Here is a 125,000-nt window from a genome sequence, read left to right on the forward strand (position 1 = left end):
ATATCTTGATTCATATTGTGGAGGTGGGAGGGAATTTGAAGTGGCAGACTCTCACGTTTCTTTCAATTAGCGCCCACTCAGTCAAGCGGCGGTGTGGTCGTATATTTTACTGGGCCATTTCACTGCCACAAATATGCGTAAGGAGACAGGCTGGGACGCACTCTGTTTTGTTCAAAAAAGAGTAACAGTCTAATAGTGAATAAAATAGACTGTGAGAGCCTCCCCCTGAATGAGGAGAAGAAGGAATTGAAGGAGGAGCTGAAGAACAGCCACAAGCACATTCTCCCCTGCAGCTCCATGTTTGTGATTGGACAGATGCACCCATAAGTCAGGCCCTGAAACAAGGAACCTGTTGGCTCTCATTCATCTTGCTTATATTATATGCAGTATAACAATGCTAGGATTCACCCTCTATACACCACTGTAACAAGCCTTATCAATTCTGGAGTCTAGAGACATTATGTAAGTGAGTAGCATGAATATATGATTACAGCCATATTTGTTGAGGTTGTCCCAGACAGACAGGGAACTTCACTGACATTAATACCAGAGCCTGTCTTCTCCACAAGTTAGTCAGACAATCTCCCAGGGTCTCTATCTCCCACCATTTGAGGATCCATGAAATCCATGAAATGATTGTCAAATTTGACGCTAAGGGCCTTGCTGGCTTTGAAGACATGGATACTCGACATCGTGTTTTTGTTTTGTTTGACTGGTTTGTCTGGTGCTTGTGTGTGTGTGTGTGTGTGTGTGTGTGTGTGTGTGTGTGTGTGTGTGTGTGTGTGTGTGTGTGTTGTGTGTGTGTGTGTGTGTGTGTGTGTGTGTGTGTGTGTGTGTGTGTGTGTGTGTGTGTGTGTGTGTGTGTGTGTGTGTGTGTGTGTGTGTGTGTGTGTGTGTGTGTGTGTGTGTGTGTGTGTGTGTGTGTGTGTGTGTGTGTGTGTGTGTGTGTGTAATGAGCATGCGTCAGTGTATCTGTTCGGAGGTGTGGTGTGTGTGCATTCATGTGCGTTTATTCAAGCATGGGTGTGTGTTCCTTGACAGATTGAGCTATTGGAAAGTTGGAGAGGTTCCTGTTGCTGTTCAATGGAGGTTGCTGTCAAGACTATTTACTGAAAACCAAGGATTAGGAAAGTCTCAAAGGAACATTGCCTGGTTTAAGCCAATACAGGCATCCACATGGCTGAAAATATATGCAAGATTTAAAGTGAGAACTTGGATCAGGGGCCATAGCACTGAGGGGTAGAAGCCGCTGAACCCAGGAATGAGCACTTGTTCTGGGCATCGCAATCGACCACACACACTGATGAGGTGCTGCAGCCTCAGAGCTCTGAATTAGACTGGAGTCTTTCTTATTCTACAACATACTCCATGAGCAGGGTATTCCATGAGCAGGATACTCCATGAGCAGGATACTCCATGAGCAGGATACTCCATGAGCAGGATACTCCATGAGTAGGGTATTCCATGAGCAGGATACTCCATGAGTAGGGTATTCCATGAGCAGGATACTCCATGAGTAGGGTATTCCATGAGCAGGATACTCCATGAGCAGGATACTCCATGAGTAGGGTATTCCATGAGCAGGATACTCCATGAGCAGGATACTCCATGAGTAGGGTATTCCATGAGCAGGATACTCCATGAGCAGGATACTCCATGAGTAGGGTATTCCATGAGCAGGATACTCCATGAGCAGGATACTCCATGAGTAGGGTATTCCATGAGCAGGATACTCCATGAGCAGGATACTCCATGAGCAGGATACTCCATGAGTAGGGTATTCCATGAGCAGGATACTCCATGAGCAGGATACTCCTTGAGCAGGATACTCCATGAGCAGGATACTCCATGAGCAGGATACTCCTTGAGCAGGATACTCCATGAGCAGGATACTCCATGAGCAGGATACTCCATGAGCAGGGTATTCCATGAGCAGGATACTCCATGAGCAGGATACTCCATGAACAGGGTACTCCATGAGCAGGGTATTCCATGAGCAGGATACTCCATGAGCAGGGTATTCCATGAGCAGGATACTCCATGAGCAGGATACTCCATGAGCAGGATACTCCATGAGCAGGGTATTCCATGAGCAGGATACTCCATGAGCAGGATACTCCATGAACAGGATACTCCATGAGCAGGGTATTCCATGAGCAGGATACTCCATGAGCAGGGTATTCCATGAGCAGGATACTCCATGAGCAGGGTATTCCATGAGCAGGATACTCCATGAGCAGGGTATTCCATGAGCAGGATACTCCATGAGCAGGATACTCCATGAGCAGGGTACTCCATGAGCAGGATACTCCATGCTACATTGCATCTGGCAAAATCCCCACATTCATCAGGAAGCAATATCCCGGTCTGGGACCTCTGTTGTACCTTTTGCCTGGCGAGGTTTCATTCCTTTCATTATGGCTTGGTGACCTTAACACTTTAATTCTTCGTTATCTCTCCTTATCTTCCCTCTCTCACCATTTTCTCTCTATTTTTGTCCACTTTTTTGCTAGTTATATTGTTAATTTCTCTCTCTCTCTCTCTCTCTCTCTCTCTCTCTCTCTCTCTCTCTCTCTCTCTCTCTCTCTCTCTCCCCCTCTCTCTCTCTCTCTCCCTCCCCCCCTCTCTCTCTCTCTCTCTCTCTCTCTCTCTCTCTCTCCCCCTCTCTCTCTCCCTCCCCCTCTCTCTCTCTCTCTCTCTCTCTCTCTCTCTCTCTCTCTCTCTCTCTCTCTCTCCCTCTCTCTCTCTCTCTCCCTCTCTCTCTCTCTCTCTCTCTCTCTCTCCCTCCCCCTCTCTCTCTCTCTCTCTCTCTCTACCTGATTTGCTCATTATCTTTTCAAGGTTTTTCTAAGGTTTTGATCAGTAACCATGGTCAAATAGTTAGCCACAGTGGACTGTCGATTTAGGGCCAGATGGCACTGCAATTTGCTTTGTGTTTGTGCTTGTGGTTTCCAATAAGCAATGTAGTTTTGTTTTGACTCTGTTGTAATTTGGTTTGTTCTGATTGATTGGATTTTCTGGTCCTGAGGCTTCAGTGTGTTATTAGAACAGGTTTGTGAACTCAGCCTCGGGACCAGCTCTTGGCATTACAGGGTCTCCCTCTCTCCCCATTCTCTCCCCATTCTCTCCCTGTTCTCTCCCCATTCTCGCTAGCTCTCTCTGCCCACCTTATTTACTCATTATTTTGTTCATTTCTCCCTCTCCCCCATTATTTATTGATTTATTTATCTCTCTCTCTCTCACTCTGTCTTCGATTTCCACTTGGAGTCACATAATAGCATCATGTCTGATCAATGATATTGATATACTAGTCTTCCTCTAGTCTTCCATTCTCCACTCTCAGGATGCGCTATGGTGTTAATGCACTGAGGTATGCAGTCAAACACCAGCTAATCTCTCTCTGCCTCTACTGAAATCTAGTAGCTGGTGTGTGTGTGTGTTTGTGTGTGTGTGGTTGTTGGTGTATCCTAGATTTCCAACAAATTGCTTGATATCCTAGCACTCCCATGTCCCTGTTTTTATTGGATAATCTGGGACAGAAGTACAGAAGTACAGTGATGAGAAGCAACTGATTGAACATGCAACGCTTTTTAAAAACAAGACTCTAGTGATGACATCACAAACACAACTCTTAAAAGGAATAATGGAGCAATTATTTAAAAAGGAGATAGAGTTTACTATAAATAGAGTAATGGTGTCCATTATCCAACATGACTGGAGAGGTTAAAGAAAAGGTTTCCCTGTTGTCATATTACAGTAATGTCACATTGTTTAATCACAGGAAGGAAGGAAGAATTCTTCCCATCCCTCAGTGCATTATGACATCTTTATGTATCCATAGAAGCAGACAGACAGTGGGAGTTTGTGTCTTCATTGTGTGACATTAAAAAACATGAGCTGGCGCACACCCAGAATAATAGTTTGTGTGAAGGTGCTGACTAACGGTGAATAAATTATACACTATCAAAATAAAGACAGTAGCTCACTCCATGTATAAACTCACAGCAATGTAATGGGTATTTATAAATGTTTTGGCATCACTGTGCAGGGTGAAGAAGGCACATTGATGCCGAAACGTTGGTAAATACCCATTACATTCCTGGGGGTTTATACATGGAGTCTGCTACTGTCTTTATTTTGATAGTTCATTGTGTGACATGACACATCTCCTTTGTCTTCCCCTCTCCCTCTGTAGCTGATGGTCATTAGTCGGGATGTGTGACATGACACATCTCCTTTGTCTTCCCCTCTCCCTCTGTAGCTGATGGTCATTAGTCGGGATGTGTGACATGACACATCTCCTTTGTCTTCCCCTTCTCCCTCTGAGGTTGATGGTCATTAGTCAGGATGTGGGACATGACACATCTCCTTTGTCTTCCCCTCTCCCTCTGTAGTTGATGGTCATTAGTCAGGATGTGGGACATGACACATCTCCTTTGTCTTCCCCTTCTCCCTCTGTAGTTGATGGTCATTAGTCGGGATGTGGGACATGACACATCTCCTTTGTCTTCCCCTTCTCCCTCTGTAGTTGATGGTCATTAGTCGGGATGTGTGACATGACACATCTCCTTTGTCTTCCCTTCTCCCTCTGTAGTTGATGGTCATTAGTCGGGATGTGGGACATGACACATCTCCTTTGTCTTCCCCTTCTCCCTCTGTAGTTGATGGTCATTAGTCGGGATGTGTGACATGACACATCTCCTTTGTCTTCCCTCTCCCTCTGTAGTTGATGGTCATTAGTCGGGATGTGTGACATGACACATCTCCTTTGTCTTCCCCTTCTCCCTCTGTAGTTGATGGTCATTAGTCGGGATGTGTGACATGACACATCTCCTTTGTCTTCCCCTCTCCCTCTGTAGTTGATGGTCATTAGTCGGGATGTGGGACATGACACATCTCCTTTGTCTTCCCCTTCTCCCTCTGTAGTTGATGGTCATTAGTCGGGATGTGTGACATGACACATCTCCTTTGTCTTCCCCTTCTCCCTCTGTAGTTGATGGTCATTAGTCTCTCTCAATCTCTCTTATCTCTCCCCATCCCTTTGTTTTTAACGTTCGTTAGTGGATGCCATGACGGGTCGTTAGCAACGTCGGCTAACGGTTACAGCTCTACTCGGAGGGGATGCAGGCAGGGGGTATGGAGATGAAACAAGACATCGGAAGCTAACACTAGGCTAGCGTTTGCGCTGTGGCTAATTACATCAGACAGCTGCCTGACAAAACAGAGACGGAAAACAGCACGTCTGTCTGTCTGTCTGTCTGTCTGTCTGTCTGTCTGTCTGTCTGTCTGTCTGTCTGTCTGTCTGTCTGTCTGTCTGTCTGTCTGTCTGTCTGTCTGTCTGTCTGTCTGTCTGTCTGTCTGTCTGTCTGTCTGTCTGTCTGTCTGTCTGTCTGTCTGTCTGTCTGTCTGTCTGTCTGTCTGTCTGTCTGTCTGTCTGTCTGTCTGTCTGTCTGTCTGCTACAGCACCTCTCTTTCTCTTCCAGACTTGTCCTCTTTTCTCTCCTCTGCTCCTGGCCTCTCACATATCTCTCTATCTGAAACACCTCTGTAGTCTACTGTAGCAATCTCCAATAGAATCCATTTCATGTTTCTCCATCTGTCTTTTCACAATCTGTCTGCTCCTTATTGAGGCCGCAGTTTCACCTTGTTTTAATGCTGGCCTTGAGATCAATAATTCAGACCTCCCTGCAGTGAAGGCAGCTTGACAGACTGATTAAGCATGAGAGGGAGAGAGATGGAGTGTGGGAGGGGCAGAAAGAGGAAGTGCAGGGTGCTGTAGAAACAGGGGATATAGAGAGAGAAGGAAAGAAGAGTGGGAGTGTTAAAGTGAAACTGGAGGGATATACACTGAGTGTACAAAACAGGATAGGAAATAGGAACACCTTAATAATATTGAGTTGCACCCCCTTGTGCCCTTAGAATAGCCTTAATTCATCGGGCATGGACTCTACAAGATGTCAAAAGTGTTCCACATGGATGCTGGCCCATGTTGACTCTAATGCTTTGCTCAGTTGTGTCAAGTTGGATGGATGTCCTTTGGGTGGTGGACCATTCTTGATACACACGAGGAACTATTGAGTGTGGAAAACCCCAGAAGCGTTGCAGTTCTTGACACAAACTGGTGCGCCTGGCACCTACTACCATACCCCGTTCAAAGGCACTTAATTATTTTGTCTTGCCCATTCACCCTCTGAAAGGTCCACATACACAATCCATATCTCAATTGTCTCAAGGCTTAAAAATCCTTCTTTAACCGGTCTCCCCCTTCATATACACTCATTTGAAGTGGATTTAAAAAGTGAGGGATCGTAGCTTTCACCTGGATTCAACTGGTCAGCCTATGTCATGGAAAGAACAGTGTTTTGTCCACTCAGTGTAAAACAAGGTACAGAAAGAGAGAAAGAGAGAAAGATAGAGAGAAAGAGAGAGAAAGATATGACAAGAAAATGGGCAGAGGGAACTGGGAGTGAAAAAGTACATGTTAAGAATGGAGAGAGAGGAGGTAAGGAGGAAGAGAGGGAGAGAAGGAGAGTGACTAAGGGGAAGAAGGCTGAGGGGAATTTCGCAGAGAACAGATGAAAGACGGTGAGAGCGACAGAGAGAGAAAAAGAAAGAGCTATAGAGAACAGGTTGATGAGGGATGGTGAGAGGGATGGAGGGAGTGAGGGAGAGAGATGGGGGAGAGGAGCGTTTGTGGGGATGATTTACAGTAACAGGGTAAAAGCTTATCATGGTCTATAATGGCCACATATGACACTGACCTTACCAGAGGTCCCAGTGGGGAGTTGTGTTATTATCAACAGCAAGAGTTGTGGAAAACACCTGTGTTTACCAATGAAATTCTTACAGTGACACACACACACACACCATACTAATACACACACGTTGTGACCAACAAGCCGCTATACATGTGAATGTTATCTTCTATCTTTCATTTCTCATAGCCTCACAGTCCTTTCTGTACAACACACTCACACATGAACTAAGAGTCATTCTAAACTGTAGAATCTAGACCTTCTCAAAGAAACCTGGCAGGACTGATACATCACTGACACTCACAGATGTTCTGTGAGTGTCTCATATGAAACTCAACTGGACTGAATTACAATGGCAGATAGATTATAAGATAGAGAGAATAGAAGGCAGAGAGAATAGAAGGTATAGAGAATAGAAGGCAGAGTGAATAGAAGGTATAGAGAATAGAAGGCAGAGTGAATAGAAGGCAGAGTGAATAGAAGGCAGAGTGAATAGAAGGTATAGAGAATAGAAGGCAGAGTGAATAGAAGGCAGAGTGAATAGAAGGTATAGAGAATAGAAGGTAGAGAGAATAGAAGGTAGAGAGAATAGAAGGTAGAGAGAATAGAAGGCAGAGTGAATAGAAGGCAGAGTGAATAGAAGGTAGAGAGAATAGAAGGTAGAGAGAATAGAAGGTAGAGAGAATAGAAGGTAGAGAGAATAGAAGGCAGAGAGAATAGAAGGCAGAGAGAATAGAAGGTATAGAGAATAGAAGGCAGAGTGAATAGAAGGCAGAGTGAATAGAAGGCAGAGTGAATAGAAGGTAGAGAGAATAGAAGGTAGAGTGAATAGAAGGCAGAGTGAATAGAAGGCAGAGTGAATAGAAGGCAGAGTGAATAGAAGGCAGAGTGAATAGAAGGCAGAGTGAATAGAAGGTAGAGAGAATAGAAGGTAGAGAGAATAGAAGGCAGAGAGAATAGAAGGCAGAGAGAATAGAAGGCAGAGAGAATAGAAGGCAGAGAGAATAGAAGGCAGAGAGAATAGAAGGTAGAGAGAAAGCAGAGAAAATAGAAGGTAGAGAGAATAGAAGGTAGAGAGAATAGAAGGTAGAGAGAATAGAAGGCAGAGAGAATAGAAGGTAGAGAGAAAGCAGAGAAAATAGAAGGTAGAGAGAATAGAAGGTAGAGAGAATAGAAGGTAGAGATAATAGAAGGCAGAGAGAATAGAAGGCAGAGTGAATAGAAGGCAGAGAGAATAGAAGGCAGAGAGAATAGAAGGTAGAGAGAAAGCAGAGAAAATAGAAGGTAGAGAGAATAGAAGGTAGAGTGAATAGAAGGCAGAGAGAATAGAAGGTAGAGAGAATAGAAGGTAGAGTGAATAGAAGGCAGAGAGAATAGAAGGTAGAGAGAATAGAAGGCAGAGTGAATAGAAGGCAGAGAGAATAGAAGGCAGAGAGAATAGAAGGTAGAGAGAATAGAAGGTAGAGAGAATAGAAGGCAGAGAGAATAGAAGGCAGAGAGAATAGAAGGTAGAGAGAATAGAAGGTAGAGAGAATAGAAGGTAGAGAGAATAGAAGGCAGAGAGAATAGAAGGCAGAGAGAATAGAAGGTAGAGAGAATAGAAGGCAGAGAAAATAGAAGGTAGAGAGAATAGAAGGTAGAGAGAATAGAAGGTAGAGAGAATAGAAGGTAGAGAGAATAGAAGGTAGAGAGAATAGAAGGCAGAGAGAATAGAAGGCAGAGAGAATAGAAGGCAGAGTGAATAGAAGGCAGAGTGAATAGAAGGCAGAGAGAATAGAAGGTAGAGAGAAAGCAGAGAAAATAGAAGGTAGAGAGAATAGAAGGTAGAGAGAATAGAAGGTAGAGATAATAGAAGGCAGAGAGAATAGAAGGCAGAGAGAATAGAAGGCAGAGTGAATAGAAGGCAGAGAGAATAGAAGGCAGAGAGAATAGAAGGTAGAGAGAATAGAAGGCAGAGAGAATAGAAGGCAGAGAGAATAGAAGGCAGAGTGAATAGAAGGCAGAGAGAATAGAAGGCAGAGAGAATAGAAGGTAGAGAGAAAGCAGAGAAAATAAAATGATGAAACAGTAAACCGGGTGTCCCATTCAGAACTAACAAACAGTTCATCATCATGGCCAGATTTGAAATGAGATAAACTGATCAAACAAACACAAATACAATCAGACCACAGGAGGTTGGTAGGACCTTAATTGGTGAGGACGGGCTTGTGGTAATGGCTGGAGCGGAATGAGTGGAATGGTATGAAACAGATGGTTATCAGGAGTCTGATGCCATCCGTTCCAGACATTATTATAATTCGTCCTCCCCTCAGAAGCCTCCACTGAATCAGATGCGCTGTGTATAACAGTGCAACTATTGGACTGTGACAGTGTTTAAATAACTGAACACTCCATCCTCTCTGAATCCATACACCCCCCTAGGGTATGTTTCTGACAATATACAATCTAATCAATAATTCATAATGAATTACGTGAAGGGATGGATGGAGAGAAGCAGCATTCCCAGCAGCATTCCCCAAGTGAGGATGGCTTTCACTTCAGCAGTAATAAATTCATGAACTTATTAGAGGAAAAGATAATAATTATTAGAAAGCAAATTACTGACTCCTCTTTAAATCTGCATATTCCTTCAAAGCTCAGTTGTCCTGAGTCTGCACAACTCTGCCAGGACCTAGGATCAAGAGAGACGCTCAAGTGTTTTAGTACTATATCTCTTGACACAATGATGAAAATAATCATGGTCTCTAAACCTTCAAGCTGCATACTGGACCCTATTCCAACTAAACTAGTGAAAGAGCTGCTTCCCGTGCTTGGCCCTCCTATGTTGAACATAATAAACAGCTCTCTATCCACCGGATGTGAACCAAACTCACTAAAAGTGGCAGTAATAAAGCCTCTCTTGAAAAATCCAAACCTTGACCCAGAAAATGTAAAAAACTATCGGCCTATATTGAATCTTCCATTCCTCTCAAAATGTTTAGAAAAGGCTGTTGAGCAGCAATTCACTGCCTTCCTGAAGACGAGAGGCGGACCAATATGCAGGGTGGTTGAAGTTCATGTTTTTTTAATAAGAAAAACTATACATGAACAAACTACAAAACAATAAATGTGAAAACCCGAAACCAGTCCCGTGTGGTACAAACACTGACACAGGAGACAATCACACACAAAACCCAACACCAAACAGGCTACCTAAATATGGTTCCCAATCAGAGACAATGACTAAAACCTGCCTCTGATTGAGAACCATATCAGGCCAAACACAGAAACAGACAAACTAGACACACAACATTAAATGCCCACTCAGATCACACCCTGACCAAACAAAACATACAAACATACAAAGCAAACTATGGTCAGGGTGTGACAGTACCCCACCCCAAGGTGCAGACTCCGGCTGCAAAACCTGAACCTATTGGGGAGGGTCTGGGTGGGCATCTGTCCGCGGTGGCGGCTCTGGTGCTGGACGTGGCCCCCACTTCACCATAGTCTTAGTCCGCCACTTTGTCCGCTTCCGTGGCCTCCTAACAACGGCGACCCTTCTAAATGACCCCACTGGACTGAGGGGCAGCTCGGAACAGGGGGCAGCTCGGGACAGAGGGGCAGCTCGGGACAGAGGGGCAGCTCCGTACTGGCTGACGACTCTGGCAGATCCTGGCTGACTGGCTGCTCTGGCAGAACCTGGCTGACTGGCTGCTCTGGCAGATCCTGGCTGACTGGCGGCTCTGGCTGCTCCATGCTGACTGGCGGCTCTGGCTGCTCCATGCAGACTGGCGGCTCTGGCTGCTCCATGCAGACTGGCGGCTCTGGCTGCTCCATGCAGACTGGCGGCTCTGGCTGCTCCATGCAGACTGGCGGCTCTGGCTGCTCCATGCAGACTGGCGGCTCTGGCTGCTCCATGCAGACTGGCGGCTCTGGCTGCTCCATGCAGACTGGCGGCTCTGGCTGCTCCATGCAGACTGGCGGCTCTGGCTGCTCCATGCAGACTGGCTTCTCTGGCTGCTCCATGCAGACTGGCAGCTCTGGCTGCTCCATGCAGACTGGCAGCTCTGGCTGCTCCATGCAGACTGGCAGCTCTGGCAGCTCCTTGCAGACTGGCAGCTCTGGCAGCTCCTTGCAGACTGGCAGCTCCTTGCAGACTGGCAGCTCTGGCAGCGCTGGACAGGCGGGAGACTCCGGCAGCGCTGGAGAGGAGGAAAGCTCTGGCAGTGCTGGACAGGCGAAGCGCACTGTAGGCCTGGTGCGTGGTGCTGGCACTGGTGATACTGGGCCGAGGACACGCACAGGAATCCTGGTGCGGGGAGCTGCCACTGCAGGGCTGGTGCGTGGAGGTGGTACTGGATAGACCGGACCGTGCAGGCGCACTGGAGCTCTTGAGCACCGAGCCTGCCCAACCTTACCGGGTTGAATGCTCCCGGTCGCCCTGCCAGAGCGGCGAGGTGGAATAGCCCGCACTGGGCTATGCAGGCGAACCGGGGACACCGTGCGCAAGGCTGGTGCCATGTAAGCCGGCCCAAGGAGACGCACTGGAGACCAGATGCGTAGAGCCGGCTTCATGGTACTTGGCTCGATGCCCACTCTAGCTCGGCCGATACGCGGAGCTGGAATGTACCGCACCGGGCTATGCAACCGCACTGGGGACACCGTGCGCTCCAAAGCATAACACGGTGCCTGCCCGGTCTCTCTAGCCCCGGTAAGCACAGGAAGTTGGCGCAGGTCTCCTACCCGGCTTCGCCATACTCACTGTGTGCCTCCGTGTCGCCGTGCTCGTCTTTCCAACTCCATTCACCTATAACCCTCCTTGCACTGCTCCAGCGAATCCCAGGCGGGCTCCGGCACTCTCCCTGGGTCGACCGCCCACCTGTCTATTTCCTCCCAAGTAGTATAGTCCATACTTCGCTGCTCCGGCTGCCGCTGCCTGTCACCACGCCGCTTGGTCCTGTTGTGGTTGGGTGATTCTGTCACGGGGTTCTTCCGTCGAAGGAGAGGCGGACCAATATGCAGGGTGGTTGAAGTTCATGGTTTTTTAATAAGAAAAACTATACATGAACAAACTACAAAACAATAAATGTGAAAACCCGAAACCAGTCCCGTGTGGTACAAACACTGACACAGGAGACAATCACACACAAAACCCAACACCAAACAGGCTACCTAAATATGGTTCCCAATCAGAGACAATGACTAACACCTGCCTCTGATTGAGAACCATATCAGGCCAAACACAGAAACAGACAAACTAGACACACAACATAAAATGCCCACTCAGATCACACCCTGACCAAACCAAAACATACAAACATACAAAGTAAACTATGGTCAGGGTGACACTACCTGGCATGATGACTCCTTGCTGTCCCCAGTCCACCTGGCCGTGCTGCTGCTCCAGTTTCAACTGTTCTGCCTGCGGCTATGGAATCTTGACCTGTTCACCGGACGTGCTACCTGTCCCAGACCTATTATTTGACCATGCTGGTCATTTATGAACATTTGAACATCTTGGCCATGTTCTGTTATAATCTCCACCCGGCACAGCCAGAAGAGGACTGGCCACCCCTCATAGCCTGGTTCCTCTCTAGGTTTCTTCCTAGGTTTTGGCCTTTCTAGGGACATTTTCAACATGCTTCAACACCTGCATTGCTTGCTGTTTGGGGTTTTAGGCTGGGTATCTGTACAGCACTGAGATATCAGCTGATATACAAAGGGCTATATAAATACATTTGATTTGATTTTGATTTGAGAGAAGTTCCCTCAAGGGAGAAATCTAGTTATTCTATTTGATTCTGTAAAATTATATTATATTTTAATATATTCTATTAATTTCTCTTCTATCCTATTCTATTGCGTATATGGATGTGATTGAAAGGATTACAGTAGCTAGAATGTGTAATGGCGTAGCTGACCTAACTATGGATTTTTAGAATGTTGAAGAAATAACATTGGAGAGGATGGGATGTTCTTGGGAGAACAAAAACCGGTGCAGTTTTAAAAGTATAGAAATGGTATCAGAAAGCTATATGTTAGTATTTTTGTTAGTAACCTTGCTGATGGAAGCACACTAATAAAGTGGAAGGAGAAACTAATGTTAAATGCTCCTCTCCACCCTCTCCGAGTTGGGCATCTCCGGCGCAGCCCACGCTTGTATTGCGTCCTACCTGACAGGTCGCTCCTACCAGGTGGCGTGGCGAGAATCTGTCTCCTCAGCACGCGCTCTCACCACTGGTGTCCCCCAGGGCTCTGTTCGCTATACACCAAGTCACTTGGCTCTGTCATAACCTCACATGGTCTCTCCTATCATTGCTATGCAGACGACACACAATTAATCTTCTCCTTTCCCCCTTCTGATGACCAGGTGGTGAATCGCATCTCTGCATGTCTGGCAGACATATCAGTGTGGATGACGGATCACCACCTCAAGCTGAACTTCGGCAAGACGGAGCTGCTCTTCCTCCCGGGGAAGGACTGCCCGTTCCATGATCTCGCCATCACGGTTGACAACTCCATTATGTCCTCCTCCCAGAGCGCTAAGAACCTTGGCGTGATCCTGGACAACACCCTGTCGTTCTCAACTAACATCAAGGCGGTGGCCCGTTCCTGTAGGTTCATGCTCTACAACATCCGCAGAGTACGACCCGGTCTCACACAGGAAGCGGCGCAGGTCCTAATCCAGGCATTTGTCATCTCCCGTCTGGATTACTGCAACTCGCTGTTGGCTGGGCTCCCTGCCTGTGCCATTAAACCCCTACAACTCATCCAGAATGCCGCAGCCCGTCTAGTGTTCAACCTTCCCAAGTTCTCTCACGTCACCTCGCTCCTCCGCTCTCTCCACTGGCTTCCAGTTGAAGCTCGCATCCGCTACAAGACCATGGTGCTTGCCTACGGAGCTGTGAGGGGAACGGCACCTCAGTACCTCCAGGCTCTGATCAGGCCCTACACCCAAATAAGGGCACTGCGTTCATCCACCTCTGGCCTGCTCGCCTCCCTACCACTGAGGAAGTACAGTTCCCGCTCAGCCCAGTCAAAACTGTTTGCTGCTCTGGCTCCCCAATGGTGGAACAAACTCCCTCACGACGCCAGGACAGCGGAGTCAATCACCACCTTCCGGAGACACCTGAAACCCCACCTCTTTAAGGAATACCTAGGATAGGATAAAGTAATCCTTCTCACCCCCTCCCCCTTAAAATATTTAGATGCACTATTGTAAAGTGGCTGTTCCACTGGATGTCATAAGGTGAATGCACCAATTTGTAAGTCGCTCTGGATAAGAGCGTCTGCTAAATGACTTAAATGTAAATGTAAATGTAAATGTTGTTTTGATAGATGACATTCTTGATACACACTCTTTATGACATCACAAAGTGCCTGTGACACAGGGGTTCCAGAATCATACTTGTTGACATCTCATGTGCTGGAACACTCATTTGTCTTGCATGCAAGGTATCTATCAAACTGTTCTACTGAGAAGATATTAGACTGTCAAATCTGTTAACCCTTGTATGGTCGTCATGGACATGAGGGTACCTTTGGTCTCCTTATATGTAGGTCATTTACATATTCTTACGAATGAACATACTTTATTCCATAAATTCAGTCCAAAAGGGACAATCCACTCAATTAAGGTCTACGAAGATAGGAAGACCCAACGATCCTTGGGATATACTGTAGATATATCAACTTTTACCAAAAGGATGTTGAGTCTGCCTCGGACAGTATGAAATGGAATGTGACTCATGTGGAATCAACAAGATCCTTCTCTGAAGAAGAGCATCGTTGTGAATATTATCGTCAAGAATCTGGATAAGCCAAGCATTAGGGGACACATTTTATATTCTGTCCTCTAAGGTTGTTTGTGATACTGAGGGCATACCCGAGGGTACGGTTATGTAGATTGCACAACCCAGGACGCTGTTGAATGAGCCAAGAGATTGAATGGTAAGATGTTGGCTGATGAAATAGTGAGCATTGAACTATTTAAATAATGTAAACAGAGAGAGGCTGAATTTGGATCCAGGGCCAAGGAGTTCACCTATGTGTACAGGTACATCAAGAACTTTGGCATCAACATGGATGATGACAAACTGTGAGATATGGTTGACATGATGAGTGTTTGGCAGATGTGTCTTGTGTAGCCTACTGTTGTATATCCTCTTGTTGTTTCGTGTCTGTTTAGTTGACCTTTTTATTGAGTTGAGGACGATTCTGTCCTTTTCAGCTCCAGGGAGTGTCATGGTTGATCACAGCGTGAAATCTAGAGGATTCGGCTTCCTCAGTGTCAAAAGGGAGGAGGATGCACAGAAGGTGAGAGATGTCATCCATTATTGTCACTGTCTAGATGTGTTACGGAGCTCAGTGTCTGGGAGACCAGTGTGTCATTGGAGTGTATCTGATTTTGTCAGGCTGTGGATCAGATAAATGAGAAGAAGGTGAACAGGAGCTGGATCTATGTGGGCCACGGCCAGAAGAAATGTGCAACAAGCTCTCACAATCTCATGTCACAATTAGACGTTTATCCATGTTTCTCAAACGTCAGATTTAGAAGTTGTTCCAAACTTAAAATGTAGACGTGTTTAAGGTTAAGTTTAGGCATTAACTCTGAATGTTTAAGGATAGGCATTAACTGTGAATGGTTAAGGTAAGTGTTAAGGTTTGAGATAGGCTTAAAACAAAAATCCAAAAAGTGGCCAGTTTCTACATCATCTCCCGACATCCTCAGATATGGATGGACAGCTAATCCTTGTATCACCGGTGACCTGGCTGGAAATGCAAGTGCCAGATGTTGCTAAAATACAGGATTCAGCTGAGGAAGAAGGCCGCATTAACGGAGTCAATCTGTACATGAATAATATGGATGATAGCTGGGACGGTCATCATCTCCAGAAAGAGCTTTGCCTCTTAGGAACAATCACAAGCACCAAGGTGATGATGGAGCACGGTTCAGAACAATCACAAGCACCAAGGTGATGATGGAGCACGGTTCGAACAATCACAGGGCACCAAGGTGATGATGGAGCACGGTTCAGAACAATCACAAGCACCAAGGTGATGATGGAGCCCGGTTCAGAACAATCACAAGCACCAAGGTGATGATGGAGCACAGTTCAGAACAATCACAAACACCAAGGTGATGATGGAGCACGGTTCAGAACAATCACAAGCACCAAGGTGATGATGGGAGCACAAGGTGATCAGAACAATCACAAGCACCAAGGTGATGATGGAGCCCGGTTCAGAACAATCACAAGCACCAAGGTGATGATGGAGCACGGTTGAAGCAAAGGCTTTGGATTTGTTACGCCACCAAGGCTTTGACGGAGATAAACAGTTGCAGAGTGACCAGCAAGCCGCTATCTGTGGCTCCAGGCCCAACACAAGACCCTACATCAGGCATATCTGAAGAACCGCTGACTGCAGAGGATGGCTAACGTCATGGCCGTCCCAAATCCACCCATCATCAACCCCAACCGGCCTGCACCCGCCATTATGCATCCATGCACCATGAGTGCCTCATCCTCCCATCAGATGAGGGAGTATATCTGATGATGCAGCATATATGTAAATGTTGGAGTCAATGTTGATACCACTCCCATAGCATTTACCTTGAATGTCTTTAGTTGGAAGAATACTGGCTATTGTCATCATCAAATCTCTGATCATAAATATATTCTCCCCAGCTTCCCAGGCAGCCATAGTGAGCATGCCTCAGAAAACCCCTCAGCAGGAAATTAATTCCCTGCTTCAGGTCCACATGCAAAAGCCTGCTGTCCATGTCCAGGAGTCTCTGACTGCTTCCATGCTGTCAACCTTATCCCTTGAGAACCCAAAATAAAGTCTGTGTGAGTCCGGCATACATCTCTTTTCAATTCACTTCCTGAGTCAAAAACTTGTGACCATCCATTCCATGGTCCTTTCTGATGGTTTATTTTATTCTCCCTCCTTCCAAGTCAGACACTTTACCTCCTGATCCCCCCCAATCTGGCTCCAGAATCACATGCATGCTCGCGGAGCTGGAAAACTCTGAGCTGCTCCACATGCTGGAGTCCCCACAGACCCTGCACGCCAACCTAGACTGAGGCACAGACACGGTCTCAATGGGGATAGTCAGCTCAGCCTCGATCTATGTTGAGCAAAACAAAACATTGTGGTGTTTGCTTTAGCAATCTTACTGGAATAAACACCTCCTCAATTCCTGTCATTATTGAAAGAGATTGTGATATCTCACATCTCAAAATAGGGTTACTTAATGTTAGATCCCTCACGTCCAAGTCATAGTCAATGAACTAATCACTGATCATAATGTTGATGTGATTAGCTTGACAGAAACATGGCTCAAGCCTGATGAATGAACTGTGTTAAATGAGGATTCTCCTGGTTACACTAGTGACCATATCCCCTGGGCATCCCACAAAGGCAGTGGTGAGGCTAACATTTATGACAGCAAATTTCAATTTACAAAAAATGTAATACATTTTTATTTTGAGCTTCTAGTCATGAAATCTATGCAGTCTATTCAATCACTTTGAAGAGCTACCATTCCTCACGGAGTTCCCATAATTTCTATCCGACCTTGTAGTCATGGCAGATAACATTAACCTACAAAGCATTACATGGGCTTGCTCCTACCTATCTCTCCGATTTGGTCCTGCCGTACATACCTACACGTACGCTACAGTCACAAGACGCAGGCCTCCTTATTGTCCCTAGGATCTCTAAGCAAACAGCTAGAGGCAGGGCTTTCTCCTATAGAGCTCCATTTTATGGAATGGTCTGCTTATCCATGTAAGAGACGTAGACTCAGTCTCGACCTTTAAGTCTTTACTGAAGACTCATCACTTCATTAGGTGCTATGATTGAGTGTAGTCTGGCCCAGGGGTGCGAAGGTAAATGGAAAGGCACCGGAGCGATGAACTGCCCTTGCTGTCTCTGCCTGGCAGGCTCCCCTCTCTCCACTGGGAGTCTCTGCCTCTGACGCTATTACAGGGGCTGAGTCACTGGCTTACTAGTGCTCTTCCATGCCATCCCTAGGAGTGGTGCGTCACTTGAGTGGGTTGAGTCATTGAAGTGATCTTCCTGTCTGTTGATATCCCTCTAGTGGTGTGGGGGCTGTGCTTTGGCAAAGTGGGTGGGGTTATATCCTGCTTGGCCCTGTCCGGGAGTATGGTCAGATGGGGCGACAGTGTCCCCTGACTCACCCCTGTCTCAGTCTCCAGTATTATGTCCTGCAATAGTCTATGTGCCGGGGGGCTAGGATCATTCTGTTATATCTGGTGTAATTCTCCTGTCTTATCTGGTGTCCTGTGTGAATTTCAGTATTATCCCTCTAATTCAATTCAATCCCAGGGCTTTATTGACATGGGAAACATATGTTAACATTGCCAAAGCAAGTGAAGTTGATAAGAAAGAAAAGATAAATAAACAATAAAAATGTACAGTAAAACAGTACACTCACTGAAGTTACAAAAGAATAGAGACATTTAAAATGTCACATTGTCTACATACAGTGTTGCAACGATGTGCAAATAGTTAAAGAACAGAATGTAAAATAAATAAACATAAATATGGGTTGTATTTACAATGGTGTTTGTTCTTCACTGGATGCCCTTTTCCTCTGGCAACAGGTCACACATCTTGGTACCGTGATGACACACTGTGGTATTTCACCCAGTAGATATGGGAGTTCATCAAAATTGGGTTTGATTTCAATTTTTTTTGTGGATCTGTGTAATCTGAGGGAAGTATGTGTCTATATTATGGTCATACATTTGGCAGGAGGTTAGGAAGTGCTGCTCAGTTTCCACCTCATTTTGTGGGCAGTGTGCCACAGTAAAGTCTTCTCTCGAGAGCCATGTCTGCCTACGGCAGCCTTTCTCAACAGCAAGGCTATGCTCACTGAGTCTCTAAATAGTCAAAGCTTTCCTGAAGTTTGGGTCAGACACAGTGGTCAGGTATTCTGCCACTGCGTACTCTCTGTTTTGGGCCAAATAGCATTCTAGTTTGCTCTGTTTTTTTGTTAATTCTATCCAATGTGTCAAGTAATTATCTTTTTGTTTTCTCATGATTTGGTTGGGTCTAATTGTGTTGCTGTTCTGGGGCTCTGTGGGGTGTGTTTGTGTTTGTGAATAGAGCCCCTTACCAGCTTGCTTAGGGGACTCTTCTCCAGGTTCATCTCTCTGTAGGTGATGTCTTTGTTATGGAAGGTTTGGGAATCGCTTCCTTTTAGGTTGTTGTAGAATTTAGGTTGTTGCAGAATTCTGCATGCAGTCTCAATTGTGGCGACTGGACCTTTTTTGGAACACCATTATTTTTGTCTTACTGAGATTTACTCCAGGGGCCCAGGTCTGGCAGAATCTGTGCAGAAGATCTAGGTGCTGCTGAAGGCCCTCCATGGTTGGTGACAGAAGCACCAGATCATCAGCAAATGGTAGACATTTGACTTCAGATTCTAGCAGGGTGAGGCCGGGTGCTCCCTCCCTCCCCTCCCGGAGGAACTGAGCCCTAGGATCATGCCTCAGGACTACCTGGCCTCATGACTCCTGGCTGTCCCCAGTCCACTTGGTCATGCTGCTGCTCCAGTTTCAACTGTTCTGCCTGTGGCTAGGGAACCTTGACCTGTTCACCTGACGTGTTACTTTGTCCTAGACCTGCTGTTTTTCGTCTCGATTGATTGAAGGTGGAGGATGCATCCGCTGTCTACGAAGCGTGGCCCAAGCCAAAACACCTGCCCCAGTGGCTTGAACATTCAATATGGCATTTCATTTTGCAAACATGACAGCAAACATGACAAGCATTGGACAATAAACAATGTGTTTTAAGTGAATACCTGATTGACTTTGCCTTGTCTAGATGAGGTTAGGTTGAAGTTTAGCTGAAAACCTTGAAGAGTAGTAGGAGCCAGAATAAGAATGTGTGTGTGTGTTTGCTTTCCTGTGTGCGTGGTGCCATAGCCCTTCTCTGCCAGCCCTGTGGTTCTGTATCCACTCCTCCAGTTCCTGGGACAGATGGAACTGCCTCCAGCCTCCAGCACTATTCTCTATTACAGAAGATCTAATTAGCCGTCCGTATCAAAGGAGATGTCAGAGTGACGTTGCCGGCTGTTCTGTCAGACCAGCTTACAGAACCGGGGCCTGAACAGTCGCCCTGTCGCCGTGGTACATAGCTAGCTATAGCTCTATAGTGGGTGAACATCCAGCTTCATAGTGGCATGGGTTGTGTCCCAAATGGGTCCTGGTAGTGCACTAAACAGGGAATAGGGTGCCATTTGGGCCACCATGCACAATGATGTATCTGGGAGGGCTAAAGGAGTGGTTTAGTCTACAGTTTCATTGTGTGTCCCAGCCAGGCCTAATCTCTGTTAACCCAGAAGTCAACTCTTGAGTCATTTGTCCCCCCCTAGGGGACAAAAACCCTCAAAACAGTGACGAAAACCCTCAAAACTGAATTAATTGAACAGATTGAACAGTAAATGCTATATTCTACAGGCAGATGATGGATTAAGTTATTCTGGTCATATTTTGTGGTTGTTCTGCAGACTGGATAACACACTTTTATGACATACACACACGTGAAAAGATAGAAGCACACACACACACGAATGAATGCGAGTGCACAGACACATGCATACACGAACGGACACACACACACACACACACGAAACACAGAGAAAAGGGGTGAGGGGGAGAGAGAATTACATCACACACATCCATGATTTATGTTCTCCACAGACACATAATGTAAGGAATGGAGGCACTGAGCTGTAAATCTCCCTGAAGGCTATGATAATCACTTGGTAATGGGATGGTTCAGAGGTTGGTAACACAGCCTGACCCAGCCGCTAACCCAGGACCCAACTTAAGCAAAGTCTGGAGAAAAATATTACAACAAAACAAAATATATTTTGATTTATTGTGGCGTTAAGTTGCCTTTTGCTTTAACCAGTCAGCCCTTTTTATGAAAATATGAATTCAAAAATATATTCATGCTGGGCAAGAATAATTACGTTTTGATTTAATTGAGTATCCCATTTTTAGCTTAGAAACCCTACTGTTTCTGCACAAAGTCATACTGCTGCATTGAATTATTCCAGACTGTTTGGCAAGATTCTGTTTGGCAGAAACAAATACATATAGAACCGCAGTTACCAAGATTGATTGAAGAAACACTCTGTGGTGTTGACAGAAGTAAGGGTCTGGGGGTTGAAGCAATAAGGCTGAAGCACTGAACTGCTTCTCACCTCAATATTCACATTACTATGATAACAGCAATACAGTACAGTCCCAGCACATGGCATGATAAACATGAATTATAGAGACATATGATGGATCGGTTGCTACAGCTGTTACCATAGTGACCTGATGTGGCAACAGGACAGGAGAGTGTCTCTGTCTATCTGTTGTTCTCTCTCTTTACCTCTCTCGCTCTGTCTCACTCTCTCTCTTTACCTCTCTCGCTCTGTCTCACTCTCTCTCTTTACCTCTCTCACTCTCTCTCTTTACCTCTCTCGCTCTGTCTCACTCTCTCTCTTTACCTCTCTCGCTCTGTCTCACTCTCTCTCTTTACCTCTCTCACTCTCTCTCTTTACCTCTCTCGCTCTGTCTCACTCTCTCTCTCTTTCCCTCTCTCGCTCTGTCTCACTCTCTCTCTTTACCTCTCTCGCTCTGTCTCACTCTCTCTCTTTACCTCTCTCGCTCTGTCTCACTCTCTCTCTCTCTTTACCTCTCTCTCTTTACCTCTCTCGCTCTGTCTCACTCTCTCTCTTTACCTCTCTCACTCTGTCTCACTCTCTCTCTTTTGGTTCCTCTCTCCCTCTACATTCTCCGCCTGCCTATCTGTCTCTGTCCTGAACATTACTCTCTTTCTCTCTGTAAATCTCTGCAGTTGTATATCACTCCACACCATCTCCCTTTCCTTCTCTCGTCTCCTTCTCTCAATCATTTTCGCTCTCCCTTTTTATTTTGTGCATGTCTGTCACTCCTTGCACTCCCTCTCCTGCATGTGCCCCCCTACCCTCTCTTACACTCCTTCCCTTCTGTCCTGCTCCCCTCCATCCCGGTCTCTCCCCTCGCTCTCCTTTATCTCACTCCCTCTCCTGCATGTGCACCCCTACCCTCTCTTACACTCCTTCCCTTCTGTCCTGCTCCCCTCCATCCCGGTCTCTCCCCTCGCTCTCCTTTATCCCACTCCCTCTCCTGCATGTGCACCCCCTACCCTCTCTTACACTCCTTCCCTTCTGTCCTGCTCCCCTCCATCCCGGTCTCTCCCCTCGCTCTCCTTTATCCCACTCCCTCTCCTGCATGTGCACCCCCTACCCTCTCTTACACACCTTCCCTCTGTCCTGCTCCCCTCCATCCAGGTCTCTCCCCTCGCTCTCCTTTATCCCACTCCCTCTCCTGCATGTGCCCCCCTACCCTCTCTTACACTCCTTCCCTTCTGTCCTGCTCCCCTCCATCCCGGTCTCTCCCCTCGCTCTCCTTTATCCCACTCTCTCTCCCGTTTTCTCTCATTCCCTCCCTCTCTCTCTCTCTCTCTCTCTCTCTCCCTCCATCTATCTCTATGACAGATAGTGTCTCTACACACCAGTAGAACTGAGAGAGAGAAAGAGAGCAAAAAAGAGAGAAAGAGAGGGGTTTGACTTACATGAGCCTGTTAAAGTAAAATAGATACCCCCCCACCCCCAGAGATCAACCCGCATCAAAAGCCATCACCATTTCAAACACAGTAACACTACTTTATCTGAACATGTTTTACCTCTTCTACAATAAGGGTGAAATAAACATAATGTTATACTAGCCACTTGCCCAGCCTTGTGTACCTTCCTTGTCCAAACACCAAGTCAACCACTGGGCAGGATCATAGAACCATAGCATCTTACAGCAGCCCCTTACATTCAGCCTTCATACCAAAGGAGAGGGTCTTCAGAGTGGGGCAACAGAAGAATTAAAGGCCCCTGGAGCTAGCATTGCCTGCATGTGAATGATGTAACGTGGCCTCCAGGCAAGACTTCATCATGCATGTTACACAACTCCAAACTATTTGTCCCTCCTGGGATCTGGTCTCTGGGCTTGGTGGGGGGTCCAGTGGATATGTGAAATCATTAGCCTATGATGTCCTGTCTATGGACATCTTCAATGGTTCTGTGCTGGTTTCTGTGGAGTGAAGATCAAAGATAAAGATGCACAGTGAACAGTGTTGAAGTCGGAGGTTTACATACACTGAGCCAAATACATTCAAACTCAGTTTTTCACAATTCCTGACATTTAATCCAAGTAAAAAATACCCAGTTAGGATCACCACTTTATTTTAAGAATGTGAAATGTCAGAATAATAGTAGAGAGAATGATTTATTTCAGCTTTTATTTCTTTCATCACATTCCCAGTGGGTCAGAAGTTTACATACACTCCATTAGTATTTGGTAGCATTGCCTTTAAATTGTTTAACTTGGTTCAAATATTTCGAGTAGCCTTCCACAAGCTTCCCACAACAAGTTGGGTGATTTCTGACCCATTCCTCCTGACAGAGCTGGTGTAACTGAGTCAGGTTTGTAGGCCTCCTTGCTCGCACACACTTTTTCAGTTCGGCCCACAAATGTTCTATAGGATTGAGGTCAGGGAGTTGTGATGGCCACTCCAATACCTTGACTTTGTTGACCTTAAGCCATTTTGACACAACATGATGCTGCCACCCCCGTGCTTCACAGTTGGGATGGTGTTCTTCGGCTTGCAAGCCTCCCCTTTTGCTCCAAACATAATGATGGTCATTATGGCCAAACAGTTATATTTGGTTTCATCAGACCAGAGGACATTTCTCCAAAAGTACGATCTGGTGGTTGAAAAACAAGTGGTTGAAAAACGAGTTCTAATGACTCCAACCTAAGTGTATGTAAACTTCTGACTTCAACTGTATACACAAACATACACATGCACAAATTTACACACACACACACACACACACACACACACACACACACACACACACACACACACACACACACACACACACACACACACACACACACACACACACACACACACACACACACACACACACACACACACACACACCAAACACACAACCCCTACACACAACCTAATAATCTCTCTTTCTCAACTACAGCACACAGACTCACAGATTCGTCACACATTTCCTCATTTATCCAAAGGCGCTCTCTTCTGTCCAGTAAAATAACTGCATGACTGCAGCGAATTGAATCTGTGAGAGAACTGAACACTAAGATGTTCTTCTCCCCTCTGTTATTTCATGTGAAAATAACCTGCTGATTCATCCTAATGAATGTGATCTATTATGACCATGGTCAATATGACCGTAATCAATACGACCATGGTCAGTGTCAGTGTGCGTGTTCCCACAGCCCTCTCACGTCCACAAGTTGACATGGTACCCTGCACATCGACTCTGTACAGGTAGACATGTTCTTTTTTACCCCTTATTGTTATTTGTTATTCCTCGTGTCTACTTCTCAATTTAAAAAAAAAGATATACAGTATATCTTTAACTCTGCATTGTTGGAACAGGTAAGCTTTTCACTCCACACCTCTTGTTTACGAAGCATGTGACAAATACATTTTGATTTGTTCTATTAGAATGGAAAATGTCCCAAAACAAACCCTGTGAACCCTGTCAGCCTGACTCTTCCCGTCCTCTCCTCTCTTCTCTCCCCCTCTCTCTAGCACCGCCGTCTGCCCCTCTCTGACGGTATAGCAACTGCAGTCGAATAGAACACAGAGCAGAACATCATACATCTCTCCATCTGTCTGGGGGCTAGTTATGGACAAAGGGGGATCGGAGAACGGAATGAGGAGGGGGAGGAGGAGGAGAGGTGTGTACTAAACTCAGGCTCTACAGACCACGTCATAGAGACGCTAGAATAATATTCCCTATAATCTGTCTTTAAACAGACTGGCTGCTACCAGGCTCTGTATAAGTTCCCCTGAGAAGAAGTAAAGTTATTCTATCAGTCACATTTCTATGTCTGACTCACCCCACCACTGCTGCAGAGGACCAAACATTAACCTGCAACAGGACCAGCTAATAGACAGACCAACTTCATAGAAACATGTCTGAGAGAGAGAGAGAGAGAGAGAGAGAGAGAGAGAGAGAGAGAGAGAGAGAATGGGGAAGGGGCGAGATGGGGAAGGGGAAGAAGAGTGAGATAAAGAAATGTTGGACATAGAGAGGAAGAGAAGGAATGAAAAGGGAGAAGGGATGGGAGGAATGGAGAAAGATGGGAAAAGAGAGAGGCGCCAGAGGGAGAGAGAGAGAGAGAGAGAGAGAGAGAGAGAGAGAGAGAGAGAGAGAGAGAGAGAGAGAGAGAGAGAGAGAGAGAGAGAGAGAGAGAGAGAGAGAGAGAGAGAGAAGGAGGGGGTGCAGGTGGAAAGAAACGCTAAGTGATTAGCATTCCAAAGGGATTGGCTGCTGACTCAGGAGACTGTGCAACGCTGCTCTTTCGCAGCCACACACACACACAGGCACACACACATTCATATCCTTATCCATGCGCATGCACATATTCATGAACAATTACAATGTGTAAACAAACATGGACGTGCACATTTACAATCCAGCTAATCCTTTACAAATCACACACTCTCTTGATCATACTTTGTTTCATTTACTTACAGGACTCCCTCCCACCCTCACACACAGATAACCACTGATAGATTCATACACACCTACATGAAAATCCACACGTGCACAGATGCATGCAGGCACACACACACTAACTCACACACACTCAATCAGTCACGCATGCACAAACGCACACACACACACACACACACACGCACACACACACCAATAACCAATGCTATATTCAGCTGGAGGTACTGAGATGAAATACGACCTCCCACTGTGCAGATTTTCCAGCCGTATCATTAAAACATATATAAAGGTTGTGCCTGGAACTTCCATGACAGAATAAACTGCTGATAGGATCATTTGGCTTCAAAACCCCTCTTGATGCCTTCCATTTCCTTACAGACATGTAAAACAGCAAAACAACTTCCTGAAAATGCAGATAGAAATGTAATGAATAGAGATTACATGATTCCTTACTCTACATATGCGCTTTGAGAATATTTTCTCTAATGAAAAGTTCTACACAAGTTAAATCATTATTATTATTATTATTTTGGAGAGGCAAGTCAACTTTCCATAAAGACCAGCAAGGGACCACTAGGGGACATTGTGAATGTCCTGAGGACATCCCCAACCTGGTCTTAGAGCATTTCCTATAATTTTGTATGTAAATCAGAGATGCTCTGTTGAGTAAGGTATGTTACGTTTAGTGTGATATGTATTCATTTGTGGATGTCCATCTCCCATTTTGCATGATATGTTGATGAATTACAATTCCTATTATATATGTTATGAATTTGCAAACTGTACAAAATATTACGGCTTTGTAAAAGGTACAATGTTACGAATTTGCGTGCTCTGTGTGATACACAGTGGCGACCCGTCACTCAGCCCCACCTTTTTAGTCTGTTACCACATTGCCAGTGGGTCAGAAGTTTACATACACTCAATTAGTATTTAGTAGCATTGCCTTTCAGTTGTTTAACTTGAGTCAAAAGTTTCGGGTAGCCTTCCACAAGGAACGTGGTACCTTCAGCCGTATGGAAAAAGGATGAACCAAACATTTTTTTCTGAGGTCTTGGCTGATTTCTTTTGATTTTCCCATGATGTCAAGTAACCATCTGTCTTATGTAACCATACCAACATAACACATTATCAGTGGTGTAAAGTACTTAAGTACTATTTAAGTAGTTTTTGTGTATATCTGTACTTTACTTTACTATTTATATTTTTGACAACTTTTACTTTTACTCCACTACATTCCTAAATAAAATAAGTTACTTTTTACTCCTTACATTTTCCCTGACACCCAAAAGTACTCTTTACATTTTGAGTGCTTAGCAGGACAGGAAAATTGTCTAATTCACACATTTATCAAGAGAACATCCCTGGTCATCTCTACTGCATCTGATCTGGCAGACTCACTAAACACAAATGCTTCGTTTGTAAATTATGTCTGAGTGTTGAACTGTGCCCCTGGCTATCCGTGATTTAAAACAACTAGAAAATCATGTCGTCTGGTTTGCTTATCATAAGGAATTTTAAATTACTTATACTTTTGATACTTAAGTACATTTAAAACCAAATAATTTTAGACTTTTACTCCACTGGTATTTTCATAGGTAACTTTTACTTTTTTATTGAGTCATTTTCTTTTAAGGTATCTTTACTCTTACCGAAGTATGAAAATGTGGGTATTTTTCCACCACTGCATATTATACCATTTTTTATATCTAACGTGTTGAGTCTAGTCTATGAAACCAGGCTGACGTTCCCGGTCCCAAGGTCTATTCTACACGATAATTACATCTGAAGGAGGGCTTGTTCGCATCCAGGCTCCCCTTGCTCAGCTCTAATACCTGCCTCCACATTAAGTTCCATTCTGAGGCTGTCCCTTACCGTGATGAACCATAGAGAGTTTCGTCTTTGAGGGCAGACTGCCAGATCTGGCATTGACATGCAGGGGGGAAAATACAGGGAAGGGCGACACCGTGTGGTGATGAAGAAAAGTGCTTTATTGAAATATGTTATAAATCCAGCTCTCGCCACAGGTTTATGTTAATTGTTTTGTTTTTTTACCTTTATTTTACTAGGCAAGTCAGTTAAGAGCTGGAGAAAAAGAAAGAGGGAGGAGTATATATATCAGAACAACCTTATCAATCAGCCATTATCTATCATCCATCCAATAGTTAGCTAATCACTCACTGGTAATGGGCTGTATTTGCCATTGCAAGGTCAGTGGATTGACAGGCAAAGAGCAATCCGCTAATGCGTCTGTTTACATTGCCTATTCTTTCGATACTCACTTTATTTCTCTCAAATATCGACATTCTTCATCTTTAAATTTATTAATATATGTTCTTGGACTGAATCACTTTCAAAGTATACATTATATCATTTAAATAAAGAAATTGATCCATATTCATTCATATCAATCCACACTCCACGTCATTAATCGAGTCCAAGGCGGAAGGATATGGAAACAGAAGTTCCGGGATCTGGGACTACTTTTCACATTGGAAAACATTGGAGAAGCGCAGTGATCCCAAAGAGAAACGCACCGCAGACAGGTGCATGACGCAAAACAGAAACCCCAGTAGTAGCAGATTTAGCTATTTTTATAACCAAGAAACGCCGTCGGAAAACATTGGACAGCCTTTGCAATTGTACAGAATGACAAGAAGGTAAGATACTAGCTATTGTAATGTAGTCACTGACACTGCACTTGTTGTAGCCAGAGCCATATTTAACATATGGTTAGCTACCTAGCTAGCTATTAGTTCGCCAGTTAGGTAACATTAGCGTTGTTATCAAGCAAGCTAGAACTGTTAACTTACTAGCCAGGCTTCATGCATGTTCATTGAATCTATCTATCATGATTGGCAATGTAGCTAGCATGTTCTGAACAACATATTAGTAAACTGAAGTTTAGCTTGTTAGGTAGCCAATACAATCACGAATCAAAGAATATGTTCATGTGATGATGAACGATACAGGTTTCCATCCATCCAAGTCGTGAAATATGCTTGGACTGTTGGCATCAATATAACGTTAATGTGTTTCTGCTACAATGGAATATGATCATGTTATTTATAACCGACAAATTAAAGTTAACTAACGTTAGTATGGCGAGTTCATTGATGAGGATTTGTGATCGGTGCCATGGCTGATGGTGGTTACTAGGTTTTCCACACATGCGCAGTGTGCACTTGTTTGTAGACCCGCGGATATTTTACACAGGAACTCGGTTGGTCTTAACTTACTGAGTTAGCATAGTAGAAACACAAAGTGCAATTCCGAAATGTGGTTGTGCATCAGTAGTTTTCTCTTATGGCTGTCACAGATGGTCACTCAATTAGCCCATGTCAGAAAAACATTTTTTAGATTGGTTAATTTGTCTACCCAGCTATCTAAACTTGTTGTAATCATGGACAAATGAGCGACCAGGGGCCCTTATTCAGATATCACTCAGATATCATATTAACTTCAAACATTTCTCTACATCCTATGGCAACGTGTAGAATTGCAGGAAATTAGCTGAAAAACTGCTAGTGCTTAGTGGTGGGGAGTCGACTCCAAAATAATCGATTCCTTGACAATCTGCCCCATTCTCTGACATCTGCTCTGATTGGAATCAACTCCAAAGATTCATTCTTTTTGCAAAGGTGGAAACTATTTGCCATAGTCTACTTCGAGAACACAAACTCTTGCATCTTTCACAGTAAAGAAAGAGCCAACTCCAAGGGAGAGAGTGATGGGTGGGAGCACAGCCAGGCATAGGTAGGTGTGTCGGCTACTAGGCTGACAGCCAGAACCGTGCATCAGTAATCAGTACATGTAGGCTATCGCAATGCTGTATTTAGCTATTTCTTGTCTTGCAATGTCTCGCGCAAATTCATTGAGTTAAGAGCTATCAGTGAGTAGGCTGAGCTATTCCACACTCAACATACCGAAGACCAAACACATACTAGCATTTTTCATAGCGAAGAGAAAGAGTAACAGGCAAGACAGCAATGTCTCTAGAGGCATAATGGTAAGTCAAATGACATAGGGTTTCTGAGGTAATTGATGTTAAGGTTCTGTTTGTTTTTCACTAAGAAAGGATATTCATGACATATTTAGTAATGGGATGTAAATCTAAATGACTGTGCACAGCCTTGATGGGCCCCATGGTGGACCCCAGCTTTTTAGAATAGTGACATTTTGACAGTATCCCTATCACCTACTGTCAAACTGGGACACTCCTCGAGGCCATGGTAATGCAGACAAAATATTTAGTTGATTATGAAATGCACGTTTTCTTAACACAAATCGATTTTCTAAATGGGAGCAAATGTTTCATTTAATTTTCCTTAAGTCTGCTAACTTGCGATCCTTATCAGGGTAGATTGCGCCACGTCCTTCCATGGGGTCCATCAAGGCTGCACACAGCAGATATATCACAGAAATATTCTTGCTCCTACACATCACCTAGTCCTTTTATAGGCTAAGTTGATGAGCAAAGGGGCAGCATCATTGCTAAAATGTTTTGCTTGCACGGTGGATGGGGAGGGCCCCAAGACAATTTCACAAAGGCCCCCAAATGGCAGACCCCCTGAGCCATGAACAAAGTTGCCCATCCCTCGGTCAGGTGCTTGCAGTGTGTGTGTGTGTGTGATTTTCTTACTTACTAGATGTTTAAAGTGCTGTGCATTACTTTACTGACACCGTTAAGTATTGATTTAGGTTGTTTTGTTATTGCCGTTTGGTCTGAGTGCCTAGGATGGTTGTATTAAGCCTATACAATGTAGCAACAAACACAACAAGTCTCAGTCTTCTGTACGTTGCTCCAGTGTGTTGGAAACAACTGCACGTTTCAATACTGAAATGAATGGTACCATCTTACTGGCTCCACCACACACTCTGCCTTTAACACCTGTTGGTTAAAGACCACAGTGGGACGGATGCTGTTGGATACTGTGTTCGTTTGGAGGAAGAGCCTGTTTCCTCAGTAGGGAGTGATGTGATGACATTTAAGTTCCCTCTAAGCTCCTTGGAAGGCTGTGGATTTATGGAGCTTTCCCCAGAATAGTATTTGGGATTTCAGAGAAAGTGGCATTTCTCGTTACCGTGTCTTACATGTCTGTGTGTTGGAATAGCTGTGGGAATCTGTGATGGGGCGTGTATGCCACTGTTTGTGTGCGGTGTGACGCCAGCATGCCAAAGAGAATGGGGCCTGCTGATCATAATTTAGCTGTTGAGCAGAGTGGTGTTCGTGGCAGCTAGTTTCTTGCATTGTGTGTGTGTCCAATGATATAGCCTGCTGTGACTCACCATTTGCTGACGTGACTGTCTGGCTCTGGGGGGACCTGCTGGAAGGAGAGCCAGGGAGTAAGGGGATGCATTAAGAATTTTGAGCAGAGAACAGTTTACTTTCACCAGAGTCTACAGCAGCAGAGAGGGAGAGGGCCCATCGCAGCACTTCCTTTAAGAGCATTGGACCAGTAACTGAAAGGCAGCTGGTTCGAATCCCAGAGCCGACTAGGTGAAAAAATCTGTCTGTACCCTTGAGCTAGGCACTTAACCCTAATTGGTCCTGTAAGTTGCTCTGGATAAGAGCATCTGCTAAATGACTCAAATGTCAAATGTAGCTGCCATTTAATAATAATACATAAAAAAAAATATTTTGTATAGCACCTTTCAATACAAGCAACAGTGCTTCACATCATAAAACACAAAATATAAGTACTAACAAAGACAGGAGGAAGGACAAAGAAACTAGATGGATAATTAAAAATATGCATTAAACACATTGTTGTAAAAAATGTCTTCAGCAGGGATTTAAAAAGGCACTGAATCTGCAAGCCAGATCTCCTGCTCTGGTGACTCAGAGGGCTCACACACACAGGGCACTCCCAGCCCACACAGCAGGATCTTCATTGTGTAAAGTGTAGGTAAACACAGGATAGCCTCGCCTTAAAATCTGCCCATCCATCTCTCTTTTATCTTGCTTTCTTCCAGATTTGTCTTTAAGAATGTAGAAAAGGGATACATTTGCGCTATAAATGTGTAATACCAATCCAACAAATGACTGTGTAGCCTACATGTTGCCCTGTACCCCCGAAGCAGGAGAAACACAAGGACTAGTCTAGGACTGCTCTGGCCATCCTCCAAACCACCAATTGATTTCTCAAGTCCCAAATATCCTCCTCATGTGCTGATACTCCCTGTCTGGATGAATGACTGCTTTGTTGCCATGGTGGTTGGCCTGATATGCTTGGCTGGCTGGCTATAGCTATTATGCTAATGTAGTCTGTTTATGAGGAGGTGATAGTGGGGCTGTTTACTGTGAATGAATGGTCTCTAGGAAGTTGTATCAGAAGAGCGAGCCTCCTGCTGTTGAATCATTTCAAGGTGGTCGTGTTGCCGCAACGTTTGTTTTCCAACAGTGTCTGTTTCCATGAAGCTGTCGTTGGTTACCATGGTAGAGTTGCCGGGAGTGATTGTCACAGTTCAGCAAGCTAAACAGGTTAGTAAAAGGTCTCCTGGTGTTGTAAAATTGTGTGTTGTGCGAAGCGTGTGTGCTTTTTAAAATGTTTCTGTGTGACCTGTCCCCACATCACTTCCGGTCAACAAGTCTGGCTGTCGCTGATTACAACTTCAATAGGCTAAGTACTGTTTGTTAACATGGACACTGTGTTACTAGGGCCCAGGGGCGCTGTAATGTGTTTTTGTCATAGTGATTAGAGAACATGACTTGTTGGCTCAAAGGAATGGCAAACAAACATCTTCTAGGCTACACAGCTCATAAGACTTGAGTGAGCTTTCCTCCCAATCCAAGATTAAGAGACGACACTGTCTCCGGGGGAAACGGTCTCCATGGGTAACCAACTAGGTGTTCTTTAGGCCTGTGATGAGGTAACTGTGTATGTCTGTAAGCTCTATCTATACTCGCTGTGATATGAGTCTGGGTATGAACTGATAGGGTCACTACTGTGTGTGAGTTGTGTGTTATCGAGTGGGGATTTTCTACTGACAGCATTGGCTGCAGAAGGGTTTCTCTTTCACTCACTCACTCACACACACGATTTTAGGCTTCGTTATTCATTCACCAGATAGGCTAACGCCTGTTGATTTGTCCTTGCAAACGCAGAAACATGCACACAAGCATGGGTAATTCTCACACAACTGACATTTGACCCAAAGAATGATCGTGTTATTTTTCATGACATTTCCTCTTGGATCACTGAGATATTTATATTATTATTAGGATACATGTTTTGATCAGATACGCATTTTACCACAATTTCCACAACTACCAATTCAAAAACTTTCCTTATTGCAACCGTTTTAAAAGTCCCAAAAAGTTGTACGCAAATCTATTTAATACTTTGTAACATTGCTCCCCTAATGACAAGGCCTGAGTTAAACATCACACTGAAAATAAAACTATTACAAATGTAACTGCTTTGTAATTTCTCATTCCAGTAACAAAACTTTTGAAAGGTTTTTGTCATCACTTATATATACAGTGTTATTTATGAGTTGTATTTATGCACATATCTGGATGAAGATTAAGACAAAATTGCTTAAAGTATACATTTTATTTTTCCTAATCTCAATATCGGTGCATTACGGTAATGATACACAGGTTACGGAGATGAGACTACATGTTTCGCTAGTGAATAGTTTAACTGTATTGATTTCTATCAGAGATTCAGTAACTCAACAAATCATCAGTGTCATTTGTTAATCCCAAATTACTTGCATAATATTAAACTCACTGATCGTAATGCAATTAACTAAAATACCCTTTATTTCAGAGTAAGTATAAGTACTTGTATGCATGTATTTTCAAAAGCGGACTTAAAAGTAACAGTGACAGGTAATATTGGTGTATTAGGTTGTGGATATTTGTGACTCACCATCTGGATTCGGTCCTATGGAGAAACATTTTGAAACGTTTAAAAAAAAAAAAATATTGGGATAAAGGTAGAGACTCTGAGCCTGAACAATAGTATATGATACCCATTGTTCCTTAACTGCAGGGTAAGTAATTCTGCTTTGAAAGTTAAGCTTGTAACCCCACTTTTGAGAAAATGGCCCTTTTTAGTGTTTTGGTTCAGTTACTGGAGAGCTCTTCTCTGTCGACACCCATTCAGCATCATTCACATCCTCTTAAGCCTTAGCCCCACCCGTCACGTTCATGATTCACATGTGAGGCCATGTGAGAAACAGAGTGGTGTAGTAAACAACCAAAGATTTCAAGACTAAATGTAGTAAGTAGCCTTCAATAAGGAAACTCCAGGTAAAAATACAGTCTTGGCCTATATCCTAATCTGACTTTGGTGCAGGTCTTCACATTACCGTCTGTAGTAAACACACACTATGTCAAATCTGTTTTTGTCACATGCACATTATACAGAAGGTGGAAATGATACAGTGAAATGGTTACTTGCATATTTGTATAGTAGCAATATCAAAAACAAACTGTCCCCAAAAATATGTTTTAATAATTAGATAATGCTTACCCAGACTAGAGGTCGACCGATTATGATTTTACAACACCGATACCGATTATTGGAGGACCAAAAAAAAGCCAATACCAATTAATTGTCCAATTTTAGATATATATTTTAAATATATACATTTTTAAAAAAAATCTAAAATCGGACAATTAATTGGTATCGGCTTTTTTTTGGTCCTCCAATAATCGGTATCGGCGGTGTAAAATCCTAATCGGTCGACCTCTATTACAAATATATATATTTTAAATATATATCTAAAAAAAAAATATTTGTAATAGAGGTCGACCGATTATGATTTTTCAACGCCGATACCCGATTATTGGAGGCCCGAAAAAAGCCAATACCGATTAATCGGTCGATTTTTAATTAATTAATTACTTTGTAATAATGTCAATTACAACAATACTGAATGAACACTTATTTTAACTTGATATAATACATCAATAAAATCAATTTAGCCTCAAATAAATAATGAAACATGTTCAATTTGGTTTAAATAATGCAAAAACAAAGTGTTGGAGAAGAAAGTAAAAGTGCAATATGTTTAACTTGTTAAGGCTGGGGGCAGTATTGAGTAGCTTGGATGAATAAAGTGCCCAGAGTAAACTGTCTGCTACTCAGGCTTGATTTCCAACAACGACGAGACGGCCTACAGGGAGGAGGTCCGTGCCCTCGGAGTGTGGTGTTCGGAAAGTTCAATAACCTCTCACTCAATGTCAACAAAACAAAGGACAGTAATGGAGAAGGTGGAAAGTTTTTAAAAAAAAATAAAATATATTTTTTGTAATTTAAAAAAAAAATGTTCCTCGTCGTACACATCACGGACAAACTGAAATAGTCCACCCACACAGACAGCGTGGTGAAGAAGGCACAACAGTCCTATCGGACTGTATCACCACCTGGTACGGCAACTGCACAAAGGGAGGAGGGTGGTGCAGTCTGCACAAAGAATCACCGGGGGCAAACTACCTTCCCTCCAGGACACCTACAGCACCGATGCCACAGGAAGGCCAAAAAGATCATCAAGGACAACAACCACCCGAGCCACTGCCTGTTCACCCTGCTATCATCCAGAAGATGAGGTCAGTGCAGATGCATCAAAGCTGGGACCGAGAGACAGAAGCTGTTTTTCAATCTCATCAGACTGTTAAACTGCCATCACTAACAAAGAGAGGCTTAGAATAACTGGTTGAAACATTAAATAGCAGAACATTTTTATTTTTCTACTTTGAATACAAAGATGGAAGTGGTCTTAATGGGTACACTTAACTGCTGCTCATTCAAATACACCAAGTTCAAATGCTGCTGCCAGCCCCCCCTTCTACTCCCTGAGGAGCTAGGCATGTCATGGGTTTACTTTCATGACAATAACACTCTTATAGTGTTTGAGAGAAGTCAAGGAAGGGCAATATTTACAGTATGTGGAGCAGCTGCCATGGTCACGTTGCCATGATTATTGCATGAGAACAGTTGGTGCTTCAGAGTTTTATCCCTCTTCCTCCTTCACACACCCCCAGTTCTTTCTTTCTCCCACTCGCTCCCTCTCTTGCTCTGATGATCTGTTCTTCCTCCATCTCTCACTTCAATCTCTTTCCTCATTGTATCTCTCTCCATCCTGACCTCCCTCTCTTGTTCTATCAGTTTTGATCCTGACTGCATGGTGCAAGAATAGGTCATGTGAGTGTCTTCTGTTTTGTTTGTTTTCTATAAGGAAGAGGTGTGTTCATGAGAGAGAGGCTGTTGCTCCAGTAGTTTTACTGCTTCACATGGAGAAGGGTTAAGCTCTTATTGTGTGCTCTGTCTAGTGTCTGTAAATGTGTTTGAACTGACCCCTCCTTTCTAGGGGAGGGAAAGACTGATTATGAAAGGATGTACTGATGCTGGCTACCTTGCTACATGGAATTGAAGACCAAACTGAACATGCAGGAGCTCTTCTGCCACTCTTGGATTCAAAAAGGAGTTAACTAAAGGGGGACTAATCTTTGGGACATTAGTGTGAGTGAGTTACAAATGACCTGTCTGACCCAGTATGTGTTTTCTCCTTCCAGAGTCGGTGCTAGTATCTGATCTCCCTCCTTTCCCAGAGTGGTTGTCTACACCAACACACACCTTATTCATTCTGCTCTCCTCCGGCATGTCAGGTAAGGGCTCCCATCCCTCTCTTCCCCTCTTCCCTCCGTCCTCTCCCTTTTCTTTCCCTTACGCTTCCCCTTTCTGATAGTGCTTTTGATTATCCTTCTGCCAGTTTCTCCTCTCACCCCCCCATCATTTTCCATTCCGTCTTTTTCTCAAACTTCTCTGTCAGGGTTTGATTTTCCTCCTGTCAGTCTATTCTCATTCAGTCCTCTGTCATCCCACCTTGCCCCTTTCCCTTCATGTTTCCTCTCTTGTCCTTCTATTTTCTTTGTCCCTCACATTATTTGACTCACAATCAGTTTATCCTCACAGTACCTCCATTTTCCTCTTCTATCTCCCTCTTCTCTCATTCCTTCCCCCCTCTGTGTTCCAGGTGGTTACACTCCAGCCCCTGGGGGCCCCTTCTCAGCCCTGACCTCCAGTATGTGGCCCCAGGACATCCTGGCCAAGTACTATCAGGTACAGACTGACCTAACATCTTTGCACTGCTAGGTAAACACTGAGGAGAGGGAGCCTCTAGCTTAGTACTGTGGTTTTCTAGGCTATTTCTGGATTTATTGAATGTGAATGTTTTTACCACACCTGCCCATATTCATCTTTTTTTCCATTAATTCTTGTAGCGTCTTGTTTGCACTCATTGACCTATAAAGGTACTGCTTAACCCTTAGTGTTTACTGTGATTTATCTTGTACTTTAATATAATATGTCATGGGACTTGTTGTATGGCTCTTATTGTCTCTGTTTACAGAAGGACCCAACAGAGGAGGCAGAACTGCAGTATGATGAGTTTGGCTTCAGGCTGGACAGTGATGGTAAGAAGAAAACATAGGACTCAAACCTTCAACATCACAGATATCACTCATTGCATGCATCAATTTTAATGTGATTTGCTTCTTTTAAATGATATCGGTCTTTACTCACCCAGCAATATGTTAGCAGTCATTCAGTAGATTAAGAGTTGACTACCGTGGTGGGTTGTGCTCAGCCCTCTTTCTTTTCCCTGGATCAAAACACAGTTGAGTTGCACCGAGTCATAAGCATTGATTTAGGGAAAGCTACTCCACTGCTGGTAACCACTGGCCTGTCTTTGACTTCGCCATCGATTTTTATCTCCATAGTTGTGGCATCTTCCCTAAATTGCGTCCACGAATCCACCATTGAAATTGTTAGAAAAAATGACGCTCCAGTAATATAGATTACTATTGAAATAAAGCTGAAATGTGTTTTTCTCCATTGTAATGGACACAGTGCAACCTTTGGGAGGTATGCTGCTAGCAGGCTGCTGGCAGGCTGCGGTACAACAAAGCCAAGTCAGCCTGTGTTCATGGTTCTCACGGGAAGTGATATGATGGGCAACACAATGACTTACCTCATGATCATTCACGCCGCAAATGACGTGACGAAGTTCCTTGAATGTTCTTTCACGGTGCTTTTCATTATCTTGATAGACGGTTGTGGTTTCTAGCTAACGTTACACCAATCAAAGCAGTGGAACGCGTAGAGGAGCAACTTTGGTTTTGATCACTACGGCTGCGGATTTGCAAAATATTATCATATCACGCAATTATTCCATTTATAAAATGGTCAGATACATTATTTTTAGCTAGTCTTTATTAAAAATATATTATCCAATGGATGATTCATTTCTGGTCAAAAAAATAAAAAAGTGGAGGTGCAAAATCCCTTTTCCACGCCCCATTTGAATTTGCTCCATGGCTCAGGTTGACAAGTGGACACAAGGCTGTTTGGCTCATCTCAGTCATGAAAATGAATAACACTGCACCTGTTTCTGATGAATAAACAGTGGCATGCTGGTTGGTGGTAACATCCAAATAAAACCCAGCCCTGAAATGTAACGTAGGCTGAACATAATGTGTATGTCATATATCATAGGAAAAGACACCACATTTGCACAAAGTGGGCACTTCGGATTTGTCATTTCCCAACTATTCCATACGTTGACTAAAACTGACTTCTTGAATGAAATCGTTCCGCAACATCATGGGTAAGCTCTGGCCATCGTCTTTCAGATTTTTCAGCTATAGCTGTACAGTTACAGTATGCAACGTGTGACCGATCAATTCAATACCTGTGATCAATTCACAGGCATTGAATTGAGGCCTCCCGAGTGGCACAGTGGTCTAAGACACTGCATCTCAGTGCTAGAGGTGTCACTACAGATCCTGGTTCGAGTCCAGGCTGTATCACAACCGGTCGTGATTGGGAGTCCCATAGGATTGCACACAATTGGACAGTGTCATCCGGGTTAGGGTTTAGCTGGGGGAAAGGCAGTCATTGTAAATAAGAATTTGTTCTTAACTGACTTGCCTAGTTAAATAGAGGTAAAGTGACTTGCACTGCTTCCTGAAATCCTATTGACCTGTTGCTGATACTGTAGATGTAGTCCACTGTAAAGGAACTGAGACACCGCTGAACACTGGGGCTGTTGTTGGGCCCATGTCTAATGGGTTAAAATGGGGGAAGCAGACCTTAGTGGTGGAGGAGGAGAAATCATTCAAACAGGGGAAGCAGACCTTGGTGGTGGAGGAGGAGAAATCATTCAAACAGGGGAAGCAGACCTTGGTGGTGGAGGAGGAGAAATCATTTAAACAGGGGAAGCAGACCTTAGTGGTGGAGGAGGAGAAATCATTCAAACAGGGGAAGCAGACCTTAGTGGTGGAGGAGGAGAAATCATTTAAACAGGGGAAGCAGACCTTAGTGGTGGAGGAGGAGAAATCATTTAAACAGGGGAAGCAGACCTTAGTGGTGGAGGAGGAGAAATCATTCAAACAGGGGAAGCAGACCTTGGTGGTGGAGGAGGAGAAATCATTCAAACAGGGGAAGCAGACCTTAGTGGTGGAGGAGGAGAAATCATTCAAACAGGGGAAGCAGACCTTAGTGGTGGTGGAGGAGGAGAAATCATTCAAACAGGGGAAGCAGACCTTAGTGGTGGTGGAGGAGGAGAAATCATTCAAACAGGGGAAGCAGACCTTAGTGGTGGTGGAGGAGGAGAAATCATTCAAACAGGGGAAGCAGACCTTAGTGGTGGAGGAGGAGAAATCATTCAAACAGGGGAAGCAGACCTTAGTGGTGGTGGAGGAGAAATCATTTAAACAGGGGAAGCAGACCTTATTTTATTTTATTTTTTTCACCTTAATTTAACCAGGTAGGCTAGTTGAGAACAAGTTCTCATTTGCAACTGCGACCTGGCCAAGATAAAGCATAGCAGTGTGAACAGACAACAGAGTTACACATGGAGTAAACAATTAACAAGTCAATAACACAGTAGAAAAAAAGGGGGAGTCTATATACAATGTGTGCAAAAGGCATGAGGAGGTAGGCGAATAATTACAATTTTGCAGATTAGCACTGGAGTGCAAAAGAGCAGAAAAGTAAATAAATAAAAACAGTATGGGAATGAGGTAGGTGAAAATGGGTGGGCTATCTACCAATAGACTATGTACAGCAGCAGTGAGTGGTGGAGGAGGAGAAATCATTCAAACAGGGGAAGCAGACAGTGCCAAAGTAACAGGAATGCAGGAGTATAACCCTGAACAACGATAACTGTAGTTGAACACCATCCTCTCCCCCTCCAGATGGAGTCGAGCCAGAGCCGAGGCCAGAGCCCCAGAGAGAGGACCCCCAGCAGAGGCTGCGCTGGCAGGCCCACCTGGAGTTCACCCACAACCACACCGTAGGAGACCTGACCTGGGACCTCATCTCCCCTGTCCTGCCCCGCTCTGAACGCCTCGGCTCCCTGGTGCTGGGGGGCATACCACACAGCATGAGACCACAGGTAAGGGGGCCTAGAGGGGGGCATACCACACAGCATGAGACCACAGGTAAGGGGGCCTAGAGGGGGGCATACCACACAGCATGAGACCACAGGTAAGGGGGCCTAGAGGGGGGCATACCACACAGCATGAGACCACAGGTAAGGGGGCCTAGAGGGGGCATACCACACAGCATGAGACCACAGGTAAGGGGGCCTAGAGGGGGCATACCACACAGCATGAGACCACAGGTAAGGGGGGAGGGGGCATACCACACAGCATGAGACCACAGGTAAGGGGGCCTAGAGGGGGCATACCACACAGCATGAGACCACAGGTAAGGGGGCCTAGAGGGGGCATACCACACAGCATGAGACCACAGGTAAGGGGGCCTAGAGGGGGCATACCACACAGCATGAGACCACAGGTAAGGGGGCCTAGAGGGGGCATACCACACAGCATGAGACCACAGGTAAGGGGGCCTAGAGGGGGCATACCACACAGCATGAGACCACAGGTAAGGGGGCCTAGAGGGGGCATACCACACAGCATGAGACCACAGGTAGAGGGGGCATACCACACAGCATGAGACCACAGGTAAGGGGGAGGGGGCATACCACACAGCATGAGACCACAGGTAAGGGGGCCTAGAGGGGGCATACCACACAGCATGAGACCACAGGTAAGGGGGCCTAGAGGGGGCATACCACACAGCATGAGACCACAGGTAAGGGGGCCTAGAGGGGGCATACCACACAGCATGAGACCACAGGTAAGGGGGCCTAGAGGGGGCATACCACACAGCATGAGACCACAGGTAAGGGGGCCTAGAGGGGGGCATACCACACAGCATGAGACCACAGGTAAGGGGGCCTAGAGGGGGGCATACCACACAGCATGAGACCACAGGTAAGGGGGCCTAGAGGGGGGCATACCACACAGCATGAGACCACAGGTAAGGGGGCCTAGGGGGAGGGGGCATACCACACAGCATGAGACCACAGGTAAGGGGGCCTAGAGGGGGGCATACCACACAGCATGAGACCACAGGTAAGGGGGCCTAGAGGGGGGAAACACAGCAGTAGAGGTTTTAACAAAGGGAAAAGGCAGAATGAGACCACAGACCAGTAAGGGGAGATAAAGTGGTCAAAGGGCCAACTTCTACTACGGTGTATAACCTGATTCAGAGATGTCTGTTGTAGAGGTCGACCGATTCATCGGAATGGCTGATTTAATTAGGGACAATTTTCAAGTTTTCATAATCTGTAATCCGCATTTTTGGACATCGATTATAGCCGATTACATTGCACTCCACAAGGAGACTGCGTTGCAGGCTGACTACCTGTTACACGAGTGCAGCAAGGAGCCAAGGTAAGATGCTAGCTAGCATTAAACTTATCTTATAAAATACAATCAATCTTAACATAATCATTAGTTAACTACACATAGTTGATGATATTACTAGTTTATCTAGCTTGTCCTGCGTTGCATATAATCAATGCAGTGCCTGTTCATTTATCATTGAATCACAGCCTACTTCGCCAAACGGGTTATTTAACAAGCGCATTCACGAAAAAAAGCACAATAGTTGCACCAATGTGTACCTAACCATCAACATCAATGCCTTTCTTAAAATCAATACACAAGTATATATTTTTAAACCTGCATATTTAGTTAATACTGTCTGCTAACATTAATTTATTTTAACATGGGAAATTGTGTCACTTCTCTTGCATTCTGTGCAACAGAGTCAGGGTATATGCAGCAGTTTGGGCCACCTGGCTTGTTGAGAACTGTGTGAACTGTGTGAAGACCATTTCTTCCTAACAAAGACCGTAATTAATTTGCCAGAATTGTACATAATTATGACATAACATTGAAGGTTGTGCAATGTAACAGCAATATTTAGACTTTGGGATGCCACCTGTTAGATAAAATATGGAACGGTTCCGTATTTCACTGAAAGAATAAACATTTTGTATTTTCAAAATGATAGTTTCCGGATTTTACCATATTAATGACCTAAGGCTCGTATTTCTGTGTGTTTTTATATTATAATTATGTCTGATTTTATATATAAAAGTTATTTTTTTTTGGTCCTCCAATAATCGGTATCGGCGTTGAAAAATCATAATCGGTCGACCTCTAGTCTGTTGTCTGACTGCCCCCCCCCCCTCTGGTCATGCTAGTTGTGGATGCGTCTGTCTGGAGCTCTGCAGAAGAAAAGGACTACAGAGATCTCCTACAAAGAGATCGTTAAGAACAGCACCAACGACGAGACCACTGCTGCCAAACAGGTACTGGATGCTGAGGTACTGTACATCCAGATGACTCCAGGTGGAGGGGTGGAATAGTACTGATGATGTAAGATGTTTCTCTCCCTTGATGAAAATCTGTGATTGAGGATCAAACATTGTTAACCTGTATAAGTGATGTATTAATGGTCGATTATTCATTTATAGATGCTAATAAATCTGTAAACTCTTACAACACATTGGTTGAAAAACAATATTTCCCCCCTCTTTGTCTTCCCTCTATCTCTCCACCCTTTCTCATACCACTCCGTCCATCTCTTCCCCCTCTCTCAGATAGAGAAGGACCTGTTGCGGACCATGCCCTCCAACGCGTGTTTCTGCAGCCTGCAGAGTGTGGGTGTTCCCAGGCTGAGGCGGGTACTGCGGGGCCTGGCATGGCTCTACCCAGACATCGGCTACTGCCAAGGCACAGGCATGGTAAGGAGGACGTTCACTGTGCTCTATTGTGTAGTTACGGTCTATACACTTTCCTCTGTCTGGTAACGACCTGGCATATTACCATCCAGGTTAATACACTTTCCTCTGTCTGGTAACGACCTGGCATATTACCATCCAGGTTAATACACTTTCCTCTGGCTGGTAACGACCTGGCATATTACCATCCAGGTTAATACACTTTCCTCTGGCTGGTAACGACCTGGCATATTACCATCCAGGTTAATACACTTTCCTGTCTGGCTGGCATATTACCATACACTGGTAAAGACCTGGCATATTACCATCCAGGTTAATACACTTTCCTGTCTGGTAACGACCTGGCATATTACCATCCAGGTTAATACACTTTCCTGTCTGGTAACGACCTGGCATATTACCATCCAGGTTAATACACTTTCCTCTGTCTGGTAAAGACCTGGCATATTACCATCCAGGTTAATACACTTTCCTCTGGCTGGTAACGACCTGGCATATTACCATCCAGGTTAATACACTTTCCTCTGGCTGGTAACGACCTGGCATATTACCATCCAGGTTAATACACTTTCCTCTGGCTGGTAACGACCTGGCATATTACCATCCAGGTTAATACATTCCTCTGTCTGGTTACGACCTGGCATATTACCATCCAGGTTAATACACTTTCCTCTGGCTAGCGAGCATATTACCATCCAGGTTAATACACTTTCCTCTGTCTGGTAACGACCTGGCATATTACCATCCAGGTTAATACACTTTCCTCTGTCTGGTTACGACCTGGCATATTACCATCCAGGTTAATACACTTTCCTCTGTCTGGTTACGACCTGGCATATTACCATCCAGGTTAATACACTTTCCTCTGTCTGGTTACGACCTGGCATATTACCATCCAGGTTAATACACTTTCCTCTGGCTGGTAACGACCTGGCATATTACCATCCAGGTTAATACACTTTCCTCTGTCTGGTTACGACCTGGCATATTACCATCCAGGTTAATACACTTTCCTCTGGCTGGTACGACCTGGCATATTACCATCCAGGTTAATACATTACCATCCAGGTTAATACACTTTCCTCTGTCTGGTTACGACCTGGCATATTACCATCCAGGTTAATACACTTTCCTCTGGCTGGTAACGACCTGGCATATTACCATCCAGGTTAATACACTTTCCTCTGGCTGGTAACGACCTGGCATATGATCCAGGTCCCTTTCTGCACGTTTTAAATAGTATTTTAAATATTACTTTGATCTTGTTCTTGATTAACTCTTTAATCTAGGGAGTTTGTAATACCTCTACTGTAATTTCTATATGTTTGTATCTGCCCAGACTCTGTATTTTCGCTGCAACCGAATTGCCCAACGGGGACAATAAAGATATAATCTCCTCTGTTTATTTTCTCCACGCTCTCCCCATCCCCAGGTGGTGTCATGTCTGTTGCTGTTCCTGGAGGAGGAGGACGTGCTGTGGATGATGTGTGCCCTGATTGAGGACCTGCTGCCACCCTCCTACTTCTCCTCCACCCTGCTGGGGGTCCAGACAGACCAGAGGGTCCTCAGACAGCTCATAGTCCAGTATCTACCAAGCCTGGACAGGCTTCTGCAGGAGCATGACATCGGTGAGAGAGATGGGGGGGTTCTTTACACTTTAACACTCGTCTTATCCTAATTTGCTGGTAACTACTTTATGGAGGAAAAGGAACTGTGGTTGTCTCACACATAGCTAACTTAAGATTGAATGCACTAGTGTAAGTCACTCTGGATAAAAGCGTCTGCTAAATGACTAAGATGTTAATGTGAATAGGGATCTAGGGGAGCTACAGGGAAACTGCAATAAGGCTTTTAAAGTCTGGTGTTTAGAGGCCACAAACATTGCTAAGAATGTCATGTGTAGTGTAGGAGATCAACCTGCCTGTGTGTCCTAACCCTTCCCTTCGTCTCCTCTCCTCCCCCAGAGTTGTCTCTGATCACGCTGCACTGGTTCCTGACATCGTTTGCCAGTGTGGTGGACATCCGCATCCTGCTGAGGATCTGGGACCTTCTGTTCTACCAGGGCTCTGTGGTCCTCTTCCAGGTCACACTGGGCATGCTCAAGATGAAGGTGGGATAGTTGTTTCTCATTGGCTGGCTGGTTGCTGGTTTGATTTTAAACCAACCCCTACTCCCTAGACCTGTGTAGATCAGAAAGGATTGGATTGGTATTGAAAATCATACAGTAATAACTCCACCTCTTTTTCTTACATCTATCCAACCCTTTCAGATCTAGAGGCCTACAAGTGTCTTGGGGATTTGGGATTGGTCATTCCCCTGTTTAACCCTCTCCTCTCCCCCCTACAGGAGGTTGACCTTCTCCTCTCTCCCCTACAGGAGGAGGAGCTGGTGTCCTCTGAGAACTCTGCGTCCATCTTCAACACGCTGTCCGATCTGCCCAGCCAGCTGGGTGACGGGGCTGCTGTACTGGGGGAGGCCATGAGGCTGGCGGGGGCGCTGTCCCAGGACACACTGGAGGCCCAGAGGAACAAACACCTGGCTTACATCCTCAATGAGCAGGCCCAGCTCAACACAAACAACTCCCATACACTCAACAACAACCTCAATAAAGTGAGTGGTCTGATAGGTGTGTGTGTGTGTGTGTGATAGCATGTCTAACCAGAGTGTGTCTATAGGTTGTGAGGAGACAGTCGCTACGTAGGAAGTCCACTCTGAGCTCTCTGTTGTGGGGTGAGGACGAGGCGGAGGCTCTCAAGTCTAAGAACATCAAGCAGACAGAGCTGGTAGCAGCGCTCCGAGAGGCCATCACCCGCACCGCTGAACACTTCCACTGTCTGGACCCCCGACACACCAGCACTGTGAGTCTCACTACTGAATCATATAGCTGTCTGGACCCCCAACACACCAGCACTGAGTCTCATTACTGAATCATATAGCTGTCTGGACCCCCAACACACCAGCACTGAATCTCATTACTGAATCATATAGCTGTCTGGACCCCAACACACCAGCACCAGCACTGAATCTCACCCCCAACACACCAGCACTGAATCATTACTAGCTGTCTGGACCCCCAACACACCAGCACTGAATCTCATTACTGAATCATATAGCTGTCTGGACCCCCAACACACCAGCACTGAATCTCATTACTGAATCATATAGCTGTCTGGACCCCCAACACACCAGCACTGAATCTCATTACTGAATCATATAGCTGTCTGGACCCCCAACACACCAGCACTGTGAGTCTCACTACTGAATCATATAGCTGTCTGGACCCCTGTCTGGACCCCCAACACACCAGCACTGTGAGTCTCACTACTGAACACACCAGCACTGTGAGTCTCACTAGTGAATCATATAGCTGTCTGGACCTCCGACACACCAGCACTGTGAGTCTCACTAGTGAATCATATAGCTGTTTGGACCCCCGACACACCAGCACTGTGAGTCTCACTACTGAATCATATAGCTGTCTGGACCCCCGACACACCATTTACATTTACATTTAAGTCATTTAGCAGACGCTCTTATCCAGAGCGACTTACAAATTGGTGCATTCACCTTATGACATCCAGTGGAACAGCCACTTTACAATAGTGCATCTAAATCTTTTAAGGGGGGGGGGGTGAGAAGGATTATCCTATCCTAGGTATTCCTTAAAGAGGTGGGGTTTCAGGTGTCTCCGGAAGGTGGTGATTGACTCCGCTGTCCTTGCGTCGTGAGGGAGTTTGTTCCACCATTGGGGGGCCAGAGTAGCGAACATGTTTTGACTGGGCTGAGCGGGAACTGTACTTCCTCAGTGGTAGGGAGGCGAGCAGGCCAGAGGTGGATAAACGCAGTGCCCTTGTTTGGGTGTAGGGCCTGATCAGAGCCTGGAGGTACTGAGGTGCCGTTCCCCTCACAGCTCCGTAGGCAAGCACCATGGTCTTGTAGCGGATGCGAGCTTCAACTGGAAGCCAGTGGAGAGAGCGGAGGAGCGGGGTGACGTGAGAGAACTTGGGAAGGTTGAACACCAGACGGGCTGCGGCGTTCTGGATGAGTTGTAGGGGTTTAATGGCACAGGCAGGGAGCCCAGCCAACAGAGAGTTGCAGTAATCCAGACTGGAGATGACAAGTGCCTGGATTAGGACCTGCGCCGCTTCCTGTGTGAGGCAGGGTCGTACTCTGCGGATGTTGTAGAGCATGAACCTACAGGAACGGGCCACCGCCATGATGTTAGTTGAGAACGACAGGGTGTTGTCCAGGATCACGCCAAGGTTCTTAGCGCTCTGGGAGGAGGACACAATGGAGTTGTCAACCGTGATGGCGAGATCATGGCACGGGCAGTCCTTCCCCGGGAGGAAGAGCAGCTCCGTCTTGCCGAGGTTCAGCTTGAGGTGGTGATCCGTCATCCACACTGATATGTCTGCCAGACATGCAGAGATGCGATTTGCCACCTGGTCATCAGAAGGGGGAAAGGAGAAGATTAATTGTGTGTCGTCTGCATAGCAATGATAGGAGAGACCATGTGAGGTTATGACAGAGCCAAGTGACTTGGTGTATAGCGAGAATAGGAGAGGGCCTAGAACAGAGCCCTGGGGGACACCAGTGGTGAGAGCGCGTGGTGAGGAGACAGATTCTCGCCACGCCACCTGGTAGGAGCGACCTGTCAGGTAGGACGCAATCCAAGCGTGGGCCGCGCCGGAGATGCCCAACTCGGAGAGGGTGGAGAGGAGGATCTGATGGTTCACAGTATCGAAGGCAGCCGATAGGTCTAGAAGGATGAGAGCAGAGGAGAGAGAGTTAGCTTTAGCAGTGCGGAGCGCCTCCGTGATACAGAGAAGAGCAGTCTCCGTTGAATGACTAGTCTTGAAACCTGACTGATTTGGATCAAGAAGGTCATTCTGAGAGATGGCGGGAGAGCTGGCCAAGGACGGCACTTTCAAGAGTTTTGGAGAGAAAAGAAAGAAGGGATACTGGTCTGTAGTTGTTGACATCGGAGGGATCGAGTGTAGGTTTTTTTCAGAAGGGGTGCAACTCTCGCTCTCTTGAAGACTGAAGGGACGTAGCCAGCGGTCAGGGATGAGTTGATGAGCGAGGTGAGGTAAGGGAGAAGGTCTCCGGAAATGGTCTGGAGAAGAGAGGAGGGGATAGGGTCAAGCGGGCAGGTTGTTGGGCGGCCGGCCGTCACAAGACTCGAGATTTCATCTGGAGAGAGAGGGGAGAAAGAGGTCAGAGCACAGGGTAGGGCAGTGTGAGCAGAACCAGCGGTGTCGTTTGACTTAGCAAACGAGGATCGGATGTTGTCGACCTTCTTTTCAAAACACCAGCACTGTGAGTCTCACTACTGAATCATATAGCTGTCTGGACCCCCAACACACCAGCACTGAATCTCATTACTGAATCATATAGCTGTCTGGACCCCCAACACACCAGCACTGAATCTCATTACTGAATCATATAGCTGTCTGGACCCCCAACACACCAGCACTGAATCTCATTACTGAATCATATAGCTGTCTGGACCCCCAACACACCAGCACTGAATCTCATTACTGAATCATATAGCTGTCTGGACCCCCAACACACCAGCACTGAATCTCATTACTGAATCATATAGCTGTCTGGACCCCCAACACACCAGCACTGAATCTCATTACTGAATCATATAGCTGTCTGGACCCCCAGCACTGTGAGTCTCACTACTGAATCATATAGCTGTCTGGACCCCCAACACACCAGCACTGAATCTCATTACTGAATCATATAGCTGTCTGGACCCCCGACACACCAGCACTGTGAGTCTCACTACTGAATCATATAGCTGTCTGGACCCCCAACACACCAGCACTGAATCTCATTACTGAATTATATAGCTGTCTGGACCCCCGACACACCAGCACTGAATCTCATTACTGAATCATATAGCTGTCTGGACCCCCAACACACCAGCACTGAATCTCATTACTGAATCATATAGCTGTCTGGACCCCCAACACACCAGCACTGAATCTCATTACTGAATCATATAGCTGTCTGGACCCCCAACACACCAGCACTGAATCTCATTACTGAATCATATAGCTGTCTGGACCCCCAACACACCAGCACTGAATCTCATTACTGAATCATATAGCTGTCTGGACCCCCAACACACCAGCACTGAATCTCATTACTGAATCATATAGCTGTCTGGACCCCCGACACACCAGCACTGAATCTCATTACTGAATCATATAGCTGTCTGGACCCCCAGCACTGTGAGTCTCACTACTGAATCATATAGCTGTCTGGACCCCCAACACACCAGCACTGAATCTCATTACTGAATCATATAGCTGTCTGGACCCCCGACACACCAGCACTGTGAGTCTCACTACTGAATCATATAGCTGTCTGGACCCCCGACACACCAGCACTGTGAGTCTCACTACTGAATCATATAGCTGTCTGGACCCCCAACACACCAGCACTGTGATTCTCACTACTGAATCATATAGCTGTCTGGACCCCCAACACACCAGCACTGTGATTCTCACTACTGAATCAGATTACTGAATCGACTCAGTTTCACTGACCCCGCGTTTAAGAGAAGCTGCCTTGTAGTAAGAAGTAGCTGAGCTCTCCCTAAATACCATGCACAATGTCACCTTAGCCTATTTGGCATGGTGACAATGCTAGGTAGGGTTATCTTAGGGTTATCCTGGTTATCTTGTGGTCGCCTTGCTGATAAATTGCAGAAATCTGTGACTTTCTGGTCTCTGAGCTCAGTCGCTGGCCGTTAAGTCGCTGAATGTATGCATCGCTTGTCCTCCCCCATGCTGGTGCTGAAGACCTGGATGTCAATTTAAGACAGCCCTCTGCCCCTCTCTGATTCAAAGGGGTTGGGTTAAATGCAAAGACACATTTCAGTTGAATGCATGGTTGTACAACTGACTAGGTTATCCCCCTTTCCCATGACTGATCTCCAGTAGATGGCTTTAGGTAGTGCCTGGTGTAATCGTGGCATGAGTCATATAATTGAATTCTTCCCCTGACACAGCAGCGCCGTGAGTCATGTTACCCAACAATGAGTCACTCAGTCATTAAATCAAATCACTGAATCAATGGTTCTTCACACTGTGACACAGTTAGGAAATAATGGAGTCATTCTGATTGACATGTTTGATGCACAAGTCACTAGCACATTCTGAGCTAATTTGATTAGTTTAATCTATGTCCCTCCCCCTCTCGCCTTCTCTTCATCTTTCTCTCTCTCCCTCCCTCTGTCCCTCCTCCTCTCAGGACCTGACTCCAGACTACTCCATGGAGAGCCACCAGAGAGACCACGAGAACTTCCTGGTTGTGTCTCGTAACCGACGGAGACGGGCCAAAGCCCTGTTGGACTTTGAGCGCCATGACGATGACGAACTGGGCTTCAGGAAGAACGACATCATCACAGTGAGTGGACAGAACACATACATGTAATGGAGTTAAGTGCTGTAATTTCACTCCACAGCTTGCTTTAAATGTTGCCATGTATTTGTGTAGCTCAATCCGTTGGTACGTTGTCAAGGAAGTTGGTCACGTGTGTTTGTGAGCAGAGTAGCACTAGTTGGAGCCCGGTATGGTATAGGGACAGTGGGAAAGCTATACTGTTAACAGCACACTGACTTTGTTTTTGCAAACACAGCGTGTGAAATGTATGTGAAAACATACATGTTAAAAAAAAATATTTAAAAACAATAAAAACGTTTCACAAAAGTGACTAACTCCTCCATCTCATCCCTCTGTTTTTCTTTCTCCCTCAGATTTTTTCCCAGAAAGATGAGCACTGTTGGGTGGGAGAGCTCAATGGGCTGAGAGGTGAATGAAAACACCCCATCTCTGTCCCAATCTCCCCTCCACACGTCCTGTAGAATGTCCATCTCTGTCCCAATCTCCCCTCCACACGTCCTGTAGAATGTCCATCTCTGTCCCAATCTCCCTCCCTGTAGAATGTCCATCTCTGTCCCAATCCCTCCACACGTCCTGTAGAATGTCCATCTCTGTCCCAATCTCCCCTCCACACGTCCTGTAGAATGTCCATCTCTGTCCCAATCTCCCCTCCACACGTCCTGTAGAATGTCCATCTCTGTCCCAATCTCCCCTCCACACGTCCTGTAGAATGTCCATCTCTGTCCCAATCTCCCCTCCACACGTCCTGTAGAATGTCCATCTCTGTCCCTGTAGAAATCTCTGTCCCAATCCCTCCACACGTCCTGTAGAATGTCCATCTCTGTCCCAATCTCCCCTCCACACGTCCTGTAGAATGTCCATCTCTGTCCCAATCTCCCCTCCACACGTCCTGTAGAATGTTGTAGTCTATGTTTTCCTAACACTTTGGGGAAACTTCTATCTCATGATCTGTTCTCTTACTCAAGGTTGGTTTCCAGCCAAGTTCGTAGAAATCCTCGATGAGCGGAGCAAAGAGGTTTGTCAGTGAATTATTGTGTAGTCAGTCTAGTAAAAACAGACTTAAATTTGTCAGTGTTCATGTAGTGGATATATCCAGTCTATGGGTTTGTCAGTATTGTATGTATAACTGGTCTGCTGTCCCCAGTACTCTCTGGCGGGTGATGACTCAGTGACTGAGGCGGTGACAGACCTGGTCAGAGGGACGTTGTGTCCTGCCCTGAAGGCCATCTTCCAACACGGTTTGAAGAAACCCTCCATACTGGGAGGACCCTGCCACCCCTGGCTCTTCATAGAGGAGGTAGGAGACCGAGGGCTGGGTTCAGTGTCTGTCTGTCGGTGCCTTACCTGACTGTTCTCTCTGTTTTCTCCTCAGGCAGCCAGTAGAGAGGTGGAGAGGGACTTTAACTCGGTCTACTCCAGACTGGTGCTGTGTAAGACGTACAGGTAACTTAGACACACACAGACCTCTGTACCATATGCACAGCTAGGATTCCTACAGTTGTCTTAGTTGTGTGGTGCAGTCCATCAGTTCTCTCTCTCTCCCCCCAGATTAGATGAGGATGGCAAGGTTCTCACACCAGAGGAGCTGCTCTATAGAGTGAGTCCTTTTGTAAATGTTATCCTATAACAAGCCTGTTTACTTCCTCACACCCTGCCACTAAAGTCTTCCTCACACCCTGCCACTAAAGTCTTCCTCACACCCTGCCACTAAAGTCTTCCTCACACCCTGCCACTAAAGTCTTCCTCACACCCTGCCACTAAAGTCTTCCTCACACCCTGCCACTAAAGTCTTCCTCACACCCTGCCACTAAAGTCTTCCTCACACCCTGCCACTAAAGTCTTCCTCACACCCTGCCACTAAAGTCTTCCTCACACCCTGCCACTAAAGTCTTCCTCACACCCTGCCACTAAAGTCTTCCCGCCACTAAAGTCTTCCCGCCACTAAAGACTTCCCGCCACTAAAGACTTCCCGCCACTAAAGACTTCCCGCCACTAAAGACTTCCCGCCACTAAAGACTTCCCGCCACTAAAGACTTCCCGCCACTAAAGACTTCCCGCCACTAAAGACTTCCCGCCACTAAAGACTTCCCGCCACTAAAGACTTCCCGCCACTAAAGACTTCCCGCCACTAAAGACTTCCCGCCACTAAAGACTCCCGCCACTAAAGACCGCCACTAAAGACTTCCCGCCACTAAAGACTTCCCGCCACTAAAGACTTCCCGCCACTAAAGACCGCCACTAAAGACTTCCCCTAAAGCCACTAAAGACTTCCCGCCACTAAAGACTTCCCGCCACTAAAGACTTCCCGCCACTAAAGACTTCCCGCCACTAAAGACTTCCCGCCACTAAAGACTTCCCGCCACTAAAGACTTCCCGCCACTAAAGACTTCCCGCCACTAAAGACTTCCCGCCACTAAAGACTTAAAGACCCGCCACTAAAGACTTCCCGCCACTAAAGACTTCCCGCCACTAAAGACTTCCCGCCACTAAAGACTTCCCGCCACTAAAGACTTCCCGCCACTAAAGACTTCCCGCCACTAAAGACTTCCCGCCACTAAAGACTTCCCGCCACTAAAGACTTCCCACTAAAGACTTCCCGCCACTAAAGACTTCCCGCCACTAAAGACTTCCCGCCACTAAAGACTTCCCGCCACTAAAGACTTCCCGCCACTAAAGACTTCCCGCCACTAAAGACTTCCCGCCACTAAAGACTTCCCGCCACTAAAGACTTCCCGCCACTAAAGACTTCCCGCCACTAAAGACTTCCCCATTCCATCTCCAAGAGCTGAAAGAACTGTGTAATATGGGACCTAGTTCTCTATTGAATTTACAGTATCTGGGCCTCCTGAGTGGTGCAGCAGACTAAGGCACTCCATCACAATGCTAGAGGCGTCACTACAGACCCAGGTTCAATCCCGGGCTAGACTGACTATACAATAATTCACTGACAAACCTCTGGGAGGCCCATGAGGCTGCGCACAATTGACCCAGTGCCGTCCAGGTTAGGGGAGGGTTTGGCTGGCTGGGATGTCAGTCGCCAGCTGTACGGTGTTTCCTCCGACACATTGGTGCAGCTGGCTTTTGGGTTAAGCGAGCAATGTGTCAACAAGCAGTGTGGCTTGGTGGGGTCGTGTTTCAGAGGACGCATGGCTCTCGACCTTCAACTCTCCTGAGTACGTACAGGAGTTGGAGCGATGGGACAAGACAGTAACTACCAATTGGATATCACGAAATTAGGGAGATAAAGGAGGAAAAAAACTGCCTGGTGGTAGGGGCCGATGGGCTGTGAAGGTTGACTGGTAGAAACATAGGCCTTAGGCTACAGACAGTTTTACACTGAATGTTTTGTTCATAAGCATTTGTTTCAGTGATGCTTCAGCGCCCTCAGTCTGTCTCTTTCAGGCGGTGCAGTCTGTAAATATGAGCCACGACTCTGCACACGCTCAGATGGACGTCAAATTCCGCTCGCTCCTCTGCGTGGGCCTCAAGTGAGTCACACAGATTCTCTCACTCAGAGATCCTGGCTGTCCCTCTTATCAGTGAACACTCCCTAACCACATCTCTCTCACACCACAGTGAGCAGGTGTTACACCTGTGGTTGGAGGTGTTGTGTTCCAGTATGCCTGCAGTGGAGAAGTGGTACCAGCCCTGGTCCTTCCTACGCAGCCCAGGATGGGTCCAGATCAAGTGTGAGCTCAGGTAAAAGACTGAGACAGATGTTCACGAGAGAGACAGAGTGGGAGAGATTAAGAGAGAATGAGAAGAGATTGGAACGAATGATTGAGAAATAAAACAAAGGAGATTTGAGTGAAACTGTGAGATCAACGCACACAGACGGTGCCAACAGACTATTACAAGATTAAGTCACGCCATTCAAGCGTATTAACAGCTAGATTATTTTTGAAAGACTTAAGAGGCCAGGATGAAGTGAAATTGATATAAAATGGTGTATGTGTAGAAAGGATGGTGGTGTGGTTTTAAAAAGGTGATGTTTCCTTAGGGTTCTCTCGAAGTTTGCCTTCAGTCTCTCTCAGGACTGTGAGCTGCCTGCCAAGAAAGAGGTATGTATGTGTGTAAAACACACCCACCCACCCTGTGAACTCATACCTGTGTGTGGCTGAATTCCGCAAATCCATTCTCAAAGAAGGGGTTGCAGATGTGTTGGTTGACCATTACCTCTTTAGTTGGGATCTCTAGGTAAACTCTGATCTCTGGTCAATGTAGTTGGTCTAGTTACTCATCTATGGGTTTAGGGACTAGAATAGGAAACTAGAGTTATCTAAACAACAAGCTGTTCCTGGTTCAGTTGTTGGAGAACGTAGCTGGTGGTGGCTAGTGATAGTAGAATAGTGAACATTGGTGAAAACCATCCCAATGCGCACACCTCACCCATAACCCTTTGACCTACATTGTGGACATTTTAAACTGCACCCAGCAACTGCTGTTCCTTATACACTCCCTTTAAACAAACAGCCTCTTTCTTTCACTCTTTATCCCCCCCCTCCAGGAGAAAGATCAGAGGCCACTGAAGGAAGGAGTCCAAGACATGTTGGTGAAGCATCATCTCTTCAGCTGGGACATTGATGGCTAGAGACACACCCAAAGCCTGCAAAAAACTCCCCTGCCCAACACATGCTGTGTGTCTACCAGAGTGATCTTTCTGTTTCTTTCATATTGACTGCTATGTCAGAACCCACTACTAGTGTTTCCATCACTACCTCTCACTAGGAAGTATTGTAATTGTTCAGACATTTGATCATCATTCTACAAACACATCGATATGCATCGTGGTTTCCCTTCGTCTCAACTAAACTGCATCCGAAGCCTTTCTACTGAGGATAGTACACTATAGGGGGCGCATTCAGCAAGATGCAACTTTTTGGAATGTTCAGATAGAAATAAGCATTGTAGAACAAACATGCCTCTGACATGTAGAATAAGGAATAACATCAGCTCTATTCATGGCATTTCTACCTGCAATGTTTGGCAACTTAACGTGGCCAGGGTATCATTTGAGACACCAAAAGACTTTCCATGTCTATCAACTAATTACATTTACTTTCTGAGCTTGCTAACAAATCAAAGGTCTTTTGATGTCTATTAAGGAAGCAATTAGTATGTAACCAAGGTTGATAGTCCTGGCTGTCACCATGGCTGTTAGTTCTTGGGTGAAGCTACTGTGTATGTTGTCCACACCAGTGTTTCTGATACTTTAGATCAGGTGCAGAAGAGTAGGAATATACAGAAAGTGCTGATTGTAGCATTCCTTAGGTACAGAGTAGTCAACTCTACTGTGCCATATGAAGTATTTCCTCAGACTCAAGGACTGGGGTGTATCACTAAGAACCAAACCGGGAGGAATGTACCTGAATTTGTCCCAGAGAAACTTGTTTTTGTTGTGAAACGTTTTGCTACAGTGGGCACTGATCTGATGTCGTAGTACCACCTGTGTCCGTGTGTCCTGCTACCAGTACTGTAGTAGGATGTGCTGATTGAGAAGTGGAACGTACTCCTGTGTTCCTGCTACCAGTACTGTAGTAGGATGTGCTGATTGAGAAGTGGAACGTACTCCTATGTCCGTGTGTCCTGCTACCAGTACTGTAGTAGGATGTGCTGATTGAGAAGTGGAACGTACTCCTATGTCCGTGTGTCCTGCTACCAGTACTGTAGTAGGATGTGCTGATTGAGAAGTGGAACGTACTCCAACCACCCTGTCGATCTGTGTTGGTACCCAACAATCCCATTCTACTCTGCATTCCATCCACTATTGTCTCCAAATGTTTAGTGCCAACATGGCTCTCCGTTGTGGGCTACTAAACAGTGTATCTGTAGTAGTCACTTTGCTGACTGGGAAGAACTACTGTACTATGTCAACTTTTATTTCAGTTCATTTCTTTATTACAATGTGTCCATCCGCCATCAAACTAACCTCCATCTTGGTGTGTAATTACTGAAGAAAACCCACCTGACTTTCACACATCACCTTGCAGTAATATTACACTATTTACATCAGAAAATCAACTCAATCTCCCTGTTGTGCTCTGATATGAAAGGCAGTGTATTTAACCATCAGAAAATGGTGGTATATTATCCCAGTAACTTGTATTCATTCCCCTCATCTTAACCCGTAGCAATAGACTGCGTTGTGCTGACTTCTGTCATACTGCACAGAGACAATGGTATCAGTTCAGACTCACTAACCTCACTGAAACTGTACACAACGTTTTCACTGTTTAAATATAAATTCATTTCATGTACAACACAGTTGACCAATCAGAGATCAATAAAGCTTATTTTTATTGGTGAATGTCAGAAGCAAATGGAATTCCACAACTAAGTAAACAGTGATGGTCCAAACAGCACTGCGACTATTATTACAATCAATGTCTCACTTAAACAGTTGCTAATCAAGTGTACATTATATTGTTAAATAAACCTAATTTTCAGTGTAAATGGAATCATTTATTTTAGACAGGACAAGTGGCCTTCAACTCCTCTCGCCTCCTGAAAAATGATGAACGTGGATAAATGTGCTTGTATGAAATGACATTTACAGGTGTGATCCCAAAATAAGTGATAAATGCATGTTTTTATCAGACAACAGCTGATCCACAGGGGGTGTAGTATAGTTGTAAACTCTTCAGAGAGGAGGAGGATACACATGACTGTCCTCCATGAAAGGTGGCTATCGAGGAGGGGAGGACATTTTTCCATTTCATCCACAAACACTCAATCCCTTTCTGGGCCATGGATGGACTTGAGAAAGGGTGTGATGATAGTCAGACAAACCCTGGCTTTCCTTTTGGTCATAAATGGCCAATAAAACATCTTATCTACAATATTTCACTCATAATGAAGGCCCACTAAAATGTACCATTCACTATGTCAGTTGTGACCTTACTTCCTTTCATTAATCTTCACATTTTAGTATAAAATTAAATAGAAAACATGCTTCATTATGTCATATTGGGGGATTCTAGTGGTAAATAGGAAATGAGAGAAACTAGTATGCCTGCTAAACAGTGAAACAATGAGCTATAGTGCATGGAGCCGGGTTACTCTACTGTAAGGGAATAGCTGCCCATGTGGCTTCGGGCCCATGATTAACTATACACAGTATTACAGTGATTCTCACCGTAGACCCAATGAAAGAAGGCATATCAGGTTCATATACTGTAAATATAATAAGGATGCTTTCTAAACTAATCAGAGATAAGATGAGAGTGAGGAGGCAGAGGTAACCATCTACAAGCACAGAGCTGTGGAGCTGCTTTTCACCTAGACTTTCTCTGATGTGAGTGATAAAGACACTTGATAAGGCGATAGATAGCCGGGTGGTATAGAGGGAGAGAGGTGGGGAAAGGGACATTTTATGGCCATTTTTTTGACGGGTTTGTAGTGGAGTAGGGGGGATAGTTGTCTGCTGAAACAGCTGGATGGAGGAAGTACTGTAGTTTGGGGGCTGAGAGGGGTGTAGTTTAGGAACCTCCTGTGCCTGCTGATGACGGGGCTGCTGTGGTGGAGCTGCTCTGGTTTGATTTGCCTTTATGTCTCTGTCCTCCTCGTCTCCTGCTCCCTCCTCCTGACTTTGTCTGTAGAGAACAGATCACAATCAGACAGACGGAGAACAGAAACAACTGGGTTAACAAAGAGGTTACCATTCAAAATCACTTCCAGCTAAGACTGGTGTTATCAAACTGAACTACATGCTGTGGACACATCTCTAGAAGATTCATGTTTGGTTCACATCAGTTGAGGCATGCATTGTTTCGGGATATTTACAGAAGTTACTGGACAAGACTCATTTGACCTAATTATCTTGTTTACCTGCCTGGTTCCCATTGTTTATCTTGCTCTGTTTCTGTTTACCTTGCTCTCTTTGTTTCCCTCATTACTCTGAGGGTCATCCTCCCCCTCTGTCTGAGGAAGCAAGCAAAGCACCAACACAGAGAGAGGAGAAAGAGAGGAGGAATGGAGGGCAAATCAAGGATGTAGTAATGTAATGCACAAAGAGGATGAAGAGCAAATGAATGTGGAAATTGCAAAGAATGCAGAGAATGAAACGGGGTGAGAGGAAAAGAGACAGGGTGACAGGTGGAGTAATCAGTAAATGAGAATAGCAATGAAAAGGAAGGAAACAATAGGGTGTGAAAACATGAAGAGGAGAAGAATAGTAGGAAAGGAGAGGTGTTAGGCAGATCAGACAGACACAGCTACAGAAGAAAACATTCTAGAAGCAGTAAAGCAAGTTAAGAGGAAAGCTTACGCACCACACACACACGCATAAGTTAAACACTTACACCTATTCAACTGCCCTGAAACTATTACTTTCACGACCCGACCCGCCATCTAACCATCCCCTCCACTCCCTTTCAATTCGTTCCTTCACTTTCTCTCTCTCACCAGTTGTTGTGATTGGTGTGGACTTTCTGGTCGGGCTGTGCTCGCTTCGTCCTCATTGGCAGGCGTGGTTCCATCCTCTCTGCGGTACGGGGCCTTTTTCGTAGACTGCATTTTGATTTGCGGGGGTTTGAAGTTTGACGGCAGATTATTGGTCGACTGCAGTAGCTGTAAACACCCACCAACCAATAAGATTAATGCATGAGGGAAGTACTCTGCATGCAGGTACTCTGGTGTCTTTATGACCTTTCGTAAACCATTCAGAACCATTCATAAGCCTTTATGTCCAGACCTTGGTGATGATACCCACAGCCTTGGTGTATCCCTCTGAACACCAGTCTACTCTCTGGTATGTGGAGGAACTCTGGGGTCTTCATGAGCATGATCCTTCATAAACCCTTTCCAACCCTTCATAAACCATTCATAAGCCTTTCTAACCCCTGACCTTGGTGATGGTGCCCACAGCCTTGGTGCGTCCCTCTCTGAACACCAGTCTCTGGTCTGTGTGGAGGTACTCGGGGGTCTTGATGAAGCGGAAGTGGACCGATGCCTTGTCCCCTGTTCGTAGACAGTCTCTGTTCATGGTCAGGATAGTGGCTGTCTGCCTGATGCTGCCACAGTGCACTGCAAAGGGGGAGAAAGAGGAATGACGAGAGAAGGAGAGATATATAGTCAGACATGAGACAGTTGTGTGTGTGTGTGTGTGTGTGTGTGTGTGTGTGTGTGTGTGTGTGTGTGTGTGTGTGTGTGTGTGTGTGTGTGTGTGTGTGTGTGTGTGTGTGTGTGTCTCACCCATGGCCTGGTAGCGGGGTGATATCGTAGTTGGGTGGTGCAGAACCAGAATCTCAGCCATAAATTCCCATGATGCCTGTGGGTTTAACCTGGGGGACACCATCACCATGCCTTTCCTTATGGATGAACGCTTGATCTAAGGAGGGAGAGGGGGAGCGGAAGGGGAGGGAGAGGAGGAGCGGGAGGGGACGGAGAGAGGGATGGGAGAGATGAGGTAGAGAGAGAACATGGAGAGAGGGAGCGGGAAGGGAGGGGGTAGGGGGTGGGGAGAGAAACAGAGAGACTTGAGGTATTGACTCCTATTCACTGCAAAAAACATTCAGTTCAACTAAACATTTATCTATCTATGCATCAGAAAAATGTAATACCAAACATCTCCAGCAGGGGACACTAAAGAGAAAACATACCTTTTTGAGGGCGAAGGAGGCAGTCTGTCCACCTCTCACCTCCTTGACTGGCATCCTCTTCCTGTGGATAGATTTGACTGCAATGGGGAGGAAACTGCCCAGTGGGTCTGGGCCTAACAACATTGTGTCATTCAGACGTATCAATCCACGTAAAGTAGTCCCTGAAACGACTGTGCCTACACCCTGACGGAGAAGGTAAACATGGTTAGAGAGGTGTGTGTGTGGCATCAATATGCATGTGTAGCAGCTGCTTTGTGTGTGTGACTAACCGGTACTGAGTAGGTGTCATCTATCTGGAACTCTGCAGGTTCGTCTTCTCTGAAGGAGGTTTTAGAAGACAGCAGGTTGAGGAACATCTTCAGCAGGTCCATGTTCTCTCCTGTCACATTGGAGATCTGGAAGATTGGACACATCCTACACACACAAACACACTGAATTATGGTCCCCTATAATTGAAGCAAAATCCAGTTTATAAAGAGATTGTGGCTACAAAGTGTGTGCCTTAACGTTTACCTCTCAGAGCTGAAGTTGGAGGCTGTGACGATGACGTCATCTTTGTTTTGGACCAGAACAGGGATCTTTCTGCAGCCTGGGGACTTTAGTAACCTCTGGAGTAGCTTTAACGTCTCTGTTACAATAACACAACCACTAATGTCAGGTTTTGTGATGACTGTCAATATTGTAACCAAAAAAAGGGGGGGGGGGTCCTCATCACTAAATCTAAGAGAAAGCAGTATGGTGGGGTAGAGGGAATATGGTTTCACCTGTATAATTATTTCATATCAGTGCAGATGTGGGGAAGGAGTCCAGGAAAGGAAGCAGATTTAGACTTGAGATGCACCCAGAAAGAGAAAGAAAGGAACTGACCTTGTAGGATGTTGGCAGGACACATGTCTATCTTGGTGACCACTACGAACACAGGCACATTGAGGGCCAGGGCCAGACCTAGATGCTCCTTAGTCATCCCTACGATACCTGCATTACTGCCCACCTAGAGAGAGGATGGAAGAGATAGACAGGGAGAGGGGGTAAAGAGAGTGAGAGGGGTAGAGAGAGCAAAGGAGGGTAGAGAGAATGGGGGGTGGAAGGTGTAGAGAGAGCAGTGGGGTGGAAGGAGGGAGAGAGCGAGCGAGAGAAGGAAGGAGGGAGAGAGCGAGGGAAGGAAGGAAGGAGGGAGAGAGCGAGGGAAGGAAGGAGGGAGAGAGCGAGGGAAGGAAGGAGGGAGAGAGCGAGGGAAGGAAGGAGGGAGAGAGCGAGGGAAGGAGGGAGGGAGAGAGCGAGGGAAGGAGGGAGGGAGAGAGCGAGGGAAGGAGGGAGGGACAGAGCGAGGAACGACGGAGGGAGGGAGAGAGCGAGGGAAGGAGGGAGGGACAGAGCGAGGAACGACGGAGGGAGGGAGAGAGCGAGGGAAGGAGGGAGGGAGAGAGCGAGGAACGACGGAGGGAGGGAGAGAGCGAGGAAGGAAGGAGGGAGGGAGAGAGCGAGGGAAGGAAGGAGGGAGGGAGAGAGCGAGGAACGACGGAGGGAGAGAGGAAGGACGGAGGGAGAGAGCGAGGGAAGGAGGGAGGGAGAGAGCGAGGAACGACGGAGGGAGGGAGAGAGGAAGGACGGAGGGAGAGAGAGAGGAAGGACGGAGGGAGAGAGAGAGGAAGGACGGAGGGAGAGAGCAAAAGAACATGGTGAAAGATTCATCAGTGGTGCTGTTGATGGACAGTAAAGTCAGAAAAAGCACCAACGCCCAAACACTACCCCCTCACTCACCATGAGCATGCAGAAGTCAGGCAAGTGTCCAGTCATTCCAAACACTGTGGTCTTGAGATACTTCTCATGTCCAGCGAGGTCTATGAAGGTGATGACCTTAGAGGACCTCTCACAGATCTTAGTCCAGTCTAGACTGCCACCATGGCTGTCTGGCTTATTCACCACCTAGGATACAGGGACAGAGATTACACACAACAACTTCATATCTCTATCAATAAAACCAATTAATCAACTAAATTATCAATGAAGCAGGCCTTACATTGTCATCTCTCAAGTGTCATGTCAATGTTATCCCAGTGTAATCTCCGTCACCTATAAGCCCCTCCTATGTCATCTCCCTCACCTGTCCCTTCTGGTCGAAGCCCAGGATGTCGTTCCCCACACTGCTGGTCCTGCCACTCTCCATTTCATGTTTGTGTCTGAAGAGTTTCTGGCGGGCGAATCCCCTGCCGTTGTCCAGTTCCCCGTGAGTCAACACCCCCAGCAGGGTGCTCTTACCTGCATCCACGTTACCCACCACCGCTACCCTGAGAGAGGGGGAGAGAGGAGAGGGGAGAGAGGAGAGAGGGGGAGAGAGGAGAGAGGGAGAGGGGAGAGGAGAGAGGGGAGAGGGGAGAGAGGGCAGGAGAGGGAAGGAGAGATTTGACATTTGGGACACAAGATCAGATGAAGATGAAGAGGAGAATGATGAAAACAGAGTATTGCTCGTGTGTTGCTTTGACAACACTGGATTTCCCCCCTTTATGTCAACATCCCCTTAAGATTTTTTCATTTTTTTTTCATTTGAGAGACATGCTTGTCCTCGTCAGCCCAGGTCGAATGTCAAAACACATCTAATTGTTGATCAAGTCAGCCTTTGACCCCTGACACTTGACCTTCCCCCAACTCACCTGACCTCCAAGAAGTCTTGATCACCCACGCGTCGGCGGATGAGGTAGTCGCGTACCTGCCCCCCAGCTTCGATACGCTCCCTCAGCAGGATCAGCTCTGACTCGGTCTGCTCACACAGGGACTGAACTGTGGCTACAGACGCCTCCATGTCTCCCTCATCCAGACCATAGTCACCTCCGTCTGATAGAAAGGGATGAGGGGTGAGGGGTTGGGGGGGCTTATCGGTGTAAAATGTCAATCGCTACAGTAAGAGACTGATTCTGTGAGCTAGTGAATGTAGGAGCAAATCAGTGCATACTGTATAGCCTCATTAAGTGAGTGAGGCTGACTTACCTGAGCCCATCCCAACAACGTAGATGGTCTCCCCACAACCCTCGTCCATCCTCTCCCGGAGTTGTCGTAGTAACGAGTCATACTGCTCTCCATTAGGGCTGACCAGGGCCAACTGACAAAGGAGGGAAGGAGAGAGACAGAAAATGGTTGATGTAGGCCTGGGTATCCTATAACATGGCCATGGTGGAAAGCCTACACATATTTCCATTGACATAGGCCTAATTGTACTTTATCAAAAGCTATAGGGCTATTCATCTTGTATTGTCCTCTATCTGGGTAGAGTTGTGAATGCTACACCATTTCTGTGAAAAATTGATTATTCATCTCGTCTAAAAACATTTGACTATCTGGGTACTCAGATTTGGCTGTAGATTTACCTTACAAGCTTGCTTTCAGTCCAAATCAATCTCTATACAATGTTCTCGGCTTAGGGAACCCCGATAAAGACAATTTAGAGTTGTGAATAACCCACTATTTATGTGAAAATAGATTTATCCAAACAGTGAGGGAGTTTGTTTTGTGTCACTCGGGCCCCAGTGGGTTTGCACATTTAAGACCATTCCATTGGTCCTCAACTGAAATCTCTACCCACCCAGAGCACCCAGCCACGGAAAAAGAAATGGCCTAATTTTATTTTTATTTTACCTTTATTTAACCAGTTAGGCTAGTTGAGAACAAATTCTCATTTGCAACTGCGACCTGGCCAAGATAAAGCATAGCAGTGTGAACAGACAACACAGAGTTACACATGGAGTAAACAATTAACAAGTCAATAACACAGTAGGAAAAAAAGGGAGTCTATATACATTGTGTGCAAAAGGCATGAGGAGGTAGGCGAATAATTACAATTTTGCAGATTAACACTGGAGTGATAAATGATCAGATGGTAATGTACAGGTAGAGATATTGGTGTGCAAAAGAGCAGAAAAGTAAATAAATAAAAACAGTATGGGGATGAGGTAGGTAAAAATGGGTGGGCTATTTACCGATAGACTATGTACAGCTGCAGCGATCGGTTAGCTGCTCAGATAGCAGATGTTTGAAGTTGGTGAGGGAGATAAAAGTCTCCAACTTCAGCGATTTTTGCAATTCGTTCCAGTCACAGGCAGCAGAGAACTGGAACGAAAGGCGGCCAAATGAGGTGTTGGCTTTAGGGATGATCAGGGAGATACACCTGCTGGAGCGCGTGCTACGGGTGGGTGTTGCTATCGTGACCAGTGAACTGAGATAAGGCGGAGCTTTACCTAGCATGGACTTGTAGATGACCTGGAGCCAGTGGGTCTGGCGACGAATATGTAGCGAGGGCCAGCCGACTAGAGCATACAGCTCGCAGTGGTGGGTGGTATAAGGTGCTGCATCCAGTTTGCTGAGTGGAGTGTTGGAAGCCATTTTGTAGATGACATCGCCGAAGTCGAGGATCTGTAGGATAGTCAGTTTTACTAGGGTAAGCTTGGCGGCGTGAGTGAAGGAGGCTTTGTTGCGGAATAGAAAGCCGACTCTTGATTTGATTTTCAATTGGAGATGTTTGATATGAGTCTGGAAGGTACCTAGGTACATATTCAAGGTCGGAACCATCCAGGGTGGTGATGCTGGTCAGGCGTGCGGGTGCAGGCAGCGAACGGTTGAAAAGCATGCATTTGGTTTTACTAGCGTTTAAGAACACTTGGAGGCCACGGAAGGAGTGCTGTATGGCATTGAAGCTCATTTGGAGGTTAGATAGCACAGTGTCCAAGGACGGGCCGGAAGTATATAGACTGGTGTCGTCTGCATAGAGGTGGATCACCCGCAGCAAGAGCAACATCATTGATATATACAGAGAAAAGTGTCAGCCCGAGAATTGAACCCTGTGGCACCCCCATAGAGACTGCCAGAGGACCGGACAGCATGCCCTCCGATTTGACACACTGAACTCTGTCTGCAAAGTAGTTGGTGAACCAGGCAAGGCAGTCATCAGAAAAACCGAGGCTACCGAATCTGCCGATAAGAATATGGTGATTGACAGAGTCGAAAGCCTTGGCAAGGTCGATGAAGACGGCTGCACAGTACTGTCTTTTCTCGATGGCGGTTATGATATCGTTTAGTACCTTGAGCGTGGCTGAGGTGCACCCGTGACCGGCTCGGAAACCAGATTGCACAGCGGAGAAGGTACAATGGGATTCGAGATGGTCAGTGACCTGTTTGTTGACTTGGCTTTCGAAGACCTTAGGTAGGCAGGGCAAGATGGATATAGGTCTGTAACAGTTTGGGTCCAGGGTGTCTCCGCCTTTGAAGAGGGGGATGACTGCAGCAGCTTTCCAATCCTTGAACAGGCTGGTAACAGGGGTTGCGACAATGGCGGCGGATAGTTTCAGAAATAGAGGGTCCAGATTGTCAAGCCCAGCTGATTTGTACGGGTCCAGGTTTTGCAGCTCTTTCAGAACATCTGCTATCTGGATTTGGGTAAAGGGGAACCTGGAGAGGCTTGGGCGAGTAGCTGCGGGTGGGGGGCGGAGCTGTTGGCCGAGGTTGGAGTAGCCAGGCGGAAGGCATGGCCAGCCGTTGAGAAATGCTTGTTGAAGTTTTCGATAATCATGGATTTATCGGTGGTGACCGTGTTACCTAGCCTCAGTGCAGTGGGCAGCTGGGAGGAGGTGCTCTTGTTCTCCATGGACTTCACAGTATCCCAGAACTTTTTCGATGCTATTGCAGTCCACCACAGGATGTTTTTGTGCTGGTCGAGGGCAGTCAGGTCCGGAGTGAACCAAGGGCTATATCTGTTCTTAGTTCTGCATTTTTTTGAACGGAGCATGCTTATCTAAAATGGTGAGGAAGTTACTTTTAAAGAATGACCAGGCATCCTCAACTGACGGGATGAGGTCAATGCAGGTGAACTTAACTGACAGCTTTCTGTTACCGAGTGTTGCATCAGAAGAAGACTTATTTGGCTTTTTCGAGACATACATTGATGGCAGATTTTTAAATCATCTCACAGTGGTTTCATAATAATGATTTAAAGTCATTATTACTCAAAGCTGCAGGCTAAAGTTAAATCTAGACTTGGTTTCCTCTATCATAAATCGCTCCTCTTTCACCCCAGCTGCCAATCTAACCCCGATTCAGATGACCATCCTTCCCATACTAGATTACAGAGACATAATTTATAGATCATCAGGTAAGGGTGCTCTCGAGCAGCTAGATGTTCTTTACCATTCGTCTATCAGATTTGCCACCAATGCTCCTTATAAGACACATCACTGCACTCTATACTCCTCTGTAAACTGGTCATCTCTGTATACCCGTCGCAAGACCAACTGGTTGATGCTTATTTATAGAACCCTTTTAGGCCTCACTTCCCCCTATCTGAGATATCTACTGCAGCCCTCATCCTCCACATACAACACCCGTTCTGCCAGTCATATTCTGTTAAATGTCTCCAAAGTACACACATCCCTGGGTCGCTCGTCTTTTCAGTTCGCTGCAGCTAGTGACTGGAACGAGCTGCAAAAAACACTCAAACTGGACAGTTTAATCTCAATCTCTTCATTCAAAGACTCAATCATGGACACTCTTACTGACAGTTGTGGCTGCTTTGTGTGATGTTGTCTCTAGTTCCTAGTTGTCTCTACCTTCTTGCCCTTTGTGCTGTTTTCTGCCCAATAATGTTTGGACCATATTTTGTGCTGCTACCATGCTGTTGTCATGTTGTGTTGCTACCATGCTGTTGTTTTGTTGTGTTGCTACCATGCTGTTGTCATGTTGTGTTGCTACCATGCTGTTGTTTTGTTGTGTTGCTACCATGCTGTTGTTTTGTTGTGTTGCTACCATGCTGTTGTTTTGTTGTGTTGCTACCATGCTGTTGTTTTGTTGTGTTGCTACCATGCTGTTGTTTTGTTGTGTTGCTACCATGCTGTTGTCATGTTGTGTTGCTAGCATGCGGCGTTGTCATGTGTTGCTGCCTTGCTATGTTGTTGTCTTTAGGTCTCTCTTTATGTAGTGTTGTCTGTGTTTTGTCCCATATTTATATTTGATTTATTTTTTAACCCAACCCCCGTCCCTGCACAGGGGTAGGCCATCATTGTAAATAAGAATTTGTTCTTAACTGACTTGCCTAGTTAAATAAAGTTTCATAAAAAATAAACACACACACACACCTAGCCTATTTGTTCTGTAGTATTGACACAAAAACGTCCTAGAAGTATTGCATCTTTCTGTTTATTCTAGTTCGTTTCTCTCTGTTGATACTGATCTTGATATGGATGAGTGCCGAAGATGGAGGGAGATGGGTTTCCTGTCAGCCAACAACACACTGATCATTGTTCAGCACTGTAAGTTGAGCCTGGCCAGAAACACTTCCTTCTGACACACACCATTTCCCCATTGCCCTGTGTTTCATCAGGCCAAGTGGTGGCACAGTATGTATAAGGACTCATCAACCAGAGAAAGAGTCATGCCCATGGCTGTGGTTTGTGAGTCACACTGCTACTGGACTGTCCTCTCTCTAGCCAGTAGTTACATCACCCATAACACATTCAAGACCCATTCAAACCACATCTGATATGCTTGCTAAAGCCTCTTAAGGATCCGCACCTTTATTTCAAATTTCTTGTTACTTACAACCTCCATGCTAATTGCATTAGCCTACGTTAGCTCAACCGAAGTTTAAGGTGACGGAGTCAGTAGGACATTTAAAACTACAAACTTTTGCCACAAATATAGTCCTGAACTTTTAGATATGCAATTCTGCATAACATTTTAAGCAAGATGGGCACTCAGCTTGATTGATTAGTATATAGCACAATCGTTATTCTAACTAGCGAACTTAGCTTGCAATACAGCAGCCAGAATGACAGCAAGTTTAGGCATAATAAATGCCAATTTGAAGATGATAAACACAGCCCCGACTAGCGCGGCCAGGCTAACTACCTTGCTAGTAAAGTCAATCCCGAGATCCCCGGTCTCGCCGTTGAAGAGGTCGCCGTCCTCGAGGCACTCTTCCCCGGCGTCATGATCTCCACAACCTCCTCCATCCGGAGCAAAAATGCTCGCGGGCATCAGAGCGTCTGCGAGGACTGGTGTGGAATTTGGGCTTATTTTCGGCTCGTGTGCAGCCAACGATGCCATTATGTCAGCTTTGCAGTAACGATTGCTATATTGTCTTCTTGCTGTCTCTTGTGTTGATTATTATGACAGCTAGCTAGCTTCAGACCACTAAACAGCTGATATATGTGCAGTTATTACACAGAACTGAGAAACAAAGCAATTGTATGATACAGGCAGAATACAAAAATTATCTCGTACGTTTTGGCTTTCTGTGTAGCTAGCAATAAAACATATGTTTACAATCCTCCAAGTGGCAACAGAAAATTGCGGTGACGTAAATTAAAAAACATAAGGCGGTTGGGTTAATAGTGTTTTTTTGCTGACACACCTTCTTATCAAAAAACTAACCAATTGCGCGCCGAATACCCAAATAATATTCCAGAATAAACCAATCAGAGCAAGTGAGTTCTTCACATATAATTAGAAAAAACGTCCAGCGTGGTTAAAATATCGGCGTGGTTGATATCAGCAATGCGTCAACTCAATGTATCAGGATTGGTTCCTGCTCATTCATTGAATAAAGATAAAGTCGCTTTAACGGAATGATGCAAAGAGGTGCAAAACATGCCTGACATGCCTAACGTTATTCCCAAACAAGCCATAGGTCAATTGTAACCAAGTAATAACCAGTCATCGAGGGGAAATCTGCAAACAGGGGAGACTTCCTTGTGAGATGCCAATGTGATATGTTGATGATAAAGGGGAAACAGCAAGAGCTATGACGTAGTTAGCTTCAACCGTATTTGAGGATTCTGATGGGACATTGGTATAAACAGACCACGAAGCTATGATGTAGCCTGCCAGCGAGTCAGCCAGTGTGCAATCATGGGGCAGACACACTACCAACTGTGACACAAAGGCATAGACCTCTTGGCAGCGGCCGTAGTAACGTTAGTCTATGACACATATAGAGAATGAGTGAGCGTAATGTTTACTGTTCATTTTAGTTTATTTCACTTTTGTATATTTTCTACTTCACTTGCTTTGGCAATGTTAACATATGTTTCCCATGCCAGTAAAGCCCATTGAATTGAATTGAAATGAGTGAGTTTAATACAGGAAGGTACAGGGGCTAAATACAGTCCACGGAGGTTTCATACTGTTGATAATGGGATATGTAGATAGGGCGAGTCGGTCAAGGATCGATTCGGACAAGGTGGTCAATTATGTGACAAGCGACAGTTTATTCAGAGTAAAGATATCTGGTACAACGTATACGGGCTCATTCATTTGGCTCACAAGGAACCAGCAGAAAGAAGCCCCGATAACAGATTGCAAGCATGTTATGTACAGTACAGAATGTAGGTTGAGTCTGGAAGTCACGGTCTTTTGGTTGGCCACAGTTGAGGTGTTGTCTTCTTGGATTGGTCCTGTTGAGCCGTCCGTCGTTCCTCCGGGTCTCGTCGGGCTGTTCTCAGTCACACAATGTTCGGCTAGGAAGGAGATTGTGTGTGTGTGCTTGTGTCTGCAAGTCAAGGCTGTGTCTCTTCCTCCCAATGTGTGGGTGTATGTCTTATCTGTGTGTCCTCGGCAGTTAGTGTGTGTATGTGTGTGTGTGTGTGGGAGCTATACCACTAGTAGCACTTCTACCTCTAATATCCCTATTACTATGTGTTACCACTATAGCAATTCTACCTTTAATATGTCACTACTACCATTACCACCAGTTGCATTTCTACCTCTAATATCCCTAAGACTACCATTACCAATAGCACTTTACCTCTAATTTCTCTACTACTACTACCATTACCACAAGTAGCATTTAGTAATATCTCTGCTGCTACCATTACCACTAGTAGCATTTCTAGGCTTAATATCCCTACTACTACCATTACCACTAGTATCATTTCTACCTTTAATATCTCTACTGCTACCATTTGCATTTCACCTTTAATATCCCTACTACTCGTTTCACGAGTAGCACTTCTACCTTTTCTACTACTACCAGTGGCAAATAAAATGTGATGTGAACTTGCATACATTGCGATATTATGGTAACCACTAGTAGCACTTCTACCTTTAATATCCTTATTACTACCATTACCGATATTAGTAGCACTTCTTCCTCTAATATCCCTCCTACTACCATAGATGAGGGAGGAACAATTTACCTCTAATAACGTTATTACCACTAGTAGCACTTCATCTGTCCCTACTACTACCATTAACTAGTAGCAACTTCTACCTTTAATATCCCTATTACTACCATTACCACTAGTAGCATTCTAATTTAATAACCCTATTACTACCATTACCACTAGTAGCACTTCTACATTTATCTCTACTACTACCATTAGCAAGTAGCACTTCTACCTCTAATGTTGACTACTACCATTACCACTAGTAGCACTCCTACATTTATCTCTACTACTACCATTACCACTTGGAGCACTTCTACTTTTAATATCCCTACTACTACCATTACCACTAGTAGCACTTCTACCTTTAATATCCCTACTACTACTACCATTACCACTAGTAGCACTAAAGATCTACCTTTAATATCCCTACTACTACTACCATTACCACTAGTAGGTTTCTGTTCTAATATCTTACTACTACTACCATTACCACTAGTAGAACTGAGTCTATCTTTAATATCCCTACTACTACTACCATTACCACTAGTACAATTCATCTAATATCCCTAATACTACTACCATTACCATAGTAGCATGGAACCTCTAGAATCCTTACTAATGACCATTACCACTAGTAGCATGGTGGTCCTTCTGTGGTCCTTCTGTAGCTCATGGAGAGCATGGCGATTTTGTAATGCCAGGGTAGTGGGTTCGATCCCAGGGACCACCCATACGTAGAATGTATGCACACATGACTGTAAGTCGCTTTGGATAAAAGCGTCTGCTAAATGGCATATATTAGCTATCTGTAGGGGACCCAACATGCTTTACTGTGAAAATACGTTGCTATGTGTTGTCTCAGTTATAACAATGCAATAGCAGTAATGTCACCTACATAAGAATTAGCAGTCCTCTACAATACCCAAGATATTTTTTTCAATGGAAATTAAATACAATTTTCTCCTACTCAAGTCTACATACTTAATATGATTTAGTAATGATCATTGGGCTCAGTCTGACGGACTGATATGTAGGCTGGATTATGAGCCTATATTGTATGTTGGCTATCCTGACTTTTAGCAATGCACATTTGTTTACATTTTTAGGAAAGGGCTGTTTCACGGTAAAGTCTGCACCTGTTGTATTAAATGAGTGGCAAATAAAATGTGATGTGAACTTGGCATACATTGTATTCCGATATTATGGTTTCTATTGCAAGTGTACTACCCAGTGGCAACACACGAGGGCAGTATAGATGAGGGAGGAATGGTTTATGTGGATAACGTTATTCAGATACCATGTGCACAGTTTCCAGTAACTAAATGTGCCCAAGCCTGAGAAATAGTGTGCAATGACCAACATATATTAAATGTGGGCAAATCCCTGCAATAGACAAGGTGAAACATTTGTCGATGTAATGAGCAAGGCACTTAAGTATATTAACTGCCCCATGGTCGCCACTGATAATGGCAGACCCTGGTATGATTAAACTCTCCGAGGGTTTCTCAGGAAGAGAAGGATATGCAAAAAACACATTTCCAATTAACCACATGTGTAAAATACACACTTGTACATGACAAATATAAGCAGAAACCAAATGATTATAATAAAATGTTGTGTAAAGATCTGTTGGACTACTTTAGTGACTGGAACATTGTCCTCTATATCTAACCCAGTGTACAGTTTGCTTAGAAGAAGTATCAGTTATGCAGCTGTTTCCTCTGTCCATCCAGCTCTGGTTTCTGTTGTAATTGAGTCTTATGACTGTCTCAAGACCAGCCCAGGGAATTAAGTCTGTGCTATCCATTGAACTCTTACACCACATTTAGCAACACACAATGTCATCTGAATTTGGCCTGATACTGTGCTGGTATGTGGGTATGTGTGCATGGAACCGCAGAACCATAGAATGATCATGGAAAACTAATTCTCTGGATGTGTGTGCTACTGAATGGAGGATATGATTTTGTAAACAGTAGCAATGCAGTCCAGAGTATATTAAATGTGGGCTATCCTGACTTCATTAGCAATGCAGTCCAGAGTATATTAATGTGGGCTATCCTGACTTCAGTAGCAATGCAGTCCAGAGTATATTAAATGTGGGCTATCCTGACTTCAGTAGCAATGCAGTCCAGAGTATATTAAATGTGGGCTATCCTGACTTCAATAGCAATGCAGTCCAGAGTATATTAAATGTGGGCTATCCTGACAGAGTATATTAAATTCTAGTAGCAATGCAGTCCAGAGTATATTAAATGTGGGCTATCCTGACTTCAGTAGCAATGCAGTCCAGAGTATATTACATGTGGGCTATCCTGACTTCAGTAGCAATGCAGTCCAGAGTATATTAAATGTGTCATGCAGGTGATAGAGGACCCAAAAGCGACTTAACAGAAACAGAGTTTATTCAAGTCCAAACAGGGAATAACAGAAATCCTCTAGTCTGTAGAGGGGAATGACAAGAGAAGCGGCCACAGACTGCAGGTCGCTTCGGGTAGGCGCAGGCCGTAGTAGACAGAGACACCTGCTCACACGCAGCATCTGATGAAGGCAAAAAACACGACAGGACAGGGCGAAACACAATCACAGCATGGTGAATACAAAACAAGGAACCGACGGGACAGGAACGGAACACAAAGGAATAAATAGGGACTCTAATCAGGGAAAGGATCGGGAACAGGTGTGGGAAGACTAAATGATGATTAGGGGAATAGGAACAGCTGGGAGCAGGAACGGAACGATAGAGAGAGGAGAGAGAGGGAGGGGGAGAGAGAGGGATAGAAAAAGGGAACGAACCTAATAAGACCAGCAGGGGGAAACGAACAGAAGGAAAAGCAAAATGACAAGATGATATAAGACAAAACATGACAGTACCCCCACTCACCGAGCGCCTCCTGGCGCTCTCGAGGAGGAACACTGGCGGCAACGGAGGAAATCATAGATCAAACGGTCCAGCACGTCCCGAGAAAGAACCCAACTCCTCTCCTCAGGACCGTAACGAAAAACGATAAAAAGGGAAACTAGGGTACTACTCTAAAAAAAAAAATGAGAACTAGGGACAGACTGAGACACAGCAAGGGCAGGAACAAGAACAGGAGAGATGCGATGGCAGGGAACAGACTGAGACCCAGCAAGACCAGGAGCAGAAGCAGAAAAAAATTACCAGACTTCTTCTGCGCGCAGTCTGAACACGCAGCCACGAAACGGCGCGTGTCACGCTCCTGAGTCGGCCACCAAAAGCGCTGGCGAATAGACGCAAGAGTGCCTCGAACACCGGGATGACCAGCTAACTTGGCAGAGTGAGCCCACTGAAGAACAGCCAGACGAGTGGAAACAGGAACGAAAAGGAGGTTACTAGGACAAGCGCGCGGCGACGCAGTGTGCGTGAGTGCTTGCTTAACCTGTCTTTCAATTCCCCAGACTGTCAACCCGACAACACGCCCATAAGGAAGAATCCCCTCGAGATCAGTAGAAGCCACAGAAGAACTAAACAGACGGGATAAGGCATCAGGCTTGGTGTTCTTGCTACCCGGACGGTAAGAAATCACAAACTCGAAACGAGCGAAAAACAACGCCCAACGAGCTTGACGGGCATTAAGTCGTTTGGCAGAACGGATGTACTCAAGGTTCTTATGGTCTGTCCAAACGACAAAGGAACGGTCCCCCTCCAACCACTGTCGCCATTCGCCTAGGGCTAAGCGGATGGCGAGCAGTTCACGGTTACCCACATCATAGTTGCGCTCAGATGGCGACAGGCGATGAGAAAAATAAGCGCAAGGATGAACCTTATCGTCAGACTGGAAGCGCTGGGATAGAATGGCTCCCACGCCTACCTCTGAAGCGTCAACCTCGACAATGAATTGTCTAGTGACGTCAGGAGTAACGAGGATAGGAGCGGACGTAAAACGTTCTTTTAGAAGATCAAAAGCTCCCTGGGCGGAACCGGACCACTTAAAACACGTCTTGACAGAAGTAAGAGCTGTGAGAGGGGCAGCAACTTGACCGAAATTACGAATGAAACGCCGATAGAAATTAGCGAAACCTAAAAAGCGCTGCAACTCGACACGTGACCTTGGAACGGGCCAATCACTGACAGCTTGGACCTTAGCGGAATCCATCTGAATGCCTTCAGCGGAAATAACGGAACCGAGAAAAGTAACGGAGGAGACATGAAAAGAGCACTTCTCAGCCTTTACGTAGAGACAATTCTCTAAAAGGCGCTGTAGAACACGTCGAACGTGCTGAACATGAATCTCGAGTGACGGAGAAAAAATCAGGATATCGTCAAGATAGACAAAAACAAAAATGTTCAGCATGTCTCTCAGAACATCATTAACTAATGCCTGAAAAACAGCTGGCGCATTGGCGAGACCGAACGGCAGAACCCGGTACTCAAAATGCCCTAACGGAGTGTTAAACGCCGTTTTCCACTCGTCCCCCTCTCTGATGCGCACGAGATGGTAAGCGTTACGAAGGTCCAACTTAGTAAAGCACCTGGCTCCCTGCAGAATCTCGAAGGCTGATGACATAAGGGGAAGCGGATAACGATTCTTAACCGTTATGTCATTCAGCCCTCGATAATCCACGCAGGGGCGCAGAGTACCGTCCTTCTTCTTAACAAAAAAGAACCCCGCCCCGGCCGGAGAAGAAGAAGGCACTATGGTACCGGCGTCAAGAGACACAGACAAATAATCCTCGAGAGCCTTACGTTCGGGAGCCGACAGAGAGTATAGTCTACCTCGAGGAGGAGTGGTCCCCGGAAGGAGATCAATACTACAATCATACGACCGGTGAGGAGGAAGGGAGTTGGCTCGGGACCGACTGAAGACCGTGCGCAGATCATGATATTCCTCCGGCACTCCTGTCAAATCGCCAGGTTCCTCCTGGGAAGTAGGGACAGAAGAAACGGGAGGGATGGCAGACATTAAACACTTCACATGACAAGAAACGTTCCAGGATAGGATAGAATTACTAGACCAATTAATAGAAGGATTATGACATACTAGCCAGGGATGACCCAAAACAACAGGTGTAAACGGTGAACGGAAAATCAAAAAAGAAATAGTCTCACTGTGGTTACCAGATACTGTGAGGGTTAAAGGTAGTGTCTCAAATCTGATACTGGGAAGATGACTACCATCTAAGGCAAACATGGGCGTAGGCTTGTCTAACGGTCTGAAAGGAATGTTATGTTTCCGAACCCATGCTTCGTCCATGAAACAACCCTCAGCCCCAGAGTCAATCAAGGCACTGCATGTAGCACCCGAACCGGTCCAGCGTAGATGGACCGACATAGTAGTACAAGATCTAGATGAAGAGACCAGAGTAGTAGCGCTCACCAGTAGCCCTCCGCTTACTGATGGGCTCTGGCCTCTTACTGGACATGAATTAACAAAATGTCCAGCAACTCCGCAATAGAGGCACAGGCGGTTGGTGATCCTCCGTTCCCTCTCCTTAGTCGAGATGCGAATCCCTCCCAGCTGCATGGGCTCAGTCTCAAAGCCAGAGGAGGGAGATGGTTGCGATGCGGAGCAGGGAAACACCGTTGATGCGAGCTCTCTTCCACGAGCCCGGTGACGAAGATCTACCCGTCGTTCTATGCGGATGGCGAGAGCAATCAAAGAGTCCACATCTGAAGGAACCTCCCGGGAGAGAATCTCATCCTTAACCACTGCGTGGAGTCCCTCCAGAAAACGAGCGAGCAGCGCCGGCTCGTTCCACTCACTAGAGGCAGCAAGAGTGCGAAACTCAATAGAATAATCCGTTATGGACCGTTCACCTTGGCATAAGGAAGCCAGGGCCCTAGAAGCCTCCCTACCAAAAACTGAACGGTCAAAAACCCGAATCATCTCCTCTTTAAAGTTCTGGAACTTGTTAGAGCAATCAGCCCTTGCCTCCCAGATAGCTGTGCCCCATTCTCGAGCCCGGCCAGTAAGGAGTGAAATGACGTAAGCAACCCGAGCTCTCTCTCTAGAGTATGTGTTGGGTTGGAGAGAGAACACAATCTCACACTGCGTGAGAAAGGGGCGGCACTCAGTGGGCTGCCCGGAGTAGCAAGGTGGGTTATTAACCCTAGGTTCTGGAGGCTCGGCAGGCCAGGAAGTAACAGGTGGCACGAGACGTAGACTCTGGAACTGTCCAGAGAGGTCGGAAACCTGAGCGGCCAGGTTCTCCACGGCATGGCGAGCAGCAGACAATTCCTGCTCGTGTCTGCCGAGCATGGCTCCTTGGATCTCGACGGCAGTGTAACGAGCGTCTGAAGTCGCTGGGTCCATTACTTGGTCGGTTCCTTCTGTCATGCAGGTGATAGAGGACCCAAAAGCGACTTAACAGAAACAGAGTTTATTCAAGTCCAAACAGGGAATAACAGAAATCCTCTAGTCTGTGGGCTATCCTGACTTCAATAGCAATGCAGTCCAGAGTATATTAAATGTGGGCTATCCTGACTTCAATAGCAATGCAGTCCAGAGTATATTAAATGTGGGCTATCCTGACTTCAATAGCAATGCAGTCCAGAGTATATTAAATGTGGGCTATCCTGACTTCAATAGCAATGCAGTCCAGAGTATATTAAATGTGGGCTATCCTGACTTCAATAGCAATGCAGTCCAGAGTATATTAAATGTGGGCTATCCTGACTTCAATAGCAATGCAGTCCAGAGTATATTAAATGTGGGCTATCCTGACTTCAATAGCAATGCAGTCCAGAGTATATTAAATGTAGCAATGGACTATCCTGACTTCAGTAGCAATGCAGTCCAGAGTATATTACATGTGGGCTATCCTGACTTCAGTAGCAATGCAGTCCAGAGTATATTAAATGTGGGCTATCCTGACTTCAATAGCAATGCAGTCCAGAGTATATTAAATGTGGGCTATCCTGACTTCAATAGCAATGCAGTCCAGAGTATATTAAATGTGGGCTATCCTGACTTCAGTAGCAATGCAGTCCAGAGTATATTAAATGTGGGCTATCCTGACTTCAATAGCAATGCAGTCCAAAGTATATTAAATGTGGGCTATCCTGACTTCAGTAGCAATGCAGTCCAGAGTATATTAAATGTGGGCTATCCTGACTTCAGTAGCAATGCAGTCCAGAGTATATTAAATGTGGGCTATCATGACTTCAGTAGCAATGCAGTCCAGAGTATATTAAATGTGGGCTATCCTTACTTCAGTAGCAATGCAGTCCAGAGTATATTAAATGTGGGCTATCCTGACTTCAATAGCAATGCAGTCCAGAGTATATTAAATGTGGGCTATCCTGACTTCAGTAGCAATGCAGTCCAGAGTATATTAAATGTGGGCTATCCTGACTTCAGTAGCAATGCAGTCCAGAGTATATTAAATGCAGTAGCAATGCAGAGTATATTAAATGTGGGCTATCCTGACTTCAGTAGCAATGCAGTCCAGAGTATATTAAATGTGGGCTATCCTTACTTCAGTAGCAATGCAGTCCAGAGTATATTAAATGTGGGCTATCCTGACTTCAGTAGCAATGCAGTCCAGAGTATATTAAATGTGGGCTATCCTGACTTCAATAGCAATGCAGTCCAGAGTATATTAAGGATTCGATTTGACTGTATCTTAGGCTAGGTTGAGGAGTGAAATTGCAATGAGGAGGAGTTGAAGACAAGGTTTCCAGTTCAGAGTATTGATTAAATAACTAAAAAAGCATAGCACAAAGACACTGGAGCATATTGGGGATAGTATCGAGATATGGAATAGATTTTAAGGCCGGTAGGTATGGTTGTATGATACAAGTTGTGGTTTTTAGTCAGGTCACGCACAACAAAAGGAAATGCAAAATAATTGGGCCACCTCATGGACGGGTTGGTTATTTCTAGCAACAAAATTGACGTATGCCCAATCATAGCCGCGAGAAGTAATTTGGGGTGGGGGTGCTGCAATTTTTGGGCCAGTATATCGGTCCGCTAATACAGAACTTTTGTGAAAAAACTAAATGTATTTGAGAGTTTACCAGCATTTGTATCTTGAGTCTGATAATTATCTGCACAAAACAGTTGATCTGAAAATAGTTGCTTGATGTAGTGAGCGCATACATTCTCATAATGGCCCCCTGTGGGAATCAAACCCACAACCCTGGCATTGCACGGGCCATGCTCTACCAACTGAGGCACATTATCACGTCACATAATCACAAGCCACTTGATGTCTCGATGTACTCAATTACTGTATTGTGCATTTTGTTCTTCATGTTTATGGAAAGTCTACAGGTACAAACCTAGATGACCAGCCTAGGTACAATACAGTAATGTACATTTACATTAAGTGGTCTGTAAGGATGTTAAATTAATACTACACAAAAAGTGGTTATTTGATCAACGTTTTGTGTCGTTGCCCATAACTTTGCACCTTTTGATGTCAATGTTTGAGAACAGGGTTTAGCTCTTTCTGGAATCCATTAGAATGACAATAGCAGAGAAGATGAAGGGACTGGGCAACAACTCTTACAATTCCAACTATTGAAACCTGCAAGATACTGTAATTATACAACTACATTTCTTGAGCAAAGCAGAGATGCTGAAAAAAATGTTTTGCCCCCACTACAGACATCTATATCAGTCCGATAAAACTAGTAAAGGCCCAGTGCTGTCACGCCCTGACCGTGGAGATCCTTTAATTCTCTATGTTTGTTTGGTCAGGACGTGACTCGGGTGGGAGACTCTATGTTCTGTGTTTCTATGTTTTGGCCGGGTATGGTTCTCAATCAGGGACAGCTGTCTATCATTGTCTCTGATTGGGAATCATACTTAGGCAGCCTTTTTTCCTTTTGTATTTGTGGGAAGTTGTCTTTGTTAGTGGCCTGTATAGCCCGATTAAGCTTCGCGGTCGGTTTTGTTGGCGACATTTATAATAAAGAAAAATGTACGCTCACCACGCTGCATCTTGGTCCGGTAATTTCCACGAACAACAGCGATCGTGACAAGTGCACTACTTTTATGAAAAATATTAGATTTTTCAGGGGGTGCTGCAGCACCCTCAGCACCCCTACTTTCCATGGCTATGAGTGTAAATATGGGGCAAAACAGACAAGGTTGGATTAGATTGTTGACAACATGTAAACTATATTTAATCTCCAATGTTTATTGAAAACAAACACATTTGTACAATCAACAATTGTTGTCTCTCAAATACATTATTACAGTTGTTAGCTAGCTAGCCATATATTTACCACATTAGCACAGACATGACATCAGTCAAAAAAACTCTAAACAACATAAAACTAGCCTACGATTCCCCATACGGCAATTTCTTGTCAATATCACTAGTTATCTGGCCAATCAGAATCACAACAACTCATGGACTTCTGCCCCATTGAAGCTTGCACATCATTTTTGTGACATTGTCAGTTAAATGGTCTATGTTGCTACAAACACTCAACTAATACTGAGGTAAAACAAGCTGCTTTATATACCAGAGGAAAGGAGAGGAATGGTGATTAGCAGTGAGTTCAGAGGTAAGTTCAGTTCGCTTGAACGTTTGCTACATTGTGGAGCAGTTTGCACGATGCCTACAGTGAAAAGCCTACAAGAGGAATATCCTTTGTGTGGACACGTTTTCATATTGTATTGGACTAAGATGAGAAGAACTTTGGAGCGGCCAAATGCAGGCTACTGTGAAACTCACTATTCAGGTAGATTGCAATTTTGGAACTTATATGTATTTATTTTTGTATTTGTAATTTGTTTTATCATTATTGTTATTGTATATCATGGTTATTATTGTTAGCCTATTTATTAATCAAAATAAGTTATTTAAATATGCCAAATTTTGACATTTTCATTGGCTAAATTTAGTTGGATCTGTCTGTTTTAATTGTGTGATCCATATTTAGTTTAAGATAGATTATAAGTAGGCCTGTTGTAAAATAAATAACAGTAGGCTATTGCTGTCATGTGTTGGGTATGGTAGGCACTAGCGTTTTGGGGTAATTGCTGCAATATAGCCTGTTCAAAACATTTGTGGTGTCATGACTCTCCTGTGAGGATCTGAAGGATCAGGGTACAGTGGGTCCGTTCTACAGCTCCCTCTCTCTCCCACAGAGGTGGAGGGGGCCGCTTTATGGCGGTCGTAAAATACTATGCTTCTGGGCTCTGTAGTATCGACATTGGAATGTCTCTGGAACACAGAGAGACACCTGGTCATCAAAAGGTTGAATAATTGAACAGTATTTCTGTATTCCAAGCAGTTGGAGTGGGACGTGGACACTGAAGGACAGTCATGTCTAGTTTGTTTCACTTGGTGACCTCATGAAGGACAGGAGACACATATTACTGTTTCTTTGTTTGTATACACTTCTCAATTATGGGGGACGCATCTGAATATTGTATAAAATAAATTATTGAGTATAGAAATACTTTTGGAAAGATAACAATGTGATCTTAGTCTTCTAAATGAGAAGAGTTGTTCATAGTAACTTAGGATCAGTCAGTGGCCACGCCCCCATGAGCACAGACATTACATGGCGTCATGGAACGCCCCCTTTTCTACTAAGTATAAAACCCACGTCCGACAAAATTGACATTAGACCAGAAAACATGGAGCTGCCGCTACATGTTGAAATGGTTGGCAACTTTACCAAAGGACAAGGCCAGAGAACGTGGAGATCATCCCCATGCTGAAATGGTTAAGAAATCTACAAACTAAAGACCAATTATTCAGGCTGCAGCTGTTTAAATTCTTTAGTCTGGTAAACACAACCGGTCGAATGACCAAATGGTACTCTGACATATCCAATATAACAAACTACAACTACGAAAGACTTGGAACTCTGGTGGACCATCCAGAGACTTTCTGTCGATTGACTATCCAGCAGACAGACCGGCATCGCAGAAAGGGACAACAAAGGCATACACTCATAAATATGTGAATTGCAATTTACTTTCAAATGAGCGGTTGTTCATGTTCAAAATATAAGCATTCCCATGAGTGTAGTGTAGTGTAGTGTAGTGTAGTGTAGTGTAGTGTAGTGTAGTGTAGTGTAGTGTAGTGTAGTGTAGTCGACGTAGGTCCACTCTGAGTTTCCCGCTCTTGAGCTGGCCCCACCCCTTTCCTTTGTCTACCAAGCCATCATATCGGCATAGCCCACTAGGGACTTTTCAGTGTATCATGTCAGTGTATAACAAACCATGTATAACTACTGTGTGTGTTTATGTATTTCTGTGATTGATTAGTTAGTTAGTAAATAAGTAATTAAACCAATTTGCATATCACTGACTCATGATTTCAGATGCTAGGGTTTGTGCAGATATCCAAGGGTTTGCGGCATTCAGGAATGAGACTGATGAGGTAATAATCATTGATAGAAGACTGTAATTGATAAGATAATAAAATATCTGTAGAGTTATATTTGGGAAATTGCAACTCTATAAACAACATTTTCCCGTGGTGCCCCGACTTCCTAGTTAATTACTTGATTTGATAATATAACAGTCTTCACATTTAACGATAGCAAACGTTACGACAGTGGCTAAAACCAGTTTGCAAGTGTTCTGTTTCATTCTGTTGAGACATTTTCTTTGGCCAATTTAAGTTCTAACTGTAATTCTGTGTTTGCGGCAACATAATAGCGTACTCATATTTTCCCGATAAACAATGGCCTGACTTAGTTTTGATATTAACTTAATAAGTTTAGAATAATTTCTGAAGGTGTGGTGTGGCTATAATGAAGCTTTAGCTACTACAGGCCTATGATATGAAGGCATTGAGAACCTGGGCTCCAACTGTCTCTGACATTTGAACTTGAGGTCAGGAAGACGTTTAAGGCCTACCAAAGGTACTCCGATAATCTAACAATATAATGCTTATCTTTATACAAAATATTCGGATCGAAAATGAACGAAGTAACCTCCTTCTGTAGGTCTTTATCTGTATATTAGACGCAGTAGCTGTCTGACATAAAGAAATGCATGTTGGTGTTGAAGCATGCCGCTGGCATCTCTTTCTCTCTCTCGATCTCCCGGGGCGAGTCCTAAGCTTCTCTTCCTTTGTATATATTTTATGTTATTATTTTTTTGTAATATCATACAGTGGACATCTAAGCCTATAGGCCTTTGCATGCAATGGCCTGATGTATTTAGTGGTCAAAACTCTGACAGCTGAACCATGAGATGGACAATTATTGTTTTAAGAAAGTAAAAAATTAAACAAAAAATAGGCTATAAAATCCTGGCAAATATGTTCTGGAAGGCAGGCCAACACTGGAATAAGTTGCGGAATGATACTATGAGGGCTTTGCAAAGGGGCTTTGTTGCATTATTTGTGTGACAAAAACAAAATTCCCGGATTATTAACCTGTTCCCATGATTTTAAAATAAAGGTTCTGTTCTGGAACAGTATAGATCACGTTAGTTTGCGGTTCTGATTCTGTTCCTCAAAAAAAAATGGGCTATCGGTTCTGTTCCCTGAACCGGTTCCAACCACTGGTTTGTACTGAACATCACGTTTCCCTAAAACGTTCTTGTAAGTTCTTGAACAGACTTTGAGGTATGTTTGCTCCCGTTTGGTGGGTGTGGCGAATTGTGGCTTGAAACTTGACAGCGTTCCCCAACCCCCAACCAAACACCTCCCCATTTTTCAACTGGTCGTTCAGTACAGCACCGTTTCCGTTCAATTGAACATTTCAGAACGTAAAAACGTATTGAACACAGCCCAGACTTTCTGATAACTGTGGACTCACGGTGACATTGTCAAAATTATATATATGATCATTGTGTGTTGAGTAGGGAATATGAGTATTATTTGATTAGATTTTTATTACGTGTGTTCTGGGTTGATTATTTGTGTGTGCCCGCGTGCATGAGGTCAGTGCGTCTGCAAGAGAGAGAGTCTTGTTGATTATTTATATGAGTGATGTGTAAACAGAGCCCATTGCTGAGATACGGCCTAATTAATCAGTCTAGTGCTCAGTCCACCTATATTCGCATAAACAAACCAATGGTCCCACCTCTCTCACCCTGCGTCCTACACACAGGCCAGAGCATTCTCACACACACCTCACAGATGCCCCACCACCGCTGGCCAAAGTCACAGATACACCACTTTACCCCCAACAAGCTAGTCCAGGAAATGTACTCTGTGTTGGGGAAATATCATGCCACCTTTTGACTAATAATAAGCATTTCTGCTTTATTGCTGATCTTAAAATGTGGTCCTGGGAAAGAGAGGCAGAGGCAGTCATAAGAGTCCGTTTCTTCTTTGATGGGGGCCTGCTTCCAAAATGCAATACTGTAGGACGATGTCAGCTTGTGACTACACTTTTTTCTTCCATATCGTCCTACATAAAACTTGATCAATGATTTAAAACCAATTTTCAACTAAAAGCTACAATTTAATTTCCCCTAGTCAAAAGCTACAAAAGTTTGTCTGAAACCAAATATTTTGCTGTCTCCCAGGCAACAAGAAAGTGATCTCTACTTGTGTCTCTGGTCTTGTGGTCATCTACATCCTTTCCTCTGACTCACCCAAATATATTGTTATTATAAATAGATCATAAATACATTTTCATTAATTATCTTCTCACTCTCAATCACCTTCAACTATGGACGTTTTATTTTCGTCCTCTCTTGCGTGCTAAATAGTTTATATCGCTTTTTAAAACTTATCTGTGATTGGTCCGTTTTTTAAGCGCCTATACTCCTATTGGTTTATCATAGCGTCACTCACATTTGGCTAGTGCACTTGACCATATAAGCTCGCCTGCTTGGTTCTACTGCAGTCTGAAGCCAGCTAAGCATTCTTCAGCTGTGAACATTTGCGGTTTGTGCTGTCAAGATGAGTGTAAGTACAACATTTTATTTTACTGGTTTACAATGTCTGATATGTTAGTTCATTTGTTATCTGAAAAGTAGCCTACATGCAATGCAAGTTCATAACGTTTCATGTTGGCGCTTTTAAACAGCTGTTGGGAAAATAATTATCCAATTTTAATAGCCTATGTTCTGTAGCCCAATGTAATAGAGCAATGTCCTCTAACAATGCCCTTTTCTAGTCAACCTTGTTGTCGATGCGTCTAAGAAGACCAATCAGACTTCTGGCACGGTAGATGGCTCGACTGTCTTGTTCAGGCTAGGTTTTATGACGGCACTTTATTTTTCTGCAGTGACTACAGATGAGAAGGGTGTCTCATTGCAATATCATTTGTAGTTCTATCATTTGCAAAAGTAAATTTTATTCTCTCAATGAATGATTTTAAACTTATTGAAACTACTACTGATAACAGAGGTTGTGGACATAGGGCCTGGTGGGGCAGGCATGTAGAAGACAGACAGACAGCAGTGATATGTTTGTTTTGGGGATTAATAAGATCCATGTGCCTTCTAAATAGTTCCTTATACTCTTAATACCTTCCATGTGATCTTTAGATATGATGATCTAATCAGTATGTACTAGTAGGGTTTGAATGGGTTTGCTTGGTACAAATCAGGGAACCCATAAGCATAAGTATAGGCTATCAATGTCTGCACCCCCAGCAGTGTTGATAAGATCGACTTTGGTCCGGACCACTATTTTTAGGGTGTTTCATTTGAACCCATATGTATTTAGTTGTGTGGGTACAGTTGGCTGGGTGGGAGTTATATGGGTACAGTACAGTTGGCTGGGTGGGAGTTATATGGGTACAGTACGGTTGGCTGGGTGGGAGTTATATGGGTACAGTTGGGTTGGCTGGGTGGGAGTTATATGGGTACAGTACGGTTGGCTGGGTGGGAGTTATATGGGTACAGTACGGTTGGCTGGGTGGGAGTTATATGGGTACAGTACGGTTGGCTGGGTGGGAGTTATATGGGTACGGTTGGCTGGGTGGGAGTTATATGGGTACGGTTGGCTGGGTGGGAGTTATATGGGTACGGTTGGCTGGGTGGGAGTTATATGGGTACGGTTGGCAGTGTGGGATAGACTGCCTCTGATCAGAGTATGATCATGAACAGCATCACTGTGGGTTCAACCTGAGCCACACCCTACTGTTCCTGGACATTACAATCCACATTTAGCCAATAATATTACTTACTCCCTCACTTTTAACAGGAACTCAATGTGCAGCATCGTGTCTTGGGCGTGACTAACAATGACTCTCCTTGGTCTTGTAATAGAGTTAACTGTGTGTGTGTGTGTAAACACTCTCTGAGGTCTCTGGCTGTGTATAATAGTAAAGGCTTTGTTTCACCGTGGCTGTTTTGTGGTTACCATGGTAATCATAGATGTGTTGAGAGCAACAGGGTTAATTCTATTCAGATCTAAATGAATTCAAGTTACCGTAAACAGAAGTCAGAATAGATAGAGTAGCAGACTGATGTTATATCCAGTGAGCCAGTATGATCTTCCCCAAGCGGAGCTATAGGATATACCTACAGTAAACGTCAGGTTAACAAGGGTTAGATTGGCTGTCATGGCCTGAGCTCAGTTGGTAGAGCATTGTGCTTGCAACTCCAATGTTGTTGGTTCGATTCCCACAGGGGACCCATGTGAAAAATGTGTGCAGTTGCTCTGGATAAGAGCGTCTGCTATTTAATGACTATAATGTAAATGTCAGTCAGGTAAGCTTGATAGTAAGTAACGTATACAGCCAGGAGTTATCATGTGGATTTCCAAACTATGTATATCCATTCTACCCATTCTATTTCTGCATTGCCTGCAGCCCCAGTTGTCCTGTGTCTCTCAAACAGTGTGGGGAGGTATGTCTCACACTGGGATGGGAACTGCAGTCTGAAGTAGCACTGGGCTGCATGTAGCCAAGTCCAGCTAGCGCCATAGATTTTGCACACAGTTTACATTAAAGAGGGAGGACTAACACGGAAAGAATGCAACACTTCACTATCGCCCCTCCCACCCTCTCTCTTTCCTCCCCTCTCTCCCACTTTCTCTCTCTCTGAACTTTATACCACTTTCGCTATTTCTCATTTTTGAAACTTCTTTCTCTGTTGGTCTTTTCCACCCTCTACCCCTCCCTTTCTGCTCTCTCTTTATTTCTCTTTATTTCTCTCTCTTATTTCTCTCTTTATTTCTCTCTTATTTCTCTCTCTCTCCTCTACATTCTTTCTCTCTTGTCAGAATGTAGTCTTCTAGTCTGTGCCACACTAATAGAGCTCTGTTATATCATCCTGGTGTTGTATTTCTGGATTGGATGTGAATGGGTTTGTGTCTGGCTCTGGACTGTTAAAGGCCTAATACTGTGTCCTACTGTGTATGTCTTGTAAGCAATGATTTGGCACTTAGTGTACGTTCAAAGTTACACGGAAAGTATTAAGTACACACTCCTATCCCCCAGTGACTTACAAGAAGTGCATTCAAGTAAGAAAGCTAAAACACATGTTCAGGGGTAAGGTGTGACAGTTGTTCTTGTCCAATGCCCACTGTTATGCTGACAGAAACAAAACCGAAGTACAAATGTTGATGTCATTTCCCTTTGAGGTTCCTGTTTGATTAGCTGCTGTTGTCCAGGGTTATACAGTATATTATCGACCTGGTCTCTAGCTCAACCGGTTAACTATGTCTTCTGTCAGAGAAGGAACAGGGAGTTGCCACGTGACAGAAATGGGTAACATTTACTACACACCACAGCCAATAGATGTCATATGGAAAGAAGGGCAACAATAAGAGGTCTATATGCAGCTCATTAAGAGGACTGTATATGTGCAGACAAACATCATCTAAACACCATTTCCCCTGCCACATGTAAAGATCTCTCAGTACTTTGATCCTGTGCCGTGCCCAACCTCCATCGGGCCCATGTTGGCTGCCCACCATAATATGGACCCTGCGGAAAATGTGACTTCACTTAAGCCTTACTGAGTGTAACCCAGCCTTCCTTCCCCCATCATTTATGGACAGATTTAGCCTCCCCCTCCAAATTCCAATTCACTGCATGGGAAATGGGAACGCTGTCCAGGACTGGGATTTATAAAAAAAAAATTGGGCCGTTCCATAGATGGAAAAGCTTTAATTAGAGACAGATGTTGTATTTGTTAGACTGATGGGTCTAGGATAAAAGTACAGGAAAGCGTTTAGCAAAGTGTAGCCGTACTCTACAGCTCTCTACACCAGAGCCACGTCCGTCTGGGTACTTTACTATAACAATGGTTTGCTAGAACCGTCTTTGTTTCAGAAGTTATAGGCCGTAACTTGTGGCCAATTACGTATTAACTATCAGCTAATTGCACCTTTTAATGTTTTTCAATTGGTGTATTTCTCTCTCTCGGTCTCTCCCTTCTCTCTCTCCCTACAGGGTGTTGTGGTAAAGAACATGTCCTTCAAGGTGGGCCAGACCCTGACCATCACAGGGATCCCTAACTCTGAGGCAGCACAGTGAGTAGCTAACCACCATTCAGACACAATTCATTGTCACTCCACTTCTCAGTCAGCAGCCTAGAAACCTCCTAGAGAAACTAGTCACTGTATCACGAGAATGATCTATTCATATTCACAACATATATTATCAAACTACAATGAAAGTTGATTATAGCTATAAGCGGTTTCTGTGTAATTATCAAACCAGACCCTCTTGTCCTGTAGGTTAAAGGAGGTTCCTTATCCCTTCTGTCTGTGTGCTCTCCTCTTCCTTTCCTGTAGTTTTGTCATCAACGTGGGCAACAGCGAGGATGACCTCGCCTTGCACATGAACCCTCGCTTCGACGCCCACGGAGACACCCGGGCCGTGGTGTGTAATTCCTACCATGGAGGCAAGTGGTGTGAGGAGCACAGAGAGGGAGGATTCCCCTTCAACCAGGGAGAGGAGTTTAAGGTGAGAAATTACACTGTGTTTCCAATTGAACCCATGCTGATGTGAATGTCCACCTCTCTTCCCATATGTATACGGGAGTTCTACTAGGGACCTCTGGTGGCAATAACTTGCAATCACTGCATCCCAAATACCTAAGCACCTCTTTTGATAAAAATGTGTAATTACTTCTCTGTCTCAGATAAATATCACCTTCACCAAGGAGCAGTTCCTAGTTTCTTTTCTCGACGGCTCTGAGATCCACTTCCCCAATCGCCAAGGAGACGAGAAGTATAAATACATGCACTTCGAGGGCGACGTCAGGATCCAGGGCGTCGAGATCAAGTAGACCAGTCGGAGTGGAGAAGAATCCTCCATTAGTCACTCAATTGGATCTTTAGCTTTCTTATCTGGCTACTCATTGGCTTTCCAGAGGTCCACACACAAGCCTTATTCTCTGTTTTTTACTCACTCACCATAGTTTTAAGTTAGCTTTAATGCTGCCATTCCTAACCAATGGATGGAGCCACTAACAGTGAAACCTGCAAGTAAAATAGACATTTTACAATAGCAGCACATTACAAGCTTGGAAGTGTTGAAATGGTTTTATTGAAGATCAATGTGTCTTTCATTAATGTGGAACAATCATTCCAGAAGTGGGTTAAGAAAAGTGCAAAGTATTTGTTCATTAAAATGATCTTTTTATGAACCATTTCAGATTGTTTCTTCCTTTGTGAAAATGTGTGATTTTTAATCAGCAGGTTTTCTTTTTGTAAATGTCTGTGTCGCTATCAATGTTAGAGATGGTTTCTGCATAATAGCACTTTGGATAGGCTAGTATTCTTCAGTGACTTTATTACATGCATTACAAGATGTCAGGCTACAGATTCATTCATGCAGCCTAATTACTAATGAATTAAATCAGCGATGCAACTCCTTGACAGTTGAAGTGGGCCAAATACATTTAAACTCAGTTTCACAATTCTAGAAATGTAATACTTGTAAAAAAAAAATTAAAAAAATCCCTGTCTTAGGTCAGTTAGAATCACCACTTTATTTTAAGAATGTGAACTGTCAGGGAATTTTCTCCTGCAGGAGGGACTGGTGCATTTTACAAAATGGATGGCATCATGAGGCCGGGAAAATTATGTGGATATACTGAAGCAACATCAAGACATCAGTCAGGAAGTTAAAGCTTGGTCGCAAATGGGTCTTGACAATGACCCCAAGCATACTTCCAAAGTTGTGGCAAAATTGCTTCAGGACAACAAAGTCAATGTATTGGAGTGGCCATCACAAAGCCCCGACCTCAATCCCATAGAATATTTGCTGGCAGAACTGAAAAAGTGTGTGCGAGCAAGGAGGCCTACAAACCTGACTCAGTTACACCAGCTCTGTCAGGAGGAATGGGCCACAATTCACCCAACTTATTCTGGGAAGCTTGTGGAAGGCTACCTGAAACATTTGACCCAAGTTAAACAGTTTAAAGGCAATGCTACCAAATACTAATTGAGTGTACGTAAACTTCTGACCCACTGGGAATGTGATGAAATAAATAATAGCTGAAATAAATCCTCTATTCTGACGTTTCACATTCTTAAAGTGGTGATCCTAACTGACCGAAGACGGGGAATGTTTACAAGGATTAAATGTCAGGAATTGTGAAAAACTGAGTTTAAACGTATTTGGCTAAAGCGTATGTAAATGTCTGACTTCAACTGTAGATACTTTTGTACCTGTTTCCTCCATTATCGTCACAAGATCTCTTTGCTGTTTTCTGGGATTGATTTGCACTTTTTGCACCAAAGTTCGTTCATCTCTAGGAGATAACGCGTCTCCTTCCTGAGCGGTATGACGGCTGTGTGGTGTTTATACTTGCATACTATTGTTTGTAAAGATGAACGTGGTACCTTGAGGCATTTGGAAATTGCTCCCAAGGATGAACCAGACTTGTGGAGGTCTACAATCATTTTTCTGAGGTCTTGACTGATTTATTTTGATTTTCCCATGTCAAGCAAAGAGGCACTGAGTTTGAAGGTAGGCCTTGAAATATATCCACACGTACACCTCCAATTGACTCAAATTATGTCAATTAGCCTATCAGAAGCTTCTAAAGCCAAGACATTTCTGGAATTTTCCAAGCTGTTTAAAGGCACAGTCAACTTATGGAAATGTAAACTTCAGACCCACGGAATTGTGATACAGTAAATTATAAGTGAAATAATCTGTCTGTAAACAATTGTTGGAAATATTACTTGTGTCATGCACAAAGTAGATGTCCTAACTGACTTGCCAAAACTATAGTTTGTTTAACAAGAAATTTGTGGAGTGGTTGAAAAACGAGTTTTAATGACTCAAACCTAAGTGTATGTAAACTTCCCACTTCAACTGTATATAGTCATTTGTAACTAATTGTCAAACTCATCCTGGTTCTCAATACACATTTACTGGTTAAACAGCCAGCTGTATGTGATTATGATACAGAGAATAACCATGTTTTAGCATTGCAGCTTTACCTTACTATGCTAGTTAATTAAACCACATGGTAGATGAATTATTGACCTCTTCAGCCTATGACGATGAGCTCATGTCTATCTTAAGACATGGTGAGTCATGTCACATTTAATGCATGTATGTAAATACAGTAAGATAGTGAAAGAAATCCACTGCAAATTGCACTGTTCAATAGAAAAATGTACATTAATCAAATGAGTTCACCTGTATTTGATTGGTCGAGCAGTGGTGAGTGAATTGGCTCATGATCCAATCACAGTTCGTGTCAATAAAGTTGGAAAATCGCAACACTTAGAGTGAAAACACTGCCTGTACCAAGCATTGTGTTTGACCTGCAGTTTCGAAAGATTTCTACTGAAATGCCTAGCAAATAAAAGCTTTAGTAACAAGACATTCATCCTTCCGTTCTTAGAGTGCCTGGATGAGAAAAGTAAGCCCAAGGATCAATGTTGCTTTTTGCTTTACTAAGTGGTGGCCATTATCCCCTTAGTTTTTCTGCCAGTCCATAGACTACCCCTTTCCAAAGAGCACTATACCCCGTGGCCTATTGGCCTTATGGTTTTAACCCATTTGACTGCACCAGCACATCGTTTTTTCCTAAAGACTAACTTCGGTTTTAGGCACAAGATATAGCCAGTATACAGGTATATATACACTTTTCAACACATATGGCTAACATAGGAACTACAATGGGGCATCAGGAACATTGTTTTTTTGTCTTACAGTGCATTTCCACAAAATGATGAATCGGATAGCCACCCTTATTTTTGTTTAACGCTTGTGTGGTGTTCGGTTCTGTGGAACCCATTTTCAATATTTACTCAAAGAAAAATTATACAATTCATTATTTTTTCAACCTGAGACTCATTGGCCTTGGTTCATTTTCATTGAGTGCACACTGTGCACCCCCCTACACATTATTATTACATATGTGGTGTTCGGGTCCACCTGCACAATGTTACTACAATAAATAATTCGATACATTGTATTTTCCCACACTGTACCCCAGCCAGGGGCAAATTGGGGGAAGGACACAACAAATAAACAGCTGTGCATGTGTCTCCTGAGCACAATCAATCAGTATGGCAAAAATAATCTCTGCTCAGAGGGTCTTAGAAATACTTTTTGCAGAAAGAGAAGCTAGTGTGGAAGGAGCGATATGAAGATCATGTCTCTGTCAATTTGGAATCTGACAGCGAGTTGGAAAAAGAGGATGAGATTGACCCTCAGCCAGGACCAGCCCGTCAACAACCAACCCCATGATCAGCCCGTCAACAGCCAACCCCAGGATCAGCCCGTCAACAACCAACCCCATGATCAGCCCGTCAGCAGCCAACCCCATGATCAGCCCGTCAACAACCAACCCCAGGATCAGCCCGTCAACAACCAACCCCAGGATCAGCCCGTCAACAACCAACCCCATGATCAGCCCGTCAACAACCAACCCCAGGATCAGCCCATCAACAACCAACCCCAGGAACAACAACCCCCAGGATCAGCCCGTCAACAACCAACCCCAGGATCAACCAACCAACCCCATGATCAGCCCGTCAACCAACCCCAGGATCCCCATGATCAGCCCGTCAACAGCCAACCCCAGGATCAGCCCGTCAACAACCAACCCCATGATCAGCCCGTCAACAACCAACCCCAGGATCAGCCCGTCAACAGCCAACCCCAGGATCAGCCCGTCAACAACCAACCCCAGGATCAGCCCGTCAACAACCAACCCCAGGATCAGCCCGTCAGCAGCCAACCCCAGGATCAGCCTGTCAACAGCCAACCCCAGGACCAGCCTGTCAGCAACCGGCTCATCAGCAGCCTGCATGAGGAGAAATATGGATGTCAAAACATTTAGAAAGTGAATGGTCTTCTTGCCCAAGGAATGAGCCACCCATCATGGCTGCCAATATGATAAGGATGCAACCAGGGTCAACGTGGATGGTGGTGACTCATGTTCAGGACATCAAGTCTTCTTTTGAACTGTTCATCCCAGACTCCATCCAGGAAATCACTCTGGACTGCACTAATTTGGAGGGAAGGTGTGTTTTTGGAGAGAGATGGAAGGAGATGGACCAAACTCATTTACATGCATACTTTGAGGTTCTTATCCTTTCTGGTGTTTTCAGATCTAATGGGGAATCCACATAATCCCTATTGGATGCAGAAACTGGCAGAGAACTTTTCAGTGCAACAATGTCTCTGGAAAACTTCCACGTTATTTCCAGGATTATCTGATTTGATTAACGAGACACCAGACCAGCTCGGCGGCAGAGAGACCAGCTAGCTGCAATCAGGTCAGTGCAGAGACAAGCTAGCTGCAGTCAGGTCAGTGTAGAGACCAGCTAGCTGAAATCAGGTCAGTGTAGAGACCAGCTAGCTGAAATCAGGTCAGTGCAGAGAGACAAGCTTGCTGCTATCAGGTCAGTGCAGAGAGACAAGCTAGCTGCAATCAGGTCAGTGTAGAGACCAGCTAGCTGAAATCAGGTCAGTGCAGAGAGACAAGCTTGCTGCTATCAGGTCAGTGCAGAGAGACAAGCTAGCTGCAATCAGGTCAGTGTAGAGACCAGCTAGCTGAAATCAGGTCAGTGCAGAGAGACAAGCTTGCTGCTATCAGGTCAGTGCAGAGAGACAAGCTAGCTGCAATCAGGTCAGTGTAGAGACCAGCTAGCTGCAATCAGGTCAGTACAGAGAGACAAGCTAGCTGCTATCAGGTCAGTGTAGGACAAGTGGGTGACCCACCTTCCCCTGTTTTACAATCCTGGGCCCATCTTTACTGTTGATGAGCAGTTTATGCCATTTAGGGGCCGCTGCCTCATCAGGCAGTACATACCGTCTGAACCCACAACATATGGAATCAAGATCTGGGCTGCCTGTGATGCTGCTTCTTCATATGCATGGAAAAATATATTTTTTCATGGTACTTATTGCTTTTTTGTTATTACACTTACTGATAATTTAAAAATAATATTTCAATTCTCCACCCATTTAATTTTATGGATAAAAGAATCTTCCATGAAAGATAAACAAATTAACAATGAAAGATAAATCAGGGTCAATATCATTTGGATCAAAATAAAACATAATATCAGAGTCTCTCAGATTAACATTAATAGTTGTTTATTTTCAAATAAAATCTTACTCACTCCAAAATCTTCTGACATAAGAACAGTGCCAAAATAAATGGTTAAGAGTCTCTTGGTCTTAACCACAAAATACACATTTGTTATCAGTAGCTAATTTGAATCTGTGTATAATAAAGGTATTTTTTTTTATTTAACCAGTCAGTTTTGCTTACAATGACAGCCTACCAGGGAACAATGGGTTAACTGCCTTTTTCAGGGCCAGAACAACATATTTTTAGTACCTTGTCAGCTCGGGGATTTGATCCAGCAACCTTTCGGTTACTGGCCCAATGCTCTTACCACTAAGCAACCTACTGCCAGGTAGAGTTTGTATAATACAATATTTGCCAGACAACAACAAGACTATGTTCCAGTTCACTTGTCCTAGGGCTGCAAAGCAGAGGGAATGGTAACATATTGACATAGTTCTTATATACATGTTATAGTAGTTCTAGTTTAAAATGTACATGTCTTCCAGCTGTATTGAGGCTACAATTGCACCTGAAGTCCTGTTATTTTCTCCTAAAAGAAGAATAGCACCTTTAGGGACAGCTCTAACAACTATTAGAAACTCCTCAACAGTTGCACCTGGAGTCTTGTTATTTTCTCCTAAAAGAAGAATAGCACTTTTAGGGACAGCTCTAACAACTATTAGAAACTCCTCAACAGTTGCACCTGGAGTCTTGTTATTTTCTCTAAAAGAAGAATAGCACCTTTAGGGACAGATCTAACAACTATTAGAAACTCCTCAACAGTTGCACCTGGAGTCTTGTTATTTTCTCCTAAAAGAAGAATAGCACCTTTAGGGACAGCTCTAACAACTATTAGAAACTCCTCAGGAGTGAATGGAACATTGTGTGTTCTCATACATTCTGAATAATCATATTGTTGTCCATCATCAATCATTTAACTCAAATAATGCTGTTGTCAAACCAGTTCTGGTGTGTTGTATTTATGTCTTTATTATTCCAGATTGTATATCTATGTTGGGAAAAAACACGTTTGTACATGAAGTTCCAAGTTAGAAGTACCTGTTAATGAAAGTTAGCAAGCTTAATAGGCATCCATGTCAAAGTTGCATTTGAGTAAGAATTCTAGACCACCAATCTGTTGAAATATTAAATGAGGGATTATATTCCAAATGCAATTCTTATTTCTCAAATAGTTTTGTATCCATTTGATCTTAAAGATGATATTATTGGTTTTAATATCCAGAGCATTCAACCCTCCCTCACTTTGGGTGTTACATATTACTGCTTTTCTTAAATAATGAGCTTTATTCCTCCATATGAAGTTAAATCATTTAGTATCAACCATTTGAGTTACTGACGGAGGAGCATCCAAGACAAGGGAGGTATAAACTCATCTGGACGTTCAGACTGTGATAAATGTACACGTCCAGATAAAGATCTCTTTATACCCAGGAGTTAAATCTTTTTCCAATGTTCTCTACAATAGGAGAGGTATTTAAGTTGGCCCTTTCTTTCTGATCTTTGCTAACTGTAATACCAAGATATGTGATCACATCTTTTACAGGGATATCATTTAAAATATATATATATTTTTTTAACTAGACAAGTCAGTTAAGAACAAATTCTTATTTACAATGATGGCCTACACCAGCCAAACACTAACCCAGACGATGCTGGGCCAGTTGTGCTCCGCCCTAGGGAACTCCCAATCCAACTCCAACTCCCAAGGCTGGTTATGACACAGCCTCAAATTTAACCAGGGTCTGTAGTGACACCTCTAGCACTGAAATGCAGTGCCTTAGACCTCTGCGCCACTCGGGAGCCCCAATATTACATAATGAGTTTAAGTCACATCTTTTCAATGCAAATAATTCACATTTCCTAATATTCAGAGATAAACCAGATACATGTGAGAAGGCATTAATACAGTCTCTTGTAGAAAGTAAAAGTCTGCATTAAACTATTTGCAATATATGAAAATAGCCTTACGTTTGTGTAAATGACGAATACCCCTGACATGAATTGAACAAAGAGATAAAGACATGAACTTCAACCAACATGCTTGTTATGCTAATGTAAGCTTTTCCTAAGGATATGTAACTCAGAAGGATGTCCATCCCATTATTAACCCCTCCAACATAAAACTAAGAAATACTGGTCATAAAGTCATCAAATTATTCTTACACCCACATGAGGGAGACATTGTGTAGATCTTACAATAAGCAGTTATTCACCCATAGTTAGTGTTTGGTTTACCAGTTCTCAAGTCAGCCTTTCCTCATTCAAATGTTTGTGTAAATTCTTTACAATAAAAGGCTGTTTTTCACCTGCGATGAGGCAGTTTTTAGGCCTCCCAGTTCTGTCTGAGTTAGACTCTGTCTCTCTCTCAAATGTTCTGGTTTGGCCGCATTTCTTTCCCATCGATGGTCACTCTTGCACTGACAAAAAAATCAGTTTCGAGCTGCAGCTGCCATCGGACACAGTCCCTCCCGTGTCACTTTGACCGCTGAGGTCAGATCCTCTGTGAACCTCCATTTTTGCGTGATGAGGAACTGACAGTTCTTCGCTCGCCTACAGAGAAGATCCCGTGTAGATCTGTTGGTGAACCAGATGATGGTTGTCCTCGGTCTCTTGTCATGATTCCTGAGTCCCCAAACGATGAACGATGTCCACATTTTCCTGAAGTTTTGCTTTTGATTCGGGAATGACAGCTTCTCAGATGTCAACAACTCCTCATTTGATGTCCTCACCCACCTGCTCTGGAATTCCATGGAGCCTCAGGTTTCACCAGGCCTGGTATCTCTCCTCCTCATTCACCTTTTGCTCGAGTTCAGCCACCTTCTTTTCATTTACCTGTCAGATAACTTCCGTTTTCTTCATGTCACTTTTGATGGTTTTCACTTCTCCAGAGATAGTCAACACATTTTTTTTTAGCATCAATTTTCATCATATTCACCCCAACCATGTCCTCCAAGCCATTTGCCCTTTCATCTATCTTTGCTGTCAAAAGCATCACAACATTGCTTTGTATCTCAAGAAGTGACACACGCTCTTGTCCTCTCATCTTTTCCCCCTGGGGTTGGACTGGAGTGTTGGGGTATTGAGGTAATGGCCTGAGCTGGGGACTGGATGGGTGCAACTTGTCAGCATTGTGCACACCAACTTTTCATCACCCACAGCAGTATTTCCCCCCACAGAGGAGTACCTAAAACCATACCATATTTTGCTGTTAATTGTCCATCTGATGATTTCTCAATATTTTTTCTTTTGGTTCTGGTCGTGGAAGCTTCCATGTAGACAAGCTATTTTTTGAGCTAGCTAGTGTTGTCGCTAACTTAATCGTTTTAGAGGTGAATAACTTGCAGAAAGTAATCAATTACTTTGACAAACAAGCGAAACCATATTCACACAGTGTTTTATTACCTTAGAAATAACCAAATGGTTATATTTGGGTGAGGAAATCCAATAATTCCTTCAGCTACCAAAACAATACATCTGCACTGACCTCCATCTTGCGCACGCCCTGGTCACGGTCATGTTTGTACAAGCAGGCTAAGTAGTGCTTGGTATCAACAGCCAATCCAGTAGGGTCCTGGAAACTATAATGAGCTTTGATTGGTCAATAGCACAGCAATGTCGCTGAATATTTACAAAAAGTTCAACTTTATCCAACTTTGTTCACGTTCCCTAGCCCATGCTGGCATAGCTCACTGGTTCCCCGCCCACTTCGCTCCCTCAGATGAAAATGAATGTGGCTCCGTTGTCTCATTGCCCCATCATTGAATGTGGAAATGTAGGTTTAGGCCTACAGTATCTATCTAACAGGTCACACCTGCTTTTGGGCAGTGTAAGCCTCATAAAGCCTCATAGAATGGAATTCATGCAGGACAATGTGGGAACTGGAGGTCCACATCGACATTAAAGAGAGAAGTAGTAAGAAGATGGCGAGGTTTCTCAGGTGAGCAATCATTTTAAACCGAATTTGAAATTATGGATTTATTGGTGATTCATCAACTATTGTCGATAAAACCACTAGGAGGAGCCAAGCGACCGATAATGAAAACAAATACACCAAAAATAGTTTTTCTCATAGTTCGGTGCTATCAGCTATTTCTTCATGGATGTTTGGACTAATTTGCAGAAATGAAACAAACATATATCCGTCTAAATGATCAAGGTAGTAAATACATATTGCGATTTGATTGAAAATCACAGCTAGTACATTGTATGCTACCTCATTCAAGGGATGAACCGTTTTAGTTTCAGTGATCCAATATTTTAGGTAAAATATTTACTCAATATTTTTGCTATTTTTTAAAAATTATCTACACATTATACAGACTGTCTGGTTTTGGAATGGATATTATTATAAGCCTAATTCAGAAATGTTTTTCCCAACACTAATACTATCTATGTTGTCCAATTTGTAAGTCGCTCTGGATAAGAGCGTCTGCTAAATGACTTAAATGTAAATGTAAATGTTGTGACTGTTTTATGTACTGTAACACTACAGTATGTGATTCAGGGTTTTGTTAGTACGACAGACAAGTCAACGTGTAGCAAAGGGCTGTTTTGGTTTTATCACAAACTGTCACACTCCTGTAGGCTGTCCATGGTGCTGATCACTAATCCTCTGTTTGCCACTCCAGTAAGAGGAAGTGAGAGACTGTGACAAGCGAGTGTGTGTGTCTCTCACCTCTTTTCTTCCCCTCTCTCTTTGTCCCCTCTTTCTTCTTCCCTCTCTCCACCTGTGTACACACACACACACACACACACACACACACACACACACACACACACACACACACACACACACACACACACACACACACACACACACACACACACACACACACACACACACACACACACACACACACACACACACACACACACACACACACAGCCATAGGAAATGTTTAACCACACAGGAATGTCACACGGAATAGTATTGTGTGTTATTCAAATTTGATCTGATGTAATATAATGTGATTGGTCTGAAAGAGTTCAGAGGAGAGATAAGGAGAGGAGTGGAAAGCAACCCTGTCTTTAAGATGTCATCTTTGGCAAGACTGTAGCAGGCTATGAGATCATTTAAGGTGACCTGCCACTTTCCTGACAGAAATCCTGTGTGTGTTCTCTCTAGTTGATTGATGTATTGTTTGAGAGTGTGTGTCTGTGTGTTTTAAAGTGTGTGTGTGTGTAAGAGCGAGTTCTCAGTAGTTGATATATGAAGACCCTCCATGCCGTGTGTGTGTGTGTGTGTGTGTGTGTGTGTGTGTGTGTGTGTGTGTGTGTGTGTGTGTGTGTGTGTGTGTGTGTGTGTGTGTGTGTGTGTGTGTGTGTGTGTGTGTGTGTGTGTGTGTGTGTGTGTGTGTGTGTGTGTGTGTGTGTGTGTGAGCAAGAAAGAGACATAGTGAGTTTTCTGAAGTTGATTAACGGTATATATAGTTTGGGATTTTAGGGCTGGTGTATGTGACTGTGTTTACTTCTCTAGCTGATTGGCAGTACTGTTTGGGAGTGTATGCATGCATGCATGTGTATATGATTGTAGTGTATGTGTGTGTGAGATTGCTGTGGTGGACACAGGCTCTGCCTGAACTGTTGTTTATCCCTCTGCTCTAGAGTCCCAGGTGTGTGTCTGTGTATGAGAGTGTGTGTGGTAATCAGCTCTCAGTCGGCACCAGCGCTGTCAGAGGTTGTTTCCCTGGAGAGGAGAGAGCAAAGATTTGGATACCATGACGACCAGTTTCATGTCAGACTCAGTCTCGGCTCTCCCTCCGCCTCTCCCCCCTCAATCTCTCTCTCTCTCTTTGATTTCTCTCTGCTCTTCCTCTTCTTATCTTTAATTGAATTGGTGTGTGCGTGTGTTTTTCTATATGTTTCTGCCCATGTGTGTGTGTGTGTGTGTGTGTGTGTGTGTGTGTGTGTGTGTGTGTGTGTGTGTGTGTGTGTGTGTGTGTGTGTGTGTGTGTGTGTGTGTGTGTGTGTGTGTGTGTGTGTGTGTGTGTGTGTGTTGTGTGTGTGTGCATGTTTGCCTACATGTGTTTTTATGCGTCTGTGTCTTGTGAATGCGTCTGATGGTTCGGCGTCCATGTGGATATTTTTAGCAGGGCTGTGTAGACCTGCCCTCCCCTCAGCTTCATTGATCCCTCTTTCTCTCTCATTCAGTTGGTTTCTCTCCTTCAATTAGCTTCACTGCACTATGCACTTTGAGAGAGAGAGAGATGACCATCCCCCTCAAGTTAGAGGAAGAGCGCTATAAATGACCTGAAGATAGACGCTTTCCACACATAGACTGAGTGAGGGAGGGAAGGATGACCACAGCAGTGAGTGGTCCCTCTGGGTAATGGATGATCGGTTCTCGGAGACAAACCACCCCTTTCATTGGACTGATGAGGCTGATGTCTGAGTGCATTGCAGTTCACACAATCATGGTGAGTGTTGGGGGGTGGGAGTGTGTGTGTGGTGATGGGGTTTAAGCATGCAAAACACACACGCACACACGCACCTGTCTAATGTATTTTGTTAGGGCTTTGATTAACACCCTCTAATTACCCTCATCAGAGTAGTCTCTGAGGAATACACACAAGTGCGCGCACACATATACACTTGTTATGTTCTTCTATCCTCGTGGGGACCTAATATGTCATTTACATAAAACAATCCTATTTTCTCTAACGCTTACCCTAATTCTAACCCTAACCCTAATTCTAACCCTAATTCTAACCCTAATTCTAACCCTAACCCTAACCCTAATTCTAACCCTAACGCTAAACCTAACCACTAAGTTTAAAATAGCCTTTGTTTTTTCCCTTGCTTTACTATCCTTGTGGGGACTTTTGGTGATTTTAGGTGAGTAAAAAACAGAGAATAAGGTGTGTGTATATGTGTGTGTCTGTGTCCTGCCTGGTGTGTATACAGTCTAAGTTAGATGTCCATCCAGGTCCCATGAACGTCTAGAATTGCCTTCAAAACCGGCCACGGTGATTGTTACTACTTTCAAGTAGGCTGGCTGATTGTAAAGGGCTTGTAGATGAGGATGGTGGATAAGTGGTAAAGCCACTCTCCGGCGCCAAGGTTTGCATGTTAAATCCCAGAGCTAGGGGATGTTTTCTTTTTCTGTTTTCAGCCTTTCCTAAACTTTAACCCTTAACTTAATCACGCTGAATTCATTTCTAAACCTAACCCTATTTTAATCCTATCCCAAACCTTAATCCTTAATTTAACAAGAAGTGAAACCCCTAGCCCAATGCAAGTGTTTTTGGTTAGGTGAGTGTCTCAACTTAAACATCAAAAACCAACGTTTACCTTGAGATCACCCATAGACGTTTGGAAAAACGTGGACAAATGTCAAATTTCGAAGTCGAACTGTGATACATTGTTGGTGTGTATACATGAATAATTCATCTCATCATGTGAGTGTTTGCTCATACCGTTATGTGATTCCCCATAGTGTTGTTATTTTGGCATGTCATATGTCATCATTAAGTGTGTGTGTGTGTGTGTGTGTGTGTGTCTGTGTGTACACTATACAGTATACAATATGCTGTATGTGTGAGTGAGAGAGGAGGAATGTGTGATTCACCTAGCCTTACATAAAGCTGATCTCTAAATATAGCAGCAGGCAGCATGCATGACTCCAGATTTCTGCACCAAAGCTATCGGCTACATTGATATGTGCGTGGGCCCCACACAGCTGACTGCTCTCCTGGCTCACTGGCTTAACACACTGCACCATCCCCTTAGCTTACCTCAGCTGGAGACACTAGCATTAGTTTAGCTTAAACCAGTATCTTCCCAATACCATACCTTAGCTAGAGGCTAAAGTTAGCTTAGCGTCATCCTCCTATTTTACATCATGTAGAGCAGGGGTGTCAAACTCTTTCCATGGAGGGCCTAGTGTCTGCTGGTATTTATTTTCTCCTTCCAGTTAAGACCTAGACAACCAGGTGAGGGAGTTCCTTACTAATCAGCTGACCTTAGTTCATCAATCAAATACAAGGGAGGAGAGAACCCACAGACACACGGCCCTCTGTGGAACTAGTAGTTTGACACGTGATGTAGAGACACTAGCGTTAGCATTCATTAGCTTAGCTTAAGTCATTCATCATCCCAACGCTTCCCTTAGCTAGAAATGAGCTTTAGTTTAGTATCTGTATCTAGTTGTATTGTTGAAGTGTGTCATGGTTAAGATGAGAAGCTGCTCTCATAGCATCCTTCCAAACTGTCTGCTGTCAGATGTATGCTACTAGAAGTGTGCAGAGAGAACATAACGTAGCCGAAGCCACAGTAAGTGTAACTAATGTAAAAACTAAACATTTGAATAGCTGGTGACTTACGAGACCTGCGCTGGTAACAAGTCTAGTGAATCTGAATGGGCCTTTTTAATGGGCCTTTAACCACAAGATGGGGGCTGCCGGGTCTCTGTGAGAGTGGTGATGGGACTGCTGTCAAATTGGCTTTAATTGGCAATTACTGGTGAGTGTGTTTTTGTGTGTGTGTGTGTGTGTGTGCGCAGGGGCAGACTGGGACAAGTATTTGGCCCTGGCATTTCATCTACACCAGTCAACATCACTGCACATGCTGCCAACTCACCCCCACCAAATCATGAGTAATCATCTTGTCATTCATAGTACTTCATTAAGGAGTGTTATGAATGGACTACTGAGGTATTCAATAAATGTTGTTTCATCTAAGCAGGAATGCATTATTCAAGATGCACTACATGGCCAAAGGTATGTGGACACCCCTTCAAATGAGTGGATGTGGCTATTTCAGCACCACCCGTTGCTGACAGGTATATACAATTGAGCACACAGCCATGCAATCTCCATAGACAAACATTGGCAGTAGAATGGCCCGTGCTGAAGCACTCAGTGACTTTCAATGTGGCACCGCCATATGATGCCACCTTTCCAACAAGTGAGTTTGTCAAATGTCTGCCCTGCTAGTGCTGCCCCGTTCAACTGCAAGTGCTGTTATTGTGAAGTGGAAACTTATATTAGCAACAACAGGTCAGCCGCAAAGTAGTAGGCCACACAAGCCTACTACCGAGATCCAAACTCCCTCTGGAAGTAACGTCAGCACAAGAACTGTTCGTCGGGAGCTTCGTGAAATGGGTTTCCATGGCCGAGTAGCCGCATACAAGCCTAAGATCACCAGGAGCAATGCCAAGCGTCGGCTGGAGTGGTGTAAAGCTCACCGCCATTGGACTCTGGAGAAGTGGAAATGCGTTCTCTGGAGTGATGAATCACCGGGAGAATGCTACCTGCCCGAATGCAGAGTGCCAACTGTAAAGTTTGGTGGAGGAGGAATAATGGTGTGGGGCTGTTTTTCATGGTTCGTACTAGACCCCTTAGTTACAGTGAAAGGAAATCTTAATGCTACAGCATGCAATGACATTCTGTATGATTCTGTGCTTCCAACATTGTGGCAACAGTTTGGGAAAGGCCCTTTCTTGTTTCAGCATGAAAATGCCCCTGTGCACAAAGCAAGGTTCATACAGAAATGGTCTGTCGAGGTCGGTGCGGAAGAACTTGCCTGGCCTGTACAGAGCCCTGACAACAACCCCATCGGACACCTTTGGGATGAATTTGAATGCCGACTGCAAGCCAGGCTTAATCGTCCAACATCAATAACATCAAATCCATATCAAGGCCCATGATTTTGGAATGAGATGTTCGAGAGCATGTGACCACATACTTTTGGCCGTGTAGTGTATTTTGATGTGCAACCTTAATCCAGTGACTGATGAATTTTAGGTTGAAAATGAGTCTTAATGTCTAAATTGGCTCCAGAATATCCTGACTCTAAATATAATACCCACTGCACAGGAGGCTGCTGAGGGGAGGACGGCTCATATTCATGGCTGGAATGGAGTTGATGGAATGGTACCAAACACATGGATACCATGTGTTTGATGTACAGTGCCTTTGGAAAGTATTCAGACCCCTTCACTTTTTCCACATTTTGTCATGTTGCGTAAAGAAAACAGTTTTATGGTAGAGAAAAAAAAACAGTTTTTTAAGAGAAACGGAAGTATGACATTCACATAATTATTCAGACCCTTTATTCGGTACTTTGTTGATGCACCTTTGGCAGTGACTACAGCCTCAAGTCTTCTTGGGTATGACGCTACAAGCTTGGCACACTTGTATTTGGGGAGTTTCTACCATTCTTCTGTGCAGATCCTCTCAAGTCCTGTCAGGTTGGATGGGGAGTGTTAAACAGATGTTTAACAAAACATGCACATGACAGTATTCATACCTTGGTTTTTGCGGTAAATGCGAATGAAAAAAACTGATGATGGTTTTCCTGCACATACTGTACCTTGTCTATAATGTAGAGGGAGGAGGATGGTACATGTGATTTGTATAACATACCAAACTGACATACCTTTGTATGCCTCCTCGTCTGTATACCTACAGACACAAAAGTGAGCAGTTCAGTCATCTGCACCAATACAGCCAGCCTGCAACATATTATAGCCTACATATTCTTACCTCTTTGTTGATTGATATCCATTGAATTGTGTCCAATTTCTGTTTTAGAAAGATTTTCACAAATATGAAAAGAGAGACGGTATCATCATTAAACAATATCCATTTAGATCATATAAGGGAACAACCTTAACTGAAAAATGTAAAGATCTCCTCAATTTAAGTGCTTGCACCTGCTGTCCTTTCAATTCCAAATGTTTCTAGTTGGGAAGTTAGGTTCCTGCAGGAACCCCCAAGAACTAAGGAGGTTCCTCGATGAACCCTACCTCCTATGGGGTTCTTGGAAGAACCTTTTGGGGGCCATTGTCAGTGTCAAGAACCTTAAGGTTCTTCAAAGAACTTTGAGGATTTAGAAGAACCCATGTTGAACCCCTTATTTTTAGAGTGATGGTGCCAGGTTTCCTCCAGACATGATGCTTGGCATTCAGGCCAAATAGTTAAATCTTGGTTTGATCAAACCAGAGAACTGTGTTTCTCATGGTCTGAGAGTCCTTTAGGTGCTGTGTTGCAAACTCAAAGAGGGCTGTCATTTGCCTTTTACTGAGGAGTGGCTTACGTCTGGCCACTGACCCATAAATGCCTGATTGCTGGAGTGCTGCAGAGATTGTGGAGATGGAAGAACAACAGAGGAACTCTCAAGCTCTTTCAGTGACCATCAGGTTCTTGGTCACCTCCATGATCATGGCCCTTCTCCCCCAATTGCTCAGTTTGGTTGTTCCAAACTTATTCCATGTTAGAATGATGGAGGCCACTGTGTTCTTGGGGACCTTCAATGCTGCTGAAATGTTTTAGTACTCTTCGCCAGATCTATGCCTTAACACAATCTTATCTCGGAGCTCTACGGACAATTCCTTCCACCTCATACCTTGGATTTTGCTCTGACATGCACTATCAACGGTGGGACCTTATATAGACAGGTGTGTGCCTTTCCAAATCATGTCAAATCAATTGAATTTACCACAGGTGGACTCAATCAAGTTGTAGAAACATTTCAAGGATGATTGATTGAAACATGATGCACCTGAGCTCAATTCCGAGTCTCATAGCAAAGGGTCTGAATATTTATGTAAATAAGGTATTTTTTTAAATGCATATTTTATACATGTCTACAATTCTTTTGTTAAACTAAATAATTTGTCATTATGGGGTATTGTGTGTAGATTAATAAGGAACATTTTTACTTTAATCCATTTTAGAGTAAGGCTGTAACGTAACAAAATGTGGAAAAAGTAAAACAAAAATTAGTAACAAAAGACTAAATATATATATTTGTGTGTTTCAATTCCAATCAGCCCAACAAACTAAAAATGGCACCTGCCAGAATTGCCAGATGGCCAATCCGCTCCTGTGTGTGTCTTTATGTTCATATACTGTATGTATGTCTGTCCTTGTTTGTGTGCCTGTCAATCTGTGATGATGTGTGCATGTCTGTGTGTGTTAGGGCTGGGCAGTTATATCACTGGGACAGTTAGGGCAGTTATATCACTGGGACAGTTGGGGCAGTTATATCACTGGGACAGTTGGGGCAGTTATATCACTGGGGAAGTTAGGGCAGTTATATCACTGGGACAGTTAGGGCAGTTATATCACTGGGACAGTTATATCACTGGGACAGTTAGGGCAGTTATATCACTGGGGCAGTTATATCACTGGGGCAGTTATATCACGGACAGTTGGGGCAGTTATATCACTGGGGCAGTTATATCACTGGGGCAGTTATGGACACTTAAAATGTAAAAGCCGGTTTGTATATAATGACGGTAATTTGCAATAATATATGCCATGGGGCAGGCAGTTCACTGGGCAGTTATATCACTGGGACAGTTAGGGCAGTTATATCACTGGGGCAGTTATATCACGGACAGTTGGGGCAGTTATATCACTGGGGCAGTTATATCACTGGGGCAGTTAGGGCAGTTATATCACTGGGACAGTTAGGGCAGTTATATCACTGGGGCAGTTATATCACTGGGGCAGTTAGGGCAGTTATATCACTGGGGCAGTTATACCACTGGGTCAGTTAGGGCAGTTATATCACTGGGGCAGTTAGGGCAGTTATATCACTGGGACAGTTAGGGCAGTTATATCACTGGGGCAGTTATATCACTGGGGCAGTTAGGGCAGTTATATCACTGGGGCAGTTATATCACTGGGGCAGTTAGGGCAGTTATATCACTGGGGCAGTTATATCATTGTATTTTTGTCTTCATTCTTGGCGATATGACGGTATATGACTGTATTTGACGGTATGACGGTATATGACGGTATATGACGGTATTTGACGGTATTTGACGGTATATGACTGTATTTGACGGTATATGACGGTATATGACGGTATTTGACGGTATATGACGGTATATGACGGTATGACGGTATTGACGGTATATGTATTTGACGGTATTTGACGGTATATGACGGTATTTGACGGTATATAATAATAATAATATATGCCATTTAGCAGACGCTTTTATCCAAAGCGACTTACAGTCATGTGTGCATACATTCTACGACGGTATGTGACGGTATTTGAAGGTATATGACGGTATATGACGGTATGTGACGGTATTTGACGGTATGACGGTATTTGATGATATATGACGGTATGTGACGGTATGTGACGGTATTTGACGGTATATGACGGTATTTGACGGTATATGATGGTATATGACGGTATTTGACGGTATATGACGGTATTTGACGGTATATGACGGTATATGACTGTATTTGACGGTATATGACGGTATATGACGGTATTGACGGTATTTGACGGTATATGACGGTATTTGATTGACGGTATGACGGTATATGTATATGACGGTATATATGACGGTATTGACGGTATGACGGTATTTGACGGTATATGACGGTATTTGACGGTATATGACGGTATATGACGGTATTTGACGGTATATGACGGTATTTGACGGTATATGACGGTATTTGACGGTATTGACGGTATATGACGGTATGACGGTATATGACTGACGGTATATGACGGTATATGACGGTATATGACGGTATATGACGGTATTTGACGGTATATGACGGTATTTGACGGTATTTGACGGTATATGACGGTATTTGACAGTATAGAATATCTGCAACATTGTAAACTATCCTATTTAAAAAATATCCTATTTGGGGTTTTCTAAGCACTCCATCAGGGTGGCTTCACCCCAAGAAATGGCTCTGCTCTTGTTAGCCTCCATGTATGAGTCGCCAGCCTCACCAGACCTCCCGAAGATGTTGACTTGTTGTGCTACAAAAGTTAGCAGCAGTTTCTAACTTGATTGCCATCAGTTTACTGTTTGTAAATGAATACCAGTATATAGTTTTTGACAGTTTTACAGCCCAGCCTTCGTGTGTGTTTGTGACCTCAGTAACAGTAAGACCAGAGATACTCATGGGAAATCTGCTCTGAAGTGTCCCTACAGAGGAATAACCTTGGCAGCTTGGAGAGGAAATCCCTGCTGACATGCCCTGTGTTTTTGTGTGTTTGAATGTGCGTGTGTGTGTGTGTGTGTGTGTGTGTGTGTGTGTGTGTGTGTGTGTGTGTGTGTGTGTGTGTGTGTGTGTGTGTGTGTGTGTGTGTGTGTGTGTGTGTGTGTGTGTGTGTGTGTGTGTGTGTGTGTGTGTGTGTGTGTGTGTGTGTGTGTGTGTGTGTGTGTGCGCATCAAACGCATGTCAAATGTGGACTCTTGGCTGCTTAAGAAAGGGTAGAGAGCAAGAAAGAGATACAGAGAGAGAGAAAAAAAGAAAGTGTGGAGAGAGAAAGTTACCTCTACCCTCCCCAGGTCCTTACCATGCTCCTCATACACTCTGTGTGAAGGTCACTGTGCCCAGTGTCAAATGTTTTCTAGTACCAGCCTAGTGACACACATAGGTCGGATGGAATTGCCCCTGTAAGCACTAATGATTTCTGCCTGTTAATTATTCCTGGATAAGAAAACTATAGGATTGGTTCAAGTAAGGATAGCATTGGGCAAACTGCCCAAACTGCTCTGTGGGTTTAAATTACCATGAGGCACAAATCAATGAGTTCTACCTTTTTACCTCCTTTTGGATAACACTACACTAAGATTAGATCAAGTGAGCTATGATAGGGAAGGGAATGGCAAGCTGCCCAGTCAGGGACTCTTGATGTAGGTTTCAATTAACACTAAGCGCAGCTTTCCAAACTGTTTCACTTTTTAACCTCCTACATTGAATATGGCTATATAGGACTGTGTGAAGAGAGGGATGTGATAGGGCAAGCTGCCCAGATCCTGTTCCATAAAACCCTGTAGTAGATCAGTAGATCAGTAGGACAGGGGTCATCCCTGGGGCCAGTGGTGTGTTAGACTGTGGCTCTCATCCAAAGTTGACTCACTCTGTTGTTCATCCTCACTACTTCAGTCATCATTCATTTTCAATGCTTTTTCATTTAGGTCAAAATAAATCCAAGTTGTCTTTTTAGTAACAAACATTATCCTCTTTTAGGGAGTTCCTGTGTTGTTATAAACTGACAACAAGACACTGCACGTGAAATTGATTTGAGGACTTGCTTTGTCCTGATAAAACACCTTTTGAATGTGATACGAATGACAGCATCAGCAACTCCATTGTAAACAGAGCACTTCAGGTAACTGAACAGGGCCAGAACTCCCAACCCTTTTAAATGTATTCTGGTCCATATTCAGCTCTGCTTTGTCTCTTCCACAATGTCAACCTGATTGGCTCCTATTGAGAAGCTGCAGTACTTTAGTTCATTAGCAACACTCTATTAAAATGGACCACTGTAAGGCTAACACTGTAGCCATATGCTAGCATGACATCATTGAGCCTTCACTGACTCTCTGCATGCATACCAACAGTCTAACAAGGCTTCCTAGCCTCATCTCCTCTCTCCTCTCCTTGTATCCTCTCCTTATCTCATATTTTTGTCTCCTCACCTTCATTCACAGTGATTGGAAAAATAGACCATGAAAGAAAGTCCACAGCCATATTGCCTTTACCTATCGTATGGTTTAAGATCAGTGCAGCTGAAGGAGACGTGAGGGGAGGAAGCCACTTCAGATAAAGATGCACCCCCAGACTCAGTATAGTAAACTCCCTGGAGATAAAGTCACTACAGGTCATTACTCTTCAGCAGCTGTTTTATTTACCCAATGTGATTAAATGACAGCAGGGGAATCAGCATTACCAGTCTTGTCTGTTGTTATGGCTGCTTATAATAAGGCATTCTGATCAAGGTCATGATGGAGAAACTTCAAAGGGTTTTTATATACTGAACAAAAATATAAACACAACATTTAAAGTGTCGGTCACATGTTTCATGAGCTGAAATAAAAGATCACAGAAATGTTCCATACTCACAAAAAGCTTATTTCTCTCATATATATCTCTCATATATAAAAGCTTATTTCTCTCATATAAACACATTTGTTTACATCCCAGTTTGTGAGCATTTCTCCTTTGCCAAGATACTCCATCTGCCTGACAGGTGTGGCATATCAAGAACCTGATTAAACAGAATGATCACTACACAGTTGAACCTTGTGCTGGGACAATAAAAGGCCACTCTAAAATGTGCAGTTTTGTCACACAACACAATGCCACAGATGTCTGAAGTTTTGAGGGCTCGTGCAATTGGCATGCTGAATGTCCACCAAAGCTGTTGCCAGAGAATTGAATGTTAATTTATCTGCCATAAGCTGCCTCCAACTTCGTTTTAGAGAATTTGGCAGCACATCCAAACGGCTATACGACAGCAGGCCACGTGTATGCACTCCAGCCCAGGACCTCCACATCTGGCTTCTTCACCTACGGGATCATTTGAGACCAGCCACCAGGACAGCTGATGAAACTGAGGAGTATTTCTGTCTGTAATAAAACACTTTTGTGGGGAAAAATTCATTCAGATTGGCTGGACCTGGCTCCCAATTGGGTGGGCCTATGTCCTCCCAGGCCCACCAATGGCTACACCCCTGCCCAGCCATGTGAAATCCATAGTTTAGGACCTAATTCATTTATTTAAATTGACTGATTTCCTTTTATGTACTGTAACTAAGTAAAATAGTTGAAATTGTTGCATGTTGCACTTATATTTTTGTTCAGTATATTTCAGTCAGAAGTTAACTCAAGTTCCAGTGCCTTTATCTTTCAAAATGTTCTTGTGGCTTTCTGCTCGACCTCAATTTTGTGCTAGTTGATACGCTACTGTTCTCCTGCTGAATGATGGCATCCTGCTCCATGGTGTGATCACACACTCCCATGTTCCTGTGAAACATGCTGAGAGCGTGTCTCTAACTCTGTGGTCACTGACACACACTACACTCTTAGAAAACAGGGTTCTAAAAGTGTTCTTCGGCTGTCCCCAGAGGAGAACCCATTTTGGTTCCAGGTAGAGTCCTTTTTTGGTTCCAGGTAGAACTCTTTTGGGTTCCATATAGAACCCTCTGGGGAAAGGGTTTTACATGGAACCCAATAAGGTTCTACCTGGAACCGAAAAGGGTTCTTCAAAGGGTTCTCCTATGGGGACTGCCGAAGAATCCAGGGGTTTCTTCTGGGGTGGCAGGTAGCTTAGTGATTAGAGCGTTGGACTAGTAACCAAAAGGTTTCAAGATCAAATCCCTGAGCTGACAAGGTAAAAATCTGTTGTTCTGCCTCTGTTCCTAGACCATCATTAAAAATAAGAATTTGTTCTTAACTAACTTGCCTAGGAAAAAAAAGGTTCAACCCAGCAGCTTTTTTACATTCTCATCGACTACTGTGACTGCCACACCAGGGGTATCTCCTGTTATTATTTATTCTCATCGACTACTGTGACTGCCACACCAGGGGCATCTCCTGTTATTATTTATTCTCATCGACTACTGTGACTGCCACACCAGGGGCATCTCCTGTTATTATTTATTCTCATCGACTACTGTGACTGCCACACCAGGGGTCATCTCCTGTTATTATTTATTCTCATCGACTACTGTGACTGCCACACCAGGGGGTATCTCCTGTTATTATTTATTCTCATCGACTACTGTGACTGCCACACCAGGGGCATCTCCTGTTATTATTTATTCTCATCGACTACTGTGACTGCCACACCAGGGGAATCTCCTGTTATTATTTATTCTCATCGACTACTGTGACTGCCACACCAGGGGGTATCTGTCCTCAGCCCAGCTCTTCTCTACTCAGCTATATACTGTATCTGTCCTCAGCTCAGCTCTTCTAAAGCATGTTTGAGTCTGCCACACCAGGGGCATCTCCTGTTATTATTTAAAATGGCTCAGGGGTATCTCCTTTTTAAAGTTTTTAAAGCTGTTATTATTTATTAATTATCACTTAATAACAGTGGAGTTTTTTGTATCTGTGTTGAACACTTTCAGGTCACAGTTTACATCCCAAACGTCCATTTGAATTGGTACAGAACTCTAGACTCAGGACTACAAATCACACACACACACACACACACACACACACACACACACACACACACACACACACACACACACACACACACACACACACACACACACACACACACACACACACACACACACACACACACACACACACACACACACACACACACACACACACACACACACACACACATCCTGTCTTTAACCTTCTGCTTGCTCTCTCTCTATTTCTCTTGCCCTATCTCTCTCTTTCACACACATACACACCATGTCACTCTTTGAGATATTTAGTCATGGCTCAGTGTCTAGGAGGACTAGGGCCAGAGATGCCCATCTCTACCCAGCCATGGTGGCCTCTGCTCGGGGGAACTTAAGCTCTTGCTGCCCCCTCTCCCCTGGATATCTGTATCAATAGCACCACAGAGTAGTGTAATAGAATGCGATCTTAATGGAAGTACAAACTAGCTTCTATTACTGTCTCTTCAAATCCCCTCCCATGGGACCCTAAGGGGGCAGGGGAGACTGAGGTTTCATAACAAATGGTACCCTATTTTCTACATAGTTCACCAAATAGTGAATACGTAATAGACTTAAGAATGACAATCTGGCGCCAGGCAGGTAAACACAACCATGTTTGTTAAAGAGAATAAAGCCAAACGGATTGGAGGGTTTAAAATCTCTGTAGATGCAAACCGATGGCTGGTACAGAGGGTTCTGACTGTCTTGAACAGCCAGCTGGGGGGAGTTTACACTGTCTTACAGTCTCAAGCTGGGCTTGGACCCCTGCCAGATCACTTCCATTAGCGGACTGTAGCTCATACTACTTTAGCTGCAGTCAGCAGATTTCTGCAAACTCAGTTGGATTCGAATTGGACACCATATTGACACCAAAAGTTCCCATTACATTGCAGTTTGGCATATGAGACTATTATTGTATTTGAAGACTTTGGTGGTGAATTAAGGATAGTTGGCAAACCTTTGTGTGTGAATGGCTCTGTGCCAAAGTCATTGAAACCACTGTGGCTGGTGTTAAGTGAAACACAAACCAGAGAAGCACACTGACCCTCCCACTAAATGTGTCTTGCAGCTAATAGAGCCACTGTGTGTAACTCACCCACACTAGCCTTGTCTTGTCAGTGTCTTGTCACTCTCTGTTCCTCAGTCACTTTCTCCTCCAGAGAGAGGCTATGGAGTGATATGATCACAGTGGGAAAGACAGGACAGGACAGCTCAGAAAGGACAGGACAGACAGGAAAGGACAGTTCATACAGGACCAACAGAACAGGACAGTTCAGACAGGACCAACAGAACAGGAGAGTTCAGACAGGACCAACAGAACAGGACTGTTCATACAGGACCAACAGAACAGGACAGTTCAGCCAGGACAGCTCAGACAGGACCAACAGAACAGGACAGCTCAGACAGGACCAACAGAACAGGACCAACAGGACACAGAACAGTTCAGACCAACAGGACAGTTCAGACAGGACCAGAGTTCAGACAGGACAGAACAGGAGAGTTCAGACAGGACCAACAGAACAGGAGAGTTCAGACAGGACCAACAGAACAGGAGAGTTCAGACAGGACCAACAGAACAGGAGAGTTCAGACAGGACCAACAGAACAGGACAGTTCAGACAGGACCAACAGAACAGGAGAGTTCAGACAGACCAACAGAACAGGAGAGTTCAGACAGGACCAACAGAACAGGAGAGTTCAGACAGGACCAACAGAACAGGAGAGTTCAGACAGGACCAACAGAACAGGACAGTTCAGACAGGACCAACAGAACAGGACAGTTCAGACAGGACTAACAGAACAGGACAGTTCAGACAGGACCAACAGCACAGGAGAGTTCAGACAGGACCAACAGAACAGGAGAGTTCAGACAGGACCAACAGAACAGGAGAGTTCAGACAGGACCAACAGAACAGGAGAGAACAGGAGAGTTCAGACAACAGAACAGGAGAGTTCAGACAGGAACACAGGAGAGTTCAGACAGGACCAACAGAACAGGAGAGTTCAGACAGGACCAACAGAACAGGACAGTTCAGACAGGACCAACAGAACAGGAGAGTTCAGACAGGACCAACAGAACAGGAGAGTTCAGACAGGACCAACAGAACAGGAGAGTTCAGACAGGACCAACAGAACAGGAGAGTTCAGACAGGACCAACAGAACAGGAGAGTTCAGACAGGACCAACAGAACAGGAGAGTTCAGACAGGACTAACAGAACAGGAGAGTTCAGACAGGACCAACAGAACAGGAGAGTTCAGACAGGACCAACAGAACAGGACAGTTCAGACAGGACTAACAGAACAGGACAGTTCAGACAGGACTAACAGAACAGGACAGTTCAGACAGGACCAACAGAACAGGAGAGTTCAGACAGGACTAACAGAACAGGACAGTTCAGACAGGACTAACAGAACAGGACAGTTCAGACAGGACTAACAGAACAGGAGAGTTCAGACAGGACCAACAGGACAGGAGAGTTCAGACAGGACCAACAGGACAGGACAGTTCAGACAGGACCAACAGGACAGGACAGCTCAGCCGGGACAGACTGGACAGGACATCTCAGCCAGGACAGGACAGCTCAGATGAGACAGTGAATGATTGATGTGACGCTGAGCAGATTGGTGGAGAGGCCTCTCTCTTATCCGCACAAAGCAAACACATGTACAGGCTGTAGAGACTGCTGAATGTTTCATAACCCCGAAGGCTCAGGTTACAGGTTCAGCTGTGTGTCTGTGTGTGTGTTGTCTCAGCTCACCCCTCTCCAGAGGGACAGGGCTGTCTGATGTTAGACTGTTACACTGAGGCAGAAGGTATCGGCTTACGTGGGTGTGGAGTGTTGGTTTTCACCCTGTTAACTTTTCTCTTTCAGGGTCAGTGGCTAGGCTCTTTGGGAGGGTAAAGTGTGTGTGTGTGTGTGTGTGTGTGTGTGTGTGTGTGTGTGTGTGTGTGTGTGTGTGTGTGTGTGTGTGTGTGTGTGTGTGCGTGCGTGCGTGCGTGCGTGCGTGCGTGCGTGCGTGCGTGCGTGCAGAATAGGAAGAAACATTGTGGATGGAGTTGAGGGGGTGCCAAGAGCAGGTTGTTTTAGCAGGACCTCCAAAGGACTCGGGATGAATCACTGTTATCTATGCTCAGGGAGAGAGAGCACCTGTGGGCACTGCTCCACTCACACCACTTCCTGGTCCCGGATCATGGCTGGCTAGAATCAGTCTGCCTGGAGATGTTGCCTACCTTAACAACAGGCCTATGGTCATACACTCTGGGGAGACACAGAGGTTGTGTCCCAAATGGCACCCTATTCCCTATAGTCCACACATTTCGGGGTTAAAAGTAGTGCACTATATAGGAAATAGGGTACCATTTGGGACTCAATCACAGACCCACAGGGAGGTTAGCCAAAGTTAAAGCGTATACACTCAAAGTTTATACACCCCACCTGGGCTTCCAGCCAAGGAAGTGTCCAGGGGAATTCAGACTGTTTAGCCAAAAGTTTTCAGATTATTATGTGTTAGCAGTTACTTGTCCTTCCTTTACCTCCATGTACTGCAGATCTAACATATTGAATCTGACCCAAACTACCCACTTGTGGATTGTTGTGAGGAACCATGGGATTTCCGTTATCCTCTAAGAGACAGGTGAAGACGAAGATAAATGGTTCTTCATGAGAACATAGTTTTCCTTTTGGCCCTTTATTTTCCAAGCCTGGTCCCAGATCTATTTTTTTCTATCAAGCCTATCCTGTCAACTCCGGCAAAACATGATGCTTGGCATCAGAAGGAGTGGCACGATGATCCAAACAGACTGGTACCCAATCTGAAGTTAAAATGTCATTCATAAACAGTTGTCATGAGTTCCACTGAAGGTGGTTCCTCTCCCTGTCCGGGCGGTGCTCGGCGCTCGGCGTCGCCGGCCTACTAGCCATCACCCATCCTTTTGTCCTTTTCCGTTAGTTTTGTCTTTGGTTCTTTCACACCTGGTTTCATTTGCTTTAATTTCTGTGTGTATAATTACCCCTGTTGCCTGCTAAGGTTTGTGCGGCATTATTCGTGTCATGTTTCTTGTTGAGGTTGTGCCTCGTTTATTTTCACGTTTTATACCGAGTGTGTATCAGTTTAAGGAACGTTGTTTTCCTCCTTCCGTGAGTAATTGGTTTTTATTTTTTGTCGAGAGCGTTTATTTTGGTATTTGTACCTGACCTACATGTTTGTGGACTTGCCTGTTAAAAAGAAAGGCTACTCGGAACATCTCTGCTTTCCTTCTAAACAGTCTCGTAACAACAGTGCCATTTTGTAAGTAATAGTTCAGAGTAAAGGCCTAGTTGTTGTAGTCTGTTGTAACTATGTACTAATTGTTCGGCTCTGCCCCATCTCCCAGAAGAGAAGAGAAGACATCACTTGGCGCAGAGTCAGCAAAGTCCACACCGCTGTTCAACCCGACTTGCTTACCTCAATTATTCACATCTTATGAATAACGCACATTACCAGAGATGGCGACAGGGATATTTTTATACGTAACGGCTTGAATTAGTCATGACTTTACAATGGCAAAGATATCATTTTCATACCTTCCGACTACTTTGTGTGGGGGAAGAAAGCTAAAGAAATAATTTACTCTAGTCGTCAATAAGTGAGTTCCCTGTGCTGGTACTGAAACTGCATCATGTGTGTTCATCACAAATGTCGTCTGAGGAGCTTTCACTGCTTTCACACATCACCCGATGTGAAATAATGGTGTTTCATATTTAATTGATCCATATTCCCTGATCTCTGAATCTCCACTGCTATAAGCAATAACTCTGCATTGTACAATATTCATTTAAAGATGCCCTTTAAAAAAAGGTTGGGGCGTGGATCAGAAGACCAGTCGGTATCTGGTGTGACCACCATTTGCCTCATGCAGCACAGAGTTGATCAGGCTATTGATTGTGGCCTGTGGAAGGGAGTGAAATGTTATCCCACTCCTTTTCAATGGCCGTGCAAAGTTGCTGTCTATTGGCAGGAACTGGGACACGCTGTTGTACACGTCGATCCAGAGCATTCCAAACATGCTCAATGTGTGACATGTCTGGTGAGTATGCAGGCCGTGGAAGAACTGGGACATTTTCAGCTTCCATGAATTGTGTACAGATCCTTGCGACATGGGGCCGTACATTGTCATGCTGAAACATGAGGTGATGGAGGTGGATGAATGACACGACAATGGTCCTCGGGATCTCGTCATGGTATCTCTGTGCATTCAAATTGCCATCGTTAAAATGCAATTGTGTTCATTATCCGTAGCTTATGCCTGCCCATACCATAACCCTGCAGCCACAATGGGACACATCAACAAACCTGCCGTCTGCCCGGTACAGTTGAAACTGGGATTCATCCATGAAGAGCACACTTCTCCAGCATCCCAGTGGCCATCGAAGGTGAGCATTCACCCTCTGAAGCCAGTTACAACGCCAAGCTGCATTCAGGTCAAGACCCTGGTGAGGACGACTAGAACGCTGACAGACTATGCAGAAATTATTTGTTTGTACAAAACCACAGTTTCATCAGCTGTCCAGGTTGCTGGTCTCAGACAATCCTGCAGGTGAAGAAGCCAGATGTGGAGGTCCCAGGCTGGTGTAAGTCGCTCTGGATAAGAGCGTCTGCTAAATGACTTAAATGTAAATGTATGGTTACAATTGAGGTGGATTGGATGTACTGACAAATTCTCTAAAACAACATTGGAAGAGGCTTATGGTAGAGAAATGAACATTACATTATCTGCCAACAGTTCTGGTGAACATACCTTGCAGTCAGCATGCCAATTGCCCACTCCCTCAAAACTTGAGACATCTGTGGCATTGTGATGTGTGACAAAACTTCACATTTTAAAGCGGCCTCTTATTGTCCCTCATGTTGTTTAATTAGCTTCTTGATATGCCACACCTGTCAAGTGGATGGATTATCTTGGCAAATGAGAAATGCTCAGGGATGTAAACACATTTCTGGAGAGAAAAAAATATAGAGAAATACGCTTTTTGTGCAAATGGAACATTCAGCTCATGAAACATGGGACAAACACTTTACATGTTGCGTTTATATTTTTGTTCAGTGTAACTATCATTTGCAGACAATGTGAACATGTTAGTCTGTCTGCCATGATCTAAAATACCTTTGCTCTGGACTCCGTGTTTAGATGGTGCAGTTCAGGCATGATACTTCATGCTGCGCTGGCTGTCCGCCTGTCTGACCATGTGAAGGAATTTCACTTGATTATCTAACAGTCAGTCTGCATCCCGCAGGTCCAAATTCCGCGTGTGTGTATATATGTTCGTTCATGCGCCTGCGCCAATTCTGCGTCTCCCTCTCTTATTTACACTATCAGGGAGTGTGATGGAGAGCGTTGACGAGATGACACAATACTTAACGCAACATAATATTTCCCAACTATTTCCATTTCTCAGTCTCCCCCAACTAAAATGCATTCCATGTAGCGAAGCCATTAGGCTACTCACTTTCCCACAAAAGAGAAATCCATGACATGAGAGAATCGCGTCGCCTCGAACGCCGAGGGAAAAACGGAAATATTCTTAACGTGTGCACATTCAGCGTTGCGCCACTACACGCAATCCGAATCACGATGCGCTCACAGTCCCAGTCTCGTGAGATGCTGGTGAGCAGGTCGGTTGTCTCTCGACGCTCTCCAGCCTCTCCCAATAACCGCTCCTGAGCCCTTTTCACTGGCAAGATGTTTTGTTGACTTGCCACCTCAATGAATAGCCATAGGAGGCGATACGGTGAGAATATTATACCTGCTTGAGCTGTAAAGCATTTCTGAGATGCGCAAGTGAACATCTAATAAGTTGTCATTTAGTGGAAAATAGGTTCAAAGCTTTTTTCATCACAATTGAACGGAACTGCTGTGTGTTTTCTCAGTGGATCAGAAAGGGTTGGTCCATTATGCTTTATAATTCAAGTGTACGACGACAACTGGAGGAGACTCGATGTGAAGCACAAATCCATGCGCTTCCATATACAATGTGACAATCCGATAATTGTTTTCCTACTATTGGAATATACGCCATTGAAAACGTTTTGGATGTTTTCAGGGAAGCACTCACTATTTTTCTGAGACAAAGCAGAAAGAGGGAATGTATTTAATTTGAACTGATAAAAATACTCTGATTCATATGATTATTTCTAGAAGTCCTTCTCGTGGATCTACAATATGCGCCGAACGTGACGGAGGAACAATGAAATGTTCCGAACTGATCTCCTAAATGGAATTCAAACTCTGTAATAACGTTTCAGATGTTTTGGGGTTGCGAATTTCCAACTGGTATTCCTACTTTTTTACCAACTTGACATACAGCAGTTGGTGAGGTGGAATTAACATCCAACTGGAGCGCGGAAAGAACACCGTTTGCTTGCTCTGTCGAAATGTGAATCTTGCAGCCCGCTCGAGCCCAGCTCACACTCAGAGTTGCCAAGGCTACAGAGCTCCTCTCGAACCAGCTAAACCGTATTTCGGTTCCTAAGTTATTTGGGCAATTCCTCCGCAATACATCAGTTGTGTAGCTTAGCATCTAAATATTGATCATACATCTTGATTTAACCGGAATAATGCGTCTGGAAACATTAAGACGTTTTTCGACTCGTGGATATTGATTTTTCCACTCAGGTCTTTTTGACAAGCGAATCGCCAGACGCCGCTATTGTTCAGTGATCCTGGACACACCTTTTTGATGTCAGCCAAGGTAAGTTTCCACAATACTTCAGACTCTTGTGATTGGTTATGTCGATACGCACAGAATTCTCATATTGCACGCATCTCAACCATTTGCATGTCGGTGGAAAGAGAATAGCGCGATCGCTTCTGTACGGATGGGAACATGGGAATTAGAAAGCTGAAAAGAGCACTGTAATATTAGCTATAGGCTACGTACTGTATACAATAAGAACATATTTATTGTAGCTAGTCTATTTAGTTTAACTGTGTGGCTCAGAAACAATAATTAAATATTCCCGAATACAATTGAAAATACACCGGAAAAAACAAAGAACATTGACTAGGATGAAAGCACCTAGGCTATTAATAATAACAATTTATTACATTTGTAATGCGCTTTTCATTATACAGAATATTATCAAAGTGAATCAAATAAAAAAAAAAAAATATAAATATTAGGCTGCCAATTCCTTCCCAATGCCTTTATCCAAATCGTCGACATTTGTCTTATATAAATATATCATAACCAATGCCTTTATCCAAATCCTCGACATTTGTCTTATATAAATATATCATAACCAATGCGTAGCCTGCTGAAATTGATCACTTAACTATTTCCAATGTAGGCCTATTCTTAATGGCCATCAGACTACAAGTAATGCTATAATCTGATGACGTCTGCCTGATACAGTAATGAACTCATGCATGGTCATGTTTATGCATCCATCCAAGATAATAGGCTATTAGATTGTAGTGGCTCCAAACCTGGGTGGTTGGTTTAAGGAGCCCAATCAGAGCCATTTTTTTTCACAAGAGGTCACCTTTAGAAACAACGCCACAAGAAGATGGATGTTGGCATTGGCCACAATTGATCAACAATTAATGTGTCATCGTGCAAAACTCTGGCCTGAATTGATAATATGAGAAGATAGTTTTTCATACCAGGTTAGTTAGTTTACCTTAGTCTGGTATCAGGTGTATGTTCAAGATAGCTTTATTTTAATGGGCATGCTACTGAACAGTGCATATAAGTCCGTGTGGCTCTGTGGTTAGATTTATACTCACTTTCTAAGGCGTTACCTTGCATTCGTCTAAAGCGCTGTCCATGGTGCTGAAATGGGAAATAGTTATGTGCTGTGTTTACAGCTGTTTCTCTGCACGCACACACTGTCCCGGCTGCGGCAGCCACCAAGCAATCAGCGCATGAGGGATACCAGCTGTTCTAACGTTCCATCAAGAGCGACACCTCCGCATTGTCGGATATGTCTCCCTGTTCCCGGTTTCCCGGTCCGACCTAAAGTTCAGATGTCCATCTCCGGCCGCAGTGTCTGATATTAGCGGTCTGACTGGCCGCCAACGCTCCAGCTCGCGCTCCTCCTCTGGCTAAAAAGTATGTCTTCACAGACAAAGCAGCCACACAACACAACAGCCGTCATGGCAAGCAACACTTGATGCAGGCCTATATGGCTCGTTATTGATGTGTAGATTTTCTCACCCCTCAGCTGGTTGAACTTTAAAATTGAAAGGAATCATCGATTCTGTTGCACTTTAGCTGGATTTGACATATCATGTTGATGGGGATGTCGACGATATAGATGATGATGATGATGATGAGCTTTTTCATTGAATTTCAATGTTAAAATGTAACACTAAATGGCTATTCAGAGCGGTTGGGTTAAATGCGGAAGACACATTTCAGTTGAATGCATTCAGTTGTACAACTGACTAGGTATCCCGTTTCCCTATTTACGCTATTTGACAGAAAGCATGCATCTATAACAGCAATGCTTTCAAACAGACTGTTAGGTATACTCTTATTATCCTAGTTCAGCGCTCATATGCATAAAGCTTCTTACAGTATAGGGGTGCTGATCTAGGATCAGTTTAGCCTTTTAGATTATAATGAATGGACATGGGGACTTGATCCTAGATCAGCACTCCTACTCTGAGACATGAATATAGACCTATTCTAGTGACTGAGTATAACCCCAGACCTCACATCCTGACCTAGAATAACAACATGTGTAATGGGTCAGCACTCAAAAAGATGCTGTCATGTTTGTCATTTATTATCATGTCTTGTCCCTGTGCTCCCCATGCTATTCGTTTCCCTCTGCTGGTCTTATTTGGTTCTTTCCCTCCTATCCCTCTCTCTCCCCCTCCCTCTCTCACTCTCTCGCTCTCTCTTCTCTCTGTCGTTCCGTTCCTGCTCCCAGCTGTTCCTATTCCCCTAATCATCATTTAGTCTTCCCACACCTGTTCCCGATCCTTTCCCCTGATTAGATTCCCTATTTATTCCTTTGTAATCCGTTCCTGTTCCGTCGGTTCCTTGCATTGTTTTGTATTCCATGCTGTAATTGCGTTTCGCCCTGTCCTGTCGTGTTTTTGCCGTGATTGTGTATCACCCTGTCCTGTCGTGTTTTGTGCCTTCTTCAGACGCTGCGTGTGAGCAGGTGTCTCAGTTGACTACGGCCTACGACCTGCAGTCTGTGGCCGCTTCTCCAGTTGTTTTCCCTCTACTATCTAGAGGATTTCACGGTTTTGAGCATTAATAAACTCTGTTTCTGTTAAGTCGCGTTTGGGTCCTCTTTCACCAGCATGACAGAAGGAACCGACCAAGGAATGGACCCAGCGACTTCAGCGCTGTTTACACTGCCGTCAAGATCCAGGAGCCATGCTCGGCAGACACGAGCAGGAATTGTCTGCTGCTCGCCATGCCGTGGAGAACCTCATCAGGTTTCCGACCTCTCTGGACAGTTCCAGAGTCTACGTCTCGTGCCACCTGTTACTCCCTGGCCTGCCGAGCCTCCAGAACCCAGGGTTAATAACCCACCTTGCTACTCCGGGCAGCCCACTGAGTGCCGCTCCTTTCTCACGCAGTGTGAGATTGTGTTCTCTCTCCAACCCCACACATACTCTAGAGAGAGAGCTCGGGTTGCTTACGTCATTTCACTCCTTACTGGCCGGGCTCGAGAATGGGGCACAGCTATCTGGGAGGCAAGGGCTGATTGCTCTAACAGATTCCAGAACTTTAAAGAGGAGATGATTCGGGTTTTTGACCGTTCAGTTTTTGGTGAGGAGGCTTCTAGGGCCCTGGCTTCCTTATGCCAAGGTGAACGGTCCATAACGGATTATTCCATTGAGTTTCGCACTCTTGCTGCCTCTAGTGAGTGGAACGAGCCTGCGCTGCTCGCTCGTTTTCTGGAGGGACTCCACGCAGCGGTTAAGGATGAGATTCTTTCCCGGGAGGTTCCTTCAGATGTGGACTCTTTGATTGCTCTCGCCATCCGCATAGAACGACGGGTAGATCTTCGTCACCGGGCTCGTGGAAGAGAGCTCGCATCAACGGTGTTTCCCTGCTCCGCATCGCAACCATCTCCCTCCTCTGGCTTTGAGACTGAGCCCATGCAGCTGGGAGGGATTCGCATCTCGACTAAGGAGAGGGAACGGAGGATCACCAACCGCCTGTGCCTCTATTGCGGAGTTGCTGGACATTTTGTTAATTCATGTCCAGTAAGAGGCCAGAGCCCATCAGTAAGCGGAGGGCTACTGGTGCTAACTCAGGTCCCTTCATCTAGATCTTGTACTACTATGTCGGTCCAACGCTGGACCGGTTGTGCTACATGCAGTGCCTTGATTGACTCTGGGGCTGAGGGTTGTTTCATGGACAAGCATGGGTTCGGAAACATAACATTCCTTTCAGACCGTTAGACAAGCCTAGCCCATGTTTGCCTTAGATGGTAGTCATCTTCCCAGTATCAAATTTGAGACACTACCTTTAACTCTCACAGTATCTGGTAACCACAGTGAGACTATTTCTTTTTTGATTTTCCGTTCACCGTTTACACCTGTTGTTTGTCATCCCTGGCTAGTATGTCATAATCCTTCTATTAATTGGTCTAGTAATTCTATCCTATCCTGGAACGTTTCTTGTCATGTGAAGTGTTTAATGTCTGCCATCCCTCCCGTTTCTTCTCTCCCTACTTCTCAGGAGGAACCTGGCGATTTGACAGGAGTGCCGGAGGAATATCATGATCTGCGCACGGTCACAGTCGGTCCCGAGCCAACTCCCTTCCTCCTCACCGGTCGTATGATTGTAGTATTGATCTCCTTCCAGGGACCACGCCTCCTCGAGGTAGACTATACTCTCTGTCGGCTCCCGAACGTAAGGTTCTCGAGGATTATTTGTCTGTGTCTCTTGACGCCGGTACCATAGTGCCTTCTTCTTCTCCGGCCGGGGCGGGGTTCTTTTTGTTAAGAAGAAGGACGGTACTCTGCGCCCCTGCGTGGATTATCGAGGGCTGAATGACATAACGGTTAAGAATCGTTATCCGCTTCCCCTTATGTCATCAGCTTCGAGATTCTGCAGGGAGCCAGGTGCTTTACTAAGTTGGACCTTCGTAACGCTTACCATCTCGTGCGCATTAGAGAGGGGGACGAGTGGCGTTGTTTAACACTCCGTTAGGGCATTTTGAGTACCGGGTTCTGCCGTTTCTCGCCAATGCGCCAGCTGTTTTTCAGGCATTAGTTAATGATGTTCTGAGAGACATGCTAAACATTTTTGTTTTTGTCTATCTTGAACGATATCCTGATTTTTTCTCCGTCACTCGAGATTCATGTTCAGCACGTTCTGACGTGTTCTACAGCGCCTTTTAGAGAATTGTCTCTACGTAAAGGCTGAGAAGTGCTCTTTTCATGTCTCCTCCGTTACTTTTCTCGGTTCCGTTATTTCCGCTGAAGGCATTCAGATGGATTCCGCTAAGGTCCAAGCTGTCAGTGATTGGCCCGTTCCAAGGTCACGTGTCGAGTTGCAGCGCTTTTTAGGTTTCGCTAATTTCTATCGGCGTTTCATTCGTAATTTCGGTCAAGTTGCTGCCCCTCTCACAGCTCTTACTTCTGTCAAGAGCGTGTTTTAAGTGGTCCGGTTCCGCCCAGGGAGCTTTTGATCTTCTAAAAGAACGTTTTACGTCCGCTCCTATCCTCGTTACTCCTGACGTCACTAGACAATTCATTGTCGAGGTTGACGCTTCAGAAAAGGCGTGGGAGCCATTCTATCCCAGCGCTTCCAGTCTGACGATAAGGTTCATCCGTGCGCTTATTTTTCTCATCGCCTGTCGCCATCTGAGCGCAACTATGATGTGGGTAACCGTGAACTGCTCGCCATCCGCTTAGCCCTAGGCGAATGGCGACAGTGGTTCCGACCGTTCTTTTGTCGTTTGGACAGACCATAAGAACCAATGAGTACATCCGTTCTGCCAAACGACTTAATGCATTTCAATGTTGGGCGTTGTTTTTCGTCGTTACGAGTTTGTGATTTCTTACCGTCCGGGTAGCAAGAACACCAAGCCTGATGCCTTATCCCGTCTGTTTAGTTCTTCTGTGGCTTCTACTGATCCCGAGGGGATTCTTCCTTATGGGCGTGTTGTCGGGTTGACAGTCTGGGGAATTGAAAGACAGGTTAAGCAAGCACTCACGCACACTGCGTGGCGCCGCGCGCTTGTCCTAGTAACCTCCTTTTCGTTCCTGTTTCCACTCGTCTGGCTGTTCTTCAGTGGGCTCACTCTGCCAAGTTAGCTGGTCATCCCGGTGTTAGGCACTCTTGCGTCTATTCGCCAGCGCTTTTGGTGGCCGATCAGGAGCGTGACACGTCCGTTTCGTGGCTGCGTGTTCAGACTGCGCGCAGAAGAAGTCTGGCGTTTTTTTTCTGCTTCTGCTCCTGGTCTTGCTGGGTCTCAGTCTGTTCCCTGCCATCGCATCTCTCCTGTTCTTGTCCCTGCCCTTGCTGTGTCTCAGTCTGTCCCTAGTTCTCATTTTTTTTTTAGAGTAGTACCAGTTTCCCTTTTTATCGTTTTTCCCGGTTTACGGTCCTGAGGAGAGGAGAGGTTCTTTTCTCGGGACGTGCTGGACCGTTTGATCTATGATTTCCTCCGTTGCTGCCAGAGAGCGCCAGGAGGCGCCGGTGAGTGGGGGGTACTGTCATGTTTGTCATTTATTATCATGTCTTGTCCCTGTGATGCTATTCGTTTCCCTCTGCTGGTCTTATTTGGTTCTTTCCCTCCTAACTCTCTCGCTCTCTCTTCTCTCTGTCGGTTCCTGCTCCCAGCTGTTCCTATTCCCTAATCAATTTAGTCTTCCCACACCTGTTCCCGATCCTTTCCCTGATTAGATTCCCTATTTATTCCTTTGTAATCCGTTCCTGTTCCGTCGGTTCCTTGCATTGTTTTGTATTCCATGCTGTAATTGCGTTTCGCCCTGTCCTGTCGTGTTTTTTGCCGTGATTGTGTATCACCCTGTCCTGTCGTGTTTTGTGCCTTCTTCAGAAGCTGCGTGTGAGCAGGTGTCTCAGTTGACTATGGAAGGAAAGGGCTTCTC

The 125,000-nt window shown here is 44.6% G+C and overlaps 3 protein-coding genes and 1 pseudogene across 10 annotated transcripts; 3 read left to right on the forward strand and 1 right to left on the reverse strand.

Annotated features, from left to right (window-relative positions):
- The first annotated feature begins 14,260 nt into the window (after positions 1-14,260).
- LOC124022464 lies at positions 14,261-16,825 on the forward strand (annotated as a pseudogene).
- An 11,019-nt stretch (positions 16,826-27,844) lies between these two features.
- On the forward strand, positions 27,845-56,364 carry sgsm3 (small G protein signaling modulator 3). Of its 7 annotated transcripts, XM_046337376.1 has the most exons (22): positions 27,845-28,028; positions 31,773-31,852; positions 35,900-35,992; positions 36,361-36,446; positions 36,736-36,799; positions 39,584-39,783; positions 41,950-42,072; positions 42,349-42,492; positions 43,922-44,117; positions 44,454-44,599; positions 44,836-45,099; positions 45,165-45,347; positions 49,759-49,914; positions 50,265-50,319; positions 50,877-50,926; positions 51,056-51,208; positions 51,284-51,354; positions 51,460-51,508; positions 53,314-53,399; positions 53,488-53,610; positions 53,912-53,972; positions 54,419-56,364. In XM_046337376.1, the coding sequence occupies exons 3-22, from the start codon at positions 35,986-35,988 to the stop codon at positions 54,500-54,502; spliced, it is 2,301 nt and encodes a 766-aa protein (XP_046193332.1). In that variant the 5' UTR covers positions 27,845-28,028; positions 31,773-31,852; positions 35,900-35,985; the 3' UTR covers positions 54,503-56,364. The 7 variants fall into 7 exon arrangements, with proteins under 7 accessions (XP_046193332.1, XP_046193331.1, XP_046193333.1 ...); XM_046337375.1 differs by lacking the exon at positions 31,773-31,852; XM_046337377.1 differs by lacking the exon at positions 31,773-31,852 and having other exon boundaries at positions 41,950-42,057.
- On the reverse strand, positions 56,182-68,173 carry gtpbp1 (GTP binding protein 1). 2 transcript variants are annotated; one of them, XM_046337383.1, is made up of 14 exons: positions 67,398-68,173; positions 62,496-62,607; positions 62,162-62,342; positions 61,615-61,798; positions 61,272-61,436; positions 60,378-60,501; positions 60,024-60,138; positions 59,780-59,924; positions 59,511-59,693; positions 59,104-59,239; positions 58,757-58,935; positions 58,315-58,479; positions 57,781-57,831; positions 56,182-57,503 (listed from the first exon to the last, which is right to left on the reverse strand). In XM_046337383.1, the coding sequence occupies exons 1-14, from the start codon at positions 67,593-67,595 to the stop codon at positions 57,390-57,392; spliced, it is 2,052 nt and encodes a 683-aa protein (XP_046193339.1). In that variant the 5' UTR covers positions 67,596-68,173; the 3' UTR covers positions 56,182-57,389. The 2 variants fall into 2 exon arrangements, with proteins under 2 accessions (XP_046193339.1, XP_046193340.1); XM_046337384.1 differs by lacking the exon at positions 57,781-57,831 and having other exon boundaries at positions 67,398-68,169.
- A 15,187-nt stretch (positions 68,174-83,360) lies between these two features.
- On the forward strand, positions 83,361-88,106 carry LOC124022465 (beta-galactoside-binding lectin-like). Its single transcript, XM_046337374.1, has 4 exons — positions 83,361-83,458; positions 86,901-86,980; positions 87,245-87,416; positions 87,595-88,106. Exons 1-4 carry the CDS (start codon positions 83,453-83,455, stop codon positions 87,739-87,741), a joined length of 405 nt encoding a protein of 134 aa, XP_046193330.1. The 5' UTR covers positions 83,361-83,452; the 3' UTR covers positions 87,742-88,106.
- The last annotated feature ends 36,894 nt before the right edge of the window (positions 88,107-125,000 follow it).

This window comes from Oncorhynchus gorbuscha, unplaced genomic scaffold, assembly GCF_021184085.1.
Source record: "Oncorhynchus gorbuscha isolate QuinsamMale2020 ecotype Even-year unplaced genomic scaffold, OgorEven_v1.0 Un_scaffold_1399, whole genome shotgun sequence".
Lineage (NCBI taxonomy): Eukaryota > Metazoa > Chordata > Actinopteri > Salmoniformes > Salmonidae > Oncorhynchus > Oncorhynchus gorbuscha.

Coding starts and splice junctions, on each gene's coding strand:
- sgsm3 (XM_046337376.1), top strand. Junction 39,784..41,949: donor CACACAGCATGAGACCACAG/GTAAGGGGGCCT, acceptor TGGTCATGCTAG/TTGTGGATGCGTCTGTCTGG. Junction 51,209..51,283: donor CCTGGCTCTTCATAGAGGAG/GTAGGAGACCGA, acceptor TTTTCTCCTCAG/GCAGCCAGTAGAGAGGTGGA.
- gtpbp1 (XM_046337383.1), bottom strand. CDS start 67,595: ATGGCATCGTTGGCTGCACACGAGCCGAAAATAAGCCCAAATTCCACA. Junction 59,694..59,779: donor ATGACACCTACTCAGTACCG/GTTAGTCACACA, acceptor CTTCTCCGTCAG/GGTGTAGGCACAGTCGTTTC. Junction 57,504..57,780: donor AGGGAAACAAAGAGAGCAAG/GTAAACAGAAAC, acceptor TGTTCTCTACAG/ACAAAGTCAGGAGGAGGGAG.
- LOC124022465 (XM_046337374.1), top strand. Junction 86,981..87,244: donor CCTAACTCTGAGGCAGCACA/GTGAGTAGCTAA, acceptor CCTTTCCTGTAG/TTTTGTCATCAACGTGGGCA. Junction 87,417..87,594: donor ACCAGGGAGAGGAGTTTAAG/GTGAGAAATTAC, acceptor TCTCTGTCTCAG/ATAAATATCACCTTCACCAA.